Raw genomic sequence first — 144,179 nt, 5'->3', positions numbered from 1 at the left:
GGAAGCTTCTTTTCCCTGGTTTTGTTTGAAGGAACAGTTCCTTATTTTTGGCAGCAAGCCGATTTTCTGTTTGATTTTTGTTTAAAGATTAGACAGTGCAAACAGATAACACACTCATAATAAGTTAAGTGCTCTGTAATGGAGTTAATAAAAAAAAAAACCCAAACAAAGAGATCATGAGCTTGGGGTTTATAGTGCAAAAGGAGTGAAATGTGATGATCTCATTTAATGAATATCTTTGATGCCAGAGGAAACAAATGGTGATAAGTTTTACAATTAGGTAAGTAATAGCACTCAGTTTGTAAGAACTAAACTGCATTGATTTAATGAGCTCTGGCTCATTAAAAAGTTCAGGAGAAACTACAGCTGCTAAACAGTGACAAGACAGAAATGGGGCAAACAGTGCATATGCAAGCAAAAAGATATGAAACTGAAATTACAGACAGACAATGATTTTTTTATCAATAGATGAATTTCCATACAATAAGCATGGTTTTTTTTTTTCCTCTGAACTGGTTAACTCTTCAGAAAACTTAGTATTCCTAACATTTTTATGTATGGATTTTGTGGTTTTATTTTTAGGTCTGAAGGAGTGAATATGGCCTTGTCAGACTAATACCTCTCCACAGATGCAAGGCCGTGTTCATATTGGAGAGTTTTTACATCAGTGCAATCACCCCCTGTAATCACACACAGAGTGTAGCATATCTGGTATGTAGCACCTCAACTGATCTTTGTACAAAGATTTTTGTAGTAGTCCTGTACAGCACTATTGTAATAGCAGTGAGGTAGTAGGTAAGAATTGCCTCCTATGATACAATAATGCATTGTGTTACAGTAGATTTTTCAGTAGTGCTTCACATAGAAACATATCTTGTGCCTTTAATGACTTCTGAAGTAGTTCCACAGCTGTAGGATTTACTACTTCTGTAGGAGCTGAATCCAGGTTTCCTTGTATGTGTATTGAACTGGGAGAAGGAACTCCCAAGTTATGTTATTTGAGCCCCCCGTCAGGATATTGCTTACAGTGAATTTTGCTGGAGAACAGATTCACCACTCCCACTCCCACCTAGACTTTCACTTACATGATCCCACAATTTACCTTGTTAAAAGTAATTCTGGAGACAGATGGAATACATTCTTGCCTGTTACCCAGAAACCTCTATCTGTGGTTTACATAAACCTCTCCAGAGCAGTCACAGGCTTGCAGCCACTGCCTTTGAAGCAGATTGCTGATGTTAAGGTTCAAGGATGACTGGCTGCCCTCCTGTTTGGGAAGCATCCAGTGATATCTGAAGAACCTTTGCCATATTGCACTCTGGACCCTTAGCACTGCCATTCACAGAGCACAAGCTCTGTGGAAAAAGCTGTGGACACAGCTGAGCTTCCAGAAAGCATTATTTAACATTTCCCAGTAATGAGGGAGGTTTGTCTTCATTGATGCATCTGACTCCTGTGTCTAGGGACAAGCTTTGCACTGTACACAAAGGGACTCGTAGTGGCAGGGATTTCTTGATGGAATTTGGCAGTATTCCTTTAATCAGGTGGTGTGAGGGAACATTCTGCCCTTGATGGTGTTGGATTCCCGGGGAGGGGGAAGAGAACGGTTGGCAAACACAGTGTCAATCTCCATCCGAATGCTGGGGAGGCTCCTGGAGTGTCCTCAGTCACTGCTTGTTTCACCTCACCCTGCAAATCTGTTCCTCTGGTTAGAAGGACTCAAAGCGGGGAAATCATTGCTGGAAGTGGGGACAGGTGCAAGTTCCCTGTGAAGTGATGAGAGTTATGTTTTCCAGCAGTGGTCCTAGAGGGTGATGCACAAAAGGTGAGGGAATATATCTGTGGAGACATTTTGAATCTCCTCCTTCAAACTATAAAACATAGCTCAGTTATTCAACCAATCATGCTTCCACTTTGGTTTATAATGCTGTAGGCAAAGCCAACTGAGACAGGAACTTTAGGATGACTGCAACAAATATCTTCGATTTGGATCTAACAGGTGCCCACTTAAAATTTCTCTCCACAAAGACAGCAGCCAAGGGTGATGTTTCCCAGCAGAGCTGAGTCCAAAGCTGAGCTCTGCGGGATCAGGCAAACCTTAAAGAGCTGCCCTCCACCCCTGCTTATCCCTCAGACCCACAAGCTTCTCTAAGCTTTTCCTGAGCCATTTCAGCTCATTAAATCAGCAAGAAACTATCACTTTTATTTCCTTGAAGCAGTTTTTTGTTCATTAGCCAACTGACTGGGCTTGGTGAAGTGCCCAGCAAATACCAGACACAGCTTAGAAAGGCCCAGGACGAAGAAGCACAGGGAGAGTCCCTTCCCTGTGTCGTGGCTGGGAAACACTAAATCAGTTCTGTGCGTCTCCTGTAACTTGAGTCTAAATTAAGCTCGTGCTCTGAGCTGCCTTATAGAGAATCTTACATTTCCACAGAATACAGAAGGAGCTGGGGGTGTGAAATGGCTTCACTCAACTCAATTTAGTGAATGCCTCTTCCTGTGCCCAATGTTGTAATTCCAACACTTCTTATTAATAGCAACCCATGCACGTAACCTGTTGTAAATTGTCTTGAATCAGCCCCAGTACTGATATGAGCTGCACTGGCTAGATAAACACCACAATTTTTTTTCCTTTACATGTGCCAGAGATTTGCTGTGTAAATTATACTCCCAAAATCTCCATGTGATTGTAAACTTGCAGGCTAATACTGAGACACAAGCTTCCTGCAGTTTGTTGATTTGATTTTTAGCACATTGAGGAAAGTGGGTAGAAATTTGTCCTGCCTGGATTTTAGTTTTACTAAAAGCACTGATTGGTACTTGGACTAGTAATTAAAATGAATACTAGTAATTAAAATTAATACATTTAAAAGGATGCATGTTAGATGGCAGGGGCTTCCAGCTTCCAGCTTCCAAAAGTGAAACTAGAAGTGGTTTATTTTAAAAATTTAAAAAAATAGTAAAGCATTTTGCATGAAAACTATCTTCTAAGCAGACAAAAACTTCATTTTGTGTGGTCATAAATTATTTATTATTTTATAACTTCACTGTGCCTGCTCCGCCTGGCTGGGCTGGATCTATGCCTGAGAAATGGAGGCTCTTATCCAAGTTATTTTGAAAAGTTCAAAGAACTGAAGACAAACAATTAATGAACATTATGGGGTAGGTGTCAACCCCCCCATTTTTTCCCAAGTCATTCCTCTAGTTACAGATTGGTGCTCTTCTCACTGCTGCTTTCAGTGATCATCACACTCATGTACTTCTTCATCAATGAGTAGATTAAAAACTCTTTAAAATGATGTGATTTCCTAAACTTATTGTTTACTTTTCTTGATGCACCCTATTTCTGTGAACCTATTCCTCAATGAAATTATTGGAAGTGTGCTGCTGCTTAATACATTTCAAATTATATTGTGCCTGCCTACATTATGTCACAAGTGATGTTCAATACCCTTGCAGCTGCTGCAACTGCTTGGGGACATGGTACTCACCTTTCAAATCAAATAAACCCACAAAAGTAATTACATTCTACTCTGTGTCCAGTTGTTCCATTGTTGTACAAAACATCATTAAATTGTCTTTCCCTATGATAGGAAGTACACTTAGAGGGCATCTATAGCCCCACACCCTTCATGGAATGAAGGAACTTGACATCTGTCCCTGTTTGTACAAGGTAATTTTAATAACCTTTAATCAAATAAACAGGTTTTTGCTCTCCTGACTTCCAGAGAGCAACTGAACGAGCTGCACGAGTATGGATGATTTATCTTCATCAAGTGCTTATTCCTGTTCTCTTTGCACTCTCTCTCCCCCTCTAATTCTGTCCATGCTATAACTCCATCAGTGCTAGAAAGGATTTGGCATTGCAGATAGACTTTGAAAAGAGTTTCAGCCAGGGAGGCTTGTCTTTCAGAGCAAGCTCCTGTTTCTGGGACAGTTTATGTCATCTCTGCATAGAAAACCTGCTGAGATCAGCCCAGCCACCTTGGACACCCGACACGTGTCTAAGGGAGCTGTTCCACTATGGTATCATTACATTGCTCCATACAGTAAGTGCCACTGTTAACAGTGTGGTGTTCTGACAAATTCAAACTGATTTTAGTTGTAGCAGCAGTACTAAGAATCAGCCAGGGCTCTGCTTCATTTTTTTTGTAAATTACAAAAAAATTCAGTTGTGACTTTTGGGCTTTTTGTCTCATTTGCCTTTTACTGTAGCATTTGTGAACTGTAATATTATCGAAATACCCATTATAAGATGTTGGCTATTAAAGGAATGAAGAAAGAGTCCTGCCCTCTTCTGCTTGTTTATGCCATGAAAAATGCCCGTGGGCACTGGCCTTGGGCAGCCTTTGCTCCCATGGATGGTTCCTTGGCAAAGGAAAACACTTCATTGAAAGATCTGCCAGGCAGGAGGCTGTGATTCTGAAATCTGATGTGACAGAAGCCATCCAGGGCTTGCTCAGCAGTGGACTGTTGATCCAGGAATTTAGCTGGAGAAAACACAACACCTCACAGACGTCTGCCATTCAGTGGCAGAATATCAGCACCTGACATGTGATCCTGAGGGCAAAATGACTAATCCTAAAATACAGGCTGAGAGGACGAAGTGCCTGCAGGGCTGCTCACCTCCCAGTAGAATTTTAGAGGGTTCTGGTCAGCTGGCTTAAAAAAACCTTTCAAAGGGGAATTATGAAAAGGAGTGATGGGGTTAATGATGGGGTTTTTCTCATTTACCTTTAGATAAACAAAGCATACATTTATAGGTGTCTAGTCATCTTAAGTGAAAGAAAAAAGACAAGTTATTTCAACTCATCTGTTCTAATCCACATGTCTGCCACAAGAGGAAAATATGTGGATTCCTGAAAGTGCATTTTCTTTCTCTTCACTCTGAAAGTGGGCTGAATTGTTGGAGGGAAAATAAATACAGTTGATTTTTAGTCTGATTCAGTCCAAAAAAGTGAGTAGGAATGTGTAGCAGGGGAAAAAAGGAGATGGGGTCACTGTCTTGGGATTAGTCCTTCTTAGCTGAGCATAAAGCAGCCCCAAAGCTGCACCTTCAGAGCAAGAGGAAGGTCATTCCTTCCAGCTGAGCAGTAGGGGCAGCAGGGCATGTGCTCCTCTTGAACTCCTGCCAGCTGCAAAGGAGAATTATTGCAGCCAAAACAACTGCCAGGGTCAAGTGACTGCTGTGTATTTATAGCAGCACTGAGTGCCCAGGCTAACAAAGGAAAGGGAGCAGGTCTAGGAGTGCCACCTCCAGCTCAGGTTCCCTCTGCTGCCCGCCTGCTGCACGTCTGGTCTGCAGCTGTGATTAATTCAGTCATGATGTCCTTAGCAGATGTGAAAAATTGAATCGGGTCAGGTTGTCATATGAATGGGACTCAGTGGATCCTTGCAAAGACTGCTCTGTAACACTGGGGTTGGCCAGTACTTAAGGAACTGATGGCACCTCAGGATGCAAAAGGACACTAGTACTACCATAGAAATAGAAAAAAGAAATTCTAAGTGCTTCTGGCTGTTAAGGCCTCAGAGTTTTTATTTAGACCAGGGTGCTTCTTCACTGGTGAAATGTCTTATTAGGTGTGATTTGGTGTTGCAAAAGGTTATGGATATTTCTATCTTAAGCAGGAAATAACAGCAACATCCCTTATAAAAGTAATTGTGAAGTACATGAACCACTGAGGCAGTTCAATTATGTAACTAATTATGTCTGTGTTTCTGATGTTTACATTGTGCTGCCCTCACTGGCTCTGGGATAGCCCACACCTATTGCAGGTATCAGGGTCAGGAAATAAAGGGTGCTTTCCAAATGAGTTTCATAAAAGCCCTTCTTTGCTGCCACTCCTCCTCAGAGCATGCAGAGACTCCTGATTATTCTTATCCCTTTCCAGCTGGTATGAAGATTGAAAACCACAGTGGAGATACCCACTGTAGCATCACTTCACTTATCTATGGTTTCCTTCAGGTAGAAAATGAAGATCAGAGCCGTGCAGTTGGATAGCTTTCTTGGAATCTGGGTTTTTTTTTTGATAACTTTCATCCTCATATTTATGCTCTGGTATGATAAATTCTTTAGCTGGCCAGCTCAGAGTGTGCCAGGGTAATGTTTATTCTCCCAACTGGTATTTTTTACTCTTTGCTCTACTTGTAGCTTCAACCTAAAAGCCAGTGGAACTCAAACTGGAACAGGAAGTGTTACTGCTGATGAAGGTTTAAAGTTTTTTAGGGGGAATGCCTCTGAGAAATCGACATGGCATTTTATGTTGTGGGATCACAGGATCTGACTCAGGTTTCCAGGCACAATCATGGCACAAGCAATCTTATGTCATGGTGTTTCACATGTTACATCCATCTGCACCCTGCCTATCTTATCCTCCTCCTAAGATGTGCTTTGCCCTGTTCTCAGAGAAATCTACCCTGTCCTGAATTCTGTGTCAGGGTAATATTTGTGTGCTGTGTACACCCAGCTCCAAAGTATTTGTAATGATCACAACTCAAGATGATTTCTTTTCTGTTACTCTTTTGACCATGGAGCAGATTTTTATTTCACTCACAGTGTCAGTAATGTATATGGAAGGCCTGCCATCTTTAATGATTCCTACAGACTCCAGAATTAAGTTCCTTTTGGTTCACCCTTCAAGCTAATCACTGCTCTGCCTGAAAAAACCTTAGGAAACCCTACCTAAGCACTGACTGCTCTTTCTTTTCTCTCATGATCCAACTGTTTTTCTTATCTGAAAGTGTATTTTTTTTAATCTTTAATTGTGTCTATCCACTAGGTGCAGAAGAACATAAACCCAGTATGTTTTATAGACGCTGTGGTCCAAAAGCACAAACTCAGAGTTGGAGATTGAGGTTTCTTACAAAGGGAATAGAGCATTTTACAGCAGGCATATAAACCAACAGCAAATAAATGGCTCCAGATAGGCTTGGCCATCTGTGAGACAACAGGACCAAGGATCAATATAAAAGGGGCTGTAATTGTGTCAAGGTTTAGGGGTTTATAATTTATGTGTAATTGGATTTGCTGCCAAATGAGGAAGAAAGCGAGATTGTTATCATGAAGCAAAAAAAACCCTCAGCACCTCTGAAGCATTTAATGCATAATTAGCATCGTGCATGACAGCCTCTGTTACTATTCATTTCCACTGCATTTCATGGTCTAGCAAGAGAGATAAGTAAGGGAAGGGTGGTAATCATAGAATCAGAGCACAGATAAGCCTCCAGCAGTCAGTAGCTTAGGGATGGAGTTTGCTGCTAAATCTGTCATTTGCTGGAATTCACAGGGCTGAATTCCTAAAGATCCTCAGATAAGGAGTCCCCAAAGCAACACCAGCTGCAGGATGGGACAGTGGCTAAACCTTAGGAAGATCTGGCCACAGTTGTTTCAGAATGAGTTCCAGATCTAAACCAGACACATTTGGAGCACTTCAGTTCTGACATCCCAGCAGGGAAAGTGCCTGGAACATTCAATTCAAGCTTTTTTCTCGGAAGGAAAAAAATCTCATCTCATGTCCACATCTGCTTTGTAGTAATTTTAGACTACAGGCAAAGACAGGTGTATAAAACAATTTGATTTAAATTTTCTTAACAAGGCATCTCCACTAAGACATTTTTGGAAGCAACCATTAGGCAAACCCAAAAATCCTGTTGTAGTTCAGTAACTGAAGGGATGTGATCACCACAGGCATTTGGAACTGCTCACTGCCACAGACAAGTAATTCCAGTGCCTGTGTAGCTTCCAGCCCTTCTGGAAGGTAAATCCATGTTCCTCGGCTCACATGACACCTCACAAAGACAAAGATCCTGTTTCTGCAACCTTGTTGTCTCAGGGGCTTGTAAACTTCTTTACCTTGGGTAGTACTTACCCTTATTTAGGTCATTTACCTCAGTGGGACTCTTTACTGTAGTCTTTGCCTGAAATGAATACAAGAAATTCCTTTAGCAGATGAAAAGCATTTCATAGCTAGTCACTCTTGTATTTACTTCCTTGAAACAGTTATAGTGTTGTTTAGACAAATATCTGCTTGTTTTCACAATTAAAGTAACTTGTCCCCTAATGTGTCAGGTGTTTACATTTTGCCAGGAGCTATTCATTTAGATATTCTGCCAGTCAGGCAGAAATATGCTCCAAGGAATTCAAACCAGGAAATTTAAGAGGAAAAAGTAACTGCAGAAAGCAGTGCACTTCCCCTTCAGAGCCTGGATTCAATGAATCCAGAAAAGGATTTCAAAGCATCATCTCAAAAAGTAATAGAAATTATCAACAATGCTTAGAAGACAGCACTGTTTACTCATGTATTGTGTTAGTAAAATAGAGTATCCAAAAGTAGTAGTAATCCAGAAATATGTAAATCCAATTACTGAGTACTTACAACTGACTTTTCTTTTCAGCAGGTGGTTCCACATACACAGCCACATGGGAACTGGGAGTAGACTCAGTCTTTGTAACGGCATCTTCTACAGGGCAGAATGAGAGCCTAAAATACACATGAAATACAGCAGAGAAAAAAAAGAAAATGGCGTGCCATCATTTTATAATTTCCCCAGTCACTCAGGTCATCTCCCAGTTAGACCTGCTGAAGTTGGATCTGTTTCTTCCCATGTAGAAAGTGAAACTTGGGTTAAAAAATTATATATATATATATATATATGTGTGTGTGTGTGTGTGTGTGTGTGTATTTTAAATTTTCTTCTTGAGATTTCTTCACACAGATACACATAGATTTTTCTGTGAAAGCAAAGAGCTGGAGAAAGGTTAGGTTAATTTTCCCAAGAGCCTTATCTCAGCACATAAACTCAGAACAGCCTTTGTGTTTCCCAAAGTCCACAGGGAGTTTGCTTAGCTATTCCTCTCTGTGAACAAGGGCTACCCAGAAATATCAGCATTCTTTTTACTGGAGATAGCCTTTATCTCCTGCACTTCAGAGGATGGCTGTAATTGCTCTGCTTGTTGGAGTCAACAGAAAACCAGCCTGAAGTTGTTTGCCCCAAGCCCTGTCTCCTCCAGCAAACAGAGCAGGGAACCAACCTCCTCCTTCAGCACTCTGGACTAGAGCTGGGGAGAAAAAAAGCTCCAGTACTTTCATCCCCCTCTCCAAGGCTGCTTGTTTTATTTTCTACCCTGCCTCCTAAAAGATATCACAGCTCCAAATATGATCATTTTTACAGGCCCTGCCTGTGGGTGACTGTCACTCTGTTATCTCTGGAGTACCACCAGTAACTCCTGGGCAGTTCAGTAGCAGATGAAGGAAGAGTTGGGTTCTCAAAATCACTGGCTGTTTACACACTCAATGAAAAAGCACCAGAAGAGATGGGAATTTTTCATGCTTTCTTCCTGTATGTAAAGTTACGAGTTTGCTTTCTTCATAGCCATCAAAGAGTCCATATGATAGAGATATTTCATAAAACAGACTCCATTCATTCTGCAACATTTCTCAGCATGCACAGTGCTCAGAACAAGCTGGAATGAAAGAATAGGCAGAATTTGTCACTCCTGTCATCATAGGACAGCAAAGGAGACATTGCAGGGAGGGGACAGGGAAGGTTTGGGCTGGCACACACATACACAGGCAGAAGCATATGGTATAAACTGGGTGTCTGGGAAGTACAAAGGAGGAAAAAAAAACATAGGGAAAAAAGTTTACTAGTCTGTTGATTAGTAAATAAACCATTGCAGACACAGCTTGTCTGTTCTTCAGCCGGGACAGGGCTCTGGTGACACAGGGACAGGCAGATATGTAATGTCAGAGTGGTTGGGTAGGGGTAAAACAAAATGTGGAGGATGAGAGCAGGAGGTGTGGCTGGTGTGTGAGGATGTGTCGCCGACTAACACACCAGCAGCAGGGCATGGAGACCGAGTGAGCCTGAAAGAGAAGTGCGAGTGCCCTGTGCCAAGAGACGCCGAAAGAGCCGGGGACAGGGGTTATGCCTCCACCGCTGGCACACTTGCTAGGACTCCCCATGTGCTGGGACAGCCCAGTGCTCCCTGGCATTGGTCCCTGCTGAATTCAGGGCCCCCTCCAAGGCACATTCCTCTTGGTTGCTCCCTCTGCCAGCAAACGCTCCCCACGGCTTGGATCAGCCCTCTCTTTTTCAGACCAAGCCAAATCTTTCGTTTCTGCCTACCAAACCCATTCTCATTATTTTCCTCATGTACTGGGTATGATGAATACACTCAAGTACAGCCTGGCAAAGCTAAAACAGCTTCTAAGAATGGCAAAATGATTGTCTGTGAAGCAGCTCTGCAGTCTGATGGTTTTGTATGCAAGAGGTTCAGCCACCAAGAAGGAGCACAGCACAGGGAGCTGAAGAGATGAATGACTCCAGCTAAGAGGTAACATGGGCAGATGGTAATTTATTCAATGTGCTTGGGACACGTTGGAATCACACTGGAGGAGTTCGTGTTTGCATCATTTCTACTCTCATTAAGTCTTGATAGACTTTTTCTTCCCCTGTGCATTTAAATTTTTCTCCTCCCATGTATTTCAAGAAGAGCAGTGACAAAAAGTAGAAAGTGTCATGCAGTGGAAAACACTGGGGATGATTTAACTCGCACGGTTCCTCAGGACCAGTCTAGAATAGGTTTTGCTACCAGTTACTCTCCTGCTACCTTCACAAAATTATCACCCCAAGGGGGTTTTTGCTCTTCCTGAGAAAGAAAATTTCCTCTCTGCATTTCAATGAAAGGCATTCAGCCGCCTTTCTTGGCCCCCAGGCTGTTTCCTGTGCAAACCCTCAAAATTTCATTTTCTTTTTGAACCAGCTACATTTGCATTTCACTGAGCCCTCTGAGGCATCTTTTTTGTCACGGTGTGAGAGAGGGCTGTGCCGAGGACCGTGCTGGGAGGCACATCTGGAGTTGTCTCCTGACAGAGCCAGGACCTAGTCCCTTGCAGCACAAGCACAGTGACAGCAGCAATGTCAGCCTTTCTCCCAGCCTGTGGCTCCTGTGGCAGCTGGTTTTTTCCATGCAGGCCGTGTATGTGCAGGTATGGATGCAGAGGTGATCACATTACTGTTACCCTGGGCTGTGACAGGTATGGAGAACTCAAGCTTGCAGTATCCTGCAGTTTCTGCATGGACAAGAAAACATTTGGAGCACTCTTTAATGTTTAAAACCCCCAGTCACGTTTAGGAGGTCAGGATGCCAGAACAACTGGAGTGCCTGATGGACCTGAGCCTGAGTGTGAGGGCCTCCAGCATGAACATATATTTAGCAAGTTGAATTCTGACCAGCATCCTTGACTCAGGTTTTCACTCCGCTGTGCCATCTGTCTGTGTGCACCAGATAAGCAGATTTTCTATCCATCATGAGCTCTAAGATGGATTGGCTTTCAGAAGTAAATTGAAAAAAAATAGCTGCCCTTGGGCATGGTGAGGTTTAGTGAGGTGAAATCATATCCATGATTGCCTGTGGTGGAGGAAATCCCTAAGTGGCTCAGGGGAGGAAGGAGCAGAAGCAACCTGAGCTTTTTCTTTAATATGTCTGGCTGGCACACGCTGGCATTGAAAAAGCTTGTTAGTAATTTATATTTGCCTCTAGAGGCTTTATCTTTACTCCATTAGATTTTGATGTTGCTGTGCCAGTTGCAGGTGGATGGTGAGGCCTGCCAAGGGTACAAAAATAATTGGGAGGATCAGCACCATAACAACCCAGTTTGTATCACAGCAACCACAGGTGTGCATTCCATTTAACAACATTAGGAATCATCCTGCCACGAGGAGAGGTGATTTTAGACACTGACCTGGAAGCAGCACCTGTGCCAGGGGAATGAGGGAGAGCCTGTTTCAGAGGCAGATGTGGGCTGAGATAAGTGGCAAAGCTGCAGGTTCAGATGTGGGCAGTGCCAAGTGAGGAGCAGGGATTCCACGTGTGGGATTCTGGTGTGGCCAGCCAGAGGCAGATTTACCTTGATCTGTGGACTGAGGACACATGTGAGGTGTGGATGGTGCTGATGTCCTCCCTCAGTTCCCTCTCCACAGCCTCTGAAGCTGGTTGGCTCTGCAGTGATAACTTGTTCTGGGAGCAAGTGCTGTGTAAGGCAGGGCCGTGCACCTGACAGACTCTGGGCTTAATGGAGATGAGCTCAGCAAAGCCCTTGTGCCACCTTGGCTCCGCAAACCTCCCGAGCTGCCCCGGGCATAGCCACACCTCTGCTCTGACCCACATGCAGAGCAGCTCATGAGCCAGAGCCAGAAAACTTCCCAGGAAGAAAAATCCTGACATCATCTGTGTGACACCCACATTTAACACAGGAGAAGGAGTATTGGGTTGGGAGCCAGCATTTGTCCAAAGGAGGGGACCCTAAACAAGATGATGCAAGACAAGCCCCAGAGATTAAACTGTACCTGGGGATGGGTGAAAAGTTCCCTCATCAGGGGGTGATTATTGATGACCTGTTGCTGCAGCTTGAATGTGCTTTGTCTGTCAGGGCTGTCCTTCTTCACAGCATCTCTGTTTCCATGGGGGCTCCACGTGCTCATGCAAAAAGTGCAGGAATCCTCCTTCTCCTCTGCAGAAGGATATGACCCTTTAAATTGTGTTATTCCAGCCAGGCTGTTGTCCAGCATCCCTTAGTAGAAAATGTTTGATGTTACAAAGTGGGGAAAAAATCAGGAAAGAAACTACGCAGTATTATTGAGGCCAGACATTTTGGAGAGGAATATTTTTTGCTAGTCCCTGGCAGGCAGTGGGTTGGTACTCAGCCTGAAGTCACAGCTGGGCTGGGAACAGCGTGGGGTTTGAATGCCAGATGGAGCAATGCTGGGTATATTGCCCAGATCTTGTTTGCATTTGGCTATTAAGCCTGATTTAGCTCTTTTCAAAAACATTTGTTAGACACACTGCAAGTAATGTCCTCTGAGTTCACATCAGGCCTGAAGCATTTCATATTGTAGCCTTTTTTCACTTAAAATGTACTTCATGACAATTTTTGGTAGTTAAAATACAGGACAGGAAAGGTGGGGGGAAGAGAACATGGAAAGTATGACTGGTTCTAGGTAAAATATTTACTAGGTAAAATACTTTGTGTGCACACAGATGAAGTAATATTCACTCATTTTAACTCAACCAAACTTAAAGACTTCAGCTTCTCCAGCATCACTGGTGAGAAGCTGCCTGAGCTGAGCAGTGTGAAACACGGGATGCAAGGCTCCCTATCCCTGGAGAGGCGGCTCCTTTCTCTTGCTGATGCTAATAGCAGCTTCTCCTCTTACAGAGATCCTCTACCCGGAGGGAATTAGGGTTTCCACAGTGCAAAACAATGCCAAACTGGTTAATAGTCTCACTGTCCTGTCCAATTCAGCCCAAGGAAACAAGAAGAGCTGTGCTGTTATTTGGGAGCAAAACAGGCTGTTTGAGAGGCAAAAGCAGTGCTTGTGTTTTGCAAACTTTGGCAAGAAATGTAACATTTCCATACCAAGACACATCAGGTGAGTAAAGTGAATAAACCCCCCAGTTGTGTTTCATGATGGAAGTGTGCAATTTTCGCAGTCGAGATCTATGATATTTAGAAATCTGTATATTTTCAGAGAGAAGGCTGGAAAGCACCCATTTGAGTTTCTTGTGCATTATTCTATGCTCTTTCCTGTCCATAACCTGAATTGTTGTTTCACATATAATTAACAGAGTGAAAGTCTTATTCTACAAATTATTGGGATGGATATGTTAAATAGAAGAGCCTTGTGTCAGCTAGCATGCTTCTTTTTTTTTTCTCTGTGCAGAATTAGTTTAGAACTTTGATTGCCTATTCATGCATGAAAAAGGATGGAATCATTGATGTACAAAAAGGAACTAAGGCAGTCCTTGCCTATTGCACAAATGTCTGGACTGCCTCTTGATGAAGTTTCCTAGAAATCATTTATGTTCCTAGGGTCTTATTTTGGTTCCTATTGCTGCAGCTTTCTAACTGTGCTATCATAAATAAATAGTTTTTAATATATCTTGGAAAATCCTTCTGAAAATTCTTCTTGTGACTGTAATTATTGGACAGTACTTGCAGATTGCTTTGATCACAGACTACAGAGAAACCTTTGTTCCACTGCAGGCAATGAAATGTGGACTAAGTCATGGCTCTGGTGGCTTTAATACTTTACATTTGTTGAGTGGAAGTAAAAGAAACTCCCAGCTGGGTGAAAATCCAGGGGCTATAAGAACTGGGTGGATGAAGAACTCCAGGAGTCCTTTACTCTCTTGGGCAATATTTTATGTTTTGTTTCTAGTTTAAGAAGGGGTTTGTATGTTACTTATAAACTGGAATTTAAATTGTATCTTATGCACATGTGAAATAATGTGGGTTTTAAAGAAAATAGAGTTCTATCTCATATTAACTGTCTGATGCCACATAAACAAAGCAATTCAGTGTGGTCATGGCTTGCATTAATGCCTGTAACCCCAGCTCTTTAGTGAAACACTGGTGGGGAAGCTCCCTTTCCTGCCTTTGGAATCCAAAAGGGAATTAGCAAAACAATAGGGAGCACATCAGGGAATGACTTGGCAAAACCAGCTTGTTTTCCTAGCAATGCCCCAGACACAATCCTACCATCATTCTGCATGTCCTCCTGCAAAGGTTGGAGGAAAGGAGAATGGGCTGTTTGTCAAAGCCTCTCCTATTTGCTTTGCACTTCAGAAACTGATAATTAAGGCACCGCTAACCCAGGGGCTGTTTAGTGCCCTGGACCACCCAAGTGGTGGGTGTGGGAGGCTTTTCGTAAAGGAAGATACATAAATGCACTCATCTCACAATCCTAAAGCAGCTTTACAGGTAAGAGAGGCCTTGGAAAGACAGACACTTGCTAATGACTCTCAGCAAATAAAAACCTCTAGCAGTCGCATGGCTTTGTTTGTGCAGTTGTTGAATATTATCTAAATTACAGATAGGAGAAGGTGACTGGCTAGAGCGGCAATCTTTTGTCCAAATTCTTGTCTCCCTTGAGCCCTCCCTCTACCCCAAGGCAGCCAGGAAAATCCTGGCGATAATTTCACCCCACCATCACTCTGAGTAGTATCAGGGGAGGAAACCACGTTCGATGTTTGAGGTTTGTCACCGGGAGCTGCTCCAAAGTGGGAAGACTGCTGGGGACACAGTGGGAGAGGGGACACCTGGTATATTTAAGGGTCTGTTAATGCAGAGCAAAGTGACTACACTTGACAGCATGTGTTGTATGACTTCAGATCCCGGGGTTAGCAGTGTGGCATGGGGTGAAGAACAGTTGTCTCTTGCCTCACCAGGTTTATTTTCCATTTACTTGCAGGGTTATGCCTTACCTTGCCTCTTCCTTTCCCTCCAGTTTCTTAGTAGAGGACATAGCAATCAGTCAATTTAGTTTTAATTATGTGAAGGAGGGGTAGAAGCAGAGGACTGAACACTCCAGACCACAGAGAACATTTTTTCCTCATGATACTTACTTGTTGGTAATTACTAAACCTTTACATCGAAGGGCTTTCCAGTCACCTGAATGATTTGCATTCATTAAAACAGTAACATTTCCATTCTCCATGAGTGGCTGCCTTTCTGCTATTTTCTGCACTCATATGAACAATCTCTGAATTCCAGATGACCTAAGGGAAAAAAACCTGAAAAACAAAAATCTGAGAAACAATGAAAAGTCTTCCTCTGATTTCCTTATATGCCTTAAATTGCACTGCTGCTATGTCACTGAGAGCTGAGTTAGAAACAAAGGAGTCAGAGGGGCTCACTAGCAACACACAGCTGGTCCCATTAACTTCAAAGGCATTTGCACCAGCCTTTGACCTCCTCCCGAGGGGAAGAGAGGACAGAGGTACCCCTTTCCAGTCTTTTGGCTCTGTTTCTTTTATTTACTGCAGATTTACTGCTGCTGGGTAGTAAATCACTCTCAACTTTCACTTCACACTGCTCAGACAGACACCAGAGGTCCTTGCGAGCATTTGGAGCTCTGTCATGGATGGGGTAGAGCAGAAATCCTTCAGTCAGAGCCCCTCAAGTCTCTCCAGAGGTCTGGGCTCTCCCACTGAGCTGCATTCATGGCTGTGGAGCCAGAAAAGTGACTGGTTCTCACTGCAGCCTGTCACTTCCCCTGCCTGAAATGAGCACCACGGGAGCCACTCATGTAGGATTTCCCTTCTTGCAGGTTTTTCTTTCACATTGATGCTGGTCTCAGAGGTGTGATCAGTTCTGCCCAGGCTCCTGTTTCGCTCGTGGTTAAACTTGTAATTTTCCTGTATTTTTCTGAAAACTTTGTTCCATATCATCTCCACTTTATATTCCAGTAATTGCTCTCTTTTAATCATCATAGTTTTTTTTTCCCAGCAGCATCCTAATGACACTTATAAAATACAATTGATCAGAATAATTATGCTGTTGGGACAGAAGGGAGTGTTGTTCCTATTTCTGCCTTTGCTGCTGGCAGATATGGTGACCTTGTCCTTGGAAGCTTCTCTGTGCATTTCCTCCTCCATGATGTGTTGGTCTTGATAAGATAAATTGCAAGGAAGTAATTCCAGTGGCCTGTCACAGTCAGCCCAGCCCAGGCTTCCTGCCAGGGAGTTGTGTATTTCCTTATGTCATGGTTTAACCCCAGATGGCAGCTCAGCACCACGCAGCAGCTCCCTCATTCCTTCCCAACAGTAGGATGAGGAGGAGAACTGGGATAAAAAAGAAGCAAAACCCATGTGTTGATGTAAGAGCAGTTTAGTAATGGAAATAAATTAAAATATAATAATAACATTAATAGTAATGAAAAGGAAGCTAGTAAAAAGAGAGGGAGGAATCAAAGGCAAGGAAAACAAGGCATGCTCAATGCAGTTGCTTGCCATCTGCTGACCTGAGCTTTCTCCTGAGCAGGGATTGGCAGCTCCTATTCAGCTCCCCCCAGTTTTTATACTGAGCACGATGTTCTATGGTATGGAATATCACTTTGGCCAGCTTTGGTCAGCTGTTCTGGCTGTTTCCCCCCCCCGCTTTTTTTTCCCACCTGGTGGCTGACAGAGCCTGGGAAACTGAAAAGTCCTTGATTTACAGTAAGTACGGCTCAGCAGCAACTAAAACATCAGAATGTTATCAGCAGTATTCTCATCCTAAATCCAAAACACACCACTGTACCAGCTGCTAACAAGAAAATTAACTCTATCCCAGCCAGAACTAGGCCTCCTTGTCAGTGCTTTCCAAGCAGATTCAGGAGGTGTGTTAGCTGTGGGCTGCCCCTAGCTGCTGGGAGACTTCCTACATCTCTTCCTGGCAGCTGCTGGAGCAGGGCAGGTGCAAGCTTGGCCTTTCTGGCTCAGTGAGAACAATTTTGGATGTGACTATCATCAGTTCTGCAGGAGTTTTCACAGCACTCAGCAAAGCATTTTTCCTTCCATAAAGTGTTTTAGCTTCAGCCATGACCTATGAAATCAGCTCCAGAAGAGATTTGCATCAAGAGTCATCATCAAAATATCAGCACCGTGTTACCCACATCAGCAAAAGTAAAATGGGACAAGTGGAAAGAACTATAAAGGTTGAAAAGAGGAACAGTTATTTTAACCAGTCAGTTTACAGTCATTTTTGTCTCCCTCTGTTACCATCTAACACATCAGACATGGCTCTGGCAGGATTTCCTTATGGAGACACATCATTCCAAATAACTCTAAATGCAGAGCTGAGGTTGCTGAGTAGCTGGGTCTGTAAAGTGCATGGAAGGCTGAAGCAGCTCTATACAGGTGTGACTGCAAGGACTTTGAGTGGTTCTTTAACTGAGTTCTGTCATTTGTTCCACAGATGAGCTTCTTTCTCCTTTGCCTGTGCTCCTATTTCACATCTTAGTTGTTCGGGCACAGCTCTGTCTTTTTGCCCTCAATAACTACCAGTCCTCTAATCTTTGATGTGCCTTGATACTCTGCTACCAACAAGGAACTTTTTGATTCTCCTAAGGGAACAGTAGCCACTTTTAGCTCTTAATCAACTGATTTTCTGGGGAAACTCTCTCTCATAGGCTTTTCTCTTTAGCTGTTTTTTAATTCATGTGGGCTATAGCTATTTTGTTTGTTATCAGAGGCTCTGTTCTGATGCTCCTAATGGCATTTGTGATGGAAAATGCACACTGCTGTCCCAAGGAGGATGAGATCTGACAGCTGGTATCCAGATATAACCAGAGCAGAGGTCTTCAGTCTTTCCAACTCTTTTCCCCATGGCACAGACTGTATTTAAGCTTTTGGTGAACTGATGGTAAGAGGCAAGATCTCATTTGTGAACAGACTCTGCCCTGAAAATGAAAATAAAGGACATGCTGAACTCTAGGAAGGTGTAGTTATTCAGTTCTGTGACCAACAAAAGAGGAATTGTGTTTGGAGTCAAATAAAAGATGAAGCCCATAAAGCTTTGTCCTCACATGAAAAAGAGTCCAGGTTCTCCAAATGACAATGATGCCAACACAATTTTCAGGATATACACAGAGATAGATAGATAGATAGATAGATAGATAGACAGATAGATAGATAGATATAGATAGATAGATAAAATTTTTCTTAAAGTCCATGGCATCTCAGATTGTGTGACTGTATGGGAAAATAATTTCACTTAAAGTTTAGGGAAAGCAAATGTTCCTACTATGCTCTAAAAAAGCCAAGCTGGAAGGCAAATGGGCTCAGCAGTTAAAATGAAGAGACAAAGACTTACTGATTTTTTTTCACATCAGAGTGAGAATGGAGAAACCCACCCAAACTTTCATCCTGGCTCACAGTTGTGGGAATGGCTGCTATTCCTGGAAGGGAGTGATTGATTTTGCTTTTGCTATATCCCTGGGTACATCCCAGGCTGGTAGAGACACCTTGCACCTTGCAATGGTTATTTCCCATTTGTCAAACTGGGACCTGCATCCTCCTCATGTGCAGAGAAGATTTAGACAAGCAAAATGTTTCAGAACTTTGTTCTTGGTGCTCAAGGAGTTCGGTGTACATAGGAGGGGATTTCCAGCAGTGCCTCCAGGCATTATGGATATCTTCAGTCTGTGGAGTGGATTCAGCTCTGCCTGGTCCTTTTCCCTGTCTCCTCCCTTGTTTCCTCTGAAATACTGGGGGACACAGCAGGACACAAATTTCATTTAAAGTCATGTAAAGTAACACATGTGCTCACTACTTTAAATATTTTGGTAAATATGTAGCTGGCATTTTTACCAAACACAAAGCAGAGCTTAGAGATTTTCCTGTCTGAGGCATGGGAAGCTTAAATTTAAACTGGAACATTGATTTACTTACATACTGTCTGTGGCAGAGCACTTTAGACTTTCCAAGTCACAAGGTTTTCATGGTAATTAGTCAATTTATGAAGCAGAATCATGTTTTTTTGTTTTCTAAATTGGCATGTTCTAACCCACCACAGATGAACTGGTCTGTTACAAAACCAACCCACTAAACTGTGAGTGGTTTTATTAATTTACCCAAATAGATTATTTTGGGACATGGCAAGTTTGCTTCCCCATCCACCCACATGTATATATATATGTGTGTGTGTGTGTGTGAAGTGTTTACACACATACAACAAGTTTAAAGAGCACAGAAAACAGTGGATGCACAGAAATGCAGCACATTGTCTCCTGTCTGTTGTGTTTCACTCCGATGCAGAAACTCATCTCAGCCCCACTGGGTTTTATCATCATTTTATCATATGAAGAAAGACTAATTCTGATCTATATGCAGCAAGGCGAGAAGCAGTGAGTTTGATTTCTTGAAGGAGTCTTGATGTCAGTTTAGGTGGGTTTTGTGCCTACTCGGTGATCTCCTTTGTGGAGGAGAAAAAAATCAGAAGGAGGAGGCACAAAGTGCTGGGATAAACTGAAGAGTTCTTTCTAAAGAGTTGTTCTTGTGCAAGGTGCGTGGTACTTTTCAAAAGATGCTGCTGCTCTCAGGGGTTGTGCTCAGCAGGACATAAAGACATGACACATAAAGACATGTCTCTGGCAGAGACAGCAGCCCTGAGGAGTAATAAGTGACTCCTGGCATGTCATCATGCAGAAATTACTGCTACCAGAGCCAGGCTGCTGTGGAGATCCTGACCCTGCTGGTAGCCAGGGGTGACACTTTCCTACCTGTTTTCAGTCCAAGTGCCTTGGAGTACTTTACAAACACACATCATTTGTGCCTCACAGCACCTCCTGAGCCACTTCATATCACCTATTGCAAGATAAGCAGTGCCACAAACAGGAAGGAAAAAAAAATAGCTGGTGCTGCCAGCAAAATTAGCTTCCCAACACAGAGTAGGAGAAGCCTGGTTTTCAGTGCTGTGCTGCATTTGTTTGTGTTGGACATCTGCTGTGTCCCCAAACAGAGGCACCACAAATGAGCAGCTGTATCTGCAAGAGCTGGGGTTCTTGCCTCACTTTACCTGAAGTCAAATACCTGCCGAAAAAAAGCCCCAAACCCTTGCTCAGCTCCCAGCCTCCACAAAGCCTCTGGAGTGTGCCTGGATGTGATGATGTTCACATAGCTCCATGTGGGTGCTGAGACATCTGTTACAATTTATTTTTGTGGCAACAAAGCTTGGGCAATTTTCAGCAAACAAGAAGAAGAAAAAAAAAAAACCAAACAAAAACCAAAGAAACCAAAGCTTTCTTTGTAAAGCTTTTAAGATGACTGTCAAAAGAGAGTAAGATGCATATAATTTACATTCTTTTACAGGATTTCTTTTGTTAAGATTTCAGGTGACAGCAATAGATAAAGAAGGTCTCAGATGACAAAGGCTGAAAGCCCATCTGGAAATTGGAATGGACAATGGAGTGAGTGAACAACAGATAATTCTATAGTTACATGAAAAATTATGCATAAATTGAAGCTGAACAATGTTCCTCTCACGCTTAGAGCAGGATCTGATGTTTCCATCGACCTGGACTCCAGGAAGGTCATTTTGCCTTGATGCCATTTCATGTTTGAGTTGGCATCTGGGCAAGCCTTGTTTAGAGCAGATTCTGTGGGCTGGGATGGAGCAGGACAACTTTCCCAGGGAAGGCAACCTCACCTGTGGTCATGCCAGAGGCTCCTGTCCTTTCAGCATCCTCCTTTCCTTGGTGGGACACTGGAGTGGGGAGAGCTGTATTGGATTAGCACAACTCCAGCTGTTGGCAACGCAATCTTCTTTGTAGGGAACGTGAGGAAAATCTTACCTAGAGCCAGGCAGCAGTGGACACTGGCTGCTACTGACTGGCTTCAGAGGAGGGAGCTTTGGAAGGTGGCATAAGGCTCTGCAAGAAAATATTCAGATTAGAATCTGGCAAAGTGTCATTTTCCTCCCTTTCACAATCTAGCCATCCCCAGATGGCAAGATAAACCTACTAATAACAGAGAGAACCTGCAGATTTATTTTCTTGCTGCTTGTTCTTTTTTTTTTTTTCTTTTCTTTTTTTTTTCTTTTGTGGTGGCAAAAACAAAGCAAAGCAAAACAAAACATCATCACATAAGACAATAGAATAATATTTCTAAACTGCTTTCAATTGGCCTCTGCTCAGTCCATCAGTCCTCCACACAACCTGATACTGGTTCCTGTGAACATGGGGCCTGGCTCTGCTTGGTGGGAATGCCATAATCACAAATGGAGTGAAGAATTCACAGAAAATTTAGCTGCTCAGGTCCAAGGGGTGCACATGTTTTATAACAATTCAGTTTTCCATGTGCAGAAAGAAAAAAATCTTTATCCACATAGCTGATGGCCCAGCATAAATAGAAGAGGGCAAATACTGTAAAAACATTAAAATTCTGAAATATATAGAGCATTGATATGGTAATATCAGCATATAAATGCTTAAAAAGTTGGTTAGCTGACAGAGTTAAAGATAAAATATTTTGATTAATTGCTCTGTAATTAGCTGCAGCAGGCAAACGCATCATATTATCATGAAGATAAAGCACTGCAAGAGTCAAATAGTTTTGGGGAAAAATAAAAGCTGTACCTTTCAACTTGATGGATCTATTATACTTAGCAGCAATGGTCCTGATTCCTTATGGATCTTCTGTTTAGTACTGTACAATTGATATGGAATATCTGCAAAAGATACTCAAGAGAGGTAGAAAATACATCGTAATTGAATTAGCACTACAATAACCTGTGAGGACTAAGCAGGAATATAAACCCACACAGAATCACAGGCTCCCAGAATGTTTGGGTCGGAAATGGAAAGGACCTTAAAAATAATCTCATTCCACTCCCTGCCATGGGCAGGGACACCTTCCACTAGCCCAGGTTGCTCACAGCCCCATCCAGCCTAGCCTTGGACACTTCCAGGGATGGGGCAGCCACAGCTTCTCTGGGGAACCTGTGCCAGGGCCTCAGCACCCTCACAGTAAAAACCTGACATGAAAGTCAGTTTGCTGTCCTGGAGATATAAAATAGCAGAGAAAGAAGAGAGAAGGGAAATCTGCTCCAGATGAAGCCATTCCCAATCCAGGTAAGGATTTTTATAGAATATCTCCCTGCCTTTTTTTTTTTTTTTTTTTAATTATCCAGCTACACAAGACAGCCACAGCTTTATTTTGAAGAGGTTGTTTCTAGCCTCAGAGTCTCTCCTTCCCTCTGCAAGGGAAAGGAATCAAACTGCTAAATGCTCAGATAAATTTTATCAAGTGTCAAATTAAGGGCAAAAACTGAAAGCAGTCTTAATAAAATTGCACTATTTCTAGAGCTGTGGACTGCTAAACGACTTGAAACACCAGGAGCTGATGATCAAGACTTAAAATAAAAAGTCCTGTTGGGATGTTTTACCCTGACTTACAGCATCTTCCATGCTCAGATACCACTTGTTCTATAACCCTACTGGAAACACTCCATATCCCTATTTTCCTTAAAAAAACCCTTTTTTCTATACTGTCTTGGAGTGATTTATTATGATAGTGTCATATACCAAGCTTGAGCATTCTCCAGGGTGACTTATCTGTCTGCAGTTCTGCTGCTGCGTAAATGTGGGTGCCACAAAAAGAAAGCCCATTAAAAAGGAAAAATTCCTATGAAACAGAAAAAAAGGCAAGGGTATAAAAGTCTGACTCATAAGTGCTCCACCTTATTGGTCTGCACTATAGTTAGAAAGGAGGTTTTAGGGAAGATGGTTTTAAAAATAGGCAGGAGAGTGGGCTGAACACTGACAGCACAGCTCTGCGGAGAGTTTTGCAGCATGAGACTTCCAAATGCACTTCCTTATTCCCCATCCCTGTAAACTCCTCTCTCAGTTTAACAGGTCTGTCCTCCAGGAAGCATTTCCAAGGCATTCTCAAATTAAGTGCACAAATGAAAAAGAAGACACAAATGAAAACTCACAGCAAGACCTCCTGTTGGGCCTGTGCTCAGCCAGCCTGTGAGGCACTGCTTTTCTTGATATTACAATGTCTAAAAACAAGGCCAGGATTGAAGAGAAGGCTGAAAAAAGAAAAAGACTTGGTATACCTAACTAATATCTACATTTACTCTAAACATAGAGGGATATGAGAAATACATATTCTTATTTGTAAGAATGAGTCATTTTCTAACTGCCTCAGATCAGTAAGAAACTTTCTCAATGGATATGTGTCATCAGAGTAACTATTTTTTATACTTCTGAAATGTTCGGCAACTATTGCCTTCAGAAAAAGCCTTCAGGAAAATCTGTTTTCAAACTGAGGTCCCTGGCACTACACCTGGATGTGCACATATGTATGTAGGTGTACCAAGAACTAAGAAAAGCAAGCACAGGGTGGTTGTTTTGTTGGCTAATTCATGGAAAATTCAATACTTTCACTGACTCTTTATGCTGGTTTGCATATTGAAAAAGTTTGGAAGTTGCAAGGGCTCTAAGCCAATCTGAACTTCTTTTAGTGTTCCCAGGTGGGCCAGGATTTTAGAAAAGATAATTGCCGGGGCAATTAATTTGTGGAATGGTCCCCTAGGGATAAAGCCAGGACAGCAAGAGTTGATGGAGATGTAGACAGACGGCTGCCAACAAAGTGGCTTCATGTTCTGCCTGTCAGAGGTTCAGTGCCGAACTCCAGGGGTTTAAAGTACCTTGTGTTCCAAGCCAGGCATCCCAGACCTGCACAGTGCCAAATCATAATCATGCTTTCCCTCTGATGCCAGTTTCTCCAGTGGTCCCAATCCATAAGAACACACACTTCCTCTGAGGGAAACTCAGGCTGTTGAGGAATTTTGGGAAGAGAGTGAAAGATGATACACAAAACAAGTATGGCATTTACACAAGATGCAAGTTTGCATCAATTTTTTACTCTTGATTAGAGTATTGAGAGTTTGGAAGTATCAGTGCAAAGGAATCACTAGTGATGCCCTCCATATCATGGAAAGCCTAGTGTATATTTTAATGCTGGTACCAGAAATACTCTGGGAAGCACCACTTTGCACACTAGACTTGCAGGGAGTGCTACTTTTTATTAAACTGCTTGGGAAAAAAAATAGGAAATTTTCAGGCATCAGAGTTTCAAAACAGTTGCTGGGTTAAATTAATGTTAGGAATGCTTTCCTTGGGGTTTATGTTCCTTATATAATTAACATAGAGAGTTACCTGAAATACAGGCAGCCAAGGCAGTCATGTAGTAAAGAAGTGGACCAATTCCTAAAGCAAATGTATCGATGATCATGATAAAATACTCACTTCTATCACTTAGTATTGACTGCAGATGAGGGGTAGCTGGTATTAGCAGGAGCATTTTCCCCTCTTCATCTTGGCCTCTTTGCCCAAGGGGGCCATGAGTAACAAAAGCAGGTGAGAAATAATAACCAAGCAATACTAAACCCTCCTCATTTATTCATCTATACTCATATGTGAATCTTGGTGAGTTTAGGAAAAAAAGTAGTCATTCCCCAAATATTGTGAAAGGAATGCAAACAGGGCCTAGGTCTGGATCCTTTAGGGCAGGTGTATGAAGCTTTGTAATCAGGAGAGAATTAATGTGCCTGCAAATGTTTCAAGTGCCCTCATTTGAGGTGTTTTAGATGCTGGACATAGCTGGCCACATTTAGACAACCCTGCTAAACCTGTATGGACACACCAGAGCATTCACAAGATCTAATCTGCTTTTAATCTGTGTCTCTGCTGTGAATCTTGCATGAGGAAATTGTGGTTAGAATTATAGCATTCATGTACCCAACCAAACTTGGGCTGGGACCTACAACTGAGTTTCAGGTCAAAGATAGTTTAAATAGTGATTATCCTTAGCATTGACGAAATTAGAAAACCCCAACACCCTCTAGTAATTCCCTCTTTGATCTACATGCATTAATCTTTTATTCTTAATACACAAGTTCCCCTTTATTGTCTTCATTGCTGGAAACCTTTTGACCAGTCTTGAGGCTGGGTCTCTCCCAAGCACCAAAGGGAATGTCAAGTCTTGATTATCCCAAGACTTTCTGGGCTGGCGTACTGGTTTTTGGAAAGACTTGCAGCTCTTTGTAGCAATTCAGCAAGCTGTGAAGTTATGGAGGTTCTGGAGCCTTAAAAAGCCACATTGAATTTATTCTTGAATGAGATATTCAGTTTTGCCTGTCTGGATTTACTATGCTGCAAAATAAACCATACTATTAATAAACTCTATTGTAAACTGTGCTGAAATGTAATGAGTCAGTCTTTAATTTGTTTTCAGTAGAGAAGGATTTAGGATCAGCACATCATTTTAAACATTCTGTACTTTTTAACTGTATACCTGTGTAGGGGCAACAGTCTGGAAAGGGAAAGTGAGAATGCATGTTTTCCTCAAAGAATGAATAAAAGCTTTCCAAAATTCAGACTGAAATTATATATGTCAGTCCTGAATCTGTCACTACCCAATTGTGCTGTTTCATCGTATGTAGGACACAGGAATCGCCAGTGTTTCTCAGGAATTTTCCCTCTAGAATACATTCATCTCTCCCCTTTTCCACCAGCTGCATCTTGACACCAAGGAGAAAAGAAGAGCGCTGCCTTTTTTTCTGAGACAGTCTGGTTTCAGGACTTGTCCATGTGAGGTTTTCCGTGTGTAGCACTGACATCTACTGACCGAGCTAAAACCCACAGCCTTAGCACGTGGGAACCGCTTCAGCTCTGCCTCTATTTTAATGGTAATAGCAACATTTGGAGCTTCCTCTCGTTCAGCGACCCTGAATTCAGACCCATAGTGTGACATTAGGGCAGTTTTCCCAAGAAAGCCAAGCAGAAACTCCACCGGCAGCATCATCCAGGCATTAGCGCCCAGTTCACTGTGTTCATCCCTGTACATCTGGACTTTATTATGCAGACCTTTGGGACTGCAGATCACTTTAGATGAGCTGTCCTCTCGGCAGGGTTGTAATTTCATGTCAGGAACAGCATGGAAATCCATGTTTTATGAAATTCTGTCCCAAAGTTGCACTGGAAAAACTGGCACAAGCAAAATTTACCTGAACTGATACCAGCAGATTAAGGATCTGATTCAGTTTTAGCAAATATTTGTCTCATTGTTGTGTTTGGAAATAAACAGGTGGAAGGAAATAAACCGAGGAAGTGAGGAATGCAGGTAGCAAAACTCTCTGCCAGGTTTTCTGGTTAAAGATTCAGAAGAAGAATTAAGAGAGCATGTAGTGAAAATGTGGACCTGTAATGTGCCTGTCAGTTAATGAGTCTCACCTGTTCCAAAGCACAGATGTATAAGATTTATATTCAAAGCCACTCTGGAAGGTGTGAATGTTCCAACAGATGTCTCATATCTTGTTTAATTATCTACTAAGCCTATAATAATTAAACAAGATATGAGACACCTGTAGGCACATTATTTAAAAAATAATTTAAAGCACCTCTTTGCCCTATTGCTTTATAAGAAATAAGAAAAGTGAGCACTCAACCCACCTTTGCTATATTCTATTACTTTGTACAGCCTGAATCTATTTTGAAATGAACAAGGAACATACCAGTAACTCCCATGACACTTTGTGTTGACTCCCTTTAATATTTAGAGAGAAGATCACCAGACCAAAAATACCTAGAAAGACGAGGAAAAGTTTGTGAAACTATTTATGAAACACAAGTGGTCATGTTTGGAAAACTATTTCTATCCTCACTCAGTATAATTTAGTTTGCATTTTACAGCAGTTAGTGCCCAGTGCTTTGAGGTTGGGTTGGGATTTTCTTAGGAAAGAGAACGTTTGAGCAATGCTCATGGGTGGGATTCCTGGGGTGTCCTGCACAGGGCCAGGAATTGGACTTGATCCTGTTATGTCCCAGAGTGCTCCCTGAAAATCTACTAAGGCCACCAGTAGATGGTGGTAACAACGCAGTTACGCAGTTTCTTGGTTGGTTGGTTTTTTTTTTTCTCCGTTGTTGTTTGGTTGTTTGTTATTTGTTTGGTGTTTTTTTGGTTTTGTTTTGTGTTTTTTTTTGGGGGGGGGGTTGCCTTTTTTTTTTTTTTTTTTTTTTTTTTTTTTTTTTTTTTTTTGTTGGGTTTGTTTTGGTTTGTTGTTTGTTCTACTTTGGTTTGGTTTGTCTTTTTGTTTTTGCTGTTTGAGGAAAGGATTGACAATTTTATGTGCTCCCCATCAGGCTTCAGATGTGATAATGAAACACAGTTTCATCGCCCAGCAGTGGGGAAGAACACGGCTCCCCTGAAACAGCCACAGAGGGCTGGCTTACAAACCCTGTAGATGTAGTTCTAATTTCAGAGCAGCTGGCTGCAAAGGAAAGGGGTTGTTTTCCTTGCTTGCTACAGATTTTCTTTGTTTTTCTTCTGTATTTAAAGGCTGGATGGTTTAGATTTGATTCCCACTTTAGCAGTAGCACCCACATATTGCAAGGGTGATGCTGCAGCAGCTTTGGTTGGTATAAGGTTTAAAACCTGAAAGCCCAACCAAATTCCCTTTTGAAATTAAATGAAATGAAAAAAAAAAATATATAGAGGACAAGGTAAAGATCTTTCTTACTGTTGCTTGAGTATTTCTTTGTCTGCAGCATTGATTTGGTTTCAGTGGAACAAAATTTAAGCTAATGAATGTTTAAATGTATTTTGACTACTTCCCTGTTCTTGCATACCTCAAACAGTCATTTCAAACAGAAAACTCACCAAACCAAATAAGTGAATCTGTGTCCATTGGACCAATGTCCAAACATTGTTCTGCATATGCATTTTCTTCACCTTTGCAGCCAAGTCCTTGCACAGGCAGCACACTTCCAACCAAGGTTTACCCCCACAAATACCATAGTGGAACGTAAAATTTGAATTCCCTCTGTGTCTAAATTAGCACATATATTTGCCGGTAAAAGCATTTCAGATGGTGTAACTACTTAATGTGTTCATTTCACTTAACAGAAAATTTGATGTTATAGCTAAAAGTGTAAGAATATGAAGGAAGTGACACTGATAGATGATTAGTTGCAATCTGAGATGAAGATTTACTGGATTATTGGACTCACTTTGATTAAAGAACCATATTCTACCATATTCACTACTTCAGTTTGAAAATTTATGAAGCCTTCTGAGACTCAGTTGGTAAAGTGAGTGCATTTCTCCCAGAAGATAAAAGCTACTTTATATAAAATATAAAATTCTATTTTATGCTATCAAATAAAATCTGACAAAGAAATAACCTTATATAACACATACAGTTGTGAAAAGTAGAAGGCTTTTATGCCTAGTTCGAGGCAAATTGTTCCGTGCATTTCCTATTTTTTGGAATTGCAGGGTGTCCTACATTAGCATTCAGTTGTTTTATTATCATGAATCTTACACCTGTGTGTGCAATAATTAGGCAATGTTGTGATTTATTGGAGCCAGGTAGCCTGCCACCACAACTAATCACCACCTAGGGAGAAGTTATACACTAGGAAAACAGCTCTTCTCAGGTGTTCCCTTCGTGCCCCTTTCCTCCCCTTTTTTCACCAGCCTGGTTCCAGAGCTTCCGAATAACAAGCATAAATCACGGCTGAGTTTGAGACCAGAAAACCTGAGCTACTGGACAGGAACTGAGTTGAAAGAGCAATGATGAGTCAGGCCCTTTTTGCGTGCTTCACAGCACAGCCTGAGCAGCCCCACTGCTCAGAAACATGACTGAGAGCAGCTATGCACATTGGTCACTGCGCTGCGCTGGGGCTCCAGGATATTCCCTTTAATCCTCCCCATTAGTAAAAAAATCCAGCCAGAAGAGGTCAAGAAGCTGTAAAAGACGCAAAGCCTCTTGTCTCCAATGCATTCTTTGTGGTCTATTTTTACAGAAATCTCTCTTGGTTCAAGCTGTCCCAAGATTAATGGTTCAGGGAGGGTTAGTCAGCCTTCCCGGCCATGGAAAAGTAATCACGCCACTCAAGACAGCACAACAAATTGATAAGGTGCTGTGGGAAGCGCTCTTTTACATTGTGGCAGCCTGGGCACCCCAGCCTGTGTCAAGTGTGCTCAGAGGATGCCACAGCCACTCGGCCTAGTGTAAATATCTGCCACAAAACCTCTCCCAATAACGTCAAAGCAAACTCACTCGAGGGAAATGAGCCCTTCCTGTAAATAGCCGTGAAAGAGCCGCTTTGTTGGCTGATGGAGGTATTAAACACTGTTTTCCTGGAACATTTACACTATGGCTAATAACAAATAAGCCAGAGTACACTGAAGCTTTATAATTTGTCATTGCATTTGGCAGGTAAATTAGGGTTTTGCTCAACAACAGCAGCTCTACAAGCTGAGAGAGACTTTGCAGATTCAACAACCAGCGAGGACCATCTTGATGCTGCAAGTCTGTGGGAGATAAGAGGCTGTGGGGGGACAGCCCCTGGGTCTGACCCTTTAGCAGAGTCCCTGCACCCCTTTGGGGATGAAGTCGGCTGGCACAGCTGGGCTGCTGCCTGCTCGTGTGGGCTGAACCTGCTCTGCGGTGCTCGTCCCAGAGCTGCTCGGGGTTATAAACTGTGATAAACCTCTCTCTCCTGCTCTTTTAGAGAAAGTCCTCTCTCTTTTTTAGCTCACCAGGCTGTCAGAGGAGCTGATGCAGAAAGCAATTTATTCAGCTCAAACCACCGTGTGGCACTTTGCCCTCTAAGTAGGATGGCAAGTGGAAATCGTGGGTTTCATTACCTTGTCTCTAGATTTTATTCAACCAGATGCAGGATTTAACTCTTTGAGTACCTAATGATGCTGGTTGGCAAGTAGTGATAGTTTGAAAACCCCTAAATCTGTTTTGCTGCTTTACAGGGGAACCTGAACTCTTGTTTTCAAACTCTGTCAGGCCCAGTGCTGTGACCTCTTCCCTGGGGAGGCTGTTCTAGTGCCCAACCATGCTCTGGGTGAACAACCTTTTCCTGATGTCCAAGGTAAACCTTCCCTGAGACAGCTTCATACTGTTCCCTCAGGTCTTATCACTCATCATCAGGGAGAAGAATGGCACAGTTGAAACACATCACAAAAATTCTCTGTATCAGGTTAAGTCATCTTTTTTTTGCATGAATCTCTCTCCTACCCTGGGCTGCTCCATAGCAGACTGCTCACCAGTTTCTGCTCAGGAAGGTTTCAATCTGGTGGCTCACTCCGCCCAAAGCCTGTTTTCCTGGTGTTACATACAAGAACTGGACCCTCAGAGGTGGCAAGGACAGCTCCAGAGAGCCCCCTCCCTTAGCCTTACCCATCATACACAGCCCATTTATAGAGGGAGTCCTCTGGTGTGGTACATCCTTGGAAGAAAGTATTTGTGTGGATATTATTAATTAGTTACAGTTGGCACAGAAATTACTTTTGGAATTTTAGCTGTGATTATCTGTGATTTTAAAATTTCCTTCCTTCCTTCCTTCCTTCCTTCCTTCCTTCCTTCCTTCCTTCCTTCCTTCCTTCCTTCCTTCCTTCCTTCCTTCCTTCCTTCCTTCCTTCCTTCCTTCCTTCCTTCCTTCCTTCCTTCCTTCCTTCCTTCCTTCCTTCCTTCCTTCCTTCCTTCCTTCCTTCCTTCCTTCCTTCCTTCCTTCCTTCCTTCCTTCCTTCCTTCCTTCCTTCCTTCCTTCCTTCCTTCCTTCCTTCCTTCCTTCCTTCCTTCCTTCCTTCCTTCCTTCCTTCCTTCCTTCCTTCCTTCCTTCCTTCCTTCCTTCCTTCCTTCCTTCCTTCCTTCCTTCCTTCCTTCCTTCCTTCCTTCCTTCCTTCCTTCCTTCCCCACACTTAGCAAAGGTATCTCCTTGTTGTTTGGAAATAATTCTGCCTCCATCCTGAAAAGATGTAAAGCTAGATTTTCTTTTATGTTTTCCCCGTGTTCACTGCTCTTTGAACAATCTTTGGCCAAGTGATCATGCTAGTGAAGTGTTTGACATCAAGGCAGAGCCTTTCTTTCCTTTGTCAAGCATTGGAAAGGGCTGGCCAGGGAGGTAGTGGAGTCCCCATCCCTGGAAATGTTCAGGAAATGACTGTAGGTGGCACTCAGTGCTCTGGGCTGGTGACAAGGTGGTCAAAGGTTGGACTCCATGATCTTGGAGGTCCTTTCCAGCCTGGATGATTTTGTGATTTTTTTTTTTTTTTCACATGCTGTTGCCTATTTCTTGGGCAACATGTGAGAAATCCTCTCTTTTTATTTCTTTTGGAACCAGACTGAGCTTCTATTACCAACTGACTTCACACCTCCAGTATCAGGAATATGAGTAGCCATAAAAAATAACACAGATTTGTGCTGGTCAGTTTTAGGGCAGGTACTATGAAGCTGCTTAATTCTCAGACAGATTTTTCCCTTTTCTACCTATTTTTTTAAAGTTCACTGTTTTCCATCTAGGACAAATGACCATCAGATATGGTTAGCAAGACAAGTCATCCAAAAAACAGACTTTAGATATGATGCAATTAATCTGTCCCTATTAAGGCAAAGTTGTGCATTATTTCTATAAGGAGAATGAAAATAAACAGAATGTTTATTTAATTGATGTTTTGATTACAGTGGCTTTAGAGTGCAGACAATAATTTTTGTTCACAGATTAAAAAAAAACCTTGAAGCTTTAGCAGTGCAAGAGAAAGGGAGATGTGGCAAGAAGCTGAGGTTATGGGGTTCAGCTCTAAATATTCTTAAATATAGGGAGGCTTATTGATGTGGACTTCCTGTACCTTGATTTAAAAGCCTCAGTCTGACCATGAGCTACCATGAGTATGAGCTCTGGGACTCAGACCCAAAATTATAACTGGCTGTTTATGATCAATGGCTCCAGCTTTAATTTGCTGAAACAAGGACAACTGGGGCCTTTATGTCTGTTTTCTTGCCCTTCCTCTTCCCATTTCCTTCTGCTTCCCCTTTACATTTCCTTTTGCATTTTAACTTTCCTTTCTTTCTCCTTCTTCATCTCATTCTCCTTCTGCCTCCTTTGCTTTCTCCTTTTTCTTCTAGAGGAAAATATTTTATTATTATTTTTTAAAAAAACAGATTAACACTTCATAGAATCATAGGATCACAGATTGATTTGGATGGGAAAGGATTTTACAAATCATCTTATTCCAACCCCCTGACATGAGCAGGGACACCTTGCACTGTCCCAGGTTGCTCAGAGCTCCATCCAGCCTGGCTTTGAACACTCCCAGGGATTACAAATCCACAACTTTTCTGGGCAGACACACTTGGTGTTGTCATTGTGTGCTTTGTGAAATTTTTGCACAGGAATTTACCTCACTATGAGAAAAGCTTCTGTATCTGTCATGACTTCTGATTTTTCTTTCTCCCAGTCCTATTTTCCTGCAGATGGGTTAACCTACTCCTAGACAAGTTTTAAAACTCTCAGAGATGCAGCTGTTGAAATGCATGTTAGCTTAATCAAAAAACAAATAAACAGCCTAGATGTGTGGGAAAGGAACCAGCTGTACTCACTGTGAACACAGCAGTGTGCAGGATGGACATCTTTTCCCTTTAGTTCCTCTTCTGATTCAAAGTTGGGTTTTTTTCACCCATGAACCAGAGAGTAACATTTGATCTCAGTTTGACTTCTGAAATAGGTCATTGTCTGGTTGGGGAGCAGAGATACGCAGAGATGATGCGTCTGCTTGGAGATCAGTTTCTTGTGGCTAAGGCAGAGCAGATAGGAAAGCATAAATCAAAATAAATATCTTTGTCCCTGCTGTGGTTGAAATGGGCTCCTGTGGTATCCAGGGACAGAGGAGGATTTGGAAAGAAAGGTTGCAGTGTGATAGTATTTTTCCCTTTGTGGTTTACTCAGAATCTTGCATGGGAAGATGGGGAATGGCTCTGAGTACAGATAATTGGGATGAATCAGTGTTTCTAATTCCACCCAGGACAGCCTCTGTGAGAACTGGAGAGGTTAGCCCCAAAACACAGCACTGGTTTGGAAACATTGCTGCTTGTTTCAAGGGGAGCCAGATTAAATAACGTGCACAAACATGGCTCTGGCCTATCATTACAGAGAACAACATTAAAATTATTTAATCTCCTCTTCTTTATGTTTTATAAACTAGATTACCTTGAGGGATGAAGCAGATAGTGAAGACTGCAGTGTGGGAGAAGTCTCTAACTTCTGACTCTGTTAATGGGATAGTGCATGGACTTAAAACTTGAAGACTGTGAGATGACAAGTTTAGCACCACTGTTTCTAGAACTAGAGAAATTAGTCCAAAAATTATTAATACAAATGAGTAAATGTCAAAACAAACAAACTGGGCATATACAAGCCCATAGGTTCTGATGGGTTGCTCCCACAAGCAAATTCCTGCTGATTGGAAGAAGCAAATTTCACCTTTATCTTCAGGAAGGGCAAGAAGGCCCTTCTGGGGAACTGCAGGCCAGCCAGCCTCACCTTAATCCCTGAGAAGGTGATGGAGCAACTAATCCTGAAATTTATTTCCAAACATATAAAGGACAAGAAGGTGACTAGGTGACTTGGAATAGTCAGGCACAGATGTACAAATCATGCCTGACCAAGATCATAACCTCACAGACAAACTAGCAAAGTGGAGTTTAGGTAGGTGGGCAGTGAGGTGACCTGAAAACTGGCTGACCTGTAGGATCAAACACTTGTCATCTATGACATGAAGTCCACTCACCATTGGTATGCACCAGGAATTCATACTGTGGCCAAAACTGTTTTAAAATTCTGTTAATGATGTATAGAAGTGATGCTAGTTTGATTTCTTTCTCTTATTGCAAAGAAAAATGATCATGGATTCTGTTTTACTTCAAGTTGCAAAAGTCCCCACAAAGTTTCACTGTATCAAAGACTGAACTGAAGATATCCAACTAAATCCATATTGCTGTAATTATTACTCTCCAGATGAAAATTTTCACCTCAACATTGAAAAGTAGTGGGAAATTCTTGCATTTTCATAAACCAGAGAGGGTTATATGTGCTTTATCTGTTTTGTTCCTTCTTACTACTGAAAAACAAACAAACAAACCAAAAAAAAACCCAAAAAAACCCTAAACAAACTCTAGAAAAGTTGAAACAAAACTAATGTAAGGAAAATTACTCTGTAAAACAACACCGTGAGATTTTTTTTTTCTCTCAGTGTAAACTATACCAAGCCCACAGGAAAAGAAAAAAATTTCTTCAGTAATTGTAAATATAGCCTGCAGTAATCAGACTGACATATTGTATCTATCCTACCATGGGAAACAATACTAGATATTGTTGAATTGGAGTGTGGTTTGTTTGGAGTTTTAGCAGTAATTACAAATGTTTAATAGGTGCTCCAATTTTGGGCTACTCATAGTCCTCTGCTCCTCCATGGCCTCACCAGCTGCAGGGTGACTGCTCCCAGCTCAGGAATTCCACTCGCTGGGTGTGTCCTGGGAGAATAGGACTACATCAGTCTAGACCCATATCTCTGGGATATCCAGAGAGGCCTTCTCCATGCCTGGGAGACAGCTGAGTAGCTCTGGAATAGAGTGAGCTGAAAGGTCATCTGTGAAATCAGGGGCTTCAGGAAGAATAGAAAGTGAAGCAAACCGAGAGTGGAGGTGCACACATATTTCTGTGCTCGTGTGAATGCCTGTCTGGCCTTCTGATGTCAGGGACAGCTGGAAACCTGCTGCAGCACCCTCGGGATTAAGAAGAACTTGGACTTCACTGATGATGGTCAGTCAGTCCCTCACATACCTGTGGTGCTCTGACAGCTATAGCATTTTCATTGGGAAACTCTGAAGGGAAGGGGGTCTCATCCCCAGCCAGTGGCCTCACTTCTCTTCCTAAACCATTAAGGCGACTTCTTTCAGAAAGAAGAAGAAAAAACGGGGATATTTTTTTTCTTATTTCCTGCTGTGCAAGTCCATTTGAATGGTTGGAAGAATCAGTACTCCCTGCTGGATGTCTCTCAGAAGGCTCTGAGGGAAGGCATCTCTCTGGCAGATGGGGGGACCCAAGGAGCTGGTGTGTGACAGGAAAGCCCTATGCCATGCAGATGGGTGAGAAGATGTTGCTGTGATGCTCCACCCGTGAATGCTGGAGAGAGCAGCAGCTGAGGTGCAGGCAGAGGCTGTGAGCCAGGCTGCAGGTTCTCAGTGAGCCCACAGCTGTGCAAACAACATCACCCATGCTGCCACAGCTCCCACAGAGTGAGCAGGTACACAAACCCTTGGATTCAAGGCTGCAGGCCAGCCAGGATGGGGAACTGTTTGCATTTGGCTGGGGGCATAATCAGAGCTGCTGAGAGCAGAGAGGATATGTGGGCTTACACAGCCCAGCTTGCATTAAGTTAGCTCAGCTGGTCAGAACCTGGTGCTCATAACACCAAAGAGGGTTGATCCCACATGTATGAGCCATGCACTGAAGAGTTGGACTCAATGATCTTTGTGGGTCCCTTCCAACTCGGAATATTCTCCGATTCTATGATCTGAAGGCCCTAGTAAATAAAAACTCAATCTGGTCTTGTGATGCTTCTTTGTCATTTTTCTGGATTTTCATCTCAAAATAGGCTACAAATTCTGTGCTAAGAAGCTCTATGATTTAGGTTATACAGCTGAAGCTGGGTCCTTACAAGTTCATCTGATAGGGACAGAGATTTTTTCATACCTGCATCAGAAAGTGGCACATACTTCTGAAGTACAGTCCATCCCTGAGCCTTTCCTGGCACTCATTGTGTGAATCCCATTGCCACAGGGTTTTTTGCCTGCGTGACAGACCAGCCATCTGCTCAGCTCTGGTGATGCAAATCCAGAATTTTGGGTAACTTCAGCAGAGCTGCTCAGAAGAGACACATGCAGCTGAGGTCAGGATCTGTTCCGCTTAATTAAATAAATAAAGGTTAAATATCCTGGAAGATCCATTTTCCAGTGTTCTTAACCTTCTCTTTGCTGGTGACCTCCTTATTTATTTATTTACTTATTTTCCAACTAAGCTTTTCATGGCCATTTCATTGACATAAATTTTCCAGCTTTTTTAATACAGAACATCTGTGGTCCCTATGCAGTGTCCTCTATAGGTCATGGGAAAACTTTATCTTACTAATATGCTCCATTCCTCTATATATTCAAGCCCAATTGATGGGGCCAAGTGTGTTTATAAATAAATATTGTCTTGTAATGACCATTTCCATGTGTCCCAGAGGAATAGCGATTTTGTCCTTTTGAGCTGGCCAGCTGCCTCCTTTGTAACAGTGAGAACAGTTTTCCTCTGTCTGGTTAACATTTGATTTATGTGGAAATGAACTCCCCAAGGTGACAGGCCAGTGATACTGAAGAATGCAATGCTCCCAACTACCCTTTTAAGAGTCAGGGAACTCTGTTCATCCACCAACCCTTCATTTTTCTCTTCATCAAACTAAATTATGGTTGTTATTTATTGAATCTCTCTATTTGTCCCTGGCCAGCTTTGTCTGCCTCAGCCAAAACAGGGACAAAAGCAAGAGGAAGGCAATCAAGTTCCACTGGAGCTCTGTCACATATCTGTCACTAAGAGAAATGACCACTGACGTAGGACACGGTTAAATTATGGAAGAATGTGTTTGCTGGGAAAGGCAGAGCATGGATTGACAAAATATATGGTAAATGATTGGCTCTTCTTTACTGATGAGAGCAGAAAGAAATATGCTGCCACATAGCTTCTCCTCTGCACGAAGTGTGATCCAATAGCTGCTTATCACTGAAGGATGATACTGTGCCCAGGGCTTATTTCTTAACACTGTCCCACCAGAGAGAATATATACTTCTTACACAAGCCTTGATCTGCTCTGCATCCTCTTCCAGCTAGGCAGCAGTGCAGGAGAGGTCAGGATCCATCTTTTAAAGGCTTTCAGAAGAAATCCATTGGACACTTCAGAAGAACACACAAGACTTATGTAGGATATCTGATAATCTTTGCTTCTGAAATTGTTCCTTGAGCTACATACACACATGTTTATGTGGAGATATATACACAGAGTAAAGAATGTTTATTCTGATTTTCCACTTTCTCAAAATGTTGTACTGTGTGAAAGGGAATGAATGCCTGAGGATTTCGAGGCTTTGGTTTCTGGTAAAGCCAGTCTGATAAACTAACTGTTCAAGCCTCCAGGCTTGATCAATAATAAGAATACATTCCTATGGCTGTAATTTCATCCTACTCTGTAGTCTATCAGAAAGGTAATGAGGAAAGTAAAGTAATTTTCAAGAACTTCATTTTATTATGCAGAAAAATAATCCAAATATTATCCTTCTCCCTTAGCATGCTGGCATTTAGCACTTAGTAAAGAAAGGTTATAGCAAAGTAGGACATGTATTTTGGGTATTTAGGTGTTTCTCCATTTTTGTGACAAATCCAGTTTTGAGGGACTAGACAGAGCCTCACTTCCTATACTCTGAGACGTGTTCCATGGGAGAATTCAGCAGAAAACCAATTCCTGTAAATTAAGTTATGACATCCTTATCATGTTTTCCGGCTCCTCTCATGTAGCACAGCAATGTATGTCATGAGGGGATGTGTGCACTGTGGTCTGGTTTTGATACCAGTGAGATTTTGTATTGCAGTCCTGGCTCTTCTGTTTCAAATGGCAAAGGGCAAGCTGTACCACCAGGAAAACTATATAAAATACTGTTTATGGATATTTAATTTCAGGTTTATGAAGTAGAAAAAAAACCAGATCCAAACAATCAGACGCCAAACCAGCACAATTGATCTGTTACTGCTGGGATCTGCTCTTTTTTTTGTTGTTGTTATGTAAACTGCATGACGGTCTGGCTTTCCAACGGTGGGAAAATCTCCTGAGAAGAAACGTGTCCCTCGCTTCCTCTGGGAATGCTCAGTACCCTGGAGATTCTTCTTGCTTGACATTTTGTTTCTCAAGTGACTACTGGACCTTTGCTCAGATGAGATAAGTAATTTTTATTTCCCTGGCTACAAGAAGTACATGTAATTATGTAATTGTAAGGCCTAAGGCTAAACTGGTTTATGACAGTGGATATGCAGGGGGTTGTCCTCACAGAGCTTTTGTGAGCCAGACTGAGCTGGGCTGTGTTACTTTGGCCATGTTTTGGTGGCAGGTAGCACAGCAAGCTCAGGAAATCCCTGTTCAGTGGTGGGCCATTGCCCCTCCCTGCTCTCATGCATTTTCCCACAGGAAATTTGAGGACCTACATACTTGAGTGCAAACTAGGGTGTACTTATGTTTTTTGAGCCAGAAACAAACCCTATTTAAAAAATTAAAACAGATATTTGTTCTATCTTCTGGAAATACAGCAGAGTTAGTGTGAATAAAGATTGTAAAATATGATGAGGTTGCATCTGGAAAACTTGAAATCTTCCACAGAACACCAGATTCAGATTATGCTCGATTATGTCAGAAGAAATCACAAATTTTAGTTAACCTGAACATTTTCTTTCCATCTGATTATGTTTTCAGATATGAGCTGCTCACATTCACAGCATTTGGAAGGCACTTTGCAGGCTCACAGGCAGGACAGATCTAATAAATGCACACAAGTGATCTAAACAGTCTACTTAAATTTATTTTCATTGTACAGTGTTCGCATCTGGAGTTTCAAACAGCACCAGTCTACCCTGCAGTGTCTGGAGGTCTGTCTCCAAAAGGAGACAATTCTCTCAAAACCAACACTGAACCATGAGATATTATGTTAGGGAACACCAAATCTTGTTTTCTTACTGGATTACTGATGTATCTTTTTTCATTATTAAGTGAGGTTCTAATGCTCCATAATCTTCCTCACCTATTTTTTTGCCAGAAAACCTATGGAACAAAAGTTGCCTGCTGCCATATGGAAAGGGCAGCTAGAACCTTACTGCTGTTTCCTTTTCCATCAGAGGTTGCACTGAAATGTCTAAACAAAGATATTTGTGGTTGTATGGAAGTTTAGTATTAAAGAGCTCCCTGGGGCTGGAAGGCACACACCCATGCTGCCTAGGAAAAGCTGCTACAGGATTAAGAAAACTCCCCTGCTAGACAGATTTTTGCTCTGGAGATCCTGCCACTTTTCCCTTTGATTGCTCTTCCTGCCTGGACTCCTTAAGTAGATATTTAACTGTAGGATCCTTAAGAATTCTCCTAATTTGGAGGGGGCTTCACACAAGTGTACAGGGGTTGCTGAACTGTTTAGGATTTCAGAGATGCTCAGGAGTTTTACAGAATCACAGAATGCTTTGGGTTAGAAGGGACCTTACAGCTCATCCAGTTCTATTCCCCTGCCATGGTCAGGGACATATTCCACTAGATCAGGTTGCTGAGATTCCCATCCAGCCTGGCCTTGAACACTTTTTATCTCAGTGGGTAACAGCATCCCCAGTGTTTTAATTTTGTTCTATTCATATTAGCAGAGAGAACTCTACAATTCACAATTTATTAGGTACCTATGTCTTAACAAGTGATTCCCAAAAGAACAACTGAATCTTGCAGATCTCACCTTCAGAAACCTTTGACCTGAAATAATCCAAAACCACATTTACTTCACCAGAAAGAATAGTACATCAACTAAGAAATGTTTTTAAAACTGTGACCAGCTGCCATTCACTTCTGCTTTCCTTAAAAACCATCCATCCCTTGACTTCTTCAGAGCATTCCCACATTAGCCTGGTTCCCTAGAGGAGCTGTCCTCTCATCTCTTGGATGACAAATTCCTTCAAGTCTGCTGTCTCTGATATCCCTGTTTTCCATCTTGCCTGGTCATTGTCTCATTATAATACTCCATGTGTGCTAGAGATGGCTTGTCCTACTATTCTTGGGTTTTATTCTTCCTTTTGCCCAGCAGCTCTTTGTTAAGCTGGTTCAATGGAGTGGCCCAGCCAAATTGTTTCAGCATTCATGCTCCTCTGTTTACCACAGAGAATCCATGTAGTCTGTGTTCAGAGTGTGTGCAAGGCCCTCACATGCCGCAGTCAGTGGCTTAGCAGGAGGAAAAGCAAAAGCCAAGGAATGGAAGCAGGAATCTGGTTTGCCTCTGACAGCCCCTTGAACTGTGCTCTGGCAGCTCCGAGGGAGCCTTCCCTGGGGGCACATCAGGCACATGTGCTTTGGGGAGCAAGAGGATCCAGAGCTGATCCTCACTGCTGCTGCTGGGAGTTCGCATGGTCACGGCGTGTGACCCAGCTGGGAGCGAGTCCCTGCCTGGCTGAAGGGACTGCACGTAGCTGTGCTGGCTGCTGATTTCCGTGACCAAATTCCATGTTCTGCACGGCATGTGCAACTCCCCTGTAGCATCATCCATGGCTGGGGAGCTCCCCAGGGTCCCAAATGGGCACTGAGAGTAAGTGCTACCCTTTAAAAGCTCACATCTCTGAGTGAAACCATGTGGCAAGCTCTCTGTGTCTTTGCTAATGAACATTTCACCCCTTGAAAGGTATTTTTACACTCTTCTGTGTGCATGGTGCTGATGGGTCCGTATTTGTGGCAATTTTACCAAGCTGAAATGCCACAGCCTCTTGATGATTTCAGGTACCAAATTATTGTGGGCAATTTTTTCAAAGGGAGGTCTGGAATCTCTTGCTACTAAGGAAACCTCTCCCCTTTTCACAACAGGAACAAAATATCAAAAAACTTTAGATATGTATTTGCACCCAAACATTTGTACATGCACACATTTTTCCTCTGCAGTTTATTTCCCCAGTGACATATTCCAAATGACATTCCCAAAGTACCCATATGAAATGCCTAGAAATCCTAATGGGGGTAAGATTTCCTAGCCTTTTTCCACCACTGCATGCAAATGTAAGCCAAGTTGAAAATTGCCAAGAGGAAAGTGACCATGAGAAGCTCACTGAGACACTTGACAGAAATCTAAACCAACACATTGGAAAGAGTTACAAACAAAAACCGGTCTCAAAACCAGCGCTCCTCCTGTGACATCATGTCACATTAATCACTGCTAGGTTGACCTAATAAGGATGAAAATTCCCACTTCAGAGCCTGCTCTCCCAAACAAAAAAATGCATTTTCTGCTGTGTCGGACCTTCCTTAATGTCTGCCAGAAGAGATGGAGCTGGAAGCTTTGCTCAGATGTCAGTGCAGTTAGCTGAGGCCCAGGGTGGGAGAGAAGTCCATTGTAGCTAGTGTCTTTTCTCTCTAAAGCACAATGGAGTCTCTGGCAATGAGGATTCCTTTTAGATATATATATAAATATATAATGGAATCTTTTGGCTAGAAAACCAAAGTAAAAATAACTTGGAGAATCCCTACTGTCAAATCTGGCAGTGCTTCTTTAAATATATAAATGTGTGTGTGTGTATATATATATATATATATATATATATATATATATAAAGGTAAACAAGCTTTTTCCTCCTTTGATTTGATAATGTGCCCAAGGAGAACTTAAGCTGAAGTATTTTACTGATAAATTAATAGTTCTGTGCTTGAAGTGGAATAGGAAAGAATGTGTTGATATACACAGATGCATGGTTTTGGAAGGAGTAAGGAGTTATCACCACTTGCTGGCTGAGTGATCTGCAGTGGATTGCAAACACTGTGCAAGGTGTGACTACCTATTTAAAATGATATTTCTGTTTTGTGGACACCACTAAGAGCCTCTCAGTGAGCGAGTGCTCAGATGTTGGCATCTGAAATGACAAAGATATGATTGATTACATGTTTCCATGCTAAATCATTGTGCTTGTACGTGTCTTGTGCATGATTTCAGATTAAATATCGCCACCTGTAAAGTCTCTGGCACCTCTGTTTTGAAGACTGTTCCACCTACCATTCAGTACATGGTCAAGAAATCTTTATTTCAGTCTTCTGAACTTCTTATTTCTCCGGTTTTGTGCCTTTCATAATTGATATGGCTGAATTAGAACTCAGTGCCTGCTGCTTTTTACCTTTAACCAGAGTATTGAATTGATATTTGAACAGATAATTGTCCCTTAAGGAAAACACCCATGACTGATAACACCATACTTGCTGCTAATATAAACTGAAGGATATTCACATCTTTAAAATTAGGTTAAATTTAATATTTTATGGAGCACATTCAGTTTTGTGTTCCATTTTTCATGTGGATGTTGACAGTATAAAGGAGCTGACTATAAGGAAAGCTTCAGTCCAGACATTTTATTACTCTCTTAATTTAACACAAAATATTTAAAGAATGCAGTGAGATTTTGTATATGGAAAAAATAGCACATGCCAAACAATTTAATCTGATCAGCTAAGAATAGTATCTGTTTATAATATGATTTAAAACACCAGCTAAGTCTGAGCAGACAACATTTATTAGTACTTGATATATTTTTGAAAAGCTGTGAGACAAAAAGCTGACCACCCAAGGGGAAAACAATTGTCACTTGCCTCGCTCAAACTCAGCAGAGTTTCTTTCAGTGTGTGTCACAACACTTCAGTTTTGCTTCATGTCCTGCCCTTGACTGAATTTGGAAACTGTGACAGTCAGCAGAAGCAGCCCCTTTCTGACCGACCAACCCAGATGACCCAGAATGAAAGACCTAACATCAAAAAATACACTCTGAAGGATAACGAGGCTGGGCCATGGGAGGATGCAATCAATTTTCATGGCTATTGTGGTTACAAAAGGAAAAAGCACTTGAGGAAAGCAGTGATGTTCCCTGGATGAGGAAGATGCTGAGCCCCAAACCACAATAGCCCTTTGCAGTCACTCCAGTGCCATTCCTCAGTTTTATGGTCTTTGTAGTAGACCTCAGACCATAAAATCAAGAAATATAATTTCACATTGGCCCACACAGAAGCTGGCTTTCTCCTCCTTGCTACTAAGCCAAAATTTAACAACAGCAGGAATCCAAGTAAACTCCTGTAACAATGAGATACCCTAATTTTTACAAATTGTCCCCAGGGACATTAGTCAATGCTGATTGAAGAATCCATAATTAGCACTGAAACGCATTTGTCGAAATAAATCAACCATTTGGGGATGCCTAACTCTGCTGGGGTTTCTATTCCCCCATGTTTGTTTGTTTCCTCTGTGGGAGATTAATTTAAGACTCAGAGGAAAGCTTTCTCATGACCAAAATTCATTAAACTCTCCCTATCCATAAATTTGGAGTACAGCAGGGACCATTAGATCCTCCCATGTGACATACTGAGCAATACAGGCCATGACATCATGCACAGCTACTCCTGCACTGGGCCCAGAAAAGAGATTAACAAGTCTCCTGCAGAAAATTACAGCATGTTTGTGCTGGGAGTGATGTCTTCAGATAGATCAACTCTTCCTCAGGGTACAAAAAAAAGGTGTTAAACTTTTGTTAAAGGTGAAGAGGGAATCCAACATGGGTTTTTCACCTCTTTGAATTTTTAATAACCTGAATGTTAAAATAATTGTTAGCAATAACTAAAGTATGGACTATATTTTCCTTGAATGGACTTTTTTGTCTTCCTTGCATTGAAGTGTGTCTTGATGATCCTTGAACATTCCTTTCTCTGTTACCTAATAACTCATCAGTGTTCTGAGAGTCCTCAGCCAGAAACCCCTGAATACTTAGTGTTTTTAAATATTTCTTTTAATTCATGTCCTTGGTGATGCATCCTGACTGTGAGTGCCTCAATCCCAGTGGCTGTTTCTCTTGGACAGCACTGATCTTGTCTCTGCAGGCTAAATTTCTCTTCAGCATCCAATAAGGGAATATGGGAACGTATTTTATCTTTACTGTCCAGCTATCACATGAGAAATCTCCTTCTTTTTTTTTTTATATATTCAAATAATTCTTAAGGGAAAATAGAAAACACAATTCAGGGACATAGGGCAGAGAAGCATTATTAATATGCTAAGGGTATTAGAAATTCCTGTCATCTTAGATTAGTCTGGATGTCATGTAAACACAAATATAGGGAAAAATATTTTCATATAAGCATGTGGGGGAGAAAAAGTTAACTCTCACCTGGCTATTCAAGCAACCCCCACAGGTGCTTTGAAAACACCAGGCCCAGCAGAATTATATTTTATGAAAATAATGAAAGCTTTGTTCCTTTCATCATATAATATCTAATGTTTTTTTCTCCTGTCAAAGCTCCTTTGTGGTCTTGGACTAACTACTTTTGCAGCTTGCAGCAAAAAACATGTCCTAATAATAACCACTGGAGTGCTTGGGAACTGGTTTCACAAAATGTCCTCAGTCTCTAGTTTGTGAAGAAAAAAATATGTGGAGAATTAACCATCTTTTTTATTTTCAGTCAGAAAAAATATTGTGTCCATGCTGCTATCCAGACTGCAAAGTAAAAGCAATGATTCCTGAACTTTATAAAGTGTAGATAAAGGCTCAGACTTCCATGAAGTTCATTCACATGTCTGTGGGGCAAAACCTCTGAACTGACCCTTTGGCCTGGAGTGACACATGGCTTGAGGGCAAAGGGCTGTGGCACACATGAGGCGTTAACTAAATCTGAATGTTCCTCTGGCTCTCACTTTACAATGTCCTGAGTACCCCAGAAAGCCCAGAAGGAGGGGTAACCCTTCTGTGGAAAGAGCCAGGCAGTTGAATAGACCAGGGCAGATCGCTGTGGGACAACATGCTCATGAAGACATGCTCAAGGGGCAGAACTGTTTTACAAGGCCAGAATTGTTTTTACAAGGCCAGAGTGATGCTAGGGGTAGTAGAGAGGTTCAAAGTGTGGCTTGCAGCAGGGCCTTGCCAGTGGTAAGCTCCAGCTTCCGTCCCTGGTTCATACCAGATTTTGCAAAAGAGAGCGCAAGGAGTCCTGAAGGCGACAGCTATATAATCAGCTGCCAACAGGGAAAGTTTCCTCCAAATCCTATTACTCAGATCATGGCTTCAACCCTGGAGCATTAATCTTTATACCCCCTGTAAGCACTGTCTGTGTTTGTTTGCTCTGTGTCCCCACCACGGTAACTCTGAATCTTCTGGGTGTCCCAGACAAGGACAAAGGCTCTCACTGCCATTTTTCTGTTTAAAACAGAGAAGCTCCTTAGGTGAAAGCTAGGCAGAAAAAAAGAAACTGTAATCCCAGACATTATGCCTGCCCTGGAAGGACTTTAAAATTACTTCTGCTCCATAATCTTCCTCACCTGTTTTCAAAAGAAAACAGTTTTGCTCTTCTGGTAGGCTGCACAAAGAGCCAAAGCATATTAAATACACAGAATAGAATAAGTGATGTCAAGTAATGCAGTTCTAGTTACACCATGTTGCAGAGGGATGGGAATGGTAGGGACACAAATAAGTGTGAAGGGATGATGCTGATACCTTATTGAATCCAATTTACTAAATTATTATCAATGAGATGCATGGTTAACTGCTAACATGAACTGTCGGCACTATTTGGTAGAAATCTCATCGTCATCCTTGTCAGTCTGTGTTACAAGCAGAAGGCTTCAAATTTAAAATAAAGCCCCTTTCTGACAAAGTTGCCAGGGAGAATAAATAATTAAATGTATTGAGCTGTGGTGCTGCCAGCTGATCCCCTCTCAGCGGGCTAAGCTGGGTCTGAAATCTGTCCTTTCAGTGAGGAAAGCAGCTCCCAGGCCAAAGACCTCCCTCCTGCTCTCCACCACTGGCTGCCTCTGTCCCTGACCTCTTCCAGGACTGCAAAACTTGCTCAGGAAAGGGGCTTTGCACTGAAGGATTTTCTGCACGGAGCAGGACCACAGCACATATGAACATAACATTCATGGCACAAAGCTGTGCCTTGTTTATCTGTTCAGCATCCTGGCATATGACTGAGGTATCTTAGCGTTACCTCAAAATACCAATATCCCTGCAGTAGTGTTCCAAGAAACAGAGCGTATTAGGGGTGGAGCAGGGAGAGCCGTGAAGATGAAATAAAATTTGGAAGGAGAAAATGAGAAAATTATTATGGGCAAAAAAAAAAAAAAAAAGCTCATTTGAAATACTGAGAGAATAATGAGGTAATATAGGTAACATAAAATTATTATTATTCAAAAGGACCATGGAAAAGGCTGGGATACAGGAAGGACCAAGAGTACAGAAGAATGAATGAAGAATACAAGGAGACAAAAAGGAAAGAAATAGGGAAAAATCAGAGATGGAAGAAATAATTTTTTGTTGGGGGTTAGGATTTTTCCTTTTGTTTCTTTCTCTCATGGAATTTTGTCCCATCTGTGGCTAAGAGACAATAATGACCAGTACTTAAGAGAGGCAAAAAAGGCGAGGGAAGCATGCAGCTGGCTACTCTCTTACCTGGGAGGTTTTCTCTTTGGAAAAGCAAAGATACCATGAGATTTTGGCCGGGTGGTGAGGGGCTGGGCTGGGCTCCTCTCGCTCTTGGCCTTGGAGTAGGCACAGCCGGTCTGCAGTCGCTACCCAGAGGATTCACTGCCACGATGGAGCTTTTGTCCTTCCTTTGCGTCTCCTACTGTGGGTGAGCCTTTGCTCGTAAGAGCAGTTGTTGGACTGGGACATTATTAACACCCAATCTGACTGGAAGGGACCCTTACCATCTGTTTGGGTGCCTCAGGGGAGAAACCCAGGACCCCAACCCTCTTCCCCTTCCTGGCTGCGTGCAGCAGCTGCTACGGGAGGAGCCTGGCTGCCGCTGCCCAGTCCCACTGCTTTCTCCTCTACACTCTAACCCAGCACCCCCTGCCTGCCATGACACCTGCTACAGCTGCAGAGTTTCTGATACATTTCCTCGGCTCCTCTGGTGTCTGCTCATCCCTGCTGTCCCGGCCACTGCTCCGCGGTTCCTGCTACGGCCCATTTCCACCGCACAGCCCGCCCGCCGTCACCGCGTGAGGGAGACGCGGCCGAGCCCGCGCCACAGCGCCCCCTGCAGGCGCGGGGGAATCATCGCGCCCGCCCTGCCCGGCCGGGAGCCAGCAGCGCCCCTGCCGGCCGTGACTGGAACTGCACCAAGGGGAAAGCACCGCGGCTGAGAGACGGCTGCGGGGGGTTCCAGTTTCTGTGTGCGTTCCTGCCGTTGCTGCTGTTTGTTTGCCTTGTTATACACACTAGTAAAGAACTGTTATTCCTTTTCATGTGTCTTTGTCTGAAAGTCTCTTAATATCAAAGCTGTAATAATTCAGAGGGAAAGGGGTCATATTTTTTTCCATTCCAAGGGAGGTTCCCACCTTCCTTGGCAGACACCTGTCTTTCAAACCAAGACATTGTAGCTTTTTTATTATTATTTTGTATAAAACCTGCTTTTGCACAGCATCTGACTTAACCATGTGTTTAATAGAGAGCCCCAGAGAAGTTCACAGTCCTGGAAATGGAGGACAGAGACAAATTGTATGTGATTCACTCTGACTCTTCTTGGAAGCTGCAGCTGATCATTGTTTGGACACACAAGGGGTAGATTAATTTCTGCAGATGTCCACCATCCACCCTTCCACAACATTAATGGGCAGGCCAAGGAATGAATGCTTTCAGCAGAAACTTCAATTTCCTCTGCTGATTCAGATGAAGTATTTTTTCTGAGTTTTTGTTCTGAAGAGCACCAATTCCAAATGCAGGGAGTCCACACCTCAGAGCAATGCCCCTCCATGCCACCATCCAACACCTTGAGAAGCCTGAAACCATCCATCCAACAATTGCTGATGAGCTACTTCCAAAGAGAATGAGAATCAAGCTTTGACTTTTGACTGTTTCACCTTAGAGAAAAAAACAAACATTTAAATGTTTGAGTGGCTTGGAGGGTCAGAACAAGGATAATACTTCTCTCAAGCCACAGACATACGACAATTTCTGCAAGAGATTTGAACAGGAACTTGTCCATAGTTATGCCTACTTACACGGGAACAAAACATCTATCAATTTAGGCTACCAAATGTGACAGAATTAGCTGTCTTACTTTTATGTATTCCTGTAGAAAAACTTGTGATGAAATTTTTGGGAAGGCCCCAGGTAACAAATGCCCATTTTAATTTGAAGAGGAAAGCTTTTTCCCACCAATTCTCAATGCCAGATTATATAAAAAAACAGGTGAGGCACTGCTAAAAACACAGGTGAGACACTATTAAAAACCCAGGAATTCAGCAGCAGCATCCAAGTCCTCCTGAAAAGCATTCAGACAGTTTTGAAAATACTATCTCTAATATTATTGGCAGGCTTCCCTCTCACTCCCATTCATGAGTTCCCACTGGCAAAAAATAACCTTCTGGAGGATGCAGACTTAATCCTATGAAAAGTAAGTGAAACAAGTACACGTGTTTCCTTCCATGTATGAATCTATCAGAGAAAGCAAATCAGGATTTGGTCTTCCATCATGAAGAGAATGTTAAAGAGGCATCTGCTTTTTCCAGCTTGAATAATTTCAATGAAACAGATGCCCAGGTGGCAGCCAAGAGGACTGGGATTTCTCAGCTTGGCCTACAGCTAATCTAAGATGTGTGTTTTCCTGCAGCCAAGTATCTCACCCTGAGAAGAAAAGCAGCACTCTATCATTTTGCTGGGTTTTCTGCCTGGAGTGACACCAGCTTTCCCGTGGGATGAACAGGTCGCTGCACCTGACCTGAATTTGCTCTCAAAATGCCCTTGCCACAAACCAACAAAAAAGAAAAAGCCTGGGAAACCAAAGGTGAAATGGTGGCTCTTCTCCAGTGAAATCCTTGCGATATTTAGTTACTCCCTTTAAGAGTACAAGGAATTCACACAAAAAGATCAATACCCAAATGTCATACACAAAATCCGTGGGAGCTGTTGAATACAGAAGTTTTGTGAAGCACTCACTTGCATAGGAAAGCCTCACATTTTGTGACAGCCAGCAGAAGATAAGAAAGAGACCCTTGGTAGGAAAAATACAATTAAAAAATCAGCATGCCATTAAAACAAGTATAAATACACATTATATTACATGAGTGAAGTGTGGTTTCTTTAGTGTACATGCCATTTTTTATTAATTCATACACTAAGTGCTAAGGTGTTTTCTAATGCCATTGGGTGGTGCTTTCAGTAAGTAATGGAATAAATAGCTCTTGCACGGTTCTCTTCTGCATTGTGTTCTTGTTTTCTTAAGTAAAAGGAAATTGACGCAAAACACCACAGGTGCCTCCTCCTTCCGAAGCCCAGTGCCCTAGCACAAAGCTGTGCATCACGTTTCTGAGGCACTCTGGCTCCCCTCAGGTGTGATAAACTGCACTTTGGGCACGATGAGCGACGAGTTGGTTCTCCGCATGGAGTTGCTCCTCCGAATTGAGTTGTTTCTCCTCATGGAGTTGCGCTTCCTCAGGGAGTTTTGGTGGGACAGCTCGCTCTTCTGCAGGGTCTGGATGAGGATGGAGGGCTTCTCATCAAGCTCCCGGGCACTGCAGCGTGGCGCAGCCACTTTGACAGTGTTGCCGAACTTGGAGTAGTCGACAGCGTACACACCTTCCTCCTCAGTGACAATGGGCACAAAGCGGTGACCCCACAGGATCTCCTCTGCCACGTAGGATGTTCTTGCCTGTGTCGTGATGCCTGTGGTTTCTACGACCCCTTCCAGTATCACGATGAGCTCCAGGTCCTGGAGCGCCAGGTCAGAAGCAGAGATATCATAAAGAGGACTCCGCTTGTCAATGACATGACAAATGATTAAGGGAGCCACCAGGAAAATGTTGTTGCTTTCAATGGGGTTATCCACAGGGATATCCACTTGGTGAATGGGTATGACTTCTCCTTCAGGGGTCATGGTCTTCCTCACGACCTGGATTCTCACTGAGGCGCTGATAATCATGCTCTTCCTCAGGTCCCCCACCCGGAACATGAAGCAGAGCTTGCCGTTGCGGACAGCGATAACCGCCTGCCTGCTGAAGATCAGCGTCTCGGCCCGCCGGTGAGCCTGCGCCGTCTTCATGAATATGCAGCCCAGCATGACAGCGTTGATGATCAGCCCCACAATGTTCTGCAGGATCAGGACCGTGATGGCCAGGGGACACTCCTCCGTCATCATCCTGCCCCCAAAGCCAATGGTCACCTGGACTTCGATGGAGAAGAGGAAAGCGGAGGTGAAAGACCTGTAGGGGAAGATTGCACCCAGTTAACTCTCAGGACACTGAGTACAGACTGAGAAACAACAGTTTCTCAACATGTACTTCCAGAAACAAACTTAAGGACCTGTTTGTATGGCTCTAGTACACATAAGCCTTCTGTTAACACCAGCCAAAGCATTGCATGCTTGGTGGCTCAGATTTGTGTGGTTGGTGTAGTGTCTAATGGTGGCAGGGAAGACCTCAGAGCCTGAGCTCTTCAAAGACCATCTGGGTGACCCGGAGCAGCTCAGGGAATTTCTGTCCAGGAGCACAGGCTGCCCACTGGCTTAGTGAACAGCTCTGGAGCAGCTGGGCTTTCCACATTCTCTATCCCATGAAGCCCTTGGTGGAGAGAGGTGGTTTTGGCAAGCATGGGCAATCAGCTGGCACACTGAGATACTACCACCAGCGTGTGCAGGGAAAGGAAACAGGGAAGACTGCAGCACTTCACTTATGCTACCTGAATCGTGTCCCAGAATTTCCTGGCAGGGGAAAAAGGGCTTTCCCAGATTTGTACTGCTTCCCAAACAATTGCTCACCTTGTGAGTGAGCAGGATGAGGCTGCAGGGAGAGGCCAGTGGCCCCCAGGTGCCCCCTGCACACCCTGGCAGCAGGACAGTGCTGTGACCCAGGACTTGGGTTCAGCTCACTGCCAGGGCAAGACCAGCAGGAAAATTTCAATACAGAAGTGGGATGTAGAAGTGTGGGTTAAGTTAAATATCCTAAAATGCTATGGTGCTGGGCATCAGTAAATGCTGTCCACAAACTTCCCAAAATACATTACTTATAGTAGCCACAAAGTCATATCCTCTGTATATACCAGGATCCTTAACTTCCTTTTATATTTATTTATTCTTTTATTCCTTCCAGTGCAATCCAATAAATCTGAAGCATCCCAATGCTTAACAGGGTAATACCAGTGGAAAATATATCCTGCCCATGAAGATGGGCCTAAGTAATTCATTGGGTTTTCTTTGCTTTTCAATTAGTCTGCTTTTAAATACTTTTTTTTTTCTTTTCCAATCATATTTTCACTGGGGTATTGAGGACACATTTAAATAGCATAGGCAATATCAAGGATAATTTTCTGTGCAATGAGAAAGTCCATCTTTGAGAAAACCAACCAGTCTCTGTGCAGGTATCTTTGAAATAACTTTCTTATTTTGCCTTTTCTATTCTTCTTAATAATTAACAAATTCCTTTGTATTGAGGGGGTTTATTTTGTATTTCACTCTGAAGAAATCAGGGACAAAGAAGTTACTTATTAGAATCCATAGAATGATTTCTTATAATCATGAATAGTCAGTTACATGCAGAATGAAGCTTCTGGGTTCAATTTCAGACAACTTAATTCAGCTTAAAACTCTGTCCAGTAAGTAGTCTGACTTCCTTTAGCAATACCCTTCTTTAAAAAAAAGGAAAAAATCCACCTTTTTAACAGTGGAAGTGAAAGAACAAGTTTGGAAAGCATTTTAACCATGTGAAATGGGAGAGAGAAAGTGCAAATCACACTATTCCCAGGTCCTTCCCCTCAGAGCTGTGTAGCAGCTTTCCTTTTTGGATGTTTGCTTTCTGTGGCAAAGAGATGTGAGGCTTAGAAATTTCTGCAGCACTTCGTAAAATGAAAGGGCTGTGCAAGCTCTAGGCACTGGTTAAAATTTCCAAAGCCAGGTTTTCCTGTAAATATGTAATGGCACCTACCCAAGAAGCTCTCCTGAAATATCTGTGGGCCTAAACCTCAGGGGAGTAGGCTAAAAATTTTTTGTCATGATTTTGGCATCCCAATACTGAAGGTATTTTATACCCCAAAACTTGCTATTCTTAAAGATGTCAGCAATCACATAATTACTTCATGACTTTGACCAAAGTGGTAGCCAGGTTTCCCTAGGAAAGGAAAAGATTTCCCATGGCTTGGACATGGGCACTGGAGCAGCTGTTGCCTGGACACCCCATGAGGGAGGGGTGTGTGTTCTTTGGCATGGCTAAACCTGAAATGATATTGATTCATTCATTTTGCTTCCTAGCAGGCATCCTGGAAGAGCCACAGGCAGCTATGGGGAGGGAACAGGGGGAGAGTCCTGGCTGTGCATGTGCCTGGCCCCAGTGGCATGAAGCCCTTGGTCCCCAGCTCAGGATCTGCAGGGTGACACAGCAGCCACACTGAGGGAGCCACCAGCCACACGCAGGGATGTCCCCTCAGCTGACCCTGCAGAGCTGCAGGGTTGTAACTGTTCACTAATTCCAGTTGGACACATCCCACAAATCCCAGAAATGCCGGGGGTAACGCTCCTGAGGGTGCAAGCTGGGTCATGACATCTCATTTCAGAGGAAACTGCTTGTGGCCAGACATCAGAAAAGAAACATGACAGCAATCCCTGCTCCAATTTCCCCCCCAGCCTGGTGAAGGGTAGCTTGGAAAAATCCCCTCTTCTTTTACCTTAGAAAATCCCCAGTTAGCAAAAAGACTGTCAAAACAAAGGGAGAATCAAATCTCTGCTACTTTATAAGCCAGATACAATGGCCCTTCAGACTTGGTGAGGTACCTGAAAACTTTGTGTGAGAAAGGAGAAAAGAGAAGTGGATTCACTGCTATCTCAGAGCACCCTGCAGCCTCCAGACCCTCACAGCACTGCATTGTGTAGAGGCAGATGATCTGGGGCAGCCTGGTGGTACAGAAGCAGGACTTTTCTATCTAAAAACTAGTGCTAAAAAAGCAGATTTAATTGATGAGATCCTGAAGTGATCTTATGGCTTTCCCCACCTGTAATTCAGAGTCTTCTCTTCCATGTATGTTTGTGACAGCTTATCAATGCCCTGACAATTGTCATGGCTTTGGGGACAGAGAGTAAAATACTTCAACAGGTGATATTTAATCCAGTCATCCCTTAAGCTTTCACTGTCTGACACAAATGCATGGTGTGGAAAGTGTTCCTCTGTCCAGCTGCTGGCCTATAGCTTCACCAAGGTATTTTGAAGCCCCGCGTATTTAACACTCTCAGGAGAGTCATCTTGAAACACACTTAGTTTGCCCGAAGTGACACATTTCCTGGCACCTCTGACTGGTGCCCTGCCTGACACCCAGGGCTGGTTCCCTGCCTCTCAGACACCGCTCTGGAGGGAGCGCCTCTGGCTGATGTGGCGCTGGGGATGCTCCCGCTGCCGTAGACAACGTTACAATACATATAACACATACCCACTCTTGCAGCAGGCTCTTATCTCGACAGGCAATCGAGTTACCCACAGAGTGTGGAGACACATGAAAAGCAGCAGGTCTCCCTCTCTTTCAGATCCTGTAAGGAATCAAAGACATCTACAGTACAGTATTTTCCAAGCCTGGGAGGCTTGCTGAATTTACGCAATCTAGAGGAAAACACTGCACTTTTCAACTGTCTCAACCAAACCCAATGGTTCATGTAAACTAAACGCTGCACTTCAGACAACGCCAGGACAGCTGGCAGCTCTGTCCCCGCCCTTTCTTCATCCCACCAAACTCTACTTTACCTGACACACGTCACGCACGGTGTCCACTTTGTGCTGTTTGAAGGGTTTTCCGTGCTTGGGTCCATGTCGCCATGGGCAAAGGCCACCAGCCACCACATCATGGCAAAGAGCAGCCAGCTGCACAGGAAGGACATGGTAAAGATGACCAGAGTATGACGCCACTTCAGGTCCACCAGGGTGGTGAAGATGTCCTGCAGGAATCGCCCCTGCTCACGGATGTTCTTGTGGGCCAGGTTGCAGGCGCCATTCTTGGCGATGAAGCGGGCTTTGCGCGGGCGGTCACGGATGCGCGGCTTGCGCAGGTTCTCGGCAGCGATCCGTGCCAGCACATACTCTTCAGGGATGATACTCTTGCGAGCCAACATCTTCCTGCCACCATAGTCCACTCAGCAAGATGCAAAATGGGGGGTGGTCCCTTTAGCAAGTATCTGCAGGGCTTGCTTTACCCTGCAAAAAAGAGTGAACCTGGTCAGAGTTGTCAGCTGTGCAAGAAGCCCCGACTGGGTACCCCCTGCCAAACCCCTCTACATTAAATGCCGGTTCTACAGTGCCCTCTCTCTCTCAGACCGTCATTTTTATATGAGCAGTCTGTATCAGCTTGTAGCAGATATGAAAGATGCTATTTGGAGACTCCTTGCAGGAAGGGAGGCTGCACAGCAGTCTCACAAAGTCGGTGTAAAGTACCGTGACAGACACCAGCTCGGTTCCTCAGGCTGTTTCTCCGGGAGACAGCAGTGCTCAGATGGGGATCAGAACACGAAGCACTAAGTTATTCGCATCTTTCAGAACCTGAAGAATCAGACGTCTGTGGTTTGAGCCGAAGTCAGTCTGCGGAGACGCGTGGAGACTCTCCCTCCTTACGGCTGCAGCCCCGCAGCGCATCCAGCAGCCTGTCGGGAGCCCCTGCCTCGTCCCCCGAGACCATCACAAGAAGGAGCTGAGCTGGAGGTGCGGCAGGCAGGGAACGGGACTCCTCGGAGCAGGCGGTCGCATTTTCCCTCGCAGCGCTCCTTCCCTTCCGGGATCAGGCGGGGAAACCCTTCCTTTATTCCCAAACTTTGTCCCCAAACGGGTGACAGAACAGACCCACGGAAAGCCCGGCTCCCCGGCGGCTGGCCCGTCCCACCGGGGGAGGGCAGGGCCGTCCGACCCCCCGGAGCCCCGCAGGGTCCCCCCAGCCCCCGGCCCCGCCGCCACTCACTGCAGAACGGGGCGGGACGCGGCCGGGCCGGGCGGAGCGGGCCGGGCGGAGCGGGGGGGGCGCGGGTGGAGCGGGGCTCGGGCTCGGGGAGATGAGCGGAGGGGCCGGGGCGGGGCTGGGGCTGGGGACGCGGGACTCGGGCTGGGGACGCGGGACTCGGGCTGGGGACGCGGGACTCGGGCTGGGGATGCGGGACTCGGGCTGGGGACGCGGCGCTCGGGCTAGGGATGAGGAGCCGGGGCGGGGCTCCTGCTCGGGATGCGGGGCCGGGGCTCGGAGCGGTGGTTGGGATGCGGAGCACGGGCGCACAAGCTCCCTGCGCTGCGCGGTGCCTGTGGACGATGAGTTGAGGGGGTTTTCGGCAAGTTCCAGCCCATTTAACAGCGGGACGAGGTGCTAACGCTGCTGGTCTGTGCCATTTCGCTAGTTACACAAAGCTGCGCGCCTGCCTGCTTCCCCTGGCAAGCCAAGAGTTGCGCCTTCCTAACTTTATCTTCCCTCGAATCTAGCTGAGACAGAGGAAGCGAGGCTCGTGCGTAAGTTTGGGGGACCAAAGCCAGAATCTCATGACCTTTGCAGCTTTGGACAAACTTAATTACCTGTCTCTGCAAGAAAGAAAGACATTTCTTTTCACGGGTCACAGCTCTTGCTGAGCCGTGTCAGGCCCGTTGTAATGTTCAGCTGGGAAATGGGCACTGGCAGATGGGGATTTGTATTTGGGATGGGTGTAGGAGGAATTATGTACAATGACAACCTCTCCCCCACCTCCCCAGTGAAATCCCTGAAGTTTTTTCTCTTTCCCACTGGTTGAGGTTAACAGTTTTGGCCCTTGTGTTTAATGGAAACTTGCATTCTTGGAAATTGCAGATTTTTTTTCCCCCTGAAGTCTTAGAGTTTGCAATGGGAAGAATAAAAAGTACATCAACTTTATGAAAATGTCTAAATTCAGATTTTAATGAAGCAAAATGCAGAGATTTTGTCAGATTAACTCCCTTGTATCCAAGGAGTGTGACAGTGTGTGTGTGTGTGTGCATGTGGTAGGGAGGTTCCAAACTTTTCTGTGTTTCACTCAAGTGAATCACCTCTAGGGTATAAAATTTCTACAGAACAAAATACCTCACTCCCCTCTGTAAACTAGGGAAAAGCTTGACAGGCCTGCTGCAATCAGGAAGGTTTAAAGCATATTCAAGCTTGGAAAAACTGAGAAGGCACATTTGACAGGCAGTGTAATCCTCAGCCTGAAGATATCCACCCTGCTGAACACATGCACGTGCTCAACTTTAAATAGATGACTGGTTCCTGGAAACTTCTCCAGCACTGGCCTTTGCTAATGCCACATACCCAGTAGTCAGAGGAGAGACAGACACAAAGCCCCAGTCATATTAGGCAATTAGCTAAATATTTATGCGTGAAATTAACTTTAGGCAGATGGGAAGATGAGAAATCAGGGTCTAAGCCAAATGCCTTTACATTCTAACCAGACTCTGAGTACAAACACATAAAATCACTTAGGTGGGTGTCTACAGGGTCAGCATTGTTGGTGTGTGGCACTTCATGGGCTGGGCTTGGAGAACTTGGGGAATTACTGCAAATGAGGTGGCAGAGACAGCTCTGGAGGGGCTGACTTATTTGTTTCATGCAGCCCCAAAAGTGCATCTCACTTGGATGTTACTATTGGAAATAACTGGTTTAATACCTTAATACTGGTTCCCTTTACCTTTTTCCCTTTCCCCCTTTTCCTTATTCTCTTCCTCTGCCCTCCTCCCATTTACCTCCTCTGAAGTAATTGTTCCGTTCTAGGGCTAGAAACAAGATTGGTGTTCCCCAGTACAGCTGCTAGGTGCAACTCAAAACATAACTGCCTGGCAACTGCTTGCAACACTTCCCACCCCTCACTTCTTCATGAGATCTTGAATTGTATGACTTTGCTTCTGACACAAATTAGCTCATGCCACATGCCCAAGTGCACAGTTTGCTCTGAAGTTCTTTAAATCCACAGCTTTATAATCGGGAACACAGAAACACCAAGAAATGTTGTTTTATTTACTCGCCACTTCAGAGTATAAACCCACGTGTGTGTGTGTTTTCAGCATCATCCCTTCTCACTCAGCCCCTCAAGCTGCTGCAGCTCCCCACCCCATCTCTGCGGGTAGCGAGTGCAACTGTGTGACACACAGGTAGTGTGTGGATTAGCAGCTAGTTTGGATCAAGCCCATCTTTGAAGGCAGGTGGGAGCAAGGAGCAACATTCCTAGAGCGATTCAAGTGGAACAGAAACTGCTGCCAGCACTGGCACTGTCAGGAGTTCCCTGGGAGCTCTCAGGCCTATGTGTTCCCTACTAACCTGCTGGAGGTTTCCTCCCCCTTAACTGGGCACCATGCAGAGGCTGGAATTCTTGTAGCTGAGATGGGAAAGTATCCATCAAACACACACAGATAGTCCTGGCACAGCCCCAGTGTGGCTGAACAAAAGTTACTGATCCTTTCACCCACCATCACGCATTGCAGAAAAAGTGCTCACAAAATCCCATCTCTTCCTCTCTGCTTGTTCAATACTGGAAGAGATGCCTTCCTCCTCACTTCTACTGGAGATGAGTTTTGAGGAAGCCTGCTGGGCCGTGACCGCAGGAATGTGAGGATCAGGAGCTCCAGCCATGATTCTGAGCACAGCATCCATTTCCCCAAGTTCTAGTCTCTGAATATGCTCTAGAGAGTGACAGCCACTAAAACCCTTCCCCTCTGACCTTTTAAATACTTGCATGGTTGCCACATGCACACTTCAGAGATTTAAGTAATAGCTGGGAAAATCTAAAACATCTCCTAACCCATTTGGTAAGGAACAGAATGTCTGAAGTGTTGTGAACACAGCCTTTTCAGGAAAAAAAAAATATCACAACTGATGGCAGTTTTAGGTCCAGTTTACTTATGGCCCTTCATGTGTCTCCTTGCTGTTTCATTCCCCTCCACCCACAAGCATTACTGATATTATGGTAAATATCACTTTAAAATTATGCCTATCTAAAAAACAGGATTAAATAATGTGCTTAGACATGAATCTGAAATTTCCACATTATAGCCCTGTCCAGCCCTTTCAGAAAATCCTGCTTTGTAATAAGTTTTGTTTGAAATTCTAATCTTAGCTTAGAGATAGGATGACTTTGCAGGCTTCCAGAGATGTCATGCATTTAGAGCGAGGCTTCCACAGAGACACAAAGCTGATAAGCCATATTCGGAGAGCGTGGGTGAACTCTTCCCTACATGAGCTGCCAGGACATCCATCAAACATGAAAGAACAGAAACTGCAAACTAAGGGCATCTGTTACCCTGAACCAGCTCTTCCCCCCACCCCCCCCCCCCACCCCGCCCCATTTCATGCAAGAGCAGCAGGACAAAAATAGTTTTTATCATCAGAATACATGTAACTAGTGCCCTTCGTCCAATGTAAGTTGCATAGTGAAGTTTGTTCATTACATGCCTTTTCCTGGAATTTATCCTAAGGCTCTGGGAAGAGCAACCCCAGTTTGGGACTGTTTCCTTGCCTCTCCATGCCATAATTTATGGGAAGGCTGTAAATCAGTTTCTAGGTGGGTTGAACATGGTTACAGTGAGTCTCTAGCTGTGTTCCTAGAGTGTGATGTCCCTTAGGTGCTTCCCCTCCCTGGCTCACTGGCTTTTCCAGGGTTAAATTAAGATTATGCCATTGACAGAAGGGAGATGCCATGTCTCACCTTCAGATCTTATCACACAATATCTGGCAACCCCAAGCCCTCAAATCTCAGATACTCTGGTGGGACCTGAAGAAATAGATGGCCCCAAATCTGAATGATTCAGCCATTAAAATCTGCTGTACTCAGAGATTCTTAGGCTCCCACCTTCCTGCCTCTGATGGAGAAGTCTAATGGTCATATTGCTGGAAGAGTAAGGGCCTAATGTGGCTGGTGGAATAAAAACACATATAACCATTAAATATGGAAGAATATGCTGCCTTGGGGCGTCTGTAGCTGTGATCCTGAAGGCGGAGGTTCTGGACCATGTCATTTATACAAAGCTGCATTAGTTTCTTAGTTACATGGTTAAATATTTTACTGCACATTGATGTGATATTTATGGATATAGCCCAAAAATCCTGAAATAAATTAAAGGGAGAGTTAAGAAATGTCATGGGAATAGCTGTGAGGAACTCTTCTGGGCAGTCCTAGCTGGGACTGTTCATTACATACTTATACCTTTAATCTAAAGATTGTATAACCATGTAATGTATTTATGTATAAAGCAAACTAATATACATACATGGGAATGAATTGCAGTGGCCACTGAAATGTGCAGGTGCTGGATGCTGTATTATTATGTAACAGCTCATGGGATGAAAATCCCTGTGTTCCATGAAAATGAAAGGAGGCATCTTGCATGTGATGAATGACAATTACACCTAGTAGAAACCAATTAAAAATATATTTTAAATAACTACTTGTTTATAGTGTTCAGAATGTGGTTTATTATATTAGAGAAATGAGCAGCCCCTGCCAGGAATGTCTGCTCTGTTTCCATGGGTAGTGTCTAGCAGCAGACAAATGCTATCAATAGTGAATAATTAATAGTAATTGTAGTAAATAGATTTTCTAAAAATCTCTCTTCTCTTGACAGATTACACTTGGAAGCTTCTTGGCTTCATTCAAGCCAACACTTTAAGCTGTGCTGCTAAAACAAAATAGCATCAGCAAGTTGCTAATTTGTACGAGTCAGCAAACTTCTGCCTCGTGACAATTTTTTTCATCATCTGAATACCTGATAGTCTTTCCCCACAGTTCTGCACAGAGGTCAATTCTAGTGGAGAAAAAACAGAGCAGTAAAAAACCAATGTGGAAACGATTGGGATGTTTGCATGGCAACGAATAATTTGATTTACAGTTTTGTTTTCAGACTTTTCTTAGTAGTCTCTTAGTTTTGCCTCTGAAAGGATTTAGTTTCCAAAAAACTGAGGAGTTCTTCACATGCCACCATGGAATTCATATCAGAAAATTTACATAACATATTCTGATTTTAAATAAGGCTGTCAAAAGATGCTACTTGAGGATGCAAATATGCTGAGTTAATTTTTGCTTTTAATCACATTTAGTGGGAGAATCATTGCTCCAGAGAGGTTTTTACAAGTGGCACTGTGGTTTCAGTGGATATTTTAGGGTTGATTTTGACTGGCAGTATCACACTGGGGACACGGGGTTACAGTGCTTCCAATGGGAACATACTCCAACTTCTGACTCTAGATAATGGAAACATGATAATGAAGACATGGCCCCTGTCCACAGCTTTTTTTATAAAGGTAGCTGTTGACTCAAGTGTGTTATATCTCCTTTTTTTTTTTTTAATAAAATACCTACAAGCATTTATTTAAAATGCTTGTGTGAGATTTCCTTCAGCTTTTCATGATGTATTAACAAAATTGCCTGTGAATGTATTGGCATCTTTACACTATAAAGCACAACAGTCCATTGCTTTGGGAAGCAAAAAGAACACAATCAATTAAATGAAACAACTTATTTACAAGGAGTTTTTACTACTTGACCACATTTGAAATTATATTTCTATTTAAAAAAAACACAATTCAACATTATTGCTTTTTGCAGAGGTTTTATCTATAATGAGATGCAAACTTCTTTGGGCTATGTTCCTGTTGGTACTGAGTTCCATGGAGGTGTATGAATTTACAGCAGAACTGTTCTGCTATAACAAACCTAAAAGGGGCTTGTCCAAGTGCTTGAGAAGTGTTGGAGAATATATTCTTTCAGCTGCATGATACAGTTGGGAAAAGCAGGCACACTCCTGCAAAAAAAGAGCTTTTCAGGTCTGCAGTGAGACTGGAACTTATAAACACTTGAGATACCTCTTGTACGTATCACTTGGCCTAACAAAGCAGAGATCTCTCCCTGCAGACTTTGCCTTGCTTATGCCCCTGGCTTAACAGAGCTATCCCAAACTGCTCAGGGGAAGTTCCAGTCTTTCCTAGCACAATTAAGTTTGGGCTCAGTAGAGGTTTTATGGGATATTTCTAGTTTAGAAGAAGCAGGGATGAGCTGTTATGAGCTGTGATGATTTTGATGAAAGGCCATATACAGGAAGGGAGCAGAGCCAGCCCTTAGACCTGGCTCAAGGAGTGGGAAAGATAACCATGGGTTGTAAGCCAAAGGTTAAGAAACACTGTTGTGGCTCCACAAGCAGTTGCACAATCAATTTCTTTACTTAAAGGGGACCTGCAGGAAAGATGGGAAGGGACTCTGTGAGGGAGTGCAGTGGTAGGAGGAGGGGGAATGGCTTCAAATTGGAAGAATGTAGGTTTAGTTTGGATATTGGAAAGAAATTGTTCCCTGTAAGGGTGGAGAGGCCCAGGCACAGGTTGCCCAGAGCAGCTGTGGCTGCCCCACCCCTGGCAGTGTCCAAGGCCAGGCTGGATAGGGCTCAGAGCAACCTTGGATAGTGGAAGGTGTCCCTGCCCATGGCATGGGGTGAAACAAGAGAAGCTTTAAGGTTCCTCCCAGTCCAAACCATTCTGTGATTCTATGATTGGCAACAACTTTGCTGTTTCTCTCCAGGAACAGTTAACAGAAAAACAATGCAGATGGAATGAGAAATATTATTTAGAATCTATCACAGTGATGTCTTTCCTCTGTCCATAGTTAAATTTACATATAGCCAGTGCTCATATTCAAAGTTCCTCTGTAAAAGGAAGAACTTCATAGTTCTGAAGGACAATATCACAATACTGAAAGATAGCTTAGTTTAATGCTTAGAAAAACAAACCAACCCCCAAACATGATGTCACTAGAGTAAGTGTCCCCCTGAAGAGCAGGGGTGTTATGACAGAAAGACAGGAAGGAAGGGGGAAAGGAGAGTGAGTGCAGAGGTGTGTGAGAGAAAAAATGGGGCAAAGGGCATGGAGCTCCCCTGGGAAAGAGTGGGAGGGCATGGGCAGAATAAGGAGCATCCAGAGATACAGGCAGGAGACTTAAAGGTCTATGACACAAGGAGATGGTGAAGAAAAAAGAGCAAGGAGGCTGTGGCAGAGAAGACAGACTTACCAGCAGAAGAGGCAGTGTGACAAGAATCAAAGAAACAGTCTCCAGGCTGATGTTTCCTTTACTGTGCACATGACACCCTTAGGAAACTGCTCCCAAACAGAACACACTTCAGACCTTTACATGAAATCAAAAGAAATTTGTTTCAAAGATTTCATCCCTTATGCTCCCTTTTCAGTAACAAAACAGCTGTGCAACCAACTGGCAACACCCTCCTCCTTTAGAGGAAAACACAAAAAATGTTCAGCCTAAGCCCTTGGGGAGTCTCTACCACCATGTGGACAGCAGCTATAATGGGAGGAGATCTCCTGCGTCTGCAGCAGGTGGTTTATGTTCGTTATCTTGTAAGATTTGTGTGTGTTGACTAGGATTAATGCTTTAGAAATGGGATTGTGCTTTTAAACCTGCTGGGCAGCAGTGGGACACACTGTCACACAATGCTTCAGCTCTGGTGAATCTAACGCTGGGGCCAGTATTCCTGCACTCCTCCCTCCAAACAAATGGAGCACGATGAGGTTCTTTCACCCCATCACTTTTCTCACATATCTATTTTCTTTTCCATGAGTTCAAGCAGCAGAGTTCACTTCTAAAGCCGGGGGTGAGCAAAGAAGGTGCTTCTCACACCTGTAATGGCTCTGGGACAAACCTAAGAGAAAAGAGGTGCTAATTATTGGCCCCTCTTAAGTATTACAAGACATAGTCCCAGGCCCATGGCAACCCTTTAATGCAGTGGGAACAGGGATGCCATTGAACTGGCTGGCAACACTTAAAATAAATCAGGATTGCATTGTTACCAAAGACACACAGATCAACAAAACTTTTTGCGCTTCATCTTTATATCCAGTCTGACAGCAGGGAATCCAATTATCTTTTCGCTGAAGACAACTAAATTAAATCAAGAATAATTTTGGCCTTTTGGCCATTAAATTTGGATAACAATATGTGCTTCTGCTGCAGGCATCAGCTTTATTAAAATGTATTTTATTTGAATGACAAAGATCACCATGGGGAATTAATCCAGAAAAGAACAAAAATGCTTTCACAGCAGTAGACAGGGAAATCACAGAAGTACTTCCTCTCATAAAATGTTCAAGGCTGAGTTCTTTTGCTTAGTTGTGTCACACAGCTTTTATTTTCAATAATTCAGAGAAAAAAAATTCCAAAAATCAATTTAAAAAGATAAACCTCTTTATCATTTTTTACACTGTGAGACTAAATGTAAGCCCAATTTCAAGTCCTACAACTTCTCCAAAATTATTGCTTTTTTGAGGGGGGGAGGGGGCAGGGAGGAAAATGCTGCACCTTATGTTATTTTAATGCACTAAAAATAGGCTTAAGTGCACTTAGTAGTCTTCCTAAATGTTGTAGCAGCAGGTGAATAAGAATCACCTTGAATATTACCAGTGAAGCTGATCTCTCAAGCTGTACCTTTGAAAATATGCCTGTGAAACTCCTTCTGGGTGTTTACTGCCCATGGATCAGGATCAAACTATGTGTGAAAGTCAGGTGCAAAGCTGCCTGATGTAAATATGTGTCTAACTTCATCTACATTCTTGAGGATGTACAATAATTTGAAAATCACACCTTCTTGCACTAGATCTGATTTAGAGGTAGGCCACAAATATGTAAAGGAAAATAAAGGTTGTCCCCAAATAGAACTTGAAGGACTAAAGACATATAAAACAATTAGTGGTTGGCTAATTACATGCAATTCTAAGCAGAATATTTTAGTAGACATGATTAAAGGATTGGCTAATATCAAGTTTATAAATTCAGATGATTTTTAATACGACTCTTGAGATACTGTACAAAATTCCTCTATAAGCCTATCAAAGCATGCATAATCATAGGATGATTTGAATCTTTAGTGAAATTTGGAAGACTGAATACGGATGTAGAAACTGACTGTAGGAATAAACCATTGTTGCAGTGAAAATAGTTCTGTCACGACTGAAGTGTGCTTACTAAAGTGAAGGACAGGAAGAATGTCCTTATTCCTGATGAAATTCCTTTTCCTCATTCACTGCCCCTCTGCTACAACTTGGAGAGCAAAGTTTATGCCTTTGGAATGCAGCAGATTGCCCCAAGTGTTATGGGCTTGGATGTTTTTCCTAATTTTTTCCTCTGGGGACAGAATGCATCTGGGGAACCTCTTGCTTCCTTGACAGACTGCACGATTTGATTTCTGGTTCCAGCATAACATATGCAGTTTATAAGATCAGTGCATTCTTTTTCTCTCTTTAAACAAAAAAAAAGTCAATAAAAAGTCTAAGGAAAATGCCAAATTCTCAGGAAGTAAAAACTTCTCCCTCCATGTGTGCATATGTGTGTGTGTGTGTGTGTGTGTGTGAAGTTTAATAGCTTTGAACAAAGTGACATTTTTATTGCTTCAAGGCATACATGTATTGCAATAGGCTTTATTATTTTGGAAGATGGAAATGTGAAGAAAGAAGCTCTAAAAAACAAAACAAAACAAAAAAGGTAAAAGTGATGTTACACTGAGTAGAAAATATTTGCATTTCATCTGTTTAAAAAGAAGCTGTTAGAATGCATTGTGTGGCTGTTCACATGTCAGCCCGGACAAAGGAAGCGAAGATGCCATCTTCCTGGGAAAGCAGGTTCTCAGGAGTATCATATTCCAGAATGTTCCCTCGCTTCATGACGATGACCAGGTCTGCAGTGAGGATGGTGTGAACCCGGTGCTGCCACGAAGGAAAGCAAACAGGTTTTCATTTGGATAATTCTCACTAATAATTCTCACCCCTTTGGGGAAAGCCTGTCCTTGTTTACAGCAATATTTGTAATAGATCCTTGTACTTCAACCTGAAGAGATCTTCAATTACTTTACAGCCTCTGCCACCAAGCCTGAAAATACTTTAGCATGAACTTTGCTTTTTGCCATTATGGACAACACAACTGGTGGAATAAATCCTATGGCCCTACTGAAACACATCTTCTACCATGGGAAATAGGGATGAGAAGCATCCTGCACTGCCAGGTGGCCTGGCATCATACTCTGCTCCTTGTCCTCTGCACCCCAGCAGTCTGCTCTCCATCAGTCTCAGGGCACTCCTGGGCTATTCCCTACTGTAAATCCCTCTGAGATCTAATTGGAGTGTGCTCCAGGAAACAGTTTAATCCCATAGGCTACAGGTTTCCCTTGACATGGTAGTTTCAGTGTCAGCTGTATGTCTAAGATTTACATGTGATCTGCATAAATAGTCATGAAGTTAAACAAACCCAGGAACCACATAAGAAACACCTTCTTGCACTGTTCTCTCAGAAGCTGTGCAGTAGAAAGGAAGCAGAGTGAAAGGAAACTAAAGAGGTAACAATAACTACCAAAGAGCCAGAAGTCCTGTAAACCAATGTGGACTGAGAGAGTCTACTTGTGAGTCTTCACCAAAGTGGTGAACAGGCCGTCCTCTTTGAGGAGTAAGTTTGAGGCAGTGTCACATTCAACTAGAAAGCCCTCAGAAAGGACTAGGACAATATTGGCGTCCAAGATGTGAGACACGCGATGCTGGAAAAAAGAACAGAAAAACAGGTGGGTGAAGGAAGCATCAGCTGTGAATGAAGAGAGGAAGGAATGAAGCCAGCTCCGTGAGGAAAGCTAAATATTAATGTGTGCTGTTTCACTTGAGATACTGACTTTGGAAAGGCAAAGCCAAAGAAAAGTGAGATTCCAGCCAAAAGGACAATAAGCATAGAACTGAAGGACAACAATCTCACCACCAGAATCTTCAGCATTTACACAACCAAGAACCTTGGAGCACCTTGTAAACGAGCTGGGTTAAGTGGCTTGCCTGACACAAACTACTCGATTACAGGCTTGAAACCAGAGTCCAGGAGGCCTGACTGTAATCTCTAACCACAGGACTGGATTCCAGACAAGGCAAATGAAACAGCTGTTAAAACACATATTTATCTCGTGGAGAAAACCTCTGTTTGTTGGCTAATGCTGCTGTCACAGGTGGAAATATTCTTAATGGTATCCACCACATGTCTGAGCACATATATGTATGGACATGCATGGATATATGGAACACACTTTTTGGGCACTAGAAGTGGCAGGAAAATGGGAAAGAACATCATAAACCCCTAGCTGAAAAGCTATTATTCTGGGGGGTAATTCCCATTGATTCTGATGCCTTAAGTTTTAGCTTTCATATATTCCAGATTCTGTAGTGCTTTAGTGTGTAACTCTGAACTTCATATAAAGTGTTAGCAAGTTCTCTTCACAGTTTAGTTTGACAAAACAATCCTTTTGCAGCCTGAGAACCAAGGGCACCATTGCAGCTTCAGGCCCCAAAAGTATAAAAAACAGCAAATTAAGGAGAGCAATCTGGGAGGATGGGACTTCATAACCTGAAGCTGTAATTGGAAAATTAACCCAAATATATAAATGGTCCAAAACTTATAAAAGTATGAAAATGTGTGACCCATCATCCATCTTGGGTGCAGCCATGGCCAGGCTCTTGTACTGCCCAAGGTGTATTCTTTGAAAGCCTTTTTAATAAATATCTATCTTACTCTTTAACAATGTTTAGCCTCTGGTAGCCTCTTTAGGCATCAATTCCAGTTTTTAAAACTTTTTTGTAAACCCAGCTTTTTATTCCAAAAGAGAGAAAAGATAACCCAGCTTGAGAAACCACACCAAGAATATTATGAAATCTCAACTCAAATTTGTGCTGCGTTTGTAGGCACTACACATACATAGCCTTCAGAAGCAAAATTCAAACTTAGATTTTGATGCAGCTTTCAGTAATGGTTAAAACCATGCATTTGGTTTCAATTTTTTAGTGAGAATCACTTCAAATTTTGTTGAGACAGTGCAGATGCTGAAGTTCCCTGTAAAGTCTTTGTTCAGATCCAAGTGTTTTAGTTTGATAGCAAGACAGCATTTACTGCAAAATTTCAGGTTGATAGTAGGTGTCTGACTTGTTCTGGTATCATGGAAATATTCTGGCCTCGTGGTTTATTTCTATTTTGTGATGCTTTTAGTTTTATGTAGTGGTGTTTAACTGATGAAGGGCAAGGTTAACTGCCTGAGGAATGAGGTAAAAAGAGCATTTTCTGGCTTAATACTTACCGCTATTGTTACAACAGTGCGGTCGGCGAAGGCGGTCATCACAACCTTCTGCAAGATGTTTTCCTGTCAGAGGAAAAGGCTCACTCCAGTTACTTCATCCTGTTACATTCTAAGTCACATGCTTTCAAGTATATTCCACACTATCTCTTTCCCAGCAGGGAAATGTCACACATATGAAAGCAGAGGTTCTCTAAAGCATTTTATCCTGAGAGAAACAAAAACACTGCCTGTTTTTTCTGCTACAGAGATCGCACACTTCATGGCTGACACTTAGGGAAGATGCCTTTCTCCTGGTAGATCCCTAATTAGTTAATTGCTGTACTCACTGTGGCCATGTCAATAGATGCTGTGGCTTCATCCATGATGAGGATGCTGCTCTTGCGGACAAAGGCTCGAGCCAGACAGAAGAGCTGCCTTTGCCCCACACTGAAGTTTTCCCCTCCTTCTGTGACCATGGCATCTGTAACAAAACCGGTTCCTGTGAACATTGCACCCCTGAAATGCTGCCCCTGAGAGCTCTGCTTGTGCACTATTCCAGGGCCAAGCAAAATCCCCATAAAAGCCAATAACCATAACCTTGACTGACCAGTGAGATGGAGTGATACCAAGAAAAATGAGCACAGCCTCTTGGGAAAGGAGAAATATATCACTGAACAAACAGTTGGCACAAATTGTTAGAAAATTTGGTAGGCTGCAGGGTAATATCTTAGTAATATGAAATATACTTGATATGGAAATAAATATGTGAGTTTCCTTCATGAAACAGATATGAAATGGTAAAAAAGTGCTCTGTCAGTGTTTACAGCTCTGCTTGCAGAGCCAGGTTTTGCTAAAGGAAGTAAAATTGCTCTTTTTTCTCCTTACTAATTATCCCACTGTGATCACAGAATCATAGAATATCCTGAGTTGGAAGGAGCCCACAGGACCACCAAAATCCAACTCCTGGACCTGCACAGGACAGCCTCAACAATCACACCATGATGCTGAGGTGTTGCAGGATTTTTCCACAGTGCATGGGATACCAGACTATTCCTCAGCTTTTTAATAAGAATATTCTCTCTACTATAAAGAAAGAATCTTCATTATGTGCCTGTCACTCCTACATGATGATCCGGAGTGTCAGATGGGATAGATCTGTTTATCTGTGTGCATGCATGATTCCATTATTGGCCCATGATCCAGAAATTGGTTCAGACATACCAAGGCCTCCTGGCAATGACTTGACCATGTTCTTCAACTGAGCAATCTCCAGAGCTTCCCAGAGTCTGTCATCAGTGCACTTGCATTCGGGATCCAAATTAAAGCTGCAAAGAAAACCATAGCAGGAGTCTTATTACTGCAATTACTTTCAGGTTTTCTGCAAATGAACACCTTGGCATTGTGTGTTGCTCGGCAGGCTGTGCAGATGGACTGGACTGAGCTAGGAAGGTTCCTTGCCTTTTCCATCCTCTCCTGTCCCCCAGCTCCCATGACAGGCAGGCTGTGCAAAGCTGCCTGCCACCCCCGATGGCATACACCTACCGGATGGAGCCACTGAACAGGATCGGGTCCTGGAGAATGATGGAGAGCCGGGAGCGGAGCGTGTGCAGAGGCAGTTTGCTGATGTCAATCCCATCAATCACTATCCTCCCTGTGTCAAACAACACACAGAACACCTGAGGGAATTGCACAAAGCACGTGATGCACAGCTAGCAGGTGGAAAGGTGGAACAGCCCCTCTGGGCTGGTCTCTAGATGACGGGATACTGTCTCTGTGAGCTCTCAGCACTGTCAGACACATGGGGAAGGTGAATGCAGCTAATAACACAAGCCAGGGATGTCTCAATTTATTAGTGACACTGCCACCTTGCTCTTTTCCTTTTTCTTCCCTCCACCCTCCCTTAAGGGAAATTACATGTCTTCCCTTCTGTGTGACTAATGATAGCACCAGAAGGACAATTTATTGTGGGTCAATCACAGCCAAACAGAGCAAGAACAAGAGCAACTTATGTTGCTGTGCCTTTCTTTGTTCCCCTTGAATTCAACAATTGCTGAAGATATTTCCTTTGAGAAGGAGCACAATTTCTTTTGCACAATATATGCTTGTATATGGGGGATTGGAGGTGATGGGGAAGGGATGGGCCAAGGCAAACGGAATGAGAATATTGTAAAGGCTATTTCCATCAGGTACTTCTGCAGTTTTCATGTGGATTTCTTCACTAGGCAGCTGCACTCCTCCCTGGGATGCACCTAACATTCATTTAATCAGTTCTCTCTTGCAACAGTGAGAACTTAACTGTGAACTGGTAGGCGCATGGATATTCAGAGTTCTGTACGCGTGTCCCTTCTGTCATTCCCATTGTCATGATACTGCATTTTGTAGGTTGTTCTCTGTGACCCTGTTCCAGTGGAAGATTTCATTGCCCCCCTAGATGGACTACTTCGAGGATTGTAGTTTTATGCTTTTACTATATGGCCAGAAGAATCAAGATTTTTCTCTGTAAGGTGCAAAGTCCTATTATTTTCACACTTCAAGAAAATCCAAATCAGGTTATAGGACTTCTGCTTGAGACATTGGTGGTTGCATAAACTTAAGCAATTCCTTTTCTTCACAAACAAGGACATTAGAGTGGGTTAGCAGAAGATGAGGTAGAATAAGGAGGGAAAAATTAATATGGCATTCCTGGGGAATAGGGAAATGCATATTTGATAGAAGACAGGGTGCTCAAGGAAAAGAGGAGATTAGAGGACCTAAGGGAAAAAGTAAATTTGAGAGGAGTTGGGAAACTGGGAAAGGATTGAGGGGTGGTCAAGCAAGACACAAGAGAAATGAGAAGTTGTTTGAACATTGGGCAAGAGAAGGGAAACACTAAAGAACAAAGTAAAAGTAGGGAAATAAAATGGGACAGATAGAAATTTAAGGAGATAACAAGGACCTAAGGAACAGCATGAATGAAATTTTGGCTCTAGTAAAGTGACTCAAAATAATATTAGGTAACTTTTATTAGAGTCAGGAACCCAACCAGAAGTGGACCAGCATGGAGGCCAAATATGGGTCCAGCAGGGACAGGGATGTGCACAAAGGATAAACAGAGCTTGATTAGAAAAAGCTTAGATGTTCCCATTAGGAAAAATCAGGGATACAGGAGAAGCAGACAAAGAAAATATACAGAAAGAAGATTTAAGTAGAAGGAAACTTCAAGCTGGACATAAGCATGGTTATTATTTCTTTGCAATATTTATATATCCAGGAATCATGGTCATGAATCAGAAGCCTGTGACCATAGACACATATAGGCACAGAACCACAACAAAAGCAAATATTAGCGGCATCAGATTCACTTATCCTCCCCATCCCATCCTACTGAGTTTTCCCTGGCAAACATTCCATGCACAACGGCTAAATTAGAAATGTGGAAATCTTTGAAACAAAAAGATTACATTCTGGTGGTTTTCTATATTCCCTCAACAGCACATATGTATTGTAAATGCTGAAAAGCAGTTTGTGCCAATTAGCTGGGAGAGTTAAATGCTGCAGGAGTGAAAACATAGCAACATATTTCCAACCCTTGAGTCAGAGTCTGCTGCAGTTGTGGGAAAGCACAATAAAATAAAAAAAAAAAAATCAAGGGAATGGACTTGCTGAGTTCTAGTTTATACTCTACTAATATTTTCACAGCTATAAGTTAATGCAGTTATTCTTCAGGGAAACATTTAGACACTCTAGAGACTTACATATTTTTTGTCCTGTCTCAAAAATTGCATATTGTTTTGTCAGACCGTATGCAAAATTAAAAATAAAATAGAAATATAATCTGTGCACGACATGTCCTGGGAGAGCCAAGTGCTATTCACAGTAGGGCACTTTGAAGGATTAGGCATAACACTTGTAATCAAATGTCTTCTGAGCTGGGGAACAGGTTATAAGCTATCAAAAAGGCTCCTCCCTTCTTCTGAGGAAATAAGGGGGGAGCAGTTGAGGAGTGACAACATATTCCAGGGGAAACTGACCATCAAAAATATCCACCATTCTGAAGAATGCCAAGGACAGGGAGGACTTGCCGCTGCCAGTGCGACCACAGATCCCAACCTGGAAAACATGGAGGATATCACTTACTCACAGAGTACTCATTTACTCACTTGCTCCTTTCTTACACCTGAAGTAGTTTTGGGAAAGCTGCACTGGATTGTGCTACTGGTGAGTAGAAAGGTCCTTCCCAATGGCAGGTGGTACACCAGGGAAAACACAAAACAGGACAGCGAGCACATTCCCCTTTTCTGCCCCTCATCACAAGGACTTGTCCCATGAGCATTTCAGCATTTTGACATGGATGCCAGTGGCACTCTATGCTGAAATGTGAGATACTCTTGTGTTTTTACACAGTTCAGTCTTATGTCCTTCTAATTTATCTGCCATTTAGACTTACTTTTATGCAAGGAAAATGGACTTTGAAAGATATGGGATACTCAGAAGAAAAATTGATCCCAGCCAAGAATAAGCTTTTATTAGTGTAAGTTCTTGATCTGTGCCCAGGGACCTCAGAGAGGACTGTAAATGTATATATCTGCCAATCCAAGTTGTTAATCTTGTTCTTCTGCCACTTTAGAAAGGAAAGCCCTGTAACGAAGGATCTGCACCAGAATGAGGATGATGGGCAATTGCTGGACATGGTACCTTTTGTCCTGGCTTGATATAGGCCTTCACATGCTTCAGAACAGGCTTCAGGTTGTTTTCATAGCGAACACACAAATTTTCAATCTTGATTTCCCCCTCCTGGGGCCAGTCTTTAGGGACTTGAGAGGGATCTGAAATAGTTACAGAAAAACAAAGTGAAATGAGTGCTGCTAGAGGGTCACCCTTTACAACAGTCACCTTTCCCCCTCTCTCCTGCCTGGGCACCTTCCTTTAAGCCACTGGAGAAATAGAGCTCCAGTTCCCTGCCAAGAGGAGGCTGAGCTGAGAACTGCCTGGCAGGCACTTGGCTTCCAGATCTCCACACACAGGGAGAGAGGGCAGACACTAAAGTGTCTCTTGGCACTGCAAGAGGGAGAAGCCAAAGGAGCGGAGAACGCGGTGTCAGGGCAGTGTTAGCATGGCCTTGGGTCAGTGACCGGCACAGGAAGGGCAGCTTGAGGAAGGAAGTTGTTACTGCCACACAGCGTGAGCTGTTGACATTATCACAGCTTTTGTTTCATCCTGATTTGTGAATACACAGCAGGTTTTGTCTCTGGACTAAGGAGCTTGGCTTTCCAGGGAAGATTCTTGACCTATGAGCCATTTCTTGCACTTCAACCACTTCTGAAATAGCAATCAAGGCCAATTTGAAGTGTGTGGAGCACAAATTCCAATGTGCAGCTCAGACAAGAGTTGCTGAGGAGGTCTGCTTGCCAACGTGGGCCTTATCTTTAGTCCCCATCTGCTAGAAAGATCAGAGATTTTGAACTATGTGACAGTTCCAATTTTTATCCTTATTTTTGTTTTCTAAATAACTTACATAGATGTTTTGCTCATCTTGTCTATAACTGGTATTTTTGATTGTACTACAGAGTTCTGCTCTGTCTCCCTGGCATTTGATAGGATTTTTTTTCATGTTGATTAACATGAACAACATATTTTCATAGCTTCCCTTAGCTATCCTTGTCACTCACACCAGTGGCAGTTCCTACACTTCAGTGAGAACAGATTTTGGCCAGAGAGGTGTGTACATTTTGCATGACCAAGCCTACCATTCTTTCATATTACCATGTAAAGCCCCCAAAAGATTAAGAGCAATACCCAGGTAGCCTTCGTAGTTCTCTGACTCCATGTTCAGGAAGCTGTGTACTTTTTTCACTGCACCCATCTGCACTTCTAGATCAGCCAGATTCCTCACTACCCAGTTCAGGTAGTTGGTTATCTGCATCACAAAATTAAAACAAGGACAGGGTTCAGTCTTCTTTCTGTTCATCTACCCATCTGGAAATAAAGGTTGGATACATTTGTGAAAATCCTTGGCCTGACTCAACACAGTGGGTCTCTTTAACATTTCAGCAGTTCAAGGCTCAGTGCAACAGCATCAAATATGCAAGAACCCAGTCATACTCCAACACAATTAGCCCTAAGACAGCAATTTGGTACTTGGTATTCTCATCCTCGTTTTTTGAAAGAGAAGTATGGAAAAGTTGTACTTAAAGTCTGACTGATTGAGGGAATCTCTTGTTTTCAGCATCTAATAATCAGGACTGAAAGGTGTCTTCTTTAAGCACACAAACACAGAAAAGAATCAAAATTGAAAGTGCTGTTTGGAAATATTTTCTATTACATATATTCTAATCCTTCAAAGACTGCAACTAAAGATTAAGAAAGTTCACTATTTGCAAATATATTGAAAACATTTTATGATAGTTTCATTTCTGCATATTTAGATAATACATTTCTCTCTGTGGAAAAGATGAGTAGTTTTTAGCATCAAAATATATGAGGGACAAATGTGTTATCAGTTCAGCAATATTTCCTTCCTGGTTTTTATTCTCAATTATAATGAAAAGGATTTGATCAATAGTTAAATCAATAGTAAAGGTATTACTTTTAGTAGATAATCATTGATTATTAGTTCTGTAACGATACTCAGTAGCTTAGAAAAACTCTTTTCTAGGCAGGACTTACTATTTAAGGCTGAAAATTGTAAATCTATTTCCTAAGTCTGTATTTAGGTGTTTCTGTAAAAAAGAAGAACCGATCTTATTAGGAAGAGTTGATTGCCAAGAAACTTTAAAACTTGAGATATTTTAGGTACCTGAATGAAGTTTTAGAAACCTAAAAATAAAAACACCCTACGCACAAACAGAGAAAGGCTTTGCCTTTCAGAGAAAGGCTTTGCCATTTTTTCTGGTGAGTGCCAAATAAGGACTTTATTAAGAATAAATCAGCCAGTCTGACTTCTTTACCACTAACCTAATACTGATGCAGGAAGCAAACAGGAAATAATTTTCATTGAGATTCAGCAAAAGTTGTTGTTAATTTAGAAGACTTGGCTGCATGCTTTATCCCTAAGATAGAGTTCTTGATGGGGTATTCTCTCCTTTATGTTCAGATACCTGCTTATTTGGTGTCCAGCTTTTGAGTTAGGAAGTTACAGAAATGGGAAAGTTTGCAGACAAGCAAAACAATGCAGAACTGCTGCTTGCAGTGGCAGGCTGCTGTCCTAGATCTGGCAGATGTGATAGCACAGCCTGGCACCCAAAAACCCTGCCCATTACCTCAGGCTTCATCACAGTTGTGCAAAGGAGTTGGCAGTGTTTATAGAAGAGGAGAGAATAAGCTCAGGATGTCCACTGTAAACACAACCTCAGTACAAACAGTTTGCTCTCATCTAGGTCCAAATATCAACCCTCTCTCAGCTGCAAAGAGTAATTATTAAAAAAACCACCAAACTATGCCAGGGGAGACAGGTAACAATCCAGCTGCCTTCAAAAGTTCATCAGGGTTATTGTGGGGCAGGAGAGAGACCACTTGGTGCCTAAAGCTCTTCTTCACCTGTTTTCAATATGTGCCCATTTCCCACCAATGAACTGTTTCCAAACACAGGCTAAAAACAAAGAAGCCAAGGATGATGCAGACATCCTGACACTTCCAGATCTCTGCTAATGAAGCAGCATTACCAGGAATGTTTTCAGAGTGAAGCTGAAGCCCTGGGACTGATTCTCAGTTGTTGACAGATTCTCACACTGTTGCAACAGCAGCACAAAGGAGATCTAAGGTCTCCCTAAGGCATCTGCTGAGGACTTTCTGTTGTAGCCATAGGCTCACCAGCATTTATGTGCAAAGCCAGATCTCAGGGTTAGGCCCACACCTTTATCCTTTCCTCATACCAGTGCTTCAAAGCAGACAGATTTTTGCCATGCCAGTCATGGTTTCAGAAGTTCTTCCTGACACTATGATCATCCTGCCTTTGTCCCCACTCTCGTGGTTCATTCAGTAATAATTTGGCCTCATTCTTGTAATTCATGAATACTTCTACTCTCTGTGGTGATTGTCATTCACTCTGTGTTCATGATGAACACTCAGCCTCTCTTGCAGCCAGGTACACTAAAATACTGTTCCTTCTCCTCACTGCTAATGACAGTGGCAGAATGAACCAGCTACTGGACCACCACAGCCTTGCCATGCCTAAGCCCATCTCCTCTGCATTCCTACTGCCACCTGGCATGATGAACCATTCCCATAAAGGTCCCAGTCCCCAAATCCATTAATAATTGCATGGATAATCTCGGGCATCTCAGTAATTTCCCTCCAAGGGCAAAACCGATAATTTTGTTTCTTCAGCAATTATTTTATTTGGTCTTTGGTTAAAGATTACCCAGATGATGACAAAATCTGTATTTCCTGGCAGGTTTTGCCATGAAGAGGTGAAAACAGCACTGTGTTGTACAAAACAGAGTGCACAGCCGATCCTCTTACGCATTTTTAATTTTCCTGCTCCACTTGGGAGCATGCAGGGCCTGGGAATGGTTGTGTTTTTTTAATTGGCTCATAAAACCTGAAGCAAGTCCAAGTTGCCCTGAACTCTCTCAGCTTTGGCTCAAGTCCATTATTTGCAGGATTCTTTTTTTTTTGAGATTAAGAAAGCTGGGAGATGACAGTGTACACGTAAAAATATTATAAAATTAATGTGTTGGTCTGGAAGTTCTTACACTTGGTCTTGGCACGTACCGTCAGAGCATACAGGAGACCCAGCCCCACAAACCCCGAGTGTGGCCCTTCAGTGATGGAAGTGACAGCAGCAGTCAGGACAATACAAGCACCCAGATAATCCTGGAATGAGAGACAAGGGGACAAAAAAGGAAAAAATGCAGCAAGCAGAACATTTCTTTACCTGTGGAGCAGTTCCGCTTTACCAAGAATTATTTATATAGTGACACCTAGCCCTTCATTTTGGTTTGTTTTTTTTTTTTCCTGTAAGAGGTCATGGTTGTGATGCCCAAACTAAAATACTCAAAGCAACTTGTTGAACACTAATGAAATAGGCCAGTAATTGCTGCAAATTCATTTGGGCTAGGGCATCTATAGTATCCACCCCAAAAAGAGCAGGGATCAAAAAATCTAATAAGCATATTAAAAAATAATAATGAGAGGGATATAACAGTGACACCCTTAATTCCCACTACTAAAACAAATCAATTCCACTCTCTCCACTCTCCTTCAGGTCTTCTCAACTATGGGTCTGCCTCCTCAAAAAAGGAAGTATCACTGACTTCACAAAGTCCAGGAAGGCTTTTGGTTGAATTTATACAGGTCATGCACATGTTTTATTGGCAGAAGCTTTGCAGGAGCTGGAACCCATTTTCTTGATGTTTACTTCAGGTTTGAAATATATACCACATGTCATCTCATGGAGTCAAGGTGATGATTAATGGGATATAATTGGTATTCCCACTCTCCCACTGCTGCCGGCATTACATTTACTTTGGATCACATTTTCCATTCATTTTTCTCCTCTTGTCTCATAATACTGTGTCAGGAATCTTTCCTTCTGAGATTTGAAATGAGGGCTGCCTAGTTTATCTGTCTAAAAAATGTGTTGATGAGCAGAATACAGACTCAAATTTTGGGGGGGATGGATTCAAACTGACAGAGGGGGGAGTTAGATTGGCTATGAGGAAGAAGTCCTTCCCTGTGAGGGTGGTGAGGCCCTGGCACAGGTTGACCAGAGAAGCTGTGCCTGCCTCATCCCTGGAAGGCCAGGCTGGATGGGAATCTGAGAAACCTGGGTTAGTGGAAGGTGTCCCTGCCCATGGCAGAGGTCGGAACTGGATGGGCTTTAAGGTCCCTCCCAATGCAAATCATTCTGGGATTCTGGGATTCTGTGACTCACACCTATGGAGCATAATGGTCTTGAGTCTCCATCATCTGCCAGGACAGGACTTAACAGCTACTATTAAATCCCACAAACTTTTTGGTGGTCTTAGTACCAGTGTGCCATTAGACAGAGCTCGATGAACTATTCCTTGGCAAGGCCACATTATTTCTAATGCTCTGATGAGGCGAGGTGTATTCTTGGACCAAATTCATTCTGCATGTAAGCAAGTCTAAAACTGTGAGACATTAACAGGCTTATTCCAGGATTGGCTGTTGCTCTGTTATTTATGTCTTATATTTGGAAGCAATTTCAGCTGATCTTGGATGCTGTAAGAAGCTGGCACAAGGGAAAGCATAAGGGACACACATTTTTTATGCCATCAAAAAAAATGGAGAATAACTTTGCTGCTCCAGCAAGAAAAGGTGAGTATACAGCCTTTGATGTGAGGGTTAATCATGCCTGTTGCTATTTATGTCCAGCAGAATCAGGCCACTGCTCTGTTTATTTACTGCTCTTTCTGTTTCAAATGAATAAGGGAATCACAGGTACTTTGCTTGCCTCTTCTTGCCTCACAGATCAGGAAAGTCCCTCATAGAGAGCCCTCACAAACCCCAGGAACCTATGTCACTGTCTGCATTGTGCCCTGCTGTCATTTTCTTTCTGGAGTCTAGTTCTGCTATCTTTTATAATATCAAACAAAAAACCCCACAAACAATATGGACCAGCAAGGGTTTAGCTTACAGCTGTTGGATTAACCCTGATGCTGGAGGAATACTTCAAGACCTGGGAGATCAGTGTGCCTAAAACAGCCCTGGCAGAAGGATGGCACAGTTCACAAAGCCACTGGAAAATCCCTTTCTGCCTTGAAAGCAGTTCCTGCTGTAGCAGGTCTGTGGATGCTACACAGTAGTAGAGAAAGTCTTGTTTGAAGTTATGTAAATGTTTGTTCTTGCACTCCCTTCAGACGCTAGACAGCACAGCAGCAGAAGATGAGGCAGACTTGTATTTTCTTACTCCTGGCCAAGAAAGCTGAAAAAACCCTCTGGGTTTAACATAACAATCCTGATCTATTTTAAGGAACTGTGTGTATAATCTCCTCGCGAGATTAATACTCGTTATTATCTTCTCTGCATCAGGCAAAGTCTCTGTTTGCTTCCAAGGTTTCAAAACCATGGCTGGGACAAAACTGAACGTACCGTCCTGACCTCCAGCCATCTGTTGGCAGCTGACAGAAATAAGTAGGCAATGTTGTTCGTGTCCGTCAGCTCCAGCATACGTTGTTTAAATCTGGCTTCGTGCCTGCCGAGACCAAAGTTGTTAAATTACAACACATTACGCACTCACACACAAAAGGATGAAGCATTAACTCTGCTCTGCCTTCCCTTCCCCCAGCTCAAAACTTTTTGCTCTTTTGCTTTTGCTGAAGTTTGGGTTAAAAGCTCTTCCCTTAGAACACACATCTGCTGCCACAGCTGCCCATAGCCAGAACGACACGTGGAGTCGGGATTTGTTTGACAAGCAATTTTGTTGTACTAGAGTTTAGACCAGAGACTGTCCCCTCAAAAAGATTGCAATGCCAGGATGCTGGGACAGGTTTTGTTTCCCAGAGCTGATCCATGTTTTATATCTGTGGATAGTAGTCCACTCCTCCCACAGCTGAGTGCTGCTGTGGTCCCTCAGCAACTCCTCACAGGCCACTAGCAAGGGCAGAGGGCTCACCTGTCAGCTTAAATCTGAATTCAGAATTTACCTGGCCAGCTGCAGGGCTCTTCAACAAGGGTGACATCCCTAAAGTTTCAACTAATATGGATGTAGAGTGATCTGTAAATCAAACCTTTCAGCTACTCAGCTCAGCTGTTTTCTCAGCCAGTCACACTTTGCCTAAACAAGTGGGAAACTACAATCAGGGAGAGCTGTAGATCACCTCTAAATTAGAAAAATGAGTGGTATTACCTCCACTGACACTTCTTCCTCTCTCCCCCACACAATGCCCATCACATTTAAAAACCAGTGCAAGGATGCCAGAGTGCTGAAGAGCCAAGGTACATTTGGGAGGGGAGGGGGAAATCTCTATTGGTGCAAGTGTATTAAATTCATGGTGTCTTGCACAGTCAGATGGAAATCATTTTGCTGGAAACCATATTCTATTGTCTGGTGAATACCCTCACTTGATTAAACCAGCTGAACTTCAGTCAGCAGCTCAGTGTCTGTTTTACCTTTCATTTCAAAGTCTCAGGGCCCTGCTGTGAAGCACCTCTAATGCCTGTTCTTCCAGAAACTTCCCCTTTTTTCCTCCTATTTCCCACTGATATTTTATTTCCCTCTGCACAGCTTGTAAACATGACAAGCAACCTTCCCAGAACAACTGGTAATAGTAATGATGTGGGGAGGAACAAGGATGCACTGACTACTCTGCTCATCTGCTTTCCTGGCAGCAAAACTCCTGCTCTCCTAATGGAAAATCTGACACGCTCAATGTGTGTTTTCATCCACGTTCAGCTCATCTTCTGGGCATTTTCAGACTTTTATGCTGTCAGATGATGAACAGCAAAGGTCACTGAGATTGCTGTGTGATCCAACTGTACTGCTTTGCGGTAAGTTATGTGAGGAGCTGCTCAGTTTTATCCTGGAACATACTGAACCCAAATTGCAGAGAATGACTAACAGGACCAGCAGTAAATACAACCTTGCAGACATAAATGCAGGAGACTTCAGGTTTGGTGGGCAGTGGAGCACAGGCAGGGAAATGAAATGGCTTCGATTAGCACCAGAAATCCTGGAAAACTCAGTTGTTGTGGTGCCCTCAGGTTGTCTTTTGCTCTCTGCCATTCAAGACCACATTGCCTTTTTTTGAGGCAAAAAAAATTTGAACCACCCAGAAAGTGCTAAGCTCCTTTATCTTCCTCAGGAGATAACCTCAGGCTCATAACCTTCCTCAGGTGATGAAAGGCCACTCTGAACCTCTTGAGAAGTACTCAGCATTCATCAGCATCAGGCCCTAATGATGACTTCCTGTTTCAATACATCATTCTGTTGATAAAGCTAGTTAAAGCATTTCCTGTTGACCACTGGCTCACAGCTGTTCAACACAACAGTGATTTTGCTTGTTCTTCCACAGGCCTTACTTCAACACTTTGTGCTAATAGCTGAGGTCCTAAAGCTTAGCTTGACATGAGGAAACAACCTTAAGCTGATCAAATAGGTGTGGAAATGTCATTGCAGGGGGATCTGCTCTGGTTTGGAATTCTGCATAGTGCAGAATGGGTGCAAGGCGCAGTTACTGGGGAAAAAACCTCAAGCTGGCACTTTGTCAGAGTCATAACCATAATGGAGTGAACATAGGAGAGTTTGGCTTATATTTCATGTAGTAGAGAGAAAATATATGCATGGAAAGCTGGCAAAATCCTCTGGATGCTACAGAATTGATTTTTCAGTTTTGATTAACAAAGGGAGGCTTTACAATATTAAAATCAAGTTCTGTTCTGCTGCAGTTTTCTTGGAAAGTCTCTCAAGTTGCACACTGCCTTTGAATTGGAGAGTGCCATAGTGATGTCTCCTTGCTTAAATAGTGGGTTAAACACAGAACTGATTCAGGGACACTTGGATATTGCAGGGGGTTTGAAGGGGCAGTGCCTCTGCCTGCTTGGCAAAACAGAGCTCCCTGCTGTCCACATTAAAGGCATGGTTAAAATAGACTCATTAAAAGATTAAATATCATGTAAATGATATTTAAAATGTAAAAAAAGTAATCATCTTTAATTCAGTGGAACACCAATATATGTGTTACTGAAAATATGCAAAATATTTAAGAGGCATGGCAAAGCAACAGGAAAAAACATCCATTCTCTTTTTTCCAAATAGCTTAATAAAGTTCTTCCCATTGAACAATTTGCTCTCAGACATGCTCCAAGGAAGCTGAACAGGCTGGCCTGACCCCCAAGCCTCCCTCTAATAATTTGTTTTACAAATTTTACCCAAATGCTCTGATGGTGGTAAGGCCTTCAGCTGTCTCAGAGAAGTGACACAGCAGAGGGAGCTGGGTGCTGTCATCAAGTTCCTGGAGGTCCCTGGGAGTACAAAAAACAACAGATGCCCATTACAATATAAACATTTCTGCCTGTAGAAATTTTGCTACACAGCTGACAAGAACAGACATTTTATATATTGCACTATTCTTTTCAGGATCACAAAAAATAATATTTCTATAGTACAGAAAGACACTGGCATGGGAATACAACATTCCTTTTTTGCCACAGAAGCCTTTGAATCATATCCCTGCTGCCCTCTCCATCTACTTTTGGTCACTTTAAGCTTCTATTTGCCCCCCAGGGATAATGACATTCTCATGTCTCTCCTGGATAAAAACCTGCTATCCATTTTAGACACATCCTCATTACCTTTTATTCTCACAGATTCTGATATATTAATAAAATTAAATTACATTTAAAACCATTGATTTTAAACTTTACAGCATGTTATTTGTGACTCTTAGGTCAGGTATATAATAGGCTCTGTGTATTGGGAAGTTTATATATTTTATGACAACAGCTGGCCTAACAAAAAAGCTGTATTTCCACATAAACCTGGCCTCATTTTTGATATCTGGAAATACCACAACATGCTGAAAGTAAAATATTTCAGATGATAGCAGATCTTCTCTTTGTGCTGTTAACATTGGTTGTAGAAGAGACAGCACTGAGAGAGAAATAATATGAGTGATAAATTTCCCTAATTACTCAGCAATGGCACTTCTGAGACCTGCATGGAGCAACAATATTTCAGTCCAAAAAGTTCCAGTCTTTTAAAAGAGGAACATTTTCCAAACCACAGAAAAAAATTTACATCTTTCTGTAACACTCTGCCATTGGCATAGCAGCCAGTTGTACAAACAGAAGAAAGTCCAGATCATTAGAGATTAAAACTTGTTATCAAAATCCTACTAATTTTGTACACTGTATTAGATAGGTTAGGAGAAGCAACTGCTTGATCTTGCTGAATGTTGCAGTGGGCAGAACTGAATTTGTTGCTGATGTTTTGATGATAAGTATCTTTCAAATTTACGATGGAAAATACACAGAAGTTTTTGAAAGATGTAATGGAAAATACAACAAAGAGTCAAAGTGCTGCAAGAAATACTGTAAATATTTGCATTTCTAAAAATTAGTGAGGCTTATATCCCTGCAAAGGACTGCATGCAAGTGAGTTACAAATACTGGCTGAAGTTATTCTTCATCCTACATTTCCCAAGACTAATTTTTAGGGAAATAAATTGGATTTTTTAATTTCTATTGTCCCTCAAAAGAATACAAGTCACATCTCAAGTGATTTAAAAGAGTTTAATTTAACAGAATAATTTGAGAGTGAAAACCAGGTCTCCTGATTTGTCAGCCACCTTGAGATCTGGTGTACTGCCACACACAGCTTCAGTTTGGAGGTTTGGTGGGGCAAGAACAAGGTTTCTGAAAAATCTCAGACAAGTTAAGCAACTTATTTCAGATTTAAACATTTCTGGTTTGTGAATACTGATTACAGAGTTTTCTTCTAAATAAATCTTCTTGGAAGATTCTGGCTGATAACAAAAGACTAAGGGATTTAATTTAAGAAAAAACTTCAAATGGTTTGCTGAAGATGTTTTCTGAAATTATAGGATAAATTTAGCACCAGAAGAATGACTCTCTTTTTGCTGAAAAAACTCTACTCTTTACACCCAGCCAAACCATCCTGAATATGGAACACTCTATAGTGGCAATTACTTCCTGTGGAGCTTTTTCCCCAGTATGAAGGAAAAGCTGTTAATCAAAGGAGTTATTTTCTAGTCTCTATGAACCCTCAAATGTCAGAGGAGTTTTGACCAGTTGTAAGCTCAGCTGATTAACAAACTTCATGTTCATCTCATTCTAGAGCCAAAAAAATCAATTCAGTTGGTGTTATTTCCCCATTTATAGCCAGGTCAGTTGGAAATATTCCCCAGTGCCTGTCTCAAGCTCATGGCTGAGGTTCAAAAGCAGGATGCCATGGCCATTTCCCTCTATTTTAGCTCCTACAGCCTCACATTCCACCACCAGTTCTTATGTACAATATTCATGGAGGAAACTTTCAGGGTGGTTCTTTAATACGTACTTGGAAGCAACCCTGAAGTATTTCTGGATGAAATAAAATGCTATGCCCAGGGGCACAAGGGCCACAAGGAACCATGGAGTGGCATAGGAGATCATCCCAATGGCTGACAGGCACAGCAAGGTGGATCTGGTCAGAGACTCCAGGGTGGGAGGGATGTGCTAGAGGGAAATGAAAAACATCCATGAGGAAAAAATCCCTGGTAGCGCCACTATACATCTTTTCCTACAAGAAAAGTGACATAATACCACTATGTACTCATTGAAAGTCTCCTAATATCAGGAGTCTTTCTGTTTCTGTGGGTCTCATAGCCAAATGTACAGGGGTTAAAAAATGAGTCAGTAGGTTTTTGTTTTCTAAAGGTCAGAGTTTCAAAGATCATGGGGAAATAGAAGCCATTTCCACCGGTTTTATATATCAGGTAAGGAAGAGAAAAATGTTCTTGATCTGCCTGATATTTAGAGAAGTAGAATGCTCTGTCTCAGAGTCTCATAATTTTTATTCCATGTTCCCATCAACCTTACATTCAGGATTATTGTTCATCCAAAAATTTTAATGCACAGCCATAGTGAAAGCCCTTTCTCTCCCTGAATGCTCTAAATCCACATGTTCTGCCAGCCACGGTGGAACATTTATTTGTCATATCTACTCCCATATATTCAAAGTTGTTATATTCTACTGTGTTTCCTGTTTCAAGCCCAAAATATGATGTTTTCTTCATCCAGATCTCGCAACAGAACCAACCAGTCTGCATTTGAAGAAATTAAGAGCCCCCACCTCCCACTATGTTTATTTTAAAGGTTACCTGCCCTCATTATTACAAATGTGTGCACTTTATAATTTGAGTGTCCCTGTTATCATTCCCAGAGCCTGGTTTTGCTATGCCTTTCTCTACTGAATTTTTTATTACATAATCTTATTCAGATCTACATGAAAATTTGCAGAGTCAGGATAATAAACCAGAATATATTGATACATCTACCTGATCAATGATATTTGTATCAGCAGAGAAGCGATTCAGAATTAGCCCCAGCGGAGTCATGTCGAAGAACCTGTTGGACAAATTAAAACCAATAAGTAACCTGTAAAGGAATTCCAGTTTTGGATTTAAAGTCCAGTCAGACAGAACACAGAGCTGTGTATAGCCATTGTCTAAAACCAAGCAATAAATATGAATAACATACCAGATCATCTTATCTGCATCCTGACTGTCTAAATGCTTCTTTTGGCACTTTCCCCTGGAAAAAAAATTCTTTCCTCTTCCAAAAACCTGCTGTCTTGTGTCCTGATTTTTCCTTCTTGCTCCATCAGGATTTAAGATCCCTTCCAAAGATCACGGCCTGTTCCTGGATGCTGCTCAGCCTCCTTCTAATGGGCACCAACCCCAGATGTTTCATGGAAGCACTGGGATAAATTTATTTGTTATTCAGGCATCCTTTGGCCATTCTGCTGCCTGTGAGACCCTGAGTATTGTGCACAGAAGAAGCCTTGATGCCCACATGGTTTGACACCATGGCCATTGCTCAGAGCTGGAACTGGGTACTCTGGAGCCTGAACTGCCCTCAGAGCTGTCCTTGAACCCCCAGCCCTGAAGGGGTGCCAGCTTTCTGAAACATTTCAAACAGATAAAAACCAGGGCAAAATTTCACATGTTCTCTCATGGAATGTTTTCCCCCCATGGTTATCTCACTAATTATTTTCCCTTTTTGAGACCTTGAAGGAAACAGGTCAAATTTAAGAGCTTTTCCTGGGAGTACCCTTGCAGCTACAAAGAGGACAGGTTTTGACCATTTAGCTTTTCAGGGACATAATTTTTGCTCTACCTGATTGGTCCAAGGATGATCTTGTTGAGGAGATTGTGGTGCAGGTTCTTGGCTGCTGTGAGGCCCATCCACTCCACAGTCAGGGATGTGATGAGGCAAAGGACAATCCCAGCTCCGGAGAGGATGCTGAAGACAGCTACATGATAAGTCTAACGGAATGACAAATACATCAATCCTAGAAATAAACATCCATTTTTCTTTTCTGCTAGGAAGTTTCCAAGGTACCTGGTGCCCATCAGCTAATATAGAATATCTCTTGTATTACATAATTATATACCACCTTTGGGAAATAAAGGAAATATGATGGAACTGCAATTATGGAACTGCAATTCATTAAATCCACATAATTAGAAGTTCTGGCAGGTCTAAGATCCCTCACTCTCTTCTACCCCTCAAGACCTTGAAATGGTAGCTCTTAGAACTGTGAAGACTGATTATGTGGACAAAAAGAAAGGATCGTTAACCAAGAAACTTAGGGAAACCGAGTAGAATTTCTCAAGAAATAAGGCATTTGAGAGATATTGGAAAGTTCCGCTTTAGTAAGTTCAAGCATTATCAAATTCACAGAGCAAGTCCTAAATTGATCTGCCAGGGTTATAGCACATTTAAGCCTTCTGAATGTCTAGTAAGTGGATTCCATGAGATATTGTACATGACTCAAATGTACAGCTATAAGCAGATTTTACTTAAGCAGAACAATTGAAAACTTCCATTATTTTTTTTTTTCTGGCAGGACACTACTTGACAGCCAGTACTTAGGAAAGTGGGGTCATTGACTTAGAAGACCAGTTGTAAAATCCAGATGGAAAAGTTTAGTGTAAGGCTCCTTACTTTGAAAGGTCAATTACTTTTCTACCCTCAAATATTCTTCTGTTTCAGTTCTGAATGGTCAAAAATATTGATAAAATTTGAATTGTCTTATTTTAACATTAAGAATCCGTTCATCCTGTATAATAATCTACCTGGCATTTCAATCCAGCTGGCTTCTAGATGAACAGCAAAAAATTACTTTAGAACATGTTTTCTTTAATTTTTTTCCCTGTCAGTCTCCAATATCTGCTCACCTTCTCTGTGCTCTTATCCTCATCAGCATTCCTGGCTTCATTTGCATTGTCCATGGATGTCCATGTAGCAAGCCAGTAATCTATGGCCACAATAACTGAGTGTTTCAACAGCTTGGAGAAAATCATCAGAAAGAGCAAGAAAAATCCTCCAGAGGTTAGATATCTCCAACAGGTTTTCCATGGCATCTTTGTCCTGAGCCTCAAGACAGTTGACATGTTATCATCTTCATCTTCTTCCTCTTCCTCCTCTGTGACTCAGATATTTGATCAAGTTAGCATGGATTCAATAATAACTATACCTTGTTTTACCATATTTGTTGGGCTTTTTTTTTTCTTCTGCTTTGAATTTAAATTTTAAAGTCAAAATTCAATTTGTCATTTAAGAACAGCAAACACTTCAGACATATTCTCATAAGACTTTCCCTGTGCTTTTTAAGCAATTCTATAGTTTGACTTGTCTTGTGACAAGTCTTTGACTTGTCACAGTTTTGTTAAGGAAAAGTTTTTATAAACCAAGTCTTCACTACTTATTATTTAGAGCAGAGACCAGGCCTTTCCCAACCTGTTCATCAGCTTTTATTATACAGTCAGCAGAGCAATTTGGAAGATTTTAGAAAACCCTCCAAAGCTTACCATCCAGACTCTTCATCATCTGTTTGCATGAAAAAGTTCAATTTTCCCCTCAATCAAGAGTACTAAAATGATAATTGATCACATTTTGTTGAAACACAAATGGTGAAAAACTTCTGCTATGGAAAAATATATTTCAGAGGTGTATAACCATGAAATTTAATTTTTTTTATCCCAGCTAATAAGAATATATATCTCATAGCCCTGCAGTCTGCACTTAAGGAAGGGAAATGTTGACATGCTCTTGACAGCTACCTCATTTTTTTTCTTTACAATTTTTACTTCCATCTTATCCTCAGTAACTCCAGGCACTGTGAGTTAGCAAAGACATTAACTTGTTTTGATACACCCTTATCTGTGCATGATGTTTAGGGAAATATATGGAGAATCCCTTAAACAAGTCCTATTGTAAATAGGTCAAAATGTTGGGCTTTCCACTATTATTACCAAGTGTCATCAACAGAATCACACTTTGCTGCTAAGAACTGACAGCTATAAAAGTGGAAAGGCAATGAAAAATGGTATTAAATAAAGTGAAATTGTAAAACAAACCTTCATCTTCATCTTCCAGTTGTGACTTGGATTCTCTGGGGTACATGGCCCTTCTAAGGGTTTTTCTCTCAAGAGTTGTCTGGTCAGCTTCCATATCCTAAAATAATTAGGTTCTCATTATTATTATTAATAATTAATAATAGGTTTTATTCATTTGAGAGAATATTTATTAATTTGAGAGCTTAGCTGTTCACCAATTGTAGTAGTATTTGCAGTAATCTCAAAGGGACTTTATATGGATCATTTAACTCATAGAATGGAAAAACACAGTATTTTTCAATTTAAATTTCAGAGAATTCAGCTTTGCCCACTTCCTTGCCTCTCTGCCATTCTTTCATTCCCTCTCTTCTGGAATGGTAAAAACTTCAAAAATAGTCTTCAGAGAATCCTAAATGTTCATGGCAATAACAGAATAAAAGGATAAGAGATATCATAGGAAGTTTCTGGGTCCAACCCTTGCCCCACCAAAGGATCAGTTGTGCACCGCATTTCCAAGGGTTTCTTGGCTAAGAAGTTTTTACAAACCATCCATGATGGATATACCACACACTTCCTGGACAATCTATTCCAGCCCCTAAAACTCCTTACAGGTGGTTTTGCCCTAAAGTCAAGTTGAAAACTTGCTTCAGACATGGTTTGGGTTTTTTTGAAATTGAATGACAAATATTTCTTTGCAGAAAAGTCATCCTTGCCTAAATGCTCCCATTTACCTTTTCCAACTCTTGATCTTGGCGATTCATCAGAGTTTTCCAGTGTTCATATAGCTCAACATCCTTGTTTTGGATATCCTTTAGTGTCCCTTCTCTAAGCACCATTCCATCCTTCATTGCTATGATCTAGGGGAGAAAGCACCCAGCACTCAACAACACAGACACCATAATCACTGATGTGGATCCTACAATATATGTCTCACCATTACTGATACTACCATTATGCAAATTTCTGTCGTCATTTTATTCAATATTTTATTAGTAACTTCTTAAGTTTGCTGGCACAGCTCATAAACTGAAACTTGTTTAAGTCATGCTTTCCTGCACATGTAAAAGGCATTGAAAAGAAAGGACAGACAGTTGCAATTAAATCAAAATTCTTCAGGCCTTTTAATGAACAAAAAACCCTCTACTTAAATAATGTAAAAATAAAATAGCTATTCCACTATAAAATCTGTGTTAGTTAAAGTGGCAGTTAGCTACATGGTATATGGAATTAAGGAGGGACTCTATTGCAGAGAAAAGCAATAATCCCATTAAATGTTATGGTGTTAACTTCAGATGTACATTCAAATTTTCCCCTGGTACCTCTTCTCTTACCCAGTCAGCATGTGGCAGATATTGTAATTTATGTGTCACCAGGACAAGAGTCCTCTTGTCTTCTTGCAGAAACTTCAAAATCCCTTCCTGCATTAAGTGATCGCTTAAGTGAATGTCCAGTGCAGAGAATGGGTCATCCTGCAACCACATAAAATTGAAAAATATTATAACAGGATACAAAAGTGAGGGTTTTTTTTTCCTCAAATAGTATTTTTTAAATAGGAAGCACCTGTCTTTACTGATGTTTCATCTCTCTCTAGTGACTAGGACCCAGTCAGAGGGCTGCACTCCAGTGAGCTGGAATCCACTGCTCTTCAGTTCACAGCAATGGACTCAGTTTCATTTATTGTGTCTGGCTGTGTGTAGTGCTGGTGCCTCACTGACAGAGTGCAGGAACACCAGAACTGAAATTTCCCATCCAAATTTGAAAGTGCCAGGATCCAAAGCCAAACTTGGGCCCAATTTTGGTGTGAAACTGGCACTGGAAAATTAAAGCAGAGTTAACAACTCTTCTCATTTCCTCCAAACTAAACTACAGACGTGCTTGGTCTTTACTGTGAATGAGTGTGCCTGGAAATAAGGCAACATTCAGATAAGGATATCTATGTAAACATTTTTTCTTCAAGAAGTCTCACCTTAATTTTGAAGAGGCTCAAACAGCCCTTTCATGAACCTTCCAAAATTCCTAAAATGCCTTGAAAGTAATATCAGAGAAGGGAAAGGCTGTCCAACTCCACAGCACTCTGCAGGAGAGTGCTGAGCCCTCAGACTGTTCATTATGGCTCCTTATCAGAAATCCTGCTGATTTCTGTGGGACTGTGCTGATAGTAGGCCACCAATGAGAGCAAGGAGGAGTTAAGACAATCTGTTCCACTCTTCCAGTGTAAATCTGTGCAGGAATTCTCACCTTCATCAGTCTCCCAGGATGTTTTGATGCTGCCTCTCTATAATTTGTTTTTAGAGTTGAATACAAGTCCCCACAGGTCTTCTAAATATAAACTAAATATATGGAATTACAGTATTACTACTGACTTTGCATGCTCCATGTGAAAAAGAAAAAATCTTACCAAGAAGACAATGTTGGTGTTCTGGTAGAGTGCTCGAGCTACACAGATTCTCTGTCGTTGGCCTCCACTTAAATTAATCCCCTAATGATTCAAATGGATCAGAAATAGTCATCTTCGAATAAACATTATGACAGGACTTTGGAAATGTGATTTTTTACAATTACAGAGTTTATGGTAAATAAAAAACTTCATTAAATTGCTAATTCTATTGATAAACAAGCATAGTCCTCATATAACATCAGAAGAAAAGTAATTACTCATGGGTAAGTGTAAATTATGAAGAGCTGCTCTGAGCACAGGAGGCTTTTTAGATGAAAATGTAACCAATACCAGCATCAAATTTTGCAATCAAAATATGAGAGACTTTGGTCAAGAAATCCCATTTGAGAAATAGCTGAAGAAACAGAAGAGATTTCAACATTTTTTGGAAGTAACCCTTGGTGAATTACAATTATTTACCAGTCTGGCAGCCCAATACAGACTAGAACTGTCTGAGTGACATCAGGAAGTATCTTCTTAATACAAAGGCCAAGCAGAGATTAAAGTATTCACATTATTTACCCTTTCTCCAATTTCTGTCTGGTCACCAAATGGCAGTAAGTCAATATCAGGCTGCAGAGAGCAGGCATCTGTAACAGCCTTGTACCTGGAAAAACAACGTGGTCATTGCAATTGTTTATCCAGCCACTCACTCTGCTAACAAAAAAACCTCCAGGTAGACATCACCACAAAGTTTTTATTGCTCTGTCATGGCTGGATAATTGTAAAAATAAGTAGGGCAAAATAATTATTGAGAAATAATCCTAGAGCATTGTAAATGAAGCATTGTAAAAAAAATACATCTTTATTAGAAGCCTTTATTGGCAAAAGACTGCTTTTTAATTATGTAAATTACTGAGTACATTCCTCCCTATCATGGAGTTGTTTTGCTGAACTGCAGAGTGTTTGAAGACATTTTCCATTGAGTTTTTATTCTTCCCCCTTTAAGTACCTCTTCATTTTCTTTGGAGTGATGTTACAGGACAAAGGATCCTTACAGTGCTTCTGGTCTTACCAGAACCAGCAAACCACTTGCAAAATTTTGAATTTTTTTTGGTGAGATTTCTGGGTCTGTAGCAGGTGATCTGCTGATGAGCAGCTGGGATCAGACTATATGAGTGATGAAATTCAGTCTTGCCCCTTTGAAGGTAGTGAAACAAGCTGATGGATGCAGTGGCTGAAGAATCTGGTCCCTGAAATTTTGGTGCTTTTCTGGATTTTGAGTCATGATTAGGTTTTATCAAGTCAGAATGGAGTCATACATTTTAGCACAGACAGAGAGGAACAGAGTGTATTGTCAGTAACTGAAACAGAGAGTGTGTTATCTTTGAAAACATCGGCAATTAGTTTTCCTTAAGTCCAGTCACTTTTTCCACATTTGTTAATGACCTTTTAGAAGGCTGGAAGAAGCAGGTGCAGGATAGGCACAATAGAAGCTGTGCACCTCAGCTTTCACACTTCCTTCTCTTGTATTTCTATAGGAAGAATTATGGCCATTTCCTGGAGGCACCCCACTTTCATAAATGCTGATTTTGGAAAGTGGCTGCTCCAGTAATTTGATCACAGCAGGATTAGCACATAAACTCAGTGGAAACATGCCTAGAATCCCTGTTTCCAGAGTCCTTTGGCAACCTTGGGCTCCATTGAACTAAATAAAATTACATAAGTAGTCTGCAGAGATGGGATTCATCTCACCTTGGAAATGACACATATGGCTTCAGCTGTATTCCATGGAGAGCCACTGCCACTTTGGGATTTCTCACAAACATCTTAGATACATGCTCTGGTTAGAGGAGCATCCTGGCTTAAACCAGAAATCTTCCTCTGAGGTGAACAAAGTCAGGTCAGCTAAATCCACCACAGGTTCAGCATGCACTGATTGATACTTTCCAGAATCTACAAACTTCCTCTAGAAGATGCCAGGTAAAATGCTCCTTTAAAAGGAGCTGCCAGGTGTTTTTGGAAGAAGGTGGATATTTACCTCTGCTTATTAAAGGGGCTGCCAAAGATGATGTTCTCCTCCACGGTGGCATTGAGTAGCCAGGGCTTCTGAGCTGCGTAAGCCACGGAGTACCTGTTCCTACTGCAGACAGACACAGAGCTTTAGTAAGAAACAAAGCCCTCACACTGTGAAATGTCTGATAATCAGGTTAATCAGGTTTTTTAAAGTTAATTTCATGAATGTGCATTCAGAAAAATACAAGGAAACACATAAGCAAAACAAAAAGAAGGGAAGAGTTTTAAATTCAACGCTTTTGTAAGAACAGCACCCACTCTCTCCCCTGATGGCAAAATCTATGCTCTAGGTTGCATTCTATTCTACTACAAAAAGCAGGTACCCACCTCAATCTAGTAATTGCAATTCAAATCCAAAGGGGAAGTATAAATATACTAGAAATATTAAATTCTCACAAGACTAGTTATTTGGCATGATTTTCTCTAACATGAAAACACAGAGTGAAAAGGCACTGCTCAAATGGCATTGGCACATTTGGCTTGCTGCTTTCTGAAGTGTGAGATTATTTTATGTGACCACACATATAAAATACTTTTTTCTCAGTGAATACTTTTTTTCCTTTCAGTTTATTAGATCCTCAATGATATTGGAAAAGAGGGCAGTTTAATACAGATTGGGAAGAAATCATGGTGGATTTATTAGACATATTTTAAATGTGTCTAAATACCTAATGACACTTGTCAATAGGGGCATGAATGTTCTTTACTTCTGTCTGTTTTGCCAAGGTACAGCAGCAAAAATGTTCATGTAATTTCAGAATTTTTTCTGAGATGCCCAGGGTGATGTGAGGAAGGAGGTGTGAACTGGTACCAGCTCATGGATTTGAACACTTATTATAGAATCATGGAATGGCCTGGGTTGGAAGGGACCTTAAAGATCATCTTGTTCCAACCCCTTCCATGGGCAGGGACACCTTCCACTAGCCCAGGCTGCTCAGAGCCCCATCCAAGCTGGCCTTGGACACTTCCAGGGATGGGGCAGCCACAGCTTCTGAGGACTCTGTGCCAGGGCCTTACTACACATACAATAAAGAATTTTTTTCTAATATCCAATCTAAACCTGCTCTCTGTCAGTGTGAAGCCATTCCCCTCGTCCTGTCACTCCAGGCCCTTGTAAAGAGTCTCTCTCCATCTTTTCTTTAGGCTCCATGCTGGTTCTGGAAGGCCAGATTGAGGTTCCTTCTCAGTTTTTTTGATGGTATTGCTTCCACCAAAACATTTGCTTAGCTTCATTTGTAAGCATGTAGGATTTACTACTGAGAGAGGGGGTGCTAAGGCAGGAGAAACAGCTGGTTAGAAGCTGTCAGCAGTATCCCAAAACTTCCAGGAGTTTTAGCTGTTCATATGCCCTTGTATGAAATACATCCTCAAGATTATGGGGCAACAAACCATGGTGTGGCTCCCAACCACAGCTCTGTGTGCCACTACCTCTCTGTCATTTATGACATACTTTTAGTGGAGCTTGTCCTTCTTTTAAACCTGGAGCCAGGGGTGGAGTCCCTGCTTGGCTTCAGCTGGAACTGAGCTGCCTGAGGAGCTGGCTTCCTCTGTGCCCTGCTCCATCCCATCCCAGGTTAGGCACCACAGGGAACCTAGTGCTGGGCAGAAACCCAAAAATACGTGGGAAGAGACACCTAATGATGCCTCATACCTTGAGATTCTGCCTTGCATGGCAAGGAGCACCCTGAACTCCCACTGAGGTCAGATGGAAGCTGAGCATCTTTCAGACAAAAGACAGAGGTAGTGGTTCACTGGCTGGAGAAGTGTGAGATCCACTGGATTTGCACAGTCTATCAATTAATCCCACAGTAAACAATTATCAACATGGTAAGGAAACATGGAGATGGCTTAAGAGCACAAAGATGAGGGTTTGGGGAAATTTTGAGGAAATTAATGAGTGTTTTATGATACACTAGAAAAGAAATAATACCTTCTGGATGCTTCAAAAGAAGGTTCAGTTTCATTTACACTGTAAGTTATGGTAAATGACATTTAGTAAGCAGGAAATATAAAGAATAACATTTTGTGCTAGTTTTACACACAGTGAACCTGGAGTTAATTACATACTTTAGGAATTCAACATAAGTTTGGGGTTTTATGTTCTTGAAGGGAAAACAAACAAGGTCTAAGCAAAACCATAATACTTCTTGAAATGTGACAGTTTTGTATCTACAAGGCATAGTGGCTAAACAGGCAAATTATGTTGTTAGAAAATGTATTAAAAATGAAAATTGTATCATAAAACCTGTTAAGAATTAAAATATAAATATTGCCTGGCAAGCAATAAGTTAGCTTCTCCACACAGTTCTACCGGTGGCCTGCAGAAGTTGGCAGCTAATGTCAAGTTTCCCCTGGAGTAAAGATGAGTTTTGCAGCTGCTGTAGGATCAGAACAGGTTTTGAGTCTCTTTGTAGCACTAAGGCTGCATATAGCTGTGCATAGCCCTACAACATGTAGGTTTTCCTTGTCATCCTCCACTTCTTAAGGATCATATTCTTAATAAATACATTCTGAAGAGCATGCAAATATTAGCAGTGACATGAATGATTTTGCAACTCCCTCTGTTTGGTAATTGACTTTTTAACAGTGCCAGGAGCCTGGAATGGCAGGGAAAGCAGTTTTGGACCAGCAATGATGCTCATTCCAGGCATGGTGATGCATCACTGAAAAGTGCAAAGCCTAAAAGAGATTATATCAGGTACATAGAAATGAGCATTGGAAGGGGGTAGAAAACTCATGCTAAAACATTATTTTCCTGACTTTAAAAGAAAGCCATGAACCAACAAATCCTTTTCTCTCAGGCCTATGAACAGTCCAGATAATACACTTTAATTCTGAGACAGAAATAACTGCTTGACTGCTGGGATACCAGTAAAATGCAGCATGTCCAAGTTTAGAAAGGGCATAAAAATTCTAATAGCCTGCAGAGTCCTTGAAATGCCAGACTCATGGATTAAGCATCTTCCCAAAATGCCAGAACTGAGACATGTTGTTTTCTGTGCTGCACATCAGGTCTCTGAGGACTTGGATAATTCAGGCCTCCTAAAATGCACAGCCTGCATTTTCTTCATACACCAATTGCCAGAGAACGTGCTGCATTAGAGGGGAGTAAGTCTCTGAAGTGTCAGAGAGCCACACATTGAGGCTCAAAACAGACAGGCTCTCACTAAAACTTGGTCTCTCATTCAGCAGAAGCTTCCAGTCTTCTCTACAGTGGAAAATAGTTACAAGAAAGCAAAATATGAAATCTAAGAAGAGATTGAAAAGAGGTTGGGAATTAGGTGAAGGCAAACAAGAAGAAGAAATCCTAAATTTGCTCTCTTCAAGACCTCCAAACTTTTATTAGGAGAGCACTGCAGTGATAAAGAGAAAATGCTTTCAGGTGTAAGTTTGGGAGCACCCTCTGAACTACAAGTTAACAGAAACTAGGCACAAGCCTTGCAAGACTCCTTGCAATTCCGTGCCAGATTTAATATGCTTGCCATGATAACCAAACAGAGTTTCTCAATGGGCATGGACTAATTTTAGGAGCTCTGTTTCTTAAACCCTTTTTCCTTGTTTAGATATTTCATTCTCAGCTTAGCTTGACAAATAGACTTTGATTCTCCCAAATTATGAATGAGATTTCTGTGAGAACCCATATTCACCAATAATCCCATGAATAAACACAGAAAAGACCTTTAGTGAGCTGGGGCCTTCACAAACAAGGGGATTAAGTATTTGGTTTTATACTTTATTACCCTGCTGAATCTGAGAGAGGGATGTGATTGCAGGGCATGGGAGTGGGCTGAAATTGAAGCTCCTGAGATTTCTAAAAAGGGTATTTTATTTGCCTGAGGGGATTAGCATTTATTTCCTCTAGTTCATTTTTTTTAGTGAAATGTGGCTATTTATACTGATTTTTAGCTGTGCTATAAAACATGCACACTGCCTATAATGGGGTGTGGTAAGTTCAAGTCTGAAATGGTAGGAAGGGCCAAACTAATCAGTAATTTTTATAGGATTTTGAATATATAAGATGAAGAAACAAACAAACAAAAAAGAAGAAATCAATTGAAATCGAGGTCTTAAGGAAAAGTTAAAAAGATCTCTTGTTGACATTTAGACACTTTTGTGGTAACTTACAATGTTTTAAAATAGACTAAAGCATGTCTGAGCAGGCCCTGATTCCCTCATCCTACAAAGTAATGAGGGAAGAGAAGAAAGGTGTACAAAATCTCTGGGATAGCCCTGTAACCGCAGAATGAACCATTTCCTCTGCTGATACAGGCAGGAAATTGAGGCAAGATAAAGACCAAGCATCTATACAAATTCCATACAGGAGTTTAAAGGAATTTAGGCCTGTCCCTGCAACCAGAACTGGTAGTTCTGCTGGTTTTGGCCACTGGCATTTATGAGGATGATTTTTTTATCCCTCCAGTGCTCATTATGCCCTTCAGTGCTTTCTGTGAGCTCCAGTGGTTGTAATCTTTGGGTGAGTATTACACTTAGCAATCTTTCTGAGGGGAGCACTGACTTTTCCTAATATTTGTCACATTCTTCTGGATACTTGAGGACAAAACAGGGTATTTTTTGAGGATATATTTAACAGTTCTTGTGTTTCCTGAGCTTTTCACTTAGTATACAACAAGCTGTTTGTGCAGAAACCATTTCAATGTAGAAAAAAAACACGTAGCAAGTGAAATGTTCCACTTAGCCCCTCTTGGCTTGGCAGTCTGAGAAGATGGTTCTGATTGTTTTGCTCAATGTGCATGAGGGGAATACATGTCTCTGCATCATTCCCACAAATTATTAAGAAATAACTTAATAATAAATAACTCTCACCTGAAACAGGCATGGTTGAATGACTACACCCAGACAGACCCATGCACCAGTGTCTAACAAGCCCCTCAAGCTGATTGCTCACTGGGAAAACAAAAACCCAGCTCTATGTCTAAGGATGTCACATTTCTGGGCCATGTCTCATATAAGTGGGAAAAACTGAGACCCAGCCCATAAGACTTGCCCTGGCCAAGATCTTTTACAGAAAGATACATGGCCATGCTTTATTTCCCTGAGATGCCAAAGCAGTGACAACCCCGGCAGCAGGACACACAGCTCTCACTGAAGTCAGCCTCCACAGCAACAGGGTATTTGAATCAGTGATGCCTTGCAGGATTGTCACAATACAACTGAGACTGCAATCTTACCCATGCTTACAATTACTGTGTTGTTAGAGCTGAATTTGTAAAGGAATTCACCTAGCCTGCATTTCATCCCTGGATCAGTAGCTGCGTTAGTCATGCATGGAGAATCACATGGAAAGGGACTTAAAAGAGTAAATAGGACCTTCATTATGGTTTTGCAAAATACAGGAGCCACTTAGTTAAATACCTGAAGTCTCCTTCTGTATTCATCTGTCTGCCAGGCAGTCTGAAATTACCAGCAAAATATAACCATGTTTGCATCAGCTATATGACAATTATAGTGTGCAACGAAAAAAATCTGAGGTGTTTGCTAAAATCTGAGTTTCTTGGTGTTGTGGTGATGTACAGACTGCTAATCAACTGACAGCATGATTCTGTCTCTTGAACAATATTAAACTAAATTTTTTTCACAATTCATAACAACAAAAGATTTGATAAGCTGTACCTATTATGATTCTAAGATTTTGCATTTTTCTAATATTTCCAAAGTTCCATATCTTTATCTAGGAAAAATCTGAGTCTTTCTCAAATACTTCTTTCAAAACAATTGTGAGAATCATTTCAAGGTACATTCTACTTGTTCCTTTTTTTTTTTTTTTTTTTTTAACTACTGAGAAAAACAATGCCTGATTGTGGTATGAAAACCTTCACTGCATATCTCAAAGAAATTAACTGTGGTAGGTCACATATTCTTGTTTCTTCAAAGCCTAAATTCATATATAATTAAACTAAATTTAATGTAGCCTTGGCTTCAACTGTACCTGCTACTCGAGTGAGATCATATGTTTAGAATACCAGAAAGTGAAGTATAGCTAGAGAGCAAGAATGCCATGGATGCTATCACAGGAAAAGCAAAACCATCCAGTTTACAACATTGCAGTAAGAAAAATATGACAAAGGAGGTTACAAGTCAAGGGATGGGGCAATAAAATATTGGTCTCTGTGACAAAATTCCCTCTTTTCTCAGCAAAAAGATAATTGAGAGGAGTTTGGCTTGACAGTTTCAAAGAAACAGAACTGATCTTTAAAACCAAAGATGAAGTCTTGGGGTTCCAGCACATCACTTCCACTGTCTCTGCCCTGCCTAGGCTTGAAGAGTGCTTGCTGCCCCACTTCATTTCCGTGGAGATTTCTCATTCACTGGTTCTGAATCCAAGGCCTGACCTCATGGGCAGGTCTCCTTTCAGAAACAGCTTTTGCCCAGCCTTTACTTTTAAGGTGTTTGGTGTGCTCCGGCTGCTTTTTGAGTGTATTACTGTGAAGAGTGACACTGTTCCATAGGTGAGGCTTGGGTGAGTACCAGGGAAGGAGAAAAGCATTGCTCACATGTAATTTATTTATTTTTCTGCCAGCAGTAGCAGCAGCTCTGAGTGGAAATACATCCTTTCCTTTAGGCTGGCACCCCACAGATCCCACTGGGCTGGAGAAGCTCCACACTTTCACTGGTGGATACAGGAACAATGTGACAATGCTGCCTTCAATTATAGTGAGTACTGAGGCCTATTTGATAAAAGGAATAGCCTATGCTTTCTATCCAGGTCATTTGCCAGGCCAGTATATTAGACATTAATCACCAGAATTGCCTCTTTCCCTTCGTAGGGCACCCTGCTCTGCACATGACAAAACAGTGAAAAATCCCCCCTGAGTTTGCAGGTGATGCATTCCAGAGAGGATCTGGGTGACGGCAATCACTCAGCATGCAGCTCTGAGGCATGAAGTTTACATTTCTCACAGCAAATCTCAGCCTCCTCCTTAAATGAATACAGCAATTAATAGCTACATAAACATACTTGCTCCAGTGAACTTTTCCCTCCAGGGTCTGCATCTCTCCCAATATAGCAAGGAGAAGTGAAGATTTGCCACAGCCAACTTGGCCCACAATCATTGTCATCTGACCTATGATAATAGTAAAAACAAGAAAACACTTTTTAAAAAGAAAAAAAAGTTATACATTAGTTCACAAGGCCCAGCTAGATTCATCTCTAGAGCACTTGAACTGATTCAATAATTTTTTTTAGCATCCACTACATAAATGGGCAATATTGCATGTATCCATCTATGGAAACATTAATGGATTTCAGTAACATATTAATCTCTAAAGGAATGATATTTTTGCTCTCACCTATATTAACATTTGTTTTATGGGACTGTGTTACTCTATGAAAGTTATTTAGGGTCAAATGATATATGGTGGGGAGTGATGATTCAGCTTGGATTTCCATGAAAATCTGGACCATTCTAATTAATGAACTGAAATTAATTTGGGCCAATCTAATAAATATACTGAAAGAAGATCCATTACTCTTCTCTACTTTGCTGTACTTCTTCTCTCCCCCACACACACTTTCCTACCTCCAGTCCTACTCTGCAGTGATAAGGGTGCTTCTCAGATCTTCCTATAAACTGATTGAACTCACTAATTGTGCTGGGCAGTGTTGGAAGGGACCTTACACCTTCCACTAGCCCAGCTTGCTCAGAGCCTTGTCCAACCTGGCCTTGGACACTGCCAGGGATGGGGCAACCACAGCTGCTCTGGGCAACCTGTGCCAGAGCCTCACCACCCTCACAGGGCAGAATTTCTTTCCTCATATCCATTTTAAACCTGCTCTCTGTCAGTGTGAAGCCATTCCCTTGTCCTGTCATTCCAGGCCCTTGTCAAGAGTCTCTCTCCATCTTTCTTGTAGACCCTCTTTAGGTACTGGAAATTTTCCAGTTAAGCTTCTCTCCAGCTGGGAGCCAAGGGTCTTATTCCTTCCAAAGGAGGCAAACTCTGGCTCACCCAGCCTGTGAACCCATGGCCTCAGACTGTAAACTCCTTGGAGCAAAGACATGCTGCTGGTGACACTTAATGCTACATGGAAACAAATCATACAGGCTTGGGGATTACTAAATTACCACGACAGCAACCTAAAAAATACTCTATTTAAAAACAAAGCCCTTGATAGGAGATCAAAGTAAAGCATAAGACTATTTAATAACATGAAATGCTAGCATATTACAGCATTATCAACAACAACAACGACAAAATTGTTGTTATTATTAATAATAATAGAAAATAATAGTTGCTACTTTTCACACTTACTATGTAAGTATTCCAAAAGAAACCAGCATTTTGTAAACCTGTGGAATCCCTAGCCAAAGACATTGGGGATGCAAGGAATTACAGGAACTCAGCTTGATAAAGAGGAATTCATTAAAAAACAGAATAATTAAGGATTTCTTGACAGAAAAACTCCATCTTCTGAATGAAAATAGTTGAGAACTGGAAGACTGTAATGTGCATAAATAACAGGAGAAGTATAATACAAGAGTGTTGCTGAAAATAACGTACTGAGTTAGATGGAACCTTGGTTTGAATGAGTCTCAAACTTTGGGTGAGAGTTCACCTTCTTTCTTTTTTTCAATTTCTCTATTAAAAATAAAAATTTTATTTTTTCAACCATTTTTTCATGTTTATTCTAACTCTTGATTTAGTTTGTGCACTTATAAAACTGTATAAACTATATAGAAAAATAAAAGCCACGTAATTTATCTAATGATATTACTATATGAATAATACAGCTCATAACCTTGTATACACTTTAAACTTTTATTTTTTTCTAATAAAATTCTAAATGCATACCTTTGAGCATTTCAAAACATCAAGAAGTGGAATTAATAACAATTTGACATTATATATTTCATGTTTAAGGTGTGCTTTCATCCTACCTGTTGGGATTCTAATGTTTATGTTGGACAGTGTAGCTAAACCACTTCCCCATGAAAAGTATCCATTGGTCACCTACAAAACAATTACCACAAATCAGATATTTAAACACAGGAGGGGAAAAATTAGAATGATTAATTTAGATTTAAAATACCTTCGTATAATAAATCTGTGATTCATGAACACAGCGTGGTATGGTTGTACACACAGAGAAAAAAGCAAGCTAAGTTGGCAAATATTGCCAAACCTAAAAAATTGTGAATAAGAAAAGATAAATACACAAATGCACATAATGTATGTCAGGCAAGAGAGGGATGATCTTGAGCTGAGCTCTATTTACCAAATGCTTTTATTCTGTCAAAGATGAGACTAAAGACTTGGACATCAGATTCATGATGCCTCTTTGTTTCCTGAGAAGACATGGAATAACTGTAAAAACTGGTCTGAAGCTCGCTCTTCCCACTGTAAATTTGGCTAAAGTGCTAACTTATTTAAGGGCTTGCTCTTGCCATGGAAAATTTGAAATAACAGCAGCAATTGGGCACCATCAGGTGCTGTTGCAGGAGGACCTGCTCCTTTATTTTCATGAGGGAAAACATTTTCCAAACCACCTTAATGGCCACATCATCGATCTCCACAGGCCGTGTCTGCTTCCTTGCTGGCTGCTCGTAGCTTTCGAGCTGATACCTCAGGGGCTGCCTCCTGTTGATGGCCTTGGTGTGCTACACAGAGAGAAGTGAAAACAGGAGAGAAGTTGGAATCCTCAGGAGAAGACAGCATTTGGTGCCCTGTAAAGCAAACAATCCATTCCCTTTCCTACCACCATTCCAGGTCAGGAGAAGCAGCCAGTGCTTTTCAATATGTGATAATACAGATACGCCACTGTCATGCACACATTTTAAATGTTTTAAACACCCTTAGCTGAAGCACAGAAAATATTGGGGTTTTTTGCTTCCCATGCATAATCATCCTAAATTTCATCTCTACCATCCCTCTCAAACCCTCTCCCCATCATCTACAGTCTCTGCAGGATTAAGCAAAAGGTGGACAGGTCAAATAAAATAAAAGCTGAAACAATCTAATTTTTGTTTCTTTTATTATCATTGTTAGCCCAGAAAAACAAGAAAGGTGTTGTTTCAGGTTAGCAAGCTCAAATAAAATTTATTTTCTGCTAATCCTTTCTTGCTATTTCTGTCTTCAAGTTTCAGTCACATTTCAAATTGTACAGTCAATTTAAACTGTTGAAATATATAGCTTTAGAAAAATGTCAAAATGAAAAAAACACCTTTTCCTAAATCATCTTCATTGTGGCTTTTTATCTTCAAATTTTACTCAAATTAACTCTATGTTTAGTACTCCAGAAACAGCATTTTGGAATTAATTCCTATTTCACAAAGTTTGGTGTAGTTTTTTTCCACCTTTAATTCTGAATTTCCCAAAGCAGGAAATGTTCCTCCCTAAGGATGTCCAGTGTAAGATGGATTGTACAGGCAATATACAGTACAAACCCCATAACCACAAGATATCCACCTGGGCCTTCTATAAAAATAAAGGTTGAATTTTAGTCATATTTAAATATGCTGACATGTTATGGTTGGTTTAGGTTGCTTTTTTTTTTTTACTATTGACACTTCAGCAATGCTTAAGTGTGTTTTGAGACCCTTAATGTCATAAAAACATGGGGATTAGGACATCAAAGAGGCAAAACTGGTCAATACTAGAGCCAGCCTAGCAATCAAAGCTCCTTGGCTCTGGCAATTTGGCCACTGGACTTCTTTGGGGCTATATGGCCTCTCTGCTTTGAAATTCAGTGTCATAAAGCAGAACTTACAAGTCCTGTGTGCTTCTTACAGGATTCATAAGGTACAGAGCTGTCTCCCCCTCTCCAGCTGTCATCTCCAATCTCATCACTCAGGAGAAACTCATTCAGCTTCTGTACACTTGAAAGAAAACAGAGGACAGTGAGTTACATAAACCCAGGTTTCCACGAATGCATTTCCTTTTTTGTGCAGTCAAGCCAGCAGGATTTATCAGAAACGTTCCAAAAGAAGTTCATGGGATACTTTCATCTGCCACCCTGATGGTAAATGAAGATTTATGGGTGTGGAAGAAGGACAGATGAAAATAATTAAGCATTGTACTGGTAGCTGGGAATGAAGAGCAGAGCAAGTCATGGGGTGCCAAGGGAGCGCCGTGGGAATGGTTTCCCTCTTGGCAGGCTTATCTCTTCTGTGCCTTTCTCAGGCTATTGGAAGCAGGGCGCAGAAATAAGTCGTTCACCCACCTCCATCCTCTGGAAATGCCAGGGCAGTGGTTGCAATCCTGACACAGCTTTTGCATCATATAAAAAAGACATTAAAGCTATAAGAGACTGTCCAAAGGAGGTCATGAGGATGGTGAAGGGTCTGGAGGGCAAACCACATGAGCAACAGTTGAGGTCACCTGGCTTGTTCAGCCTGGAGAAGAGGAGACTGAGGAGAGACCTCACTGAGGTTCTGCAGCTTCCTCACCAAGGAAAGTGAAGGGGAAAGTTCTGCAGCTTCTTCATGAGGGGAAGTGAAGGGGCAACTATCAATCTCTGCTCTCTGTGACCAGTGACAGGACTCAAGGAAACAGCATGAAGCTGTGTCAGGGAGGTTTAGGCTGGATATCAGGAAAAAGTTCTTCACCCAGAGGGTGGTCAGGCACTGGACCAGGCTCCCCAGGAAAGTGGTCACAGCTGACAAGAGTGCAGGGAGCACTTGAATAACATTCTGAGGCACAGAGTGGGATTCCTGGGCTGTTCTGTGCAGGGTCAGGAGCTGGACTCAATGATCCTGGTGTGTCCCTTCCATCTCAGCATATTCTGGGATTCTGTGGTTCTATGCACAGCATGCACACAGGGGCTGGGTACTGCACACCTCAGCACAGCCATAGCCAGCCCTGGAGACACACAGGAACTCTTTGTTTAGCTCTTAAAATTGTCCACTGGGAAATACAGCACACAGGTTCAATTCATTTTTCCTCACAGGAGGATTTGATCCTCTTTCTGTCCCCCTTCCTTTCAGAGCGCCATAAGCACCTGGGTCTTTACTCCAGGGAAGGGATTAACAAAATCACACACCAGTCACGGTGAAGCTAGTACCTTGTGCAAACTAAAATCAAGGTGCATTGGGCCAGAGACTGAGAAAGCAGAAGGACATATGCCTTCAGATCAGTGATTTGAACTTTAATCTGCAAATGGGAAAGTAGTCCATTTCAAAGCCTGTCTGTGCACTTTGTATTAAATTATCAATACACCTTCAAGCCACAGAGAGAAAGGTTAGCAAGAAAGAACTGCTATCATCATTATTTCCTCCTGCCAGCATGGCTGTTCCTGTCTCCTCTCTTGAACAGAAAATTTATGTGCCCTGTCAATTCTGATATGTTTCCATATCAGAATTTCAGTCTTACATAAGGGGCTAAGCAAGAATTTATTTTCTTGTAGAAAACACAAGACCTCGTTTTGATCACGCACCTAAAATGGCATCGACCCTTATTTTGAATGAGGTACCCTAATAAGTTTTAGTAGCACTAGAACTACTCCTGAACAGAAAATTGAGATTCTGACCAAAGTATAAGCACTTAATCACAAAAATAATAAGCACATACTCGTGTATGTATTTGATTGAGGATAGAGCCATGGAGTGGCCAAACACACATTCTTTATCCTTCACTTGGGGGACATGATGTTCATGGGAGAAAGATGTTAGGAAATGAGTCGGATAAAAGATGCAGTTTGTTTTGGCAAATCTGGTCTTTAAATATTGCCCTGAGGGGTGGCCAGCAGTGTTAAGGAAAATGTACACACCATTTTGATATTAGGGCTATGCTAAACATAGTACAGAGATGTAGAGGTTTGGATGATTTATACAGGAGTCTGGAGATTTTCCACTACTCAGAAATCATTTTCAATCTAGGGAAAACATCTCATGTGGCCCTGCTCCTGCTGCTGCTTTGATAAAAATAAACTCTGTTAATTTTTTTTTTTTTAAAGTCAGTGTGGTACTAGCAAATGACAGCTGTGGAGCCTGAAGCCCCCTTGACTGCTGTTTGGTATTACCATTACCCACCAAAAACAGGCAGTGACAGCAGCAGTGCCATATCTTGCCAATGTGCCTCAGCCTTGGCATGAAGGAATGATGTTTCTGGGTGGGAAGGTTAGTTCTGTCTTCACATCCTGCTAGTGCTTGGCATCTGACACTCTACTGCCAGCCAGGTGTCACTTTGCACATCTTGGGACATCTTGGAGTTGTGTAGGTCTGCATAAGCACACTATGACTGTGACTCTGTCCATACAAGCCATAGACACAACACCCAAAAGCCTGAAATTTAACTTATACCAATCTGCTCCTTCAAGATTAAGTGCACTATAGCTCAGCATGAAGGAAGCTGCTCTGTTGGGATGTTTTACAGAAACAAATACCTGGAACAGAATGCAGAACATCATTAAATTCTCACTTATAGCCCAATGTCCTTTATGTGAAGGTAGGGTTAAGCCAGTTACTCTTCCTTGCTTCAGCAGGGCTGGTCTTGCTAGAGCTTCACACCAGGCTCTCTCACCCCCTCAGTGCTAACATGAGCCCGGAGAGTGCTAGGGAAGAGCGGTGGTGGGTGGCCAGAGTGTGAGAGGAGGAGCATCTCCCAAGGAAGGACCGTGCAGCTCTGAATCCCAATGGCCAAAGTTAGTGAAAATGTAAAAAGAATGGAACATTAGGAATCCTAGAATCACAGAATGGCCTAGGTTGGAAGGAATCTTAAAGACCATCTCGTTCTAACCTCCCTTACATGTTCAGGGACACTTTCCACTAGCCCAGGTTGCTCAGAGCCCAATCCAGACTGGTCTGGAACACTTCCAGGACTGGGGCAGCCACAGCTTCTCTGGGTAACCTGTGCCAGGGCCTCACCACCCTCACAGGGAACAATTTATTCCTCATATCCAATCTAAACCTGCTCTCTGTCAGTGAGAAGCCATTGCCCCCTGTCCTGTCACTTCAGGCCCTTGTCAAGAGTCTCTCTCCATCTTTCCTGTGGGTTCCCTTCAGGCACTGCAAGGCCACAATGAGGTCACCCCAAAGCCTTCTCCTCTCCAGGCTGAACAATCCCAATTCCCTCAGCCTTTCCTCCCAGCAGAGCTGCTCCATCCCTCTGATCCCCTTGGTGTCGCTGCTCTGCCCTGGCTTCAGCAGCTCCCTGTCCTTGTGCTGTGTTTCTTTGTCTCTGTGTCATGCAGTAAAAATGAAGGGTCACTGATTTCTCTCACATCTTCAGCATCAGAGTCCCACCTCATAACACTCTTCCACATGAGCAGGTAGAAACCTTTCCTGGTACTGACCATGAGTGTTCAGGAGTCGGAGGAAGGAGAAGAACCACTTACCTCACGATGGCCTTGACTGCAAAACGAACCACGGTGGAGAGCAGGAACAGAGGTGTGACCAGGATGTGGAACAGTGACAGGGATGCAAATGCCTGAGCAGGTTGCAGTGGCTTGTCATTGGTGTATGCATAAGTCACAAATGTCTGTCACATCAGGGAAAGAGGATGTCAGGACAAGAACTCTTGAACAAGATGAACAAGGAAAGCGAGCAAAACACTTTGCTCACCTAAGGCTAATAACTACCTAAGTTCCCTGGGAATCAGGATAAATTGAAGAGTAAGGTGTGTTTTGTTAAAGCAAAATAGATTTTAAAATCTTGCCAGTGATTTCAAGAGGCTTACACATTGAAGAGTGAAAAAGGTTTCATTGTGAAATTTAGCATTTGATTACAGTTTTGTAATTGACTTTAGGGTTTACAGTAAACACACATCCCAGAAAAAAAAAATCCAGTAAGAATCTAACAAATCTTAGGGGTTTTTTTTTTCATGGATGCAGAATTCTGGTCATAAATGTTCCAATTCTTGTACATACTCTCATCATACTCTGACCTCAAAATTTGGTCTATGAAAGCTCCTTACTGGTCAGCATGGCATAGTTCCTCTAGTGCATGAGGCTGAGACTCAAACCTGGCTAGAGGATAAGCAAAATTTATTCCTTTTTAAATTGCAGAGTATTCCTTCTTGAAAATTTTATTGGTGACTCTTAATGCATTTTGAAACAGGAATGAACTTTGCTGCTAAAGAACAAGAAAAGACACTCAAAACTCCTTTCAAAAAGAGCTTTTCATAATGGGTCTTCTTTCAAGTTGCAATGATCTTTCTTTCTTTTTTTCTTTCTTTCTTTCTAAAATTCATGATGTAATGATTTTTCTTTCCTATAGTAAAAAATTATTTTTCTCTTTGGTTTTACCAATCCACCTTCTGGGAATGAAAACTTCCAGTGTCATGCTCTCCTACAGTTAGCAGGGGCACTTTAATTCATCTGCTGGTTTTATGAAGAATAACAATGGTGTCCTTGCTTCCTTTTTACATCTCCTCCCCTCCTCCCCCCACTTTCCTCTCCCTTTTTTTATAAGGAAAACTGAAAAAACCCCATATCTTACTGCAAGAACAGCTGCTATTGGTATGGCTGCATTCATAAAAACTGGGAAAGAGAAATAAAATATGCATCAAATTATAGGAAATAAGAAAAAACAATTTTACAGTAACTGTATGACACTAAAATAATCCAGTTATTTCCAATTCAAGTAATTAAAACTCCCAAAGGAAAATTAGTCTGCAGGAAGAAGCTTCCTTCCCTAATCGTCAGAGATCTTAAACACACCAACAAATAAGCCATGGAATTCTCTCATTTGTCTACTCTACTAAGCTAGGATAAAAATCATTATGTGCACAATTAATATGAAACACAACTAAAACATTACTCAACCCTTCTACATTGCAAAAAACACAATTTATATGCAGAAAATATAATTTATCTTTGCTGCAGGCAGAGCTGCCAGTATTATCTGGAGCCTCCTTACTATAAAGCAACTCCTAACTGTAATGTCACAATGAAGGTAACAGAAAACTTGCTGCAAAAAAAATCAATAATAAGTATTTTATCCTTTCGAATTTCTGTGTTATGTATTTATCATACTATTTTATTTTAATTACATTACACACAGACAAAAGTGTCACAGGCACAGCTGTATCTCTCTTTAGCTGAAGTTGGGAGGAATGTTGACATGAAAAACAGGATACTTTTCCAAGCACTAAAAACACAGTTACTTACTGGAAAGAGATGTATGAAGTGCAAAGGTTTTGAGACTGGTGAGCTCTTTCATTCTGGTTTCTTCCACACTTGTACAAAATATGTGCTCCCAGGCATACAGCTTTAATAGCTTAATGCCTTTGAGTATCTCATTGGTTTTCTTTAATCTCTCAGTAGAATAGTCCTTCATTTCAAGAGAAAACCAGGGGAAAAAAATTGATAACCATTTGTAGTCTTAATGACAACCCTTTTTTCTCCTCACTTCTGTTAAATTCATTTAAAAAAATAATTTTATTCATTTGCGATTTTGTACAGGTGCCATACTGAGAAAAAGAATATAAAATTTCATTTTCTTTGGAGGTATTAAAATATTTACAACCATTAGGTGAAAATTAAGTGACCATTTTCTGCAAAGAAAAATAACTCAAAACATCCCAACCTTTCAAAGAGAGGGTGAAACTCAGGGAGGTGGGTTAGTAGGTCAGTGGTGTCCATAACAATAGACAGAAACCTAAATCAGTGTATTTGCTGATGCAAGAATAATTCTGGGATCTAGTTGAGGAAATAAGTGTGATATTTATCAATGTATTTAACTGATAATTAATTTCCCCTAATCAGAAAGCAGTAATCATAAGTTTTGGTAAAATCATGAGTTTTGGTAAAATCATAATCCAAAAGATGTTATGAGTCAGAGGAAGTCAGAATAGAGCAACAGGAAAGATTGAGATTATTTCCAAAATTATGCAAAGATATGTCCTCTGCACAATTTGTATTAGTTATAAAAACTGGCACAACTCAATAGGATTGAATTGTGCTGGCAATTAGACCCATGCATCAGTAATTGGCTTACTTGAATATTAAGATAAAAAAGATCTCTAAATATTTGGCAACTTAAACATCAAAGACTTATTTAAAAAGTTCAAGGTTCACAGCAATAAAGTTAAAAATTAGACAAAGGAGCAGAAGACATTTCTAATTGGTGAACTAAATGAGACAGAAAAATAAACTTACAGCACTGAAGAATTTAGATATGAATATATAATAATCCAGCAGTGCGAACTGATTTTTAGAAAATACCAAAGCTTGGGCTGAGAGTAAAAAGTCTCTAGACTTTACAGAGGGAGGTTGTGCACATTCTTTAATACTTTCCTGCAATAATTTATCAGTCATTTGCACTGTTTGCTAACATCCCATGAAATACAACATCTGCATGTGGGAATAACACCCTTTCATGGAGTGGAATTCAGACAAAATTGTGCTAGTTGGATTAAAAATACTCTTTGCATAGAAGGCAGGTCAAGGCCCACATACTTTTTGGAGATTCTTTTCTGACAAATTGTGAGGAAGGAAGAGACGCTGAGATACAGAAAAACAGACAGGGAGGGACAGTTCAAGTGAGGGATGGCCTCCCCAAATGCACACAGTGGTTTTCACTGGCTAGAAGAACAGAACCCAGAAACCCTGTTCTCATTTCTGGATCACAAATGTCACTGAAATAATTCACTTACAAGAGTGCTCTTCTGAGCCTCAGCCAGCTTGGTGGCTATAAAGTACTGGATGGGAGCTAAGAGCACAATGACAGCAGCCCCGACCAAGGCGCTCACTCCCAGCAGGTTATACAGGAGGATCACACCCATTATTATCTGTGAAGAGAAAAGCAACACAGGAAAAAAAAGAGTAGATTTCAATATGCCAGAACCACACCAAGAGAAAAAAATGTTTGTTCTTCTAATAAACACTTAAATGGTTCATAGGAATCAGCTGAGCCCGTACTTCAGGAGGTCACATTTGGAAAGTGTGGGAAATAAACCCAGAAGCCTTTCTTTTTGACATTAACTAAATAGTTTGTGTTAGTGCCTGGTAGTTCTAATTCCAGACTGGGTTTCCACAAAACTAAAGGAGCACTAAAATGATGGTGCTTGCCCCGAGGCATTTTACAGAGCTCCTGGCCTCAAGTCCTGTTTACACTAGAGCTCCTTACCTCACTCTGGAAGCATTCAGAGGTCTTAGGGCTGTCATGGATCACAGTTGCACTGTGTTGTACTGTCCCTGTGCAACTGCAGGCAGAGGGACATGGCAGACAGGCACTGAAGCACGGAGCAGATGTGCTGGGACTGAAACAAACTGAGCTTGGGCATCAATACCGTGCAGCTCTGGAGGAAAATGCTGCCTTAGCCCTGGAAAGGGTTTGGGAACACTTCCCACAGAAGGTTACCTGAGAATGGCTGTGGTGTGACTGCTGTGATTCTGGTTCCCGAGCTCTGCTATATAAATATTTCTATTAAAAGCTCCGCTTTGTGCTAGAGTGATGTCCTCAGTGATAAAAGGGCATACAGAATTAGTTGCATATCTCATACTTTTATCTCTTAAACAAGTCTGTCTTTAAATCACCCTTCTTATTATACAATATCAGAAGTAAGAATCAATGGTGTTTAACATTTTTAAAGCAATATTTAGCTTTTCAGGCTCCTGTAATGCAAATTACCATACCTAGCCACAGCAATCAGACCACCTGTTCATTTAAATAACTTTCAAAGTATTGATAGCAACACTTCCATCCAACACTTCACAGAATATGAAACAGTGAAATGAAACCATATATGTTATTTCTAATTTCTGTTTCCATGTAGCCTTTTTTGCCTTTTTTTCATAAACTATTTCATGACACTCTAAACCCTACCCAACCCATTAACAGTAGTAATTACTGACTAATAAAATAGATTACTGATACAGTTTCAGGAAATTCAGCAAAACAGATCTACTATAAGAGTTGGTTCTACCCCTTTTAAAAATTCTTTCATGTCAGTGGGATCACTGACAGGTAAGGACCATGCCGAACACACCCTGAGCTAAAATTCTGAAGAGGCAACAGGAGTCCAAGCTTCATGGAAAATCAGCATGTCTCAGGTCATTAAGTCATTGGCATTTTTGAAGATTTCTTTCAAGCTAAATAATCTCAATCTTTCCTTCCTACAGATCTGCCTCCATTTCTTTCCCAGCCTTGTTAAGAAGCAGATGTGTTCAGTGACTCAGTTTGGTTAGAGAGCATTTGCTTAGAGAGCATTGCCAGTGCTCATGTCAGTCATGGAGCAGGATTCAATTGCTGTTGGTCCTGCAACAAAACCCAGCTACAAGTGGGCACTGCAGAAGCAATGCTTAGGGCTGATGCCAGGTGGCAAAATAAAAGCAATGGATTTGTGTCAGCAGTGGAAGAAATATGAGCAGGAAAAGGATTGCAGGTCCTCATTCTTCAAGTCACAGACATGGAAATCCTGCTAAAAAAACCCTCTCTCTTTACTGGCCCTTGGAAAGACACCTTTCTAGCGCTTGAGCCACCTTTCTGCTTGCTAATCTTAGTGGGAAGTGCAGGCTCCCCTCTGGATTTTGTAGCAGTGTCCCACACCTGCACTCTCCTCAGCCAAGCTGGAGGATCTCTGAAATCAGGCCCTTACTTGGATGCTCTACCTGAACAGGCATTGCCCACAGATTGGGGCACAGGAACAAGAACCACATTAATTGGTTGGTTTCTATGGCAACCAAGTTATTGATTTGTCCCAGTGTCATCTCTCCCATGGACAAGTTGGATGTAGAAAGCCTCAGGATCTTATTATATATCATTGCCTGTAAGAAAGGGGGAAAAAAGGAAGTTATTAAAATGATGTAATTATAAAAGAACAGTAGCAATGGGATGTTTCAAACTGCATCATCAGCCTTTACCTAGGACAGCCCTTCTCCCAGTCTCTCACCTGAGACAGAGAGAGATGGAGACAGAGTGAGAGAAAGCACAAGAGAGACAACTGACTTTAAAAAACTCCAAATCCTCTTAAAATGTTTATTGCTTAACGCAGACCTAAAATAGAACAAAAAATGACAACAAAATATCAAAATTTAGGAAATCGGCCAAAGAACCTTTTTAACAAGCATTTGGTGAGCCTGCTTTTCTGTGACACTGTCTGTCAAAGAGATCCTTGTTTCTGATAAGACAGGTAAATTCATGCTGTGAAGTTTGATCAGAGTGGGTATGTATTCCTTTGGGTTCCTCTCCATTACCTGGCCATTCCTTTCCATAAAATTTGTAGGAATTAAGGTTTAAAATTAATCAGGGCTTACATCTACTGAATTTTAAAGACAAATATTGTGAGCCCAATTTGCAGTTATGACCAAACATCAAATGCTGCAGCTTCAAGGAAGTTTTAAAAATAATTTGTCCTTTTTGACCCATTTTCTTCATGAATAAAGTATATCCTATAGAATTAATCAGAAATGCCTGGTGACTTAGATCAGCTGCATAAGCTCCTAAGAGTCCCAGTTTTGGTAAGTGGGAGTCACAAAAAGGAAATAACCAGGAGCTCTTTCATCCCCAAGTCTATACCAACTGTCCTGGGAGAAGGCAGAAAAGGTTTGAAGCAGCTCCATCAATCAGAGCAAATACAAAAAAAAAAAAAAAAAAAAAAAAAAAAAAAAAAAAAAAAGAAGCTTCCATGCTGAGATGATATTCCCATGGTTAGTTACATCTGGCAAAACATCAGTTCCTGCTTCTGGATTGCTACTGCTGCCTGTGGAGTTTGGTCTGTGCAGAGCCCTGCTACACCCCCCCACCACGTGCTGTGCTGGCTCCAGTCCATAAACAAGGCTCTCACAGAGGGTTAAGGGATGCTGGGGTTACAGACACAGCCCTGCAGATGAATCACTTCCATCCCATCCCACAGGGCTCTGTGCTAAAGGGCATAAATATCCAGAGTCACCACTCCCGATGCATGCACAGCGTTCCCATAAAACAAGGACACTCTGCACATGGCTCTGTCCACAGTCAGCAGAAGCAAACTCACAAGCAAATGAACAAAGCAGATGCAGAGCCAAAATGGCACTGCTGATCTTCATCTATCTCTCATTGTCTGCAAAGATGTGTTTTCAAATGCATGGGTTTTTATGGGTGTTAAACTTCCAACAGGTTAGAATGATGGGATTAGTTTTAACAAAAGGAATTGGTGCCAGCAGTTTGCCAGCAGTCCTTTGTCCACTTTTCTGTATAAAAATATCTTCTCTGAAACCATAATTTCAAGCTCAGTCTTCAGATGAAGGACAAGACAAATGAAAGGACAAAGCTGGAGCTGTTATTAGTGAATCTCCTGGCAGATCTTTGCTCACCAGTAAGGCACCCCGGAGGTTGATGCCAGTCTCTGTAGTGACATAGTAGGAGGCCTGCAGGAATGTCCTCTGCAGGAGAAGAGCCAGGAAGAGAAGGACTGCCAAGACATAAACATTCCTGAGGAATTCCTCTGATGAAAGGTAGGAGTTTGATGGATCCTTCACCTGAAAAGAAAGGAAAAAATGATGCAAGTGCCGTAGGAGGGATTTCATATTCCCGAGAAGCTGGAAACAGGCAAATTTAATCATTGCATGAGAATAAAACATATTGCTGGTATTATAGGAAAGTTATAGAAATCAGATTTCTCACTGACCTCTATATCAAAATCATTTATATACAAATTTAAAACTCCACTCCTGTTCCAAAGACGGAGGATTGAGATGTTTTAGCGGTTCTAAAATGATTTTGTTTTAGCAGGAAAGGAACATTAAGATCACTGTGTCTGCCTTGTCTTTAGTTTCCCCATCAAATTGAGGTGATTTGTAGGATAGAAATGCTACTCAGTAGAAAATAAAGCTCATTCCACCTGCCCCACAGAGAAGCTGCAAGAAAATATCTTTTATTATATGGGATTAGTTATTTATGTTGCATTTGCATATTATGGAAACAATTATTTCCACAAGTATAGTCTATGATAGGCATAAATTCTGAATAATATTAGACTATACATGCCAGTATTCCACACCAAATGAGATTTAAATGCCTCAATATGGAAGAGAAAAAAAAATCTTGTTTAAAGCTCTTTGTTTTCATTTTCTAGTTTTTGTGTTCACTGTTCTGCTCTGTTTCAGGCAGAAAAGGAAACAAATGTACCAAAATACTCCAAGGAAGACTGTTCCTTTGGTATTTCCGACCCAGCTGGAAGCAGGATGTACTGGAATTCTTAGAGGGAAAAAAAAAAAAAAAGAAAAAGAAAAAAAGAGAAGGAAAAAGCCAGTTCTACTGAAATATCCAGCCTGATTCTGAGATGAAAGGTATGGGCAATATAAGAAAGAAAGCAATCTGCCCAAGACTCCTTCAAAAAAGAGTTGCTTAAATGCATGAATGGTGAGATAAATACATTTGAAAACTTCCTTCTTAATATTCTGCTGCATCTAACTTCCCCTTGATTTCATAGTGGGGATATCTTTAAGAAAATAACATTTGTAGATGGCTTTTTTTTCAATGTATATAGAGTTCTCAGGAATTAAGGCAGAATAAGCATAAAATTAAATGTATTCACATTAATTGGAACTAGAGAAAATTTAAAGGAGTAATGTTTAATAGCAAGAACAACCAAGGGAAAGTTTATCAAAATCCATAAATTAAAGGCACATGCATTCTGAAATGTATCCAAGAGAAATAGTGACTGTCACCAAGCCAAGTGCTTTCAAGATCTCCAATGATTCCAGTCTTCTCTTTAGCCAATGTTCATTAAAACTTTAAAAAGCCACAACTGAAGCCACTACACTGAAGAGGACAAAAGATAAAGGAAGCAGACAAGGTATAATTCCTAAATCTGAGATCCAGAAATTATTTTCAAGCTTACTTTGTTTTTTCACCATGCAAAAAACCCCAACATTTTTGAAGGCAGAAAAGCATGCACTTTGCCTTGTAACTCTGTGGCTCATATCCTACATGTGCAGGTTCAAGGATGATAAAAAGCTTTATTTGATAAGCTGTACAATTAAACTCTCCTTCAGTGCAGTGAAAGCCTCAAGCCAAATTGAGACCACCAGTCAAGAAAATGAATGTCAGGAGTGAGCAGCCAAGAAAAAGATATGTGGATAGTGATGAGAGTCAAATACTTTATGTGGAGAGGAAAATGCTATTCTATTACATACCTATCTGCTCATTCAGAGATAAAACACTACAAAAACTGTATGGAGATGTTTCTCTGTCACAAGACAAGTGCAGGAAAATGTCATTGTCATTTCTTCTCTGCTGTCAGTAAAATAATTTTACCTGTATCGTTTCATTAGTTACTCATAAATTCTTTTTCTTGTGATAGAAAATGTTCTGTAACAGAGGCTTGCTCAGCATTTAGACGTGATCCCTGAAAGTTCAGTCTCAGTGAAACTTGAAATGAGCACTGATCTGGCATCTCTTGTGCATCTCTAGTACCAAGAACACCATTGAGTCAAATGGATACTTTTCAATTTCTCAATATGCGCCAACACAGTTCATCACAGCAGCAATCAATACAATCAGCCACAAACAGGGACTGGCTACTGTCAGCTTCCCAGTACAAAAAACAGATTTGAGAGAACTCAAAACTCTCAGTGAATTATAAACTGACAATTGGACAGGAATTAAGCAAAATTCCCAGGCTGGATGCATCACTGAGGCACCACCAGTGTGTGTCCTGCCTGAAACAAACAGGCACAGTTGAAGAGGAGCAGCAAAAATTGTTCCTTCTTCCTAGAACTACTGGGATGACTCCATCAAGACAGACAGCTGGGGAGCTGGGGGGAGCCTCCACGGCTTGTGTTCCATTCCTACCCAAGTCTGTCATTGCTCAGGTTTTTAACTTGACTGTCTCTCACAACAGAAATATTCAATTTGCTTGAGAGAAACCATGAAATAACACAGTGATGACCACAGACCTATCAAAGCATGCAGCCAGCTGTCTTAAATACCTGATATGAGTCTAAAACTACTACCAGAGCCCTTCAATCCACATTGTCAGGTTACCTTTTCTGTGGTATTTGTATTATTGGTTGTATTCTGGAAGCCCTGGACAATGCCAGAAATGCAGAGGGGCCCAGCAAAGCCCAGCAGGTCGGCCAGGTAGCGGAAGGTGCTGCTGAGCAGGATTGGCCGTCCAAAAGCGCTGTACATGGCCAACCAAATGGAAGGACTCCGGTTGGGATGGTCCTCCACCTTTTTCTGGAAAACAGAAACAGGTACCCAGTGAAATAAGAGAAGCCTCCCAGGCTTTATATGGCAACATTCCTGTCTGGATGCCCAAAAGGTTCCTGAAAGGTGGTTTGGACCAGGTGAGGCAGCAAATATGCTGTAATTATCGACAGATTTCAGACATTCTTCACAGCAAATTTCAATTCTGCCTCCTCTTGGTAACTGTGGTTTCTCACCTCTATATCCCACCACTTTCTTCAGCCTGTGAACACAGGAATGCAAGCACAGTTTATCATCCGGGCAGGCAGCCATTGTCCCTTGTCATATGTGTGCTCAGGGAAAGGTCTGACCTTTTAGCCCTTTGCTCACGTGGGTAATCCTGGTTTCACAAGCTATAAAGGCTTCTGATTGCAGGAAAAACACAGGACAACTACAAGAATATAGTTTAATTTATCTGGAATTTTTTCCATCTCTTGGATGCACTCCAGGATGACACGCTTCAACCAATCAATGATAACTGTGCTCAAAAAATGAAAGCAGCAGACCAGGATGGGACATAAGATTAAATCAAGCAAAGGTCTTTTCAAGCCTTCAGATCTGTGAATTTACACAGTATCACAGCTCTAGGCTAAAACACCAGCAGATACAGTTTTGTGTAATCAGAAGAGTTCTGGTATCTCTGAGTTCCTTTCAGTTTAACAGAGGAAGAGTTCTACTGACCAGAGCCATGCTCTGCAGCGTGCCTCCTTCCACTTCAGGCAGCAGCTTTTGACACTTTAAACAAGCATCTGTCATTTGTCAAGTAGCACAGATGCCTGCAAGTTGCAAGCCAAGCCAAGCCCTCTTGAACATTCACAGAGATATTTTAAGCACAGCCAAGGAACAGCCACCCCCTGCCGCAACAAGTTCACCAAAGAAAAAGCAAAAGTGCCTGTAACCTGCCTGGCTGCCTCATGCCTTTTTTCTCCCTCTTTTCTCAGTTTTTTTCCCTTTTATGCCATTTCCACAGTGAGAGGGCACCCCATGGTGCCAAAAATGTGCAGGTGCATCAGGTGGCTGCCAGAGACTGGGCCAGGCCAATGCCAAGGAGCTTAGGAAGGAGAAATAAGCACCATGGAGTCAAATTAGAGCTACCATTTCAGAAAGGGGTGAGAATGAAACTGCTTCCTCTGAGGAGGGAAAGAGCACAAGGGCCTCATGTGAGCCGCCCAGACAAAAGGCTCTGAATTTGTCGCCTAATGGGTTTTGAGCTTGAGTGCCCTAAAAGGATTAATCACCACCCTCAAATAAATGATTAATAACTTTAACAGCTTGAGAGGAGCTAATTTATTGGGTAAATGGCTGCCATCTTTTGGGGAAAAATTGTTATCATATTCTGGGCATTCAATTAATAGTAAATTTTTTAAATGGCAATGGTAAATCCTTATTTCCCTAACAATTTAATAGCCATTTTCACTGTTACTGCAATTCATACATTGGTCATCACTAGATGAAATCTGTTTCCTTTCCATTGGAAAAAAATACTAATTAAATTATCTAATTATTGCTAACCACTGTTTTTTCTTGGTTTTTTTTTTTTTTTTTTTTTAATCAGGACTTTGCATTAGCTGAAGTATGTAACAGGAAGAAGGGAGAAAGACCTTTCTCTAATCATAATTTCTCTTCCAGAATGATCCTTGAGTTTTATGGGCTTGCATAGAATGTTGTGGTATTAATTAACCAGTCTGGGCTGCTGTTCTCAGCTGTGCCACTTGATTAGGTTTTCCTTGTCTTTGTCAACTTCCTTTCAAATTCCTGTAATTTTCTCTACCTTTGGGCACTCCACAGTTGGAATAAAGGGCAGTGAGACAGTGCTTTGTGATAAATCAAGTCATCTGTAAGGCTTGCCTCAGTAAATATGGCAATCTGACTGTTCCCGTCGTTCTGGAGCTGGCAGTATAAGCCTGGTGCTGAAGGGCAATGCCCTGTCCCTGTGATTGACAGTTAATATAATTTCATTCCTCCTTTTCTTGGTCCTAACAGCTAAGATCCATAGTGGCACGTGAATAGCAGGCATAGGAAACTAATGGTGCTTGACTTTAAAAATTGATTTTTCTATTAAGTGCCCAAAAGAAAAACCATCAGGACAAATTATACAGGATTCAGGCTGGTGGGGTAAACCAAATGTAATATCAATGTGCTATATCTATTTTTGGATATGTGATATATGATGCACTGATATGTGTTGTGAAACATCTAGACTGCTTCAATAGAAACTGAAACAAAAGCCAAGCAACAACAGAAAGAGGACCACTTTTTTTGGGGGGGGGGGAGGTGTAAATGGAATTATGTGAGAATTTATACAATTATTTCCATTTTCATAGCATGCAGAAGAAATAGCAAGACAATGTCATGTGAGCCATCTCAAAGGCATTTCACAATACAGAGTATTCAAGGTCATGTTCAGCACCTTTCATTAAGGTGTGGGAAGAAGGGTTTGGGAAGGAACAGGAGTTTTCTCTCTGCAGGGCCATGGAGCACAGCTGAGATCAGCTATCTGCAGGCTCAGGCTGGGGTAACCCCACTTAATCCAGAGAAGGCTGTGGGGCTCCCCTCACCAGTTGCAGGAGATTAGTGTAAAATACACACTTGGCAGCAGAGACAGTGGCATATCACCTCCTCCAGACTGCAGACCACACTCCAGTCTGAAGAATTTTCCTAATTCTGTGGCTGTTTTCTGGCCCACCCAGGCACAAGCCAATGCATTTCTCCACAGGAATGAACTGCTGTGAGTCCCACTCCCTGGCTCCTTGGATTTGCTTTAGCCATTTGGTTTACTTTAACTTTATCTACAAAATACCAGTTTACTTCAGGGTTACAGCCTGTTGTTGAATAGTAGCACAAATGTGCAAGAGGTAGGCTTTAAACAACTACAGAACACAAAATACCTGATGTAAGGCAGCATCAGAAATGTAGATGAGTGCAATTGCATACATAACATTTATGCAAGTGTTGATATGTGCATGACACACACTGAGGGAAGCTACACACTGAAAGTTTGTGCTCATGCACATAAGAAATGTACATTTACCTTGCCTTTTGGCATCTGAACTGCATTTTTGTGCAGGCACAGACAGTACCTGCAGATGTGAATGAGCTACAGACAAATGCTGGCACCCAGCTGTTGTGTCTGTCATCAAGAATGGCACAGACTCAGGTCCTTGGGCCATGTAGGTGCATATCCCTCTTTTGCCTCTTTAAGTAGGGTTCAGGCACTTTAAAGAGCTGGTCTAAGGGATGCACCTCTCCCAGGCTGCTGTGAAAACCTCAGTTCCAAAAACTCAGTAGCTTTCTGCCTAAAGCAGAAGGATATTGATTTCTGGAATTGGTAATCCTCAACTGCAGAAGGAAAGAGAAGCAACCTATATCTATTAAAATATAAACAATTGTACTGATAATTGTTTCATCTCAGAAGGCACAGAAAGGAACCTGCAGCTCCATTAGCTGCTGGGAGCAAAGAGCTGCCTAAATGCATCCACAAGTTTCCCTGGAAAAGCCTGCTCTACCCAGTGAGTTTTCCCAACCATATTTTCTGTACTGGGTCTGGCTGGGGTGGAGGTAATTTTCTTCATCGCAGCCTGTATGGTTCTGTGTTTGAGATTGGTGACTAAATCACTGCTAAGACACCAGTGTTTTAGCTATTCTTGATGTGTGGTTTTGGCTATTTCTCTGTATGGAGAAAAAAAAGGTGAAGATGAGTGTTTCCAGCTGAAACTTCGAACAGAATGTCTTCCAGTTTCATAAGTAGCTAAGATTTAAACAAACCTTTCACTGTTAAAATCTAGCAAGTGATCAGTCTGTTGTGGTTTTAGTTTCCAGTTGCACTCAGTTTGGCAACTTTCTCCTGCTATAAATTCACTTAAAACCAAACAGTAACTATTGGATTGGAACTTCCTACGCCAATGTTCCACCTTGGAACAAACAGTCCTAAGTTAAAATTTCCTAAAACAAGGATTTCATGAAAGCTGAAGAAATTCAAAGTGACACTTTGGCTTTCTAGGGCCGAACAGTGACATGGACATCTGTTATTACCTTTTGTTCCTCATAGGCTTCTTTGAGACAGACATAATTCGTCAGTGCTCTCATTGCAATTGGGAGCTTCCCAATGGCCTTCAGGTCCACAGGTTTCTTGTGAGCAGAAATAATGAGAGTGTTCATCCACCAATAAGTTGCCTTTGAGAGCAAATTGACAAACGGCTGCAGGAACCTCACCCCCAGATCCTGCAGATCCTCTGGAGGCTTTACTTTCTGAGGGTTCATGAAAAACACATACCTCTGCAGAGGAGAAAACAGACAAACATGGGCTCAGAAATTATCTTATTGATAGTAATTTTTTAGTAAAAACTATGTGCAAGACAACCACAAATTTGCGTTTAAAGGTAATTATATGTTGAATTTAAATATAAATTTGTGTGTAAATAGGAGCATTTCTATTTTGACAGATAACTGGCAAACAATTGAGCAACATGGAATGCAGATACTGTTCTGAACCCTACCAGTACCACCTATCTCAAGCCAAACAACAGTAGAAATGAAGTCTTGTGAACTAATTTTATTATAAGTTATTATGGGTAAGAACATATGCTAACTTAAAGATTCACTACATAAATAGCTCATCAGCACTAACACAGCACATGTTTTACAGATTGCATCCACCTATACCCTCCTCATGTGCACAAATATGCATCCATCTACACTTTATGTAGATAGATGCACGCAGGCATGCACACACACCAAGCCCAGGGGATACATCAAGGACACACATTTTAAAGAGATTTAAATCACCACTGATATCCACAGAATTAACCAAACCTTTATGGCTAAGCTAAACCTGGGCCTAAACTTGACACAAGCCAGAGTTCCTGGGACTAAGGAGCCATCTTCACCCCCATGATGCCACTGATATTTTTCCAGATCCTGAAGAAGGCACATACCCGGACTCGGATGACATTGATCTCCACAGCCATCAGCAGCCCATAGAGGATGACCATGATTCCAGTGATGCAGAAACGCAGCTGAGAAAAAGGCACCCCGTCCTGGCAGTATCTGACAAGCTTGATGGTTTTGGTGACAAAGGCCATTATCCAGTAAAGGAACAGGGCTGTAAAACAGGTGCACATGCATAGTTTAAAAATATATTAGGAAATAAGTGTAACTACAGCATTTTAGTTTCCATGGCTTGATACACTGCAGGCAGAGTGATCCTCTATGTCACCAGCCCCTGTTTTCTTTCCTGGGCCACAACCCTTCAAACAGATCCACAATGGCAGATCTTCACACAGGTACAAAAGTCCACTGAAGGAGACTTAGTCTGAAGGAGAACTTTGTTCTTATAGTGAAGGAAAAGGCACACAACTTAACAGAAGTCATACTGCCTCTTAGAAAAAGCAGGGTGCATCCCAAGTGAGAATACAGAATTGTGCTCATTTTGAAAAAGAGTTTATGGAATTTAGTGTTAGCCTGCATCCTGGCTGGTCTCTGTCAGGGCCTTGTTTAGGTGGATGAGTTACAGGCAATTTGGACAATATACTTGTATGGAACATTATTCAGCCATGTCTGGTCTGACCATCTCCTGACTGAGAGAGCAGATGGGATAATCTCAGAATCAGATGCAAAAGATGTTGAGAAAGAGCAGCATCTGCACAGGAGTTTGTGGTCACATTATTATTCCAAGTGGCCTTTTGAAATAGCCCTTTTGAATACAGACAAGTTTTTCCTGAAAATTATCATCAGTGTTAAAAAAATACCTAAGAGCTCGTGATAGACATTACACAGGCATGCATGGCTTTCTCTTTTGTAATAACTTTTTTAAGTAGTTTTCAGTGTGTACCTTATGAAAGGTGCAATAACTTCTATGATACTATCAGTTGCAAGAGCAGAGTTATTCCTCTTTGTTTTAATATTCTCACACATTTCACCATCCTCCGCAACCTATACAAGCTGATTTTGGGTAAAATACTGGGATTTGTAAGAGCACATAAATATCAGACTTAGACTTACCCAGCAGTAACTTTGGAAAGTTGGATGTTTCAATATTATGGTAATAGACTATGGATACAGTGGCAGCCACAAATCCCATTATAGCTGGTAGAAAGAGATGCAGGTGGCGAGATTTCATTTGTCTGAAAATAAATATGGTATAAATTAGTGAATTTGGTGCCTTTTTTTCACCATTCTGTGAAACCATAGGTGTTCTGTTAATCTATTGAAGAGGACAAACATGAATTTCCTAGAGACAAAAAGATTTTTGTCCGCATGAGTACTTAACTTTGATCAGTATTTGCTTGCCATTATAGCTTGAGAGAAGAATAAATGCCAAGAACAATGGCTTCACCTTCATCCCATTAAAACCTGGACAGTTCCTGAAAGGATTCTATGAGCTTTTTGGGGGGAACCTCCTCAAGCCTTACTAGCCAGCCCATCAGACATTAACACTGTCCATTAACAAATGCAATCAGTGTGGTTATCCACCAAACTCTGATACTTACGTGTCAGAAACAATCCCCTCTGCTATTTCACACACGTGCACGAACAGCAGGGTGAACGTCAGGATCCACCGAAGGTTGTGCCCGGGGAAGTGCAGCCAGGTATTGTGGTGAATCTGCACTTTGGAGCTCTGGCTTCCCCAGCCTGGGAAATGATAGCAAGGAAAGAGAAAGGTTATCTCACAGCAAGTCAGTGACTGATCTGCTTATCAATTTTATGGGCCACACTTACATGCCATCAGTACAAACTACAGACTACAGGGCTGCTGTACTAAAAAGATGACCCAGGAGTGTCTCAGTTGCCCAGTAACTTAAATCAAACCCTGAAGACAATGAGACAACACTTTTTTCAAATTACAATCAAAGTCCTTCCTGACCAAGAAAAATGAAAAGAAAACAACAAAAAAACCCACCCCAAGTGGCACCCTCAGACAACAGGGAACAACAGAGCTGAAGTGATGGCGTCCTCACGTCTTTCGCAGTCACAGAAAGAGCGGGAAAAATTTCCAACTGATATAAAAGTTTCCTCCTCAAATGAGGCCTCAAAGAGATGCATTTACTTGAAACAAGTAACATTTATTATCTGTTTCAGGGGTTGGGAGCACAGTCTGAGTGGAGGCTGAACAGTGATTTCACAGCTTCTCTCCCTCAGGTGCAGCCCAGGCCACTGCATTCCTGGCCCCTCAGAGCGCCCCACACAGCGCCAGGACTCAAATTAATCAACAAATTCAACTTGAAGCCAATTTCCCTGTCATCACCTCAGATGTCGCCTCCCCTTTCCAGGCAAGATCCTCTCTGAGGCCAGCAACCCAGCAAGAGGTGGGACACAGAGTATAGTAAAAAGTGCAGCAAACCCCAGATGCTGGGATGAAATGATGATGTCTGGCTCCGGATCAGAAGGCTGAAGGATCTGCTTTATTAAAACTATAATATATTACATTAATATACTATTTAAAGAGATACTATACTTTTCTACATACTTACTTACCTAACTAATTAACTAATTCGTGACTCTCTGCTGAGCAACCGAGCCACAGCCGGATCCAATTGGTCATTGAACCCAAACAACCCTCACCAGAATCCAATCCAGCAATCACTTCAGGTAAACAATCTCCATACCACATTCCACAGGGGGGAAACAAAGGAGCAGAGATAAAGATTGTTTTCTCTTCTCTCTGAGCTTCTCCTGAGAGACAGAATTATGTCTCTCTGTCCAGAGAATGTGAGTGTCACAACAGAGGATCTGAGGGAGGTGACAGGGCTGGGGAAGCTGAGGCCTGACCACAGGCATGGCGAGCCTCGGCCTCTGTCTCTTCCCGCACAGGTACAGGGCTGTCCTGAGTCAGAGGGCCCAAAAGTCCCTCCCGCTGTAAAGCAACTGCTGGAATTCCCTGACAGGCTTCCCAAAGCCTGTAGAGAATCCCAGCAACAGCACATTTTGGGGAAGTAAAGGAACCAAACAAAAGGAAACAAAACTAACTCAGTTTAAAACCCAGGATGTGCTTTTGCTACACAAGGATGCAGTGCCTAATCGTGCTTCGGGGCTCATCAGGTGACTCAGGAACACATAAACCAAAACCTAAGTTTATTCATTCTCGGAAACTGTCAGCATTTCACCATTTCATCCTTGGTTAAGACCAAAATTTCTGCAAGAACAAATTACTCTCTCTTCTCCATATCTATCTCAAGCATTTTCTATAGTTCTCTAAGACTTTCCTAATCTAATGTGGTTTTCTTTGACCTTGCTCCTGTCTTTGTCTCTCTCAAGCTCCTTTTTATTTTTGTTTTGTCAACACATCTGCACAAACGCAGCTTATCACCAAATTTCTTGTTTGGAGTCAGTCTATACTGTGGATTCCGGTTGGCTTTTAAAGCTCCGTTCAACAACTACTTTTCCTGATAATTAGCATATAAAATGGAAAACAAAGAATTACATACTTACATAAATAGCATACAATTGAAAATACTATATTTTTTCCTAATGTTACAAAATAGAGATAATTTTCAGCGGCTGCAATACTATTTCAAAATTAATAAAAAATTAAAACCTCTAAAAAATCAAAGCAGCACCTGATGCTAGAGGGTTCTAAAATATTATCTCTGCCCTCAGACCTTGTATTGTACTTCCATCAAACACTTCTACACAAAGCCCTGTCCTTCAAGGATGACCTGCATCTCACCTCAAAGGAAGAGCCAGCACTGAGGTAAAAATCCAGCACTGTTGGAGAGAGTTTCCATAACCCTGAGGTTTCTTTCTAGTCTTTATAATTTGTTAGAATTTGTTTCTTATTCTCTTGCCTTATTATTTAATTAGTTTTTAGTCACTGGATCATATCACAGTTAGGTACAGAGTGTCTTAGCCCACAGGTTCTTGTAGCATTTTATTCAACCACTTTGGAGTCTTTTTGCATGATGAAAGCCCTTAAATCTCATGTCCAAACACAGTCCCAAAGTCAAATCTTCCTTGTGGAAGAAATGCATTACCATCTATCTACACATGCAACACCAGGAAGGTAACATGGAAGAACTGACTTGGCATTTCTCATACAGTTGTCAGGAGAATATTTATTTTCACTAGTACTTTTGATGGTTATTCAAGTCTCGTAATCTCCTATGAGCAGTTAGAACACCACTGTTTGACCTCTCAGGAAAAGTATTAAATTGTATTTATTTCACCACTGCAAATTAATTGGGATAAAAAGGCAACTGTAGAAAAAAATATATCATTAGAGTACTAGCTTAGATGGGGTTTTTTACAAGACTGTGTGAGTTAGAGCCCCTCCACTGTCCTAAATTCCTCAAGAGGGATTTATAATTTCTTTTTTTTTTTCTGTTGGGGAAAAAAAATCTCTCTTGCTCTACTTTTTCTTACAAATGTTGGCAAAAGAAGCAATTGTTCTATTTTAAATATTTCCTACACCTGTCCTAGCCTTAGATCCAAGGTGAACATTTTGGATATTCTCTGTAATTCATGTAACTTCAAGGAAATTCAGATCCACTCCCCTCAGTCTTCTAATATCTAATAATAACAAAGGCTGCAAGTTGCCAATTTCAAATCTGAAGAAAACTTCTGCAGAGAGAAGTTTCATAGCAAATTTAGATCTGATGTCTCTGGTTTTCATCCATCTCTTCATGCTGATTAGTTCAGATTTATATCTAAAATTCCCACATTTCAGTGGGTTGGCCTCACATCCTCCGGGTGAAGCCATTCTTCCTCTTCTTTTTCAGAATTAATAAATACAAAGCATTTAATGGTTTCACCAAGCCCATGCAAACATGACTGAGTATAAACACATGCTCAAGTGTTTGTGGGATGGCAGGGCTCCATGGAATAACTCACCAATGAACAAAATGGGGAAGGTGATAAACAGCAGGAAGACATGAGGGACCAAGTTGAGGGCATCCACAAAGCAGACGTTCCTGAGGACACCAGCACTGATGTTGTAGGCTGAGGCATTGTCATTACCACAAAATGCAAGTCTCATCTCTTCCAGAGGGTCTGGTTGCTACAGAAATGAGAGAAATGTTGACTACCAAGAGTTCCAGCATTCCCTTTGGCTAAAGACAAAATAAATATAATAAAGAGACAGGGAATGAGCATACTGAAGAACCCATAGAGAACAACACAGTTGAATTTTGAAAATTATTTTGGGCTATGTCAAATACAAGCACATTAGAAGGCCATGTTTATATGACATTGGTATTATTTATATTTTGATAATATTGTTTATATTTAGCTGCATTCATTATTGAAGTGCTATTTTTAAATACATTATGCTATAACTTCTAGAGCTCACTGTAGGCACAAACACTATGCTGAAATAGCTCTGTAAGAATATAAACAAAGAAAGTAGAAGATTTGAAAAATAAGTATTTCCATTTCTCATAACAAAACCCAAATGGACATAAGTTGATCTGTGTGTTGCTGTTTCTTTGGTGAGCCAACACTGTCTGTGCAATATCTCCAACAATTTGTTGCACTGCATTCCCCATGCAAGCTCTGAACCTTTGGTATTTGTGATCTGGCAGCTTTGCACTCACTGATATTTTGTATTTCTTCATTGTCACATAGAACAATGGCCACACACAGGAGACATTACTGAAAAATTACAAACTCTTAACCAAAGTAGGTAGTACTGAAGATTGCCTAGGCAGTAAATCAGCATTTATGTTTGATCCTGAAAACCCTTAAACACGTGCTTAGACTCATCCCAGCAGTCTCTGATTTCCATGACTTCTTGTGAGATTATCTTTGTACACCACGATAAGCTCCTGTATTCGTGCTTGCAGAGCATGGGCCATAGAGTGATCCAGAGTAATGGCCAGGTTCTGGCTTAAATCAACCTGTGCATCATTTATTTTTTTCAGTCTTCTTTACAAGAAAATGAAACGGGACTGCAAACAAAGTCTTTCCTAGCTCATTTCTTTGCCTGAAACTTTCACAGAGCAGCATAGTGCTGCAGGGTAAGTTGTGGAAACTCATTTATCCACACCTTTTTCTTTTCTCAAATTTTACATGCTAAAATAGAAGGAATAGATTTAATTCAGCAAATTGTCTGTCTGCAAGAACATTGGCATTAATAGGTTTTGCAGAATCAGAACAAGATAGGGATGCAGAAAATGCATAAATGCAGTTTAAAAACAACCAAAAAAAGGTCAGTAGAATGGGGAGAAAAAGATTTCCTTCTTTCCTCATATAGTTATTAGTTCTGTAATTTGTTTAAACAAGGTAATCATAACAAGGTAAGCATAAACTACACAGGTAGTCCCTTAGAGACAGGACACATATGCAAAGCTTCACAAAAAATAGAATTCAAAGAAGCATTTTGAACCTCTGCTAAACCCTCCGTTAGCTTTTAAGCAAGTTCTTTTTGGATCTGAAAATCACAACCCATATCAAAACACATCAGAGAAGAGGAATTTCTTTGAAAGGAGTGTGATAAATGCTCTCCCTTTCCCAAATATATCAGCATTTTATGGCTGAGATTCACCAGAAGTTAAGCATATCTCACATTCAGGTACTCACTGTGAAGCAAAAGCTGAGGGTCAACCGACTCAAACTTCAGTAACCACCATCTGCTAACAGTCCATGTGCTGTAACACAATTTGATGGAGATTTTGGCCCATTCTCTATAATCAATAGAGTGATATGACCACTATCATTCTATAATTTATTTTTAATACCAAAATACATTCATAAATGCATAAGGCTAGTAACAAAAAAGAAGCATTCCGTTAGTGCGGGATCTGTCTGAATATATTGAGGAGTTACTAGCAAAACAAATAAAGAACTTGAAAAAAATCTACACAGAGGTTGTTTGGGTTTAATTTGTGAAAGCTTGACGTGTCTTCTTTAAGGGAAACATAATGATAATGGTAATCTCTTGAAAATCAGAAGTGCTGTTTCCTCATTTTTATCGAAGGTCAGAAGTCCAAGGGAGTTCTGCTGGGAATTTTCCTCCCTTTCCCACAAGGATGACTCTCTTCTGAGGCAGCATAAGATGCTGTTGTGGTCTAGTGGCTGGAGTGGTACTGAAAGGCAGGAGAATCCTGGGTTCAGATGAGCACTGAATCATTGACTCCCTGTGTAGCTTTTGGCTTCTAGTCAAAAATCAATCTGGGAGAATGGATGAAAACCACATCCAAGGGAAGCTAAGGGAACTGTTGGTTTTTTCCCATTTTTCAGGAAGGGAAATAGAATAGAGGCAGAAAATGTTCAAGTGAAGGACTACTAACTGCAGGAAGAGTGTTTTCTCCTAACTGGAGACCACCATCAGTTTGCAGAGGTTTCCTATCACACCTCAAACAATAGTTGCTACAAACTCTTGTGCAAGATGCATCTTTGAAGAATCACATCTGAATCTTCACAAGATCTGTGCTGTGCCCAGTTTTGTGATGGAATATGTCCAGTAACACTCTTAAAACCAATTGTCCTTTGCACATTGCCAGGGCTGAGAAAAGAACCTGGTCCTATTAATTAATACTGATATCTAGAGACGGTGCCCATCATACTGGTGATCTTTTTCAAGAGAAGGTAAGGGCAGTCTATTCACAATACTTTTGTTCATTTCAAAAAAAGAGAAGTAGAATTTAATTGCCTTCTCTTAAAAAGAGAGAGCAAATCAAGCCTAGGTTGGTCAGTTTGTAAAAATTGAAAATAAAAAAGATTACATGGCAAATGAAATGAGATAGGGTAATTGACATTAAATTCCTAAGATTTTTGATCAGAAAACCTCATCATGAATCAGTTTATCCAGCTACCATATTCATTAAAATTCCACAGGCTTAAAATCTATCAAAATATTCTGATCAGTGTTGTGATGCTGTGCTGCTCCAATGCTGCTTTGGCCTCATAAAATGCCAAATCATAAAATGTACAACTTCCCTGTTTAGCAGCACTCAGCTCAGGACACACATCCAGTACAATCTGGCACTGATAGGAGATAGAGGAGGTAAGAACTGTGGAAGCCTTAACAGTCCTGTGATCCTTCCTTCCTCCCGTTCCTCCTTTCTCCCACCCATTTTTCCATTTCCACTGGGAAACGAGCTGTGGCTGGGAGTGGGGGACTCAAGTTTTGCATCTGTTGGCATATCCAAAATTTTATAACACTTTCTGCTGCTGGCACTTCTCTGGATCTTCAAGTATGGTGAATGAAAACACCCTGCACTACCTTGGAGCTCTGAGAAATAATGTCATCTCCAGTGTGCCTTGTGGGGAAACAGGAGCCACTCCATCCTTCCCTTCCCATCCATTTCTGGTTCAGAAGGCAGATCCCACACACCCTCCACAGTTTTGTGACTCAAAACGCTGGACCTTGCTCTGTTTTTTGGAAAACTTAGATACAGAGGAGACTCTGGAAGTGGAGACATGCACAGAACCATCACTCCCTGGAATAAAGCATGTAATGTAGTTCCTGCCTTTTGGCTCAAGTTTCCTAGATAAGAGAAATATACTGGATGAAGTTTTTCTGATATCAAAGGGAGGATGCTTTGCATTTACAGTCAAATACCCTTTGGTTTGAAGCTGAAATCAGCCATTACTTTCTGCAGCATCAGGGAATGCCTTCAGAAGCTCATTTTCATTAGTCTCAAAGTTTAACAAGCTGTGTTCTTCTCCAAAGAAGGACAGAAAGAAAGCCCCTAAGGCAGAAGAACAAATCCTTGATTTCTCTAGACAGTACGGGGCATTTTTCAACAATGCTTTTGCAGCTCCACTAAAAATAGCAGGAGTTGGACCATGACAAGTTTTCAGATGCAATCTCTCATCCAATAAAACAGTGAAGCCTTCAGTATTTTTCAAATAAAAAATTGATAATATAATGGCAAAATTTCTTGTGCCCACACTCAGATCCCATGCTTGTAAAGTTCAGTGTAGCTACAGAAGGACACATTTTTAGAGCTGCAAACAGAGTAAGCTTCAGACTAATTAAGAAGTCAAAGTTGCACTTTTAAACAGGATTTCAGTATTGTAAGTTAAAGAGATCTTTAATAATTATAAGAATTTTAAGGAGTTTTAAAAGGCCTCAGCTACACTGACTTGTAATGAGTCCTAGTTTTGAAAGCTTTCACTCAAAAAACTGAGTCTGGAAATCAAGACAGTTTGAAGATCTTGATTACAGTTACCCAGTGAAAGAGTGAAAAGGCACCATTCCCTTCTTTATGTACAACCATAAGATTTCATGAAATGAAATGAAAATGTGAAAATTAAGAATGACAAATGAAAAAAAAAAAAAAAAAAAAAACACTAAAAAGCAAAGCCAAAACATGAAGAATTGAAGAATTGCAGTTGTGCTTACTGTTCTAAGTCACTGAAAACTGCAGCAGGAAAGAAAGATGGAACACTTCTGTGACTGACCACTGGTCAAATTTGGTTCCCTGAATAAAAATTAAACTATTAAACTATTCTTCCCTTGGCCTTTACTCTTCTAGTAAGCAAATGGTGAGCTTCAGTCAGAAATACATCTGTAGAGAGGGAAAAGAGGTATCTTGCCCATGTGAGGAAGTGCTGCTTGTTTCTCTCCACACTGAGCTTTATGCAAGTACACAACTAAGCAAACTGAATACTAATTCCGTTTTTCCCACCAAAAAAATGACAGAATGCTGATCACACAGAACAGCAAAACCTGTAATGCCGAAGGCCTTTGAATTAGACCTAAGCAAATGAGAATACAGAGCTGACTCAAGTTTTCCCACCCTGTGGTCAAGGGTGATTTTCTCCTTCCCAAAGATGAGGAGACAGATTTTTAGGCCGCAGTAAGTATGTGGGGAGAGATCAAAGAGGTAAAACTGAACTGCAGAGCCACAGGAGGAGAAATTTGAAGAGATTTCTGTTGTAACAGGGATGGAAGAGATTAAAGCCTTTAATGCTCCAACTCAGAGAGGTTATTGCATTCCAGAGCAGCAGCTGCCCTCCTACACCTGCCATGACCCTTCCTTGGGAACACTGGAAACAGCACTGCCTGGAAGGGTACACAGGTGAATTAAGCAGCAAAGCCAGGCAGGTTTATTACCCTCAGCAGTCTGCCTGCCTTGCTGTGAGCTCACAGTCCAGCAGAGAGCCACACAAACATAGTTCAGTCTCACAATTAACAGTCCTAATCACTGTGGTGCTGTTCCCAAGATAAAAAGCCCTGTTCACATCAAGCTCGACATCAGAGCTGAACTGCTGCAGTTGCCCTACTTCAATTCCCAAGCTGGCTCATGCAGGATTGTCTCAAGGTCATAACAGTGGAGAAATGTCCACCAGCCTCTTAGCAAAACCTTATCTGTGAGTCCCAAAGGGAGAGGCACTGGAAAGCAAAGGCCTCTTCTTCTTATATGGATGGACCTTTTCTCTAAGCTCATGCTCAGGTAGGAACCTTTGGAGCTGAAAGCTTCTCTACAGGAAGATGGCTTTGACTGGCAAACAGTGATGTCTGAACAAAATGGGGGCAGTCTAACTGTCACACTGAAAAAGAAATTGTGTAATCTAAAAGTGAATATTCTGGAGAAAACAGATGAAGGGGTAGCAAGTTATTTTGAAATTTGTTGGTCATCTGCAATTATGAACCACTACTTCTCATCAGGTAGCAGCAGCCATTCAGAACAACTGTTGAGGTGCTCATAAACTCATTTAAAAAGACAATGTTATTTGTAGTCACTACAAAAAATGCCTTTCCCAGAGAAAGTTTCACTTACTGTTGAATACAGTAGGCCAACAAGTTATGCTGGGGTAATTGCACCAATGTGGGTACATCACAATTTACTTCACTGCTAATTATAGCAGGAATGTTATACTTTATTATAATGTTGCCAAGCATGCTAGGTTTAATCTATCATTTCAGACATGAAAATGTAGTAATGGGACAAAGATCATCTGATAACAAGTATGTACCATCTGAGGACACCAGGTAAATTCAGCAACCCAGCAGGAGTGCCAAGTGCCAGGTAGTTTTTTGTTTTAACACTTGTAGGCTGGAAGGCCTTCCTCTTTCTAAGTTACTGCCAAATTACTCCCTTTAACTTCTGTCTTTATGAAGTCTACAACTCATCAGAGATTGTCAGAGGTGTTTTTTCCTTCTCCCTTTGAGAATGGCTTGTGCTGAATAGTCAGTATGAGCTAAAGCCATCAGCCAAACTTCATGGAGGAGGGGAATGGAAAGAACAATCATGAGGATAGGCACATGTTGGTACCAGTGGAAGGCAGTTTCAGCTCTCCTTTGCATTATTTGGGAATCTGATTCCCTGTTGGTTTACTTTAATGAGGATATGAACTATCTGAGCAGCACTTCACCCTTCAATGAAATAACTAAAAAAGCCCTCATGTCCTTTAAGCATTTAAATTTTTATGCAAGAGTCCACATTACTGACAAGCTAAGACTTCCCGGTTTTAGGCTAAGGTGGACAGACACAGTCATAAGAGAATAAACAGAAAACAGAACAAAAGTGATTCATGAACAAATATTCGCTGTGAAGAGGAGAGAAGTTTTGGGAAGAAAGAAAATAGGTCAAAGTCGTAAACATGGAAATGACAAAACATTGAACCTAAGCACTCACAAATCTCATTTTAACAAGCATAAATGGGGATTCTCAGGGCACTAAGCCAGTTCATGAGATATATTTTCCATAAGCAATTCTGAAGAAGACAATGGGAAAATGGTAGGCAATCTAAATTTCCATTAAAATTATGAGAACATCCTCACCAAGTACAAAACTATAAGAATCCTAATTAAAGACATTTTAACTACCTTAAGGGTCTTTTAAAGTGGACTTAAAAATCTTCATATTCAAGAGTTTCATCTTACCTGAATTATCACTCTGATCGTCATGCTCTGCAAGGTACTTATGACTACAAAAAAAATGAGTATAAGTACACTCCTCAGGTGGAGCTTGTTTGGGGGAATAAGAATATTTTGAAAACATTTATTGCAGTAGTTCTGTTGTCCATACTTAAAAAAAAATATAAATTGATAGTTGCACTTCCTAATTAAAATATATCTGTTTACAGAGCATACTTGTGTCTCAGTTCAGATCAAATTTCATTTTGGTCTTACATATAATGTGCATTATATGCCCATATATACATATAAACATGTATGTATATACATATGTGTATGCATATAGGTGCAGGGTGAAGAAACTACTCCGTGTTTTACAAAAGTACTTAGTTCTTATCTTCTGGATAAATCACAAAAGTAAAATTTGTCTTTCCTTCTGAAATTTCCCGTAGTAAATTTTAACTAAGGACAAATGATTAATTTATAGCTTTGAATGGAAGGCCTAACTCTGAGGTTTTCCATAGATTTTAGATTAGTGCTCTGAATCTTTTTCTTTTCTAGGTTGAACCCTTCTAGCTTGCTCTTCTTACCTTCCTAAAAGCACTCTAACTCAACCCATGTGATCTATAGTCTTGCAAAGAGTGCTGCTGAGGTAACGGCAGAAAGTACTGTCCCTTTAAAATCTACTTTATCAAAAATGACCCGATACAAAATACAATTTTCTTTTACTTCCTTATTTAAGCTGTGAGCACCTATGCTCCACAGACCCCCCTTCCTTGCCAAGCACTGTCCCAGCTCCCCTGGGCCTCAGGATGATGAATTACCTCTGGTGCTTGTCAGCATTCGCAGCGCTAACTGCCGTGTGCCACAGCCTGATCCAAACGGTGCTGAAGTCAATGCAAAGAATCTCATTGACTTCGGGAGCCTTCTGGATCAGGCTCCAAACACGGGGAAAATCACAACGGCAGTGGTGCTAAACAGGCTATTGGCACTGCAAAGCATTTCACACAAACATCTGCAGTGGTCTCACACATCTCAATGCATCGCTTTTTTTTTTTTTTTTTTTTTTCTTTCTTTCTTTTTTGGAAAGCTTCTCCACACAGTGCGATCCCCAACACCAGCGTGCTACGCTGCCTGCTGTAAAACCTTCGACTTCACATTGCCAAGACAGGACAGTTTAAAAAAAGAAACATAACCCTGTGAACAGCAGCAAAGAAAACATCAGCAGGAGGGGACGGTAAAGGCTGAGAACGCCTGCAAATGGAAAAGGAAAAAGAGATTGGAGTTGTAATCCCAGGAAAGAACGAGGAGCAGCCCTGTCCCACAGATATAAAGGGAAGGAGGAGGAGGAGGTGGTTAGTGGGAGATAATGGGGGGAGGGTCATCGCATGCCCCGTTTGGTTGCTGAATGTTAGATCAAACTCTGCAGCTTACCTTTGTAAACACAACCCCAAAATACCAACCCAAAGTGTCACTCGGTTGTGCTATGTGATCAATATCATCCCGATGGCAGGATTTTCCTCCACTTAGTGAAGCCGCTCCAAGCCCTGGAGTGGATTATTTTTAGGCTGGTGATGGGAAGATCAGCTGCTGCCTCCTATCGAGTTTCCAAAGTGCACAAACTCTTCTTGCCTTTCTCATACGCTGAAGGGGGCAGGAAACTGGGAAGAGACAGGCAAGCAAAAAGCACCAATTTTTTGCCTCCTGAAGCTACAGTCCCCTGGGATTTCTTCTGCTTGCTTTTATTTTCATTTTTCCCTCTCTGGAGCAGTAAGATTCCAAGAAGCTGCATTGCAGCCCATGGACTATTGGCAGATGGCTGTTCTGAAGTAATTGATTTAGACAAGGTAGTCTAACTTTTGGCAGGCTTGCAGAGATTCAGTTTTAGATTCATATGTAAATAATCTTGGATAATTTGAATTTGACAACATAATTTTGCGTGTCTTCCACATATTAAGCAGAAAAGTCTACTCAGATATTTTGCTTTACTCACTTACCTAAGTCCCTCCAGCTCTTCTGCTTAAAATATAGACCAAATCTCGCTTTTTGATCACACAGGTCTGCTTCTTGTGAAATGGCTTTTTAAATACTTGAAATAAAATTCCAAACTAATTTGATGCTCCTACCAGGAATATAGTTTTCAACACACTAGCCCTTATTTACGTGGGATAACATTTTTTAGTTGCAAAATCCATTGTATATGTTTACTTAGAGGTGAGGAAGTCCCAAGAGAGCCTACATGTGGTCGGTCGGTTTGTTTGCTCATTTTCTCGCAGTGCCATCAACAATGATGAACCAAGATTTGGATTTTTCCATTGTGACAGTTTCACTTGGGCCTTACAACTTGAGGCCATAAATTGCAAAGATCTGGGACTTGTGGTGCAGCACTGGACATGTGGCAATGCAGGGTGGCTTTGAGTGCGGCTGTTGGAATCACAGAATAGCCTGAGCTGGAAGGGACACACAAGGATCATCCAGACCAATTCCTGTTCAGTCATTTGGTACTGGAGCTGGAGGCCCTTGGGACAGAATTCAGCTTAGACCTCGCAGAATCCAGGGATTGCATCTAGATCATTAGAGAGCAAATGGTTTCCAAGGGATTGAGGCCAAAGATGTTTGCATGAATGGGAAACATTCATTACAGAGAAACATTACAGAGAATGCTGAGCTGACAATGGACTTGGATGGCTGAGGCAAAACACTGCAGGATTTATCAAAACCTTGGCAAACCCGGACTAATCCTTTCTCTCTGATATTTCAAACCTGACTGTTGTAGGGATAAGGAATCAGAAACCTCAGAGCTAGAGATAATTAATACCTTTTGTTCGCTCCCATTGATTTGAAATACCAATACAGCTTTACACTTCAACAGACCTCAACAGCAAGGCACTGTGAAATCTTTGACTTGTGTTTCCTTTTTTTTCCTTTTATTTCTTCCCTTTTCATGTATGAAATGCTTTAGAAAAAAGATTATGGATTGAAAGTCTCTGAGTTCTGCTATATATCGATGATTGTTACAGAAGATTTTTTAAAAAATAAAAAAGCTTTAACGCATCTAATCATCTGAAATAGCATTGTCATGTAATATTTTTGAAAATACATTTAATTTCTTACAAAAGTGAATAACATTTATGGTCATAATTTTCTTCACGAAAACATGAATATTTAGTTCACTGTTATTCAGTTCTGTCTTTCCTACAAAATTGTATAAACAGGAAGAAAAAAAAAAAAGGCAAAATGAACATGGAATCAGCCAGCATGTTTCATTTTGCTGTTTCTAAAAGGGGTACTTTCATTTCTCTACATGGCAAGCTAAAGTGTTTTGAAATGCATTTTATAAGGATTAAGAAAAATGAAAAGCTCTGAAATGTCAGAACAGTCAGCCCTGATCTGGCATTTTGTATCAGGGCTTTTCGATTTGTCAGGGGGAAGGAGGGGGAAGAAGGGGGGGGGGGGGGGAATTGTAATTACAGGAATTCACAATGTTTCAGGGAATGTTTGGACGTTTAAAAGAATGGAAACAACCACCGGCCGAACCTCAGGTACCCCCACGTCCAGCACGTCACCAGTTTTCCCAGTCAGCCTCCAGACGACGAGATCTGGTACCGACATCTCCCCAAGCCGAGGGCGGTTCAGCTGCAGAGGTGCCAGCGGTGCGGGACCGAACCGGGCACCGGAACCGCGGGACCAAAGCGGGCACGGCACCGCCAGCACCGGGACTGCCGCCCTGGCAGCGGATGCGGGGAGGGAGGCATTGCGGGGAGGCATGCGGGGAAGGATGCAGGAAGGGATACAGGGAAGGATGCAGGGAGGAATGCGAGGAAGGCTGCGCCACCGCCTCGGGCTCCCGCGGCCGCCGCTCCCCGGGGCACTCACCGGCGGCGGGGTCGCTCCGCGGGCTGCTGGCCCCGCGGCCCGGAGCGGGGGCAGTGCCTGACCATGGCGGACGGGCAGCTTAAAGGCAGAAGCTGCTTCACCTGATGGCTTTAGGGAGGGAGAGGCAGAATGCAAAATATTCTTAGCGGATCTTAACAAAACCGCTGAGTTTTGGCTCCTTCGTTCTGTGAAATCCACGGCCCGGCTGGCACTGATTTCCACACCCTGGTGGGCTTCCATCAGCTTGACCAGCTGAACCCAAGAGAACAGCATGTGTGGGGAAAGGTTTGCATAAATTAGGACTCAGCAACGTGAGGAAAATGACCTGACAGGCGCTGCAGTGTGAATTTCTTTGCCACATGTCCTGGCTAAGCACCCTCCACCTGAATTGTCTTGGTTTATTTAACTCCCTAACCAGGAGAGGAAGGGTGGCTGCACTCTGGACCCTGCTCACACAACAAGCTGTTCTGGCTTCAGGTGCCAGCAGCTCTCTCTGCCAGCAGCTCTCTGCCAGCAGCTCTCTCTGCCGTTTCCCATATTGTGGGCCAATCCAGAGGTGCCCTCCTACAGCATGTATGGCAATCAAAGCACTGGGCCATAACGAGTTTCCACTTAATAGCCAAACTGAGGGAGATGCCTGCAAGCTCCTCGTCTTTTCCATTTCTTAGCTGAAGAGCTGAAATCACCATCATTTCTTCCACAAAAGTAGCTGTTTTGGAGAAAACCTCTCATTGTGCTGAAATGGATAAATTCCTTGACTGATTTTAAGCCAATTTACATAATTTATACCAGGGCTTTGTGCTAATAAAAAAATCACAGTCGATTATACAAGTTATGGACTATCAAGTCTTTATTTTGCTTCTAAATTTGTCACAGTGACAGAATCCCCACAGTGCTGTGTCAGAACTTGTGCCACCATATAAAAAGATCTGACACAGCTTTCAAGATTAATTTTACTTAAACTTACAACTCTACTTAAAAAAAAAAAAGTTGGTTTTTTTTTTTCTTTTAATTACACATTGCTCATTTTATCTAAAGAAAAAGTCATGGATCTATGAAAAAAAAATTGTAATGAAGTAGCAAAAACTTAATTTTTTTATTTAATTTTTTTAATGTCATAGAAAATGCAGCCTGTTCTTTGGATTAATTCTCTGTCTGTCTAAAATATTTATTGTTATTAAGCTTGGAGGGGGGAAGCAGTAGAAGCTTAGTATTATTTGAAATATTTTCCACAGCTTTTTTCAAAAGTTATCATGCCTGGTTTCTATGGGGAAAAGTGTTGTGGAAAATATATACAGCAAAATTTCAACAGAGCAATCTAAGTAGTGAACAACTCTATATGGAGCAGGATGAGAAAATCCCAGACCTCAGAGCTCATCTCTATAAAAGGTGTAGAAAGCCACAGGCCTTGAACAGGGATTTACAAAGCTTCTGACCTTTGAGGGACAACGGCGCCGTGGTGGAGTCAGAGGCCCCAGATATGGTGCTACCATTTGCCTTGGTCGCTCTTGATCTTGGCAAAAGTTAGATCCTGCACACAACACAAAATTTCACATCTCCAGGTTTACTTGCTCTGTTTGACAAAGGCTGTTTTACTAAAAAAAACCAAAAAACAAAAAACAAAAAACCAAAAAAAAAGCCCAACAAAAAACAAAGCAACCCCACAACAAACCACCAACACAGGAACACAGGCAACCAAACACATGTGGTTTGCATTACACTATTTTTTTCCCTTCAAAAACCCAAAAGTCTGATAAGCTATTCCTTTCATATTGAAGGGCTTTTCAAGGATAGTGAAAGATCTCCACATCTTCTGAGTGTAGAGGTGTTGCATCATAAATACCATAAAGTAAACCTTTTGTACTACAATTTAGGTTCTACCAAACCCATAGACCCACTTGTACTATAAATTACAATATATTGTAGATTCTACATGCATGTCTGTGTGTGAGGAACTGGGGAAAAGGGGATTCTTTTTGTTTTTAAATAATCACAGAATCATTAAAGTTGGAAAACACCTCCAGGGTGTTTTCCAGGGTCATCCAGGTCCAACTTGTGACCAATCCCTACCTTGTCACCCAGCCCGGAGCACTGAGTGCCAGCCACATCCAGCTGTTCCTTGGACACCTCCAGGGGTGGGAACTCCCTCCTCTGTGCTATATATTAGATTTGAGTCCTCTAGGCTGACACTTGACAATTCAGACCATTCTTCTGCATTGCCCAGAAAATCTTCCTTATTTCTAACCCAGCAAACCCACCAGTCAGATTTTAACCTCTGCAACCAAAACAGAACTATTGTGGGATCAGGTTCATTTTCTCCCATTAAACTCAACAAGGCACCTACATTGTTCAGTCCCATTTACAAATGCTGGCTTTTAAACACATAGGAGTGAGAAATAAAAATTTTAGGTGTTTAATTTCAGAGTGAATGCCTGAAAGGGGCATTAGATACTGAACACAGAACTCGCCTCACCCAGGATTAAATGAGAGATGCTTGATTGCTTATGTGTCTGCCTGCTACTAGATTCCCTATATAGCATTTAGAGAGAAAAATACATTTTCAGATGATTATTCTTTTCATTCTAAACCAGATATAGAAGATATATATTTATTTCTACTAATTCCACCCTGCATATGACTATCTCATCCCCTGGAGAACGACAGTGTCTATATGGTTAAAGTTTTGAAAATTTTACCTGTATCTTTTTCTTTTTTTCTTCTTTGAGGTATGGAATTAAATTTTCAGCCTGATATATTTTTTGCATGTATATTTTAAAAGGGCAGTAACCATGACAAGTGTCTTGTAGAGGCCATCCCTACCATTTTTACTCCACCTGGTAGAACCCACACAGAATGTCTCCCACATGCTGTTCCATCTCTCATTGTAATTCCAGAAGTTTTCCTGCTTGAGACCTGCCACATTCTATGCTGGGAAAAATGTATAGCATAAGGAAAAACAAATTATCAAAACTATTAGAAATCTCTTTGACAGGAAAAGATGAAATTCATTTGCCTATACTAACCCTGAAATCTGACATCTGTTGCATATAAAATACAGTTTGCTTTTTTTTTTTTCTGCTATTTGTTCCATATAGAATATGTTCTTTAAAATTCCACTACCTTAAGAGGATGTATTTAATCTTTAAGAAGATTCGTATCTTTTTTTTGCAGGCAAGATATGTAGTGCAGTGCCTTGCTTTCAGAGAAACATTCAACCATAAAGAGTCCCACATTTGCCTTTTATCTAAATCCTCATCCTCCAGTCTCTGAAGCTGCATATCTGTAAGCTGGAAGCTTCTTAACAAATCTCTGTTCAGACTTCTTGAACAGAAAAACAACTGTTCAAATTCATTTCCATAAAAAGGACAAACCCGAAATACATTTAAAATCATTGTGATCACACTTTATGTTGTATTTCAGTTAATGATTGGTCATCCAGGTAATTCAGCTGCTGCGGATTAAGTTCAGGATTAAGTCGAGGATTTAATACACTCTGCCCTGTCCTTTGTGTTATTTGCTACCCCTGTATTTAGCACAAAATACTGATGTCCTGGATCTCAGACCTTTTCTCGTTCTCTTCTACCTGATGTCATCTGCTACCCTTGCTGGAAATCAGGGAATGGTAATGCAAATCTCAAGTCCATTTTATAGTGCACAGAACTTTATAAAATCTCACTTTACATGGATTAAAATTTGGAATAAAAACTAATTAAAATATCGAGATTAAGTTAAAATTACCCTACTTCTTCACAGTAGGACATGTCAATGGCCTAGCAGTGGAAGGCAGTGTCTTAACAGAAAACAAATATGAAAACAAAACTTCCTAAATTATCCAGGAATGAGCATACTGCAGAAACTTTATGTCACAAGGAATGTTGCAGCCACAGATTCACCCAAAACACTTTCTGAAGCTCCTGGGCAAGGTATATCTAAGGTACTTGTGTAATACTTCATCACAGGCCTGTGACATCCAGTCTGACAGCGTGGTCAAAGGGTTCATATAAGTAAAGAAAAAATGGGATAAATTCTTACAACACAGATCCAGGTCCAAGACAACCACAATACCATATGGTACAGAAATTATAGAACATTAAACAGCCTTTGTGGTGAAAACAGCAGTTCCTGGGGAGCAGTAGTAGCAAAACACCTCCCTGAAGTGCACAATGATTCCAGACTCTTGGCAGACAGCGTAAGACTTATTAATGTTACTTCAGGGACATTTACATCAAATTTGCTGTAAAAAAGCAAAAGGTCTGAGCAATGCAAAAGGGAATTAAACAGACTTTCATAATTGTTCACTCTCTGTTTTACATCTTGTCTCTGTAGCAGTGAAGTGGCCCAATGGGTTCTTTTGCATTTTTGCATAAGAAATGCTGACACACTGAGGCAATCTAGACACCATCAAAATAATATGACCAAAACCACCCTAGCCAAATCTTCACTTTGTGAACTGGTATGTAAATGGACTGCACTCAGCTATCCTGATGAACTGATTCTTCCCTGCTCCCAGTTATCTCAGGAAGACCCCGCTGGTCTATGTGCAATGCTGTGTGTAACGTGTTAAGCATTCTCACTCTAGCTGCAATTAAAAATGAATTCCATCTGGACAATCTAGACCCAAATCTGGTCTATAGATGCATCATCATCCAGCAGTTGCTTCAAACGACAGGGTTTTATCTACAATGAGAGCCAACTTGCAGCAACTGACTGCAAGATGGGGCTGAGGGATGTCTGAGAGAAGTTGAACACAACTGGGTTTAAATATGAACCATAAGGCAACAGCCACTAGTGGTAAGAATCATAGACATATCACGTGTTGTGCCTGAACAGATTAAATGATATCTCCAGGAGGTCAAACTCCCATTTCTCTCTTCAGAAAACTCTAGATGGAAATACAAGTTCATATGTCCAATAGTCATTTCATACATTGTAGGGTGCCCTGAGCAACTGATGTGCATGTGAACTCTTTGATTTAGACTAAAAAAAACACAACAAACTCACTTTATCTGTTGCTATGGCAATAGTATGTTGTTGGAAAAAAGTAGCTAATGCTATTGTCATTCATGTGGTTCCACAGAAATGAGAAAGAAACTGTGAGAAAAAGTGAGGGGAAAAGAAAGGAGAGACACTTGAGAGGATGTCTCTGGGAATATTTGTGTCTTTCAGAGAAAATACAGCTGCACATCCTTCTTACCTCCATTGAGCAGACCCTTTGGAGGTGGCTTCATCTGAGCTGGATATTTGGCTGAATCACCATTCAGCCCAGGTAGCTGATGTTTAATTAAACTGGTTCAATGCTAGTTGATAGGAAAACCACAACTAGCAGAATTGGTTGGAATTTCATTTTGAAAAGTTTTTGTTATTGTTAAAAAAAGAAATAAGAAGTATTTATGTTATGTATTTACTTTTTACTTTAAAAATACAGTAATTATTCTTATTTCTAATTTTTTCTCCCTCTTTTATTTCCTCTATCCATTTAGAAGCAAAACACAGAGGAAGAAACTGGAAAATCTTATTTTTCTGGGTTTTTTTAGGGTCCATAGTACCTTGTATCTGTAGAGATGACAATTATGATAACATTGTGAAAACTCTTATGTGTGAAAAATTTATCTTTCTTTTTCCTATGACATTTCTTTCAGCATTTTCAAAATGCAAAATCCCAGGCTCCATATGTTGAAAGTTTTAACTTGTCTTTTCAAGAAGCAGTCCTAAAAGTGTTCCTGCTGAAGCTGGGAGGAGATGCAGATTCCTGAACTCCTGAGGAAACTTCCAGACCTAAAAAGAGAGATATAAATTGAAGCAATAGAAGATGGGGAATATATGGAGTGATGCAGTTAATCAATGTATTAAACATTTTATTATGTCTGGGGAACCCAATGAAGTGGGATCCTGATAAATAAGCTGAAATGCTATTTTATAGTGGATAATTTACCATGGTTTCTGGACACAATTTGAACAGTAAAAACCAAGATTCTCGTTTAGAAAGCTTTCTCTTCTGCAAAAAAAGGCATTTCAGCCTTCACCAAGAAAATTTACTAGGGTAGAATAGTTCTCTTATCACAGCATTCTGTGTTTTGATATCAGGTATCACCAGTAAAAGTACCACTACAATTTTGAAACAACCTCCTTTTCACTCTCAGTTTGAAGTATTCAACTCCGGTACCTGAACAAGATGTACCAGTAGCCAGGCATCTTCCATCCATGTATGGAGCTGTGAGAAGAGTGACACAGGGGAAATTCCTACTCCCTAATAAAAACTCTTATTTTCAGACCTACAGGTATCATCCCCCTGAGCTCCAAGAAACACATCAATAAAGACAGAATGTTACTGGTTGGAGCTTGTGGAATACTTGATATGGGGAAATGGGAACACACACAGGAGACAAATCAGCCTGAAATTTAACCAGGAGACAACAATAATTGATGGAATTGTTGTGTGCTTGTGTTCGGTGTGGCTGTGGTCAGTGCCACAAGATGCTCTGGCACTACCTGCACTTTCTGCCTCACTACAACTAAGACAGCCTAAGATAAATATTTCCATGTCAAAGATACCTACTTTAGGTAGTTTGCACAGTTGGTGAGGGCTAAAGGAGATGTAATGAATTTCAAACATTCTGACAGGTAAGAGATTTAATTGGCACCATTCCCAGCACAGGTCTTTGCAAGTGCTGTACTGTCAATCGTTACTAAAGTTTTCCAGGAGTCCTTTCCTTAGAGACAAGGCAGAGGTGTGATGTCTGATTGTGGTTTAGAGCATGATTTGAGGTTACATAGTAGTACAAATTGAGATTTGAGTCCCTCTTTACCAACATTTCCTGGACTGGTTTCATTTTGAAAAAATGACAAAAAAACTTGGAAAGGCAAGGCTAAGGGAATCATAATAGGGAAGATAATAAAATTACTAGATAATGCCTGTCTCTAAAAAGTAGAGCTTTCTGTGTCCCACTCTTTTGCAAGACATAGCAAGAAAAAAGTCCAGGGTACATGAGTTACTCAATGTCATCTTAGCCACCTCTTGGCCCAAATGGTCACCTCAGCCCCCTGTTTTCCCTCAGGAGGCACTTCTATCAAAATTGCATGACTGAAGCTGATCACCACAAATGAGAGTGAAATAAATCAAAATTGCATGACTGAAACTGCTTAAAACCAAAACCAACTATAAAATCATTTTATAGTACAGCTATTTTGAATGTTCAGTGTCTTCATTAAAATAGTAATTACTTACTCCACAATCAGCACAGTACTACTTTTGGGTAGGGTTAATTTAATGAAAAATAAGAATTTATCACAGATGTCCGATGGCCTGTACAAATACCTATTGAACTACCTGCTTTCCCAGCAGCAATTACAAGTGAAATGGGGTGCCTGGGTAGTCCAAAATGAGCATTTGCTGGCTGCTGAGTTGGACTGTGAGAAAACCATCTTCCAAAACTCTCTGTGGTGGTGACGCAGGAAGACTGTATGTGCAGACCTGAGCTCTGCAATGCTCTCAGCAGCTGTCTTGAGGCAAGTGAGCCTAAGGAAATGTGACACAAAATATCTGAGAAGACAGCCGGGCCCAGAGGGGCACAGAGCTCCGGGAACTCTCTGGCTCTACCGCCCATGGGAACGGGAAGTGGATTTCCCAACAGCCTCAATTACTAAGGTGGGATCAGGAGCCCCTGATCTTTTGTACAGCTTTCTGCAATTCACATGCTCATAGCGAAATTATGAAGAGGGTTATTCATCCAACCCTGCAAATTCCTGCTCAGCCTGCGCTCGTGATTCCACCCCGGGCCTGCTCTGCGGTCCCAGCCAGCCACGGGCCCGGACACAGGAGCTGGCCCAAACAACAACTCTTCACTCCTTTGTTTCCCATCCAGCTTGAGTTCTGGACACAGGGAGGGTGTTTACTTTGAAAGGAAGAGGAGTAACTTGTGTGCACTAGGGGTTCATCTCACTTAAAGGGAAACCACTACTGCTCTAGACCTGTAAGAACAGGAATTCCGACTCAACATAGCCATAAAAGAAGCAAAAAATACA

General features: G+C 41.6%; 2 protein-coding genes and 3 long non-coding RNA genes across 27 annotated transcripts; 2 read left to right on the top strand and 3 right to left on the bottom strand.

The window, feature by feature from the left end:
* Positions 1–47,156: 47,156 nt before the first annotated feature.
* LOC137474259 (uncharacterized) lies at positions 47,157–48,171 on the bottom strand. The gene is made up of 2 exons (XR_010999260.1): positions 48,023–48,171; positions 47,157–47,776 (listed from the first exon to the last, which is right to left on the bottom strand). It is a non-coding gene; the product is annotated as an uncharacterized lncRNA (long non-coding RNA).
* Positions 48,172–49,039: 868 nt separating this feature from the next.
* Positions 49,040–54,902, bottom strand: KCNJ8 (potassium inwardly rectifying channel subfamily J member 8). 2 transcript variants are annotated; one of them, XM_068190663.1, is made up of 3 exons: positions 54,880–54,902; positions 53,679–54,125; positions 49,040–50,162 (listed from the first exon to the last, which is right to left on the bottom strand). In XM_068190663.1, the coding sequence occupies exons 2-3, from the start codon at positions 54,041–54,043 to the stop codon at positions 49,262–49,264; spliced, it is 1,266 nt and encodes a 421-aa protein (XP_068046764.1). In that variant the 5' UTR covers positions 54,044–54,125; positions 54,880–54,902; the 3' UTR covers positions 49,040–49,261. The 2 variants fall into 2 exon arrangements, with proteins under 2 accessions (XP_068046764.1, XP_068046763.1); XM_068190662.1 differs by lacking the exon at positions 54,880–54,902 and adding an exon at positions 54,363–54,848.
* Positions 54,903–64,317: 9,415 nt separating this feature from the next.
* On the bottom strand, positions 64,318–133,963 carry ABCC9 (ATP binding cassette subfamily C member 9). 22 transcript variants are annotated; one of them, XM_068190639.1, is made up of 42 exons: positions 133,106–133,284; positions 132,309–132,352; positions 125,366–125,531; positions 122,029–122,170; positions 121,541–121,662; positions 120,475–120,641; positions 119,573–119,815; positions 115,337–115,531; positions 112,663–112,827; positions 110,980–111,135; positions 109,023–109,157; positions 107,536–107,698; positions 106,865–106,905; positions 105,763–105,905; positions 102,199–102,307; positions 100,979–101,089; positions 100,370–100,442; positions 98,452–98,557; positions 96,849–96,887; positions 93,406–93,444; positions 91,441–91,542; positions 89,982–90,066; positions 89,421–89,501; positions 88,354–88,491; positions 87,754–87,879; positions 87,044–87,140; positions 85,862–86,109; positions 84,798–84,946; positions 83,957–84,026; positions 82,978–83,135; positions 80,832–80,924; positions 78,054–78,156; positions 75,711–75,812; positions 72,795–72,915; positions 71,694–71,824; positions 71,030–71,108; positions 68,562–68,670; positions 68,241–68,344; positions 67,367–67,500; positions 67,041–67,103; positions 65,291–65,471; positions 64,511–64,650 (listed from the first exon to the last, which is right to left on the bottom strand). In XM_068190639.1, exons 1-41 carry the CDS (start codon positions 133,191–133,193, stop codon positions 65,334–65,336), a joined length of 4,878 nt encoding a protein of 1,625 aa, XP_068046740.1. In that variant the 5' UTR covers positions 133,194–133,284; the 3' UTR covers positions 64,511–64,650; positions 65,291–65,333. The 22 variants fall into 22 exon arrangements, with proteins under 22 accessions (XP_068046751.1, XP_068046752.1, XP_068046739.1 ...); XM_068190650.1 differs by lacking the exons at positions 65,291–65,471; positions 133,106–133,284 and adding an exon at positions 133,716–133,963 and having other exon boundaries at positions 64,318–64,650; XM_068190651.1 differs by lacking the exons at positions 65,291–65,471; positions 133,106–133,284 and adding an exon at positions 133,745–133,963 and having other exon boundaries at positions 64,318–64,650.
* LOC137474256 (uncharacterized) lies at positions 112,675–114,005 on the top strand. Its single transcript, XR_010999258.1, has 2 exons — positions 112,675–112,803; positions 113,455–114,005. It is a non-coding gene; the product is annotated as an uncharacterized lncRNA (long non-coding RNA).
* On the top strand, positions 130,338–132,412 carry LOC137474257 (uncharacterized). Its single transcript, XR_010999259.1, has 2 exons — positions 130,338–131,451; positions 131,559–132,412. It is a non-coding gene; the product is annotated as an uncharacterized lncRNA (long non-coding RNA).
* Positions 133,964–144,179: the final 10,216 nt, after the last annotated feature.

The sequence above is a fragment of the Anomalospiza imberbis genome, chromosome 5 (genome assembly GCF_031753505.1).
Source record: "Anomalospiza imberbis isolate Cuckoo-Finch-1a 21T00152 chromosome 5, ASM3175350v1, whole genome shotgun sequence".
Lineage (NCBI taxonomy): Eukaryota > Metazoa > Chordata > Aves > Passeriformes > Viduidae > Anomalospiza > Anomalospiza imberbis.
This window is presented reverse-complemented; position numbering and strand designations above follow the sequence as displayed.

Coding starts and splice junctions, on each gene's coding strand:
- KCNJ8 (XM_068190663.1), bottom strand. CDS start 54,043: ATGTTGGCTCGCAAGAGTATCATCCCTGAAGAGTATGTGCTGGCACGG. Junction 50,163..53,678: donor CCGTGCGTGACGTGTGTCAG/GTAAAGTAGAGT, acceptor CTTCCCCTACAG/GTCTTTCACCTCCGCTTTCC.
- ABCC9 (XM_068190639.1), bottom strand. CDS start 133,193: ATGAGATTCTTTGCATTGACTTCAGCACCGTTTGGATCAGGCTGTGGC. Junction 98,558..100,369: donor AAACATTAGAATCCCAACAG/GTAGGATGAAAG, acceptor CTATTATCATAG/GTCAGATGACAATGATTGTG. Junction 96,888..98,451: donor GGAAAAGTTCACTGGAGCAA/GTATGTTTATGT, acceptor TGGTAATTTCAG/ACTGCCTGGCAGACAGATGA.